Below are 130,059 nucleotides of genomic sequence, written 5' to 3' on the forward strand. Positions count from 1 at the left end.
GTGAGCCAATTCCTTAAAAGAAATCTCTCTCTCTCTCTCTCTGTATATCTTGTGTCTCCAGAGAACCTGACTAATACAGTGGTTATGCATGAGGTGAGACTGCGGACATCGAGCGAGTATGGAGAATCCACTGGAAAGTACAGCTGGTCACAGGTTTAGGCCCAGCCTTCTAGGCCTCTGCCCCGTTTATGGCAGAACTGGCTGGTATCTTCATCCTCTGTGGAACCTGGTTTAAAAAACGTTTTTTTTAAACATTTATTTATTTTTGAGAGACAGAGAGAGACAGCGCAGGAGCAGGGGAGGGGCAGAGAGAGAGAGAGAGAGAGAGAGAGAGAGAGAGAATTCCAAGCAGGCTCCTTGCCGACCTGGGGCTCAGTCTCATGAACCGTGAGATCATGACCCGAGCCAAAATCAAGGGTCAGATGCTCAACTGACTTAGCCACCCAGGTGCCCCAATCTCTTGGTATTTTATATTTTGGGTGCTGTTGTAAATATTACCTACTGCAGGAAACACTTGGTCAGTTTGCTGTATAACAGAAGCCTCCTTCTATCATTCAATGAGTAATTTTTCTTCTCTTGGAAAATCACATGGGATTGGTGAAGGGTGACTATGGACTCTTCTAGTTACATCACACAAGGGCTTCTTAAAAGCACTAAATGTTGTATGGAAACCAATCTGACAATAAATTATATTAAAACAAAAAAAGCACTCAAGATGCCCAGGATCTATCTTATGTGGACCTTTGGCAAAAGAGAACTTTAATAATTGCAAAGAATAAAGCATCTAAATGCTCACAAAGGTTTTGCTGTGAGAACATTTTCTGCCCCAAGTTAATGATATCTTATTGTTTAATAGCTTTCCTTAAAAAAAAAAAAAAAAAAAAAAAAAAAAAAAAAAAAAAAAAGAGAGAGATATGCTCATTGAATCTTCTGAGACAGAGGTAATTGGATCTCAGCCTGACAGTCATTTTACCTAGAGGGAAATAATAAAAGGAATAATAAACTGTCCCCCAGGTGACAGCAAAATCTTTGTTAATCTATCCTGAAAAGATAGGAGAAGGTTCCTCTCTTCTTAAACATTTGAAAAAAACAGTAAATTTCATTGGAGAGGGTTGAAATGCTATCTGATGTCATCTGAATGTTGTTTAATATTGTTTTAGGTTGAAAATGATTGAGAGGTGATAGAATAACTCAACAGTAGTTTTTTTTAATGTTTACTTATTTATTTTGTGTGTGTGTGTGTGTGTGTGTGTGAGAGAGAGAGAGAGAGAGAGAGACAAGGAGAGAGGGAGAAAGAGAATCTCAAGCAGGCTCCATGCTGTCGGAAAAGAGCCCGATGGGACCTGAGCCGAAGTCAAGAGTCTGATGCTCAACTGACTGAGCCACTCAGGTGCCCCAACTCAACAGTAGTTCTAATGTCCTTTTATTTTTATGTTTTAAAAAATAAAAGGACATGATATATATTTTTTATTATTTTATTTGAGAGAGAGAGAGAGAGAATGAATCTTAAGCAGGCTCCACACTCAGTGCAGAGCCCTGGATGCAGGGCTCGATCTCATGATGGTAAGATCATGATCTGAGTCAAAATCAAGAATCCGGCGCTTAACCGACTGAGTCACCTGGGTGCCCCCTAGTGTCTTTTTAATATCCTGAACTTTTAAAAAAGTTTTTATTATTATTATTATTATTATTTTTTTTTTTTTAGTAATCTTTACACCCAATGTGCAGCTCGAACTTACTACCCTGAGATCAAGAGTCATATGCGCTTCTGACTGAGCCAGCCAGGTGCCCTGCACTTTTTGGCTCACTGCTTATTAATCCTGTGGAATTTTGATTTTCAAGAGGTTACACATTCATATGGCACAACAATCAGACATTGAATAGTGAGGTGTGAGTTTCCCTCCTACTCCATTCCTGGTCGCTTAGGTTTGCTCCCCAGAGGCAGCCACCGTTACCAGTTCCTTTTGATTCCTTCCAGAGATGTAGCCCAGAGAGGGGGTCACCTTGATTGTAGCAGTTACCTTAACTAGTAAATTGTTTCACTATATTGTCTGAAATGGTTAAAGTTGTTATTAAAAGAAGTCAGCTTACTGAACTCTCTTTGTGGCTCTGCTTTTTAACGGATTCTCTGGGGGTTTCTATTAGACAGACATCTCAACAGCATATAATATTGGCAAGGTGGAAACAGTTTTGGAGCGAGAACTGGGTTGAATTCTGGCTCTCCCAGCTACCAGATGTCTGATTTTTAAATCCAGCCTTCATAAAATGTAGCGCTCTCCGAAGGCAGTGTGTAGGTACAAAGTGGTCCTTCCTTCCCAGGTGTGCTAAGTAGAGTAGGCAGAGGCCACACAGGACCAGGTCCCACCCCTCCACGCTCTTCTGGGTTTGTTCAACGTGGACCTGTGGATAAATCCGGAGCGCTTTGATCTCAGTGATTTCTAAACACCCCGAGATCAAGAGCGGAGCCTGAAAAGGCAGCCCTAAACTAGAATAACCTTTTCTTTCTCCGTGAAAGAGTGGCTGTCACGTTTGCTGAGAGCAGGTGAAAGTAGATTTTATTGTTTAAAATTAAAGATTTACAGGGGCGCCTGGGTGGCTCAGTCGGTTGGGCGTCCGACTTCAGCCAGGTCACGATCTCGCGGTCCGTGAGTTCGAGCCCCGCATCGGGCTCTGGGCTGATGGCTCAGAGCCTGGAGCCTGTTTCCGATTCTGTGTCTCCCTCTCTCTCTGCCCCTCCCCCGTTCATGCTCTGTCTCTCTCTGTCCCAAAAATAAATAAACGTTGAAAAAAAAAATTAAAAAAAAAAAAAAGATTTACAGAAACTCGTTGAAGAGCTACTGATTATCAGTGAGGCCCTATGAACTCCCCACAGTGGTAATGTTGGACACAGTGGGAATGTGCATGTGTTTGCTTAGAGGTGGGACCTATTGCCAGAGAGGGGGTTGGTATTTAGTGGGGAATGGCATAAGAAAAATCCATGCTTAGTGAGGGGAAAAAAAACCCCACATATTCTTACTGGTCCGTGGTGTTCTATCAACTTGAAGGGATGCTCCAGAACATCTCAGGGACTCCTGATCCCTTTAACCACTCCATGGTAAAAAATGATCTGGGATGTAGATTATCTCGCTCACCTACACGACATGATTATTCTTGCAGAACCTCAGAGAGGAACAGGAATGCACTTCATATCTTCTACTAAAGAAGACAGGCCTGAAGAGGTGCCTTGATAATATGTGCATTCTGCCAGACTACAGTAAGATGTGACAGGCGTTTTGCCACAATAAGGGGTGAACTCAAACTTTGAAAAGGTACTGGCTCCACTTATGAATGATCAAGACTTAAAATAGCCTGGGGTTCAGCTGTTCTAAGAGGTTCATGGAAAACTATTCCAGGCTTAACCAAACCCAGTGACTTAGCAGGTACGAAACAAGGATGCCTCAAGCATAGAGGCAGCGGGCCCCCTGCAGGGAGCTGGGGAGGGAGTTTTAGGGCCCCGATGGACTCTGTGATGTGTTATCCTGACCTGGCATTTGATATCTTGCTGAACCCACAGGTGCTAAGTTTCAAGGTAAATTAAGTTCTTGGCCCCACTTCCAACATACGCTCGTACATGCATGGGCGTGCGTGCGTGTGTGTGCGTGTGTGTAGGCTTTCTCCCACCAACAAGTGGTTCTCAGACACCTGCTGGGTATCCTACAATTCAAGTCAGTTCTGAAGACAGTGACAGTATCAGATTCACAGGTTAGTGGTTGCATCTTATAAGACTGCCCCCCTCCTCCACTTCAGAAGCCAGTTGCAAGCCTGTGTTGTTACCTGTGCTTCTGATGGACTGGTTATAAATCAGAGGTTCCCAAGACCCCCTTTCTGGCTTTGATTAACTTGCTAGAATGGCTCACAGAACTCAGAAACATTTCACTTGCTAGATTACTTGATTATTGTAAAAGGATATAACTTAGGGATAGCCAGAAGGAAGAGTTGCATAGGGCAAGGGATGTGGGAAGAGGTGTGGAACTTCCAAGCCCTTTCCAGGCACACCACTCTTCCCAAATTGTGTGTTCACCAACCTGGAAGCTCTATGAACCTTGTCCTTCCGGGATTTTATGGAGGCTTCATGATACAGGCAGGGTTGATTAAATCATTGACCATTGGCGAAATGATTCAACCTCCAGCCCATCCCCCCTCCCTGGAAGTCACAAGGTAGGACCGAAAGTTCCAACCCTCTGATCACATGGTTGGCTCCCCTGGCAACTAGCCCCCATCTTTAGGTGCAGTGCAAAAGTCACCTCATTAGCATTACACAAGAGACACCTTTAAGCTCTCAACACTTCCCGAAATGGCAAGGGTTTTAGGAGCTGTGAGCCAGGAACCATGGGTGAAGACCAAATATATCTATTTTTTCTCTCTTTTTTTTTTAAACTTTATTTATTTATTTATTTATTTATTTATTTATTTATAGAGCATGCTCACGAGTGGGGGAGGGGGGAGAGAGAGAGAGAGAGAGAGAGAGAGAGAGAGAGAGAGAGAATTCCAAGCAGGCTCCGCACCATCAGCGCCGAGCCCAATGTGGGGCTCGAACTCATGAACTGTGAGATCATGACCTGAGCTGAAATCAAGAGTCAGACACTTAACCGACTGAGCCATCCAGATGCCCCCCCCCATATATATTTCTTATCAGTCATAATATCTAGAGTGGTCTGGGCAGTTTTACCCCTTGGCATTTATTGGTCCCTTGGTGATTAATCTAAGTTCAACCCGGTGGTCCCATTCTCCTTGCCAGGGATGGGCAAAGAAGAGTATCTGCTGGGGACCTCTGAGAAAGCTCTCATTCCTTTTGAAAAAACAGGTTCAAGAATAAGACAGCCCCTGAGAAGCCTACCTGAGAATAAAGCCCACACAATGTCAGGGTGGAGCAGAGGGACAACAGAACCGGGGTCCCTGTTGACACTGTTGAGCTGGAGCTGATGCTGCTCACGGGGTCCATCCCTCCCTGGTGTCTCTGATATGAGAGAATCCAGTGGGCTGACCGAATCAAAGGGAAAACTGGGGGCACCAGCCTAAAGGACCTAGACCTCCTCTGTGGGCTTTAATTTTGCCTTGAGTCTACAAAAACTAGAATTATCTACAGAACCCATAATGCAATGGGGGAAACAATCCTACTTGGGGAGTCAAAGGACCTCAGAGCCCCAATGGCTCAGAAAGTCATGTCTGAATGGGAACTGTAGCCTACTGCCCATGTGAGCGGCTTCTCTGAGACCTTGTAGAGGAGTCCGTCCTGGAACTGGGGCTCAGGCACTTCTCGCCTTTGGAAGCAGAGAGTTCGAGTCCAGGGAATGATCTAGAAGAGCCAAGTCACTTCACCTGGGTTATCCCATGGCTAGATGCTATGGGAGAGGCACAGCTCGGTATATGGGGCTGGGTGGGGGGGAGGGGCTGATAGAACTACCCCCAATTCAAGGAGACAGAGAGTGACTGCATGAAGTCCCTCAGTTGCTGGTGGTTCTGTAATGTGGGCAAGTTGTTTAACCTCAGAGATGATAAGGGTCTGCTGTGAAATTTAGATGAGATAATATTTACAAATCGCTTACTTGCTCAGAGATGATAAACACTCTGTGTTCAACAACAACAACAACAACAACAACAACACAGGCACGCCAGGCCACTCCTCTCTCCCCACCTAAGGAGAGCCATTGAACTCTACTAAATCTGCTGGGGCCACTCAAGCCTGAGTAGGACAGTCAGTGGAGCCAAGGTGTGGCTTTCTTGGTAGGTGACTATAACTCCACCCGAAAGTTTTATTTACTCATTTTCAGAGTTTCAGTAGGAGCCTTGCAGCTCCATGAGCTTGACTGGCCCGTGAAGTTTGGTCTGGGATTGAGAGTGGGCAAGAATGACCACTTGGATCCTGCTCGAAGTTCTTTCATTTTGGTTTACTCCTAAAGCAGCTGAAAGCAGTGCACAGGAAGGAAATGAGACAAAGGTACATCCAGGTGGGTGGCTGCCACTCCCCACGGCCTCTTGTGTCAATTCCCAGAGAAACACCTCACTCCAGAGTTTGGAGGTGTCGGCAGTCAATGGGGAGCAAGACGTTGGCCAGACCAGACAGCACAGGACCGTGGGTTCGTTACCTTTCTACCTCTGCCACGTCATACCCAGGAACAACAAAGATATCTCATAAAGCAATCATTCTGATACTCGAGCCATGTCGCTGGGGTCTAAGTCCAAGCCTTGAAATTCTTCCTGTATCACCCTTGGTGCAAGCACTCCTTATCTGTACCTATGTTGCATACAGGTGCTTATTAGCCTGGAAGGAGCCTGGTGAATTCTTAAAAGCTGTATGAATTGTGAAAAATCCCCCCTTCCTCTGGGCCAGTGCAGAACTTTGTCAGGACACAAGCTGTACAACCACATGTTGGACAGAGTTCCCGTTTCTGTCCAGGGCCTGCCGTCGTGGACTCTGTCTCCGGGTAGACAAGGGAAGCGGGCTTCACTCAGGGTGAAGCCTGACTTTCGGGCAAACTCTAGGAATCCCACTGCTTAGTCAGTGTTGCTGGTTCCCTAAGAATACACCCAAATCTGATGTCAGGAGCTGCATGGAACCTGATGACAGCTTTGGAACCCGGGGCTGCCTGCTGAGCACAAAAATGTTAGTCTGTGGAAGTTGACTCCTGACCAAATGCAGGAGAGATTGGGAAGCTTGACTATGCACAAGGACACACAAGGATTGGGACAGTCAAGTGTAAAGGACCACACCTTCTTTGTCTGGCATATCATCAGGGGACTACCTCCCTTTGATTCTTAGTCCATGAAATTCAAATGAGGCCCAACTCACTCCCCAGCACCAACAGTGAACCTGTGATCCTTTGGCCACAGTGTTTGGGTTAGGGTTAGGCATAGTACCCAAACCAGACTACTCAGAGCCTCCTCTGAGATATTTCCTGAAACCAGCATAAAAAACAAAACAAAACAAAACAAAAAACCCTTCCCTCCTGCCCATACTTCCTACCCTCCACCCACGTGACCACTGTGGAATCATTAGCTGAGAGGAGGATTAAGTTGAGAGCTGCTAATGGCTAGCTATCATGGCCGTAGCAGGAGAAGGGGAGTCAGCCTGAACATGAAGCCAATACTGAGAAAGCAGACAATAAAGGAAAGAGTGAGAGGAAGTGTGTCTGAAGTCATTTATTCCTAGACTTCTCCCTTTTCAACTTTGTCTTCTTTCTTTCTTTCTCTCTTTCTTTCTTTCTTTCTTTCTTTCTTTCTTTCTTTCTTTCTTTCTTTCTTTCTTTTTCTCCTTCCCTCCCTCCCTTCCTTCCTTTCTCCATCCCTCCCTCCCACTCTCCCACTCTCCCTCCCTCCCTCCATTCCTTCTTTTCTTTCTTTCTTTTTAGAGAGAGAAAGCACTCACAGAGGGGCAGAGGGAGAGAGAGAGAATCCTAAGCAGGGTCCATGCTCAGCTCAGAGCCCAATGCAGGCTCGATCCCATGACCCTGGAATCATGACCTGAGCTGAAATTGAGAGTTGGATGCTCAACCGACTGAGCCATCCAGGCCCCCCTTCAACTTTCTTTTCTTTCCTTTTTCTTCTTTCCTCCTTTCCTTTTCTTCTTTTTTCCTTGTTTTGGTTGAAAAATTTTTGAGTGTGTTTTTGTTACTTGCAACCCAAATAAAGAATCTGACCAATAAATAGTGTGTGCACTGAATTAATGTATTGCTAGGGCGGGGAGCTATGTTCATTTAAAACCAGGCCTGGCAGGGAGGAAGCAAAGAGAAACTCCCAAGAAAAACTTAGAAAATGATGCTTTTGGATCTCTAGGGAGCAGAGATAGGGAGCTGAGTGGTGACTCATAGTGGAGAAGGTGGGGACATATTGGATTGGGAGGGATGGACCACCCATCCTTCTAGGCTTTATCCTATGAGATGCCCTTGAACCAGCCAATCTCCCTGGTAGAACTTGGAGATACATGGGAAGCCAGGAGGACTGGTTGATTTTCCCTTGGGGAGTGAGATGACCCCAAGACTAGAGAGGCAAGAGCCTGGTCAGGTGTCTGGCCTATCTCCAAGCCTCTCAGGGCATGCTGCACCTCAGTCCCTGTTAGTGCTGGCCAACCTAGGGACATCACCATTTCTCTACTTCATTACAACCTTGGGCTCAAGCCTGTTGATGTTCTATGGCCAAATATGTCCCTCATGTTTGCTTTGGAAAGGTTATACCCAAATTCCCCTCTAGAATCTCCTCTGTTGCATGTAAATAGTGCTGCTGTAAACCCCCTGGGTGCATGGCTCTGGTCATTTTCCTGGGGTAAACTTCTAGAAGTGGGACTTGTTGGGTCAAAGGCTATGAACATTACCAAGGTTTTTGATTCTTATACCAGCAGAAAATATTATCCATTACTCGAAAACAGACATACAGATTTCCACCCTTGTCAACTAGGAGAAGGCTGATGGCCAAATAAGTAATGTAAGAGGTGACCTGTTTTTCAGAAATACAGACTCATGTCACAATGTCTATAATAAATTAAATTAAGACCATAATATGTGCTGCGGATACAGCAGATCACATGGCATTAAACAAATTAGACTGCCTGGTTCCCTGGAGACAAGGGCTAGAAAGCACCGGAGAGAAGTAACGGGGTTCTCAGGGTACCTCCTTGGAAGTAGGAAGTGTTGCAGACAGCAGCTGTGGTTGCATTTCCTGAGGGTAACTTCAGTGTAAGTGGGGGTAGCACCAGAGGAAGGCAAAGGACATTTCTCTCAGGGAACTCTTTGATGAGGGAGATCACCAGCTACAAACAAAATGATCTCAGGAGAGAGATTTTGTCCTGGAACAGGCGAGAATGTTCTACCATTCTGTCCACAGTTGGAAAGATTAATGTATTTGACAAATGTCTTCAGAATGTGGGAAGAGCTGTAACAGGAGAACGTATGTAGGGGATCCGGGGGTGGCACAAAGGAGGAAGCCGTTAACTTCGCCTGTTGGAGAAAGAGGGGCCATGACCTGGTTTGTGAAGAATGAGTAAAAGTTTGCCAGGTGGGTGAGTGGGAGAGACGCAGGTAGAGTGAGGGGCGTATGTGTCACCCGGGTGGCCCTTCCAATTTGGGCTACAAAAAACATGCCCCGGCAAGTCCACAGATTTTAGTGCTCCAGGCACCATATGCAATGATGTCAGATCCCGAAGTACAGTCTGGGGTCCTCTGAGGCCCACTCTCTCCCCAAGACCCTTGGGTTACCAATGTTGAGTAACCACAGGGCCAGTGTGGTGCTGGCCCAGCAGCCTTGCTGCAGCACAGGGCTGGTAGTCAGCCAGGGACTGACTTCCACCAGTCAGTCCTTAGGTGGAAGCTGGGTGAACTGGAGGCATTTGAAAGGACAAAGGTACTGGGGTGATGTCATGCCCTGAGGGTATGTCTCTCAAGCTTGGGCTCCTTGCTTAGGAAAGCACACTCTTAGCTGAACTGGTCAGCATTCCCTGTTTATTTTTATTTTTATTTAAAAAAAAAAATTTTTTTTTAACGTTTACTTATTTTTGAGACAGAGAGAGACAGAGCATGAACAGAGGAGGGTCAGAGAGAGAGGGAGACACAGAATCCGAAACAGGCTCCAGGCTCTGAGCGGTCAGCACAGAGCCCGAAGCGGGGCTCGAACTCACGGACCGTGAGATCATGACCTGAGCCGAAGTCGGACGCTTAACCGACCAAGCCACCCAGGCGCCCCAGCATTCCCTGTTTAAAACCCTCTGTTTTTCCACCAGGAGCTCCGTTTCCTGCCCCGGTGGGGGAGAGTGCACAGCTTCTGATCATAGACATGTGTGTTAATTTCCAGGGCTGCTATGAGACAAAGTACCACAAACGAGGTGACTCCAAACAGAAATGTATTGTCACACAGTCCTGGGGAAATCTGCAGGGCCACGCTCCTTCTAAAATCTGTAGTTGGTGGGGGGTTGGTGCCTGCGTGGCTTAGTAGGCTGTGTCCGCCTCTTGACTTCGGCTCAGGTCATGAATCCAGGGTCCTGGGATCAAGCCCTGAGTTGGGCTCTGCGTTGAGCGTGTAGCCTCTCTCTCTCTCTCTCTCTCTCCCTCCCTCAGCTCCTCTCCCCTGCTCACATGTGCTCTCACTCTCTAAAATAAAATAAAATAAAAAATAAAGCTTGTAGGAGAACGCTTCCTTCTTTGTGGTTCCTAGGACTGTAGACACAACCCTCTAATCCTCAGTGTTCACGTGACTGTCTCTCTGTGTCTTCATATGGCTGTCTTTTTTTTTTTTTTTTTAATTTTTTTTTTCAACGTTTTTATTTATTTTTGGGACAGAGAGAGACAGAGCATGAACGGGGGAGGGGCAGAGAGAGAGGGAGACACAGAATCGGAAACAGGCTCCAGGCTCTGAGCCATCAGCCCAGAGCCCGACGCGGGGCTCGAACTCCCGGACCGCGAGATCGCGACCTGGCTGAAGTCGGACGCTTAACCGACTGCGCCACCCAGGCGCCCCGAGGCTGTCTTTTTATAAGGACACCAGTCATATTGGATCAGGGGCCCACTCTACTGCGATGCGACCTCATCTTAAATAATCACACCTGCAGTGACTCTATTTCCAACTAAAATCCCATTCTGAAGGTACTGGGAGTTAGGACTTCAACATATTTGGGGGAGGGTGCGGAGGGCACAATTAAACCCCTGACAGCGTCTCTCAGACACAAGGCAGAGCTTTCCGATGGTAAGGACTGGAGCTCCCCGTGCTCTGACGTGTCGCTCAGAGGTGGCAGCTCGGGAACATGGTGTTCCAAGGCTGTTACAAGATCCAAGGCTGTCCAGCATTGTGGCCACAGGAAGGTGTGGGCCGCAGGGAGCTGGGGCTGCCAGAGCCAGACCTCCGTGCTGTGGGTCTGGAGGGAGAGGGTAGAGTTGAATTCCCGTCAAGGGACCCCTCACGGGGCCCTTTCTCAGGTGTTCTTCGAGGAAAGAGGCTCCCAGTGTAAAGCTCATTCTGGAGCATATTCCTTCCAGAACTGTAAGGAGTGAGGAAGGGATCTCACTAGATACTTGGGTTTTTTTGTTTTTGTTTTTCTGAGTTTCCTTGGATGTTTTTGCCCTTAAAAGAAATAGAGAGTATTAGTATGGGGTACAGTGCTATGTGCTAGGGAGCACATATCAACCCAGCTGATAAGTTTATTGTGTTCTAAAATTTATAGATGAGTAAAAGGAGAATTAACATCTTTAATAAAATAAAAGTTTTTCCTACCAAACAGGGTGTGCCTTTTGGTTTAGTCAAGACTTTTGTGCCACTCGGCAGTACTTGATTTTTTCCCTATAGTTCTTGCATATTACTTGTTTGCTAAGACCTTTGATCTCTTTGCTTATTACTGTAACAAGAATCTTCTCTTGTTCTAATCAGTTGTGCTTTGTGTTAATAGGAAAGCTATTGAGTTTTGTATAATAATCTTGTGCCCAGCCACTTTTCTGAATTGCCTTTTTGTCTGTGGCAGTTTTCAGTTGATTCTCGTAGGTTTTCCAGGTTTATGATTACCTAGTGTATTCCTTTATGATTTTTTATATGTTTTATGTTTTTCTGTTATTAATGTCCATTGGCTAATCCCTCCTACCCATTAAGTAATGAAGGTGACTGTGATCATCCTTAACTAGTTTCTGACTTTCCTGGGAATACTTGTAGTGTTTTCCTGCTAAGAATAATGTGGCTTTGTTGTTCTGGTTAGAGTCACACATGAATGCATCTGGGCTTGAGTTCATTCATCTTTTTTTTTAACGTTTATTTTTGAGAGAGAGAGAGAGTGATGCATAAGCAGGGGGAGGGGACCAGAGAGACAGAGAATCCGAGGCAGACTCCAGGCTCTGAGCTGTCAACACGAAGCCGATGCAGGGCTTGAACCCATGAGCTGTGAGATCATAACTTGAGCCAAAGTCAGATGCTTAACCGACTGAGCCACCCAGGTGCCCCTCATTCATCTTTTCAGTGGAGAGTATTTGAAACTTTCTTGTCTCTCCCTCTCCCCACTGCCATCCACTGGATTTTCTTTTTCTTCTAACAGTTTTCCTTTTTATAGAGCATTTGCCATTTAATTGATATTTTTACTTAGAGTTGAGCAAAATTTCTTCGCATCAAAGAAATAGTCTCATTTACATATTCTTGTTTACTATTTTTTGCATTTATGTTTTCCCCTTTACCTACCCTTCCCCCATGCTATGATTTGGTTAGCTGATGGTTTTTTCCCCCCTAAAGAATTAGTTTTGAGGGGCACCTGGCTGGCTCAGTCAGAAGAGCATGTGATTCTTGAGCTGGGGGTTATGAGTTTGAGCCCCATGTTGGGTGTAGAGATTACTCAAAGGAAAAGAATTAGTCTTGAGTATATATTTTCCCAGATTTATTGAGATATAATTGACATAAAACTTTGTGCAAGTTTCAGGTGTACAACGTGATGATTTGATACAAATGATTTACAAAATGATTTACAAAATGATTACCACAATAAGGTTAGTAATACATCCATTACTTCACATAACTTTGAGGTATATAATACAGTCACCATGCTGTACCTTAGATCCCCAGAACTTATGTATCTTATGACTGGAAGTTTGTGCACTTTGGCCGACACTTCCCCATTTTCCTTACCCTCCAGCCCTTGGCAATGGTACTCTCTTTCTATGAATTTGGCATTTTTAGATTCCACACATAAGCAATACTCTACAGTAGTTGTCTTTCTCTGTCTGACTTATTTCACTCAGTGTAATGCCCTCAAGGTCCATTCATATTGTTGCAAATGGCAGAATTTCCTTCTTTCTTTTTAATGGTTATATAAGCTAAGTAATATTCCAGTGTGTGTGTGTGTGTGTGTGTGTGTGTGTGTGTGTGTGTACATGACATTGTCTTTACCCATTCATCTGTCTATGGATACTTAGATTGTTTCCATGTCTTGGCTATCGTGAATAATGCTGCAATAAACATGGGGATGCAGGTATTTCTTAAACATAGTGATTTCATTTCCATTGGGTATATATCCAGAAATGGGATTGCTGGATTATATGGTAGTTCTATTTCTAATTTTTTTCTTTTGAGGAAATATCATGACTCTTTTCCATAGTGGCTGCACCAATATATATTCCCACAAACGGTACACAAGAGTCCTCTTTTCTCCACATCTTCACCAACACTTGTTACTTGTCTTTTTGATAATAGCCATTCTAACAGGTGTGAAGTGATAGCTCATTGTGGTTTTGTTTTGCATTTCCCTGTTGATTAGTGATGTTGAGCATCTTGTCATATTCCTGTCGCCCATATGCATGTCTTCTTTGGAAAAAATGTCTGTTTATATCCTTTGCCCATTTTTAATTGGATTTATTTATTTTTTTGCCATTGAGTTGCATGGATTCCTTATACCTTTTGGATATTAACCCCTTTACCAGATATATGGTGTGCAAATATTTTTTCCCATTCCCGTAGATTCTACTTTTAATTTTTTGAGATTTTTCTCCCATTGACTGCCTTTTCCTTTTGTTGATAATTTGTTTTGATGAGCAGAAGCTTTTAAGTTTAATGTAGTCCTACCTATTCATTCTTACTTTTGTTGCTTGTGCTTTTGGTGTCATATCCAAAATAATCATTGCCAAGACCAATGTCAAGGACCTTTTCTCTATGTTTTCTTCTAGGAGTTTTATGGTTTTAGGTCTTACATTGAAGTCTTTAATGCATTTGGAGTTAAGTTTCGTGAATGAAGACTTTCATTCTTTTGCATGTGAATATCCAACTTTCCCAACTGCATTTGTTGAAGAGACTATTTTCCCCACTGAGTATTCTTGGCTTTCTTGTCAAACGTTAGTTGACCGAATATGCATGAGTTTATTTCTGGGTTCTTGATTCCGTTCCATTGGTCTATGTGTCTGATTTTATGCTGTATACCATACTGTTTTGGTATACAGTACCATACAGTACTGTTTTGATCGCTATAGCTTTGTGATATAGTTTGAAAAGTTCCCAAATACATTTATAAGTTCTATTGTTTTTCTGTTTTCTCATCTAAGTTTCTAGTTTTATCTTTAGGAAGTCTTTAGTTTTTCTGTGGCTCCTTTTTTAACTTTGTGAGTGGGATGTTTAATTCATTTATTTTCATTTTCACATTTATGTGTTTTACTATTTAAATCAATAAAATATTTTTGTCTCCAGTCTTCTGCAATTTCAGTTTTAATTTCTCTTCTTATGAATTAATTACTTAAGACTTTTAAAAATTCCATTTAGTAGAGTTTAAAAAACTTTGTGTTACCTATTTCAAGTTTAATTACATTATCATAATAGAATGTCTATTAAGCTATAGAATTTATTCAGTTTTCTTTTGGTCTAATAGTCGATTCTGGTGAATTTTCCATAAGCCCTTCAAAAGATGTATTTTTTGTTTTCAAAGTATAGAGTTCAATATATATCAATTAGATCAATCATATCAATTTTGTTACTCAAATGTACGTCTTTATTTTTTTGTATTGTTCTGTCACAGGCTAAGAGGGGTAAAATAAACTCTTACACTAATAATATGTGTGTTGATTCCTTCTTGTTTTTTCAGTAAACTTTGTTGCTATGTTATTTGGTTGCACAGGTATTTGTTAAATCCTCCTGGTAAAGTAAATCTTTATTGTTATAAAGTGCCTATAATTTTTACCTTAACCCAGTATTAGCAAGGTAGGATCTTGCTTTCCTGCTTTTCATTCCTTCCATTATTCCTTCCCTTCGCCTTCCCCCACATCTTTCTTTATTTTGTCTATGTGTCTATATTTTTTAATGCTTTTAAAAAAATGTTTATTTATTTATTTTGAGAGGCGGGAGGGAGGGGCAGAGAGCGAGAGAGAGACAGAACCCCAAACAGGCTCCTCACTGTCAGCACAGAGCCCAATGCAGGGCTCGAACCCACAAACTGTGAGATCACGACCTGAGCCAAAATCAAGAATCGGTCTCTCAACTGACTGAGCCACCCAGGTGCCCCTATGTGGCATACTTTTGCCCATCCTTTATCTTTAAAACGTACTGAGTCATCTTGCTTTGGGCGAGACTCTTCTATTTCGGTGGCAATCTGTACTTTTGTCCTTTGGCCAATTCAGGGCAGCGATGTCCTGAAGTAGTGCCCACTGGCCTAGGGATTTGCCTGTTTGATGGAAGCCTTTTTTTTGTTTGATTATTTGTGTTTTTGAAAATGTCTTTATTTCACTTTCATCCCCTGCCTTTTTTGGCTATTTCCTGACATTTTTTTTTTCCCAGGAGAAACTGTGTTTTAAGAGCTAACGGTGTGATTTTAATGTTTAAAAAAATTGCAGTATAGTGGATATAAAATATTACGTTAGTTTCAGGTGTACAATATATAATTAGATCCAACAATTATATACATTACTTTACAACTTTTCATTATGAAAATTTCAAACATAGTGGGGAGATGAAAAACAAGGACAATGGACATCGGTAAAGCCTCCTCTGGATTCCAGAATTGTTAACATCTTGCCATATTTACTTTATTCCTCTCTCTCTCTCTTTCTCTCTAGGCATATCTGTTTCTATATCTATATTGATCTATCATTCATTTTTAAAAGTTTATTTATTTACTGAGAGACAGAGGCAGAGAGAGGAGAATGAGAGAGAAGAGAGAGAATCCCAAGCAGGCTCTCCACTGTCAGCAGGGAGCCCGATATGGGGCTTGAACTCTTGAACCGTGAGATCATGACCTGAGCCGAAATCAAGCATTAGATGCTTAACCGACTGAGCCACCCAGGCGCCCCTATATTGGTTTATCATTTAAAAGTAATTTGTATAAAATTTACATACATATGTTTTGTAAGTCCCTTCCAACAATTCTTAGGGGACAGGGACCAGAAGTTCTGGAGAGACCCAAACTAATAGGTTAGAATTAAATTGTGCTGGCATTAGTTCATTTTGCTTATGCCAAACAAAGTTGATTATTTCTATATCTGTTTTAAGGCTGGATTTTTTTTTTTTTTTTTCTCAGCTCTTCATTGGCTGGCCATCTCATAGCTCTGGGTGTCCTTGGTAAATCTAGCAAACGCTCTTTCTTATATTTTATGAGAAAAGACCAGAGAACCTCTGCCTTCTTTAAAGAGGAAGCTGGCCTTTTCAATGTGGCACAAGATTAGGGGTAGAAAAAGACATATCAGGGAAATACGTTCAAATTCTGTGTCTGTTCCCTTTTGCCCCAGCCCAAATGTCTGAATGGGTCTCTTTTTTTTTTTTTTTTTTCAACGTTTATTTATTTTTGGGACAGAGAGAGACAGAGCATGAACGGGGGAGGGGCAGAGAGAGAGGGAGACACAGAATCGGAAACAGGCTCCAGGCTCTGAGCCATCAGCCCAGAGCCCGACGCGGGGCTCGAACTCACGGACCGCGAGATCGTGACCTGGCTGAAGTCGGACGCTCAACCGACTGCGCCACCCAGGCGCCCCTGAATGAGTCTCTTTTTTATTAATTGCAAAATAAAAGGCCTCAAGGGATGTTACCCTAGGAGCAAGAGTAGCTTGGCTTGGATTTATATCTATGTCAGATAATGCGATTCTAGAGATAAGTAGGTAAGAGTTATGTCCCTATTCCAGCCACACTTCAGCTTTAGAATCTGTCAAATGTTCTGTGTGCATTTACAGATCTAAATAAATAAATAAATAAATAAATAAATAAATAAATAAATAAATAAAACTACCATATAATCCAGCAATCCCATTTCTGGATATATACCCAGTGGAAATGAAATCACTATGTTTAAGAAATACCCGCATCCCCACGTTTATTGTAGCATTATTCATGATAGCCAAGACATGGAAACAACCTGAGTATCCATAGACAGATGAATGGGTGAAGACAATGTCAGATCCAGATAAGGGGATACAGAAAAGTTAAGAGTATATAGAATTCTAGGAATGTGAGCTGTTGAATGTGCTGCCACCTTAAGGATATCCTAGGCATACTGGCTAAAAGGGAAGGGAAGAACTTCCCTGCTTAGTATAATAACAAGCTCAAGAGGTCTTATCCCCGAGCAGATAAGATGTGGAATGAAACTGCCTGATAGATTCTAAGCATCTGCGTTTGACTAGAAACGGATAAGACAGATGTATTTCATTAATACAGAGGTGTTTGGATCTGATATCAAGGACTTGGCAAATGGATCTTGGTTAACACCCACTTCTCCTAAATTCCTGAATGATCGCCCACCTGGATCTGGACATCTCAAGGCTTCTTTCCTCAAAGGCCTGCTTTTCTCTTGGGGTCTGCTCCCTCCCACCTCTGCCTCTGTGCAAATATCTTACTCGTGATTCCACATGAGGCAGAGTGTTGGTTTTTGCCATCTTATGGGGGTTCCCTCTACTTGGTCTGGAGCAAGGTGTGAATGAGTACAGTCTGGGGAATTTCTGTGGACCACGCTGATGATGATGAATGGAGGGGGAGGGATTTTCCCAGTCAGGAGTCCACTTTCGTGGCGTTTCATTGTTCTTCCCTTATGATGTGTAGTGTTTCAGCCTGGCAGCAGGCTGTGAACAAAGAAATTGTATGCGGTAGTCTCTTCCGATATGCTGTGACTTGGCAAAGGGCTGAAGGCAAAACCATGCACCTGCATGACCTTTTTAGCTAGACAAAGAATCCTCTCTCCCCCCAGCCCCCCAGGAAATGCTCCCAGACCACAGCACAAACAAGCCCTAATTAAGTCTTTCCTCGGATCCTGATGTCTTTTCCTCTAACCTTTCCTTGGGTTTAGATGTGTAATTAAGAAGAAAGGGTGGGGGAGAACAGAATCAGGTATAAGACACAGCTGGGAATTGGGAGCTACTTAATAGCAAGTGAAGTCTGGAATCTGTTCTGGTGGCTCCTTTGATGGTTTGAACACAGCAAGGGATATAGTAAAATGATGGGGAAATTAAGATGCTTTTGATGAAAAAATTGGTTGCAGTTATGTGACTGAGCAATTTGCTCAGACATTTTGAGTTTCTTGTGTTTTTGCCTTTTTGTTTCTGAATAAAAGAATTTCAATGTTTTTCAGCCAATATTTAAAGATAATATAGGTGCTTGGTGCTTCCCTGGGAAGGCTGTGAACACACCCTTACAATTATATGCAAAATTTGAGGCTTTGTGTAGTTATCTGAAAAGAGAGTCCCATAGATTTTAATCATGTCTCCAGTGGGTTCAAGACCTGTTCTCTTCCCCCAAAGTTTAAGAACTACTGGTATTAGGGGCACCTGGATGGCGCAGTCATTTAAGCGTCCAACTTCCGCTCAGGTCATGATCTCGAGGTTTGTGAGTTCGAGCCCCGCGTCGGGCTCTGCGCTGGCAGTGTGGAGTCTTCTTGGGATTCTCTTTCCCTCTCTCTCTGCCCCTCCCTGCTCGTGTGATCTCTCTCTCTCTCAAAATAAATAAATAAAAGCTTGAAAAGAAACCCCGCTGGTATTAGAGAAGGATCTGGAGACAAAATCTGGAAGGATAGCTATATTTGGAAGCCATGGAGACATGATGGAGCCTATAAAAGTTGGGGAAGGAAGCAAGCCCCGGACAGACCCATGGGAGGCAGTGAGTGGTTAAGCCTGTGTACTTTGGAATCAGATACACCTGAGCTCAGAGCTTAGCATCCTCTTCACTTATTAACCGTGCTGGCTGTATGATGGGGCAAGTTGTATCTCTAAGCTTCAGTCTTCAGTTTTCTCATCTAGAGAATGGGATGATAGAACCTACCTCGCAGAGTGATTGCAAGGATTGAGGTCATCCATGTAGCATGCCTCCTTGCTTCCCTGTGGACATGTGTGTACACGTGTGTGTGTGTCTGTGTCTCTACTCGTACTTTGCTTTTTCCTGTGCATCGTATGCCTCCTTCTGGGCCAAGCACCTGTATAGGCCTCAAGAGGCCCTGCATTCGATCCCACTGTTTTTTCTGCTTTCTTTGGAAAAGTGATCATTGCGACGTGGTGTCCTTGGCTGAATATCCTTCCAGCTCCTCTAGAGACCGCTTTGCTGGCTGGGTTGAGAGCTGCATATTTGCACTTTTCCAAGCAGTTTAGGGAGAATTAGAGCCTAGGAGCTTAGAGCCTGGAGCGTGGAGCCAAGTGAGCCAGCCTCCTCTGGGAAGGAGAGACCAAAATAGTGCTGCTAGGGGAGAGCCTGTCTTCTGCAGCGCCTCAGATAGTGGCTGCCTCAGGCAGCCTCAGAGGCAGGTTCTGTGGCCTAATTCCTTTTGTAATTTGCACAATAGACCAGAAGATGGGGCTCTTGACCTTGGAGTCAAGGGCCAGAGGCTCTGACTTTTTCCACATTTGAACTGCAAGAAAATAGACCCACCAGAGCTCCCAGGAATGGTCTACCTCCTTAGGCCTCTCCCTACTCTACGCACTCATGCCCACTCCCATGGCTGGGAGCCGTATTTCTGGGGAGTGGGCAATTTGAGGGCACATCTTCCCTTTGAACACCGTTCTTGGCCCCTCCTCAATTACCATGTTGCCAGAGTCCTTCCATCTGACCTCCTGCCCCAGGTTTTCCCCTGCAACCCACCTTGCCCCTGTGGCGGATCCCAGCCGTGTTGTGTAGTGGCCAAGAACTCCAGAGTCAGACAGGCTCATCCCTGACTCACGTCCTCAGAGGAGCTCATCCTACCCCCCCTTGCCAATTACCATCTATCACATAGCCTTGCTATTGAGTTCCTAGCAGCCCTCATAGTCTGTGATTACTGTTTGTTTACTTGCTTACTGTCTCCCCACTAGATCCTAAGGCTCAAGAGGGCATGACCCTGTTTTCTTATTCTTTCTCTGCCGTGTAACACAGGCCTGAATACACAGGTTCTCGGTAAATGTATTTTGAATTAATAAATGACCAAAGCCCAGCTTCACACCTGCCCGGGCTTAAGAAAGCTGCTGAACTTCTCTAAGCCCCAGTTTTCTTACCAATGAAACGGAGAAATAATGGAGATATTGTAACTATTACATAACATGATGCATGTATACCACAAAGCCTGGGGCCTGGTACACGGAAGCACGTTCCAAAACCTTTAGCAGTGTCTTAGTTGCTATCATATGAGAAAAATAAAGTCTGAATTAATTAGCTAGTTCTCCATAATTTGGCCATAGGTTTTATTTATTATTATTATTATTAATTTATTTTTTAACCACAATTGGTACTTCACTACTACTCTTTATAACTTTTTGCTTTGGCTCAAATCATGGCTACTCTGAATGGGCCACGTACATTCCTGTTATTAAGCCTTTGCCCAGTAGCTGAGATGCTTGCTCTCCTTACCTTGGCTCAATTATTTGCAGATTTAGCTGTAACCCATGTCCTCTGTGTCATGTTCCTGAAGTGTCCCAAGTCATAAAGATCATTTTCTTTTCTTTTTTTTTATTAAAAAAAATTTTTTTTAACGTTTATTTATTTTTGAGACAGAGAGAGACAGAGCATGAACGGGGGAGGGTCAGAGAAAGAGGGAGACACAGAATCTGAAACAGGCTCCAAGCTCTGAGCAGTCAGCACAGAGCCTGACGTTGGTCTTGAACTCACGGACCACGAGATCATGACCTGAGCTGAAGTCAGACGCTTAACCGACTGAGCCACCCAGGCGCCCCGATCATTTTCTCTTCTGACTGTTATAACCTTTGTTGTCGACATTACTCCTATCACTCTTATTTTTGTGAAAAAATTTTTAACATTTATTTTTGAGAGACAGAGCATGAGCAGGGGAGGGGCAGAGAAAGAGGGAGACACAGAATCCGAAACAGGCTCCAGGCTCCCAGCTGCCAGCACGGAGCCCGATGCGGAGCTCGAACTCACAAACTTTGAGATCATGACCTGAGCTGAAGTCAGTTGCTGAACTGACTGAACCACCCAGGCGCCTCACTCCTATCACTCTTATTTTATGTCTTATTATCTTGTCATTATGTTCACATGTCTTCTGTTTCCCTGATTAGATTGTAAGTCTTTTTGAGATAGTATTATATTTTAAATTTGTCTGCATCTTTGGTGCCATTTGGGCTTGTAAATAGCAGGCATTCAAAATATTTTCAATTGAATTAAAAGCACGTATATTTGTTAACTACTTTCTGTATGTCTAGCCTTCTTTGAGACTCCGTGGAGTATAGAAGGACATAAAAAATAATTACTATCTTCAAAATACTTACAATATTATTGTAAGTTAAAGTCAACATATACTAAAGTACTTAACTAGGGGCACCTGGGTGGCTCAGTCGGTTAAGCGTCCAACTTCAGCTCAGGTCATGATCTCACGGTTGGTGGGTTTGAGCCCCGCATCAGGCTCTGTACTGACAGCTCAGAGCCTGGAGCCAGCTTCAGATTCTGTGTCTCCCCTCTCTCTGTGCCCCTCCCTCACTCACACTCTGTCTCTGTCTCTCTCTCTCAAAAATAAATTAAAAAATAAAGTACTTAACCACAGCATGGTAACTGATAGAATAAATGTATGGAATGCTATGAGGATTCACAGAAGGGAGAGATGACATCTCTAAGAAGTGTTGGAGAGAGTGGGATAAAGAAAGGTTTCTTGGAAGAGGTGGCCTTTGAGATTGACTTTGAAGGATGGTTAAGATTTTGATGAGCTAGGGGCACCTGGGTGGCTCAGTCGGTAAAGCGGCCGACTTCAGCTTAGGTCATGATCTTGCGGTCTGTGAGTTCGAGCCCCGCGTTGGGCTCTGTGCTGACAGCTCAGAGCCTGGAGCCTGTTTCAGATTCTGTGTCTCCCTCTCTCTCTGACCCTCCCCTGTTCGTGCTTTGTCTCTCTCTGTCTCAAAAATAAATAAATGTTTAAAAAAAAAAGATTTTGATGGGCAAAAATGGGCGGGGAGGGGGGTGAATTCCAAATTCAAGACAGGATTAGTGAAGAGATAGAAACTGTGGCAATGAATGCTAAGGCTCAGAAACAGGACCAGGGGCTTATACAGGAGATCAGAGATATGGTTCTGCCCCAGGGACACTGAAGCACAACCTTGTTTCAAATTTTAGGGCCAATGCAAGGTGTGGTATGCAGGGGTTGAAACTTTAACATGGACCCGACTATGTTCTCCAGATGGAGTTTCTTTCGGGGCTAAGGATTATTTGCAACCTTTTTTCCTCCTCTCTGATAATATGGATTCACCTACAGTCTGATGTTATAGTGCGTGTAAAGCAGAGACTCCTTTCCTCCTCTTGGGGACAGAGGGTTGGTCGGATTATAGCCAGCCTCTTTTCTTTCGAGCCCAAATCAAATTGAATGCATTACTTACGGTTTTCTAACCTTGCCTTAGATCAGTAGTTCTGTTGTTAAATCATAATTTGTCTTACATCATTTCTCGGAAAAGTTGGAAGCGTTTTTGTGGAATTATTTCAACCATCAGCCTGAGCTCAACTCTGTGCTTTTTTCCTTGCCAACCTAAGACCCACGGAGAAGACCTAGGTCGTACGGAGTCTGTGGAGGGGGGTCGGATCACTGCCTGCCCGCTTCTCTTTAATGCTCTTTCGTCTATCTGGCCACTAGTTCAGAGATTGACAAGTAATTTGAGAAGGGCCTTTCCCCTCATCGTCAGTTACTTCCTTCTTCAATTCCAAGGGATGCTTCCCCAGAATTTAAGAACCCTTACCTAAGGAATAACATCAGAATTAGAAACTTTCTCCGTTTTCAAGGGTCAGGTGCAGCCGCAAACGGAAGCATGAGATTTTCGATTTCTAGCAAGCGGTTGGAAGGACCTTTAAGCCTAGAGGCCCCTGAAGGGAGGGAGGCGGTTTCCAAGGCAACCGGGCCGGGAGCGGTAGCCTCCCCGGGCTCCCTCCCTCCTCCTCCTCCTCGCGGTAGCCCAGGGTACCGCCGGACAGCGTCCTCCCGTGCTCCGCGCGCTGATTGGCCGCACAGGCCGCACGCTGATTGGCTGCGGCGAGGCCTCGCGGGCCGGTGGCAATGGAGGCGGCGGCGGTTGATGGTTGACCGTTGGCTCCGGGGTAGGGGTCGCGGCTCGGGCGATCGGCTCAGAGCCGAGCGGAGCGCGCGGGCTGCTGACGCTCGGCCTGGAGCCCGCGGGCGAGACCTAGCTGGGTTCCGCCATGCCGGCCGGGAGTAACGAGCCGGACGGCGTCCTCAGCTATCAGGTAGGGCCCCGCCTCCCGCCCCTCCCCGGGGCTCAGCCTCCTCATCCTCTGCCCACCCTCCTGCCTCTGCCCCCGAGCCGGGCTCCGCAGGCCACTCCCTGAGGGCGAGGGGAGGCCGGCCCGGGACACCAGGGGGCGCTCCGGGCGTTTGGGGATCGGGCCGGGGCTGCCAGAGGGTGACCTTGGGCCGAACCTGGGAGCCGGCGGATCACTGCCGCATCCCTTGCGAGGCCGGCAGAGGAACCCTGACGGCGGCGGGCGGTGACCTCTGTTCTCCTCGGGTACTCCCTCTTGGGAGAGAGGCTGGCTTCTGGCCTGGCGGCGTCCTGTTGGAACGTGGGAGAAAGGGTGGCCAGGGACCTCGCTCCGGTGGGGCAGGTCTCCTCTTTGTGTTGTTTCTGGAGACTTCTGGTTCCTCAGCGGCTCAGAGAAAGAGCTGGAAAGGCTGGAGGCTGGGGCCAGACCCCATTAGTGTGGCCAGCTTTATGAGTCTCGCCATCCCATTGGGCAGACAGCTGACAACTTCTGGCAAGGGAAGGGGGAATGGGCTGGGGAAGTGTTGAGAGGTCAGGAACAGGTGTTTATTTAAGGGAATGAGGAAACCAGGCTTAAGTAAGCCACAGCTCAACTGTTGGGGTGGCAACTGTAAGGAAAATCATCGGGCTAGGTGTCAGAGACTGCAGGCTCAAATCCTACATCTGCCTTGCACTGGCTTTGTGACCTTGAGTAAGTCACTTGCCTCCTTGAACCTCAGTATCTCCATCTAGTAAAATGCGAATGAGAATACCTGCTTTGCTTTCACAGTGTTGTTTTGAGGACTGAATGAGGTGCTATTTGTCAAATGTCTATTGTGTGACAACCAGTAAGAGAGTGGTAGTTCACTGAATTCTCACTCCCCCCTTTCCTGTACCGTCAGGTGGTTGTTACTGCTCTGGAAAGAGAGATTGAAGGGGGGGGGGCAAGTCTGAAGTGGGGGGGGGGTTGTGGCGATGATGATGGGCCTTCTTAGGAAGGATGGTAAGTCTTGGAAACAAGTGCCATGTTGATGTCAGGGATGGTTTCTGTAAGGAGGCAGGGGAAACATTCTGAGTTTGTAGCAAAAAAGGCATCAGGCATGGACTCTCTCCTCTTCTTCCTGGTACTAGTTTGCCTCTAGACGATCCATGATTCCCTCTTTGCTTGCTCCATCAAAAAAGGAACCACATCTAAAATTTTGGAAAATCTTTCCATATCTGATTCCCCCTAAGGCCTAAAAGCGTACTCAATCTATGTGGTGGGGTACAGTGATGAGCAAAACTATGCAATGTTCTTGTCCCCTTGGAGCTTCCTGTCTTGGAAGGTGGGGAGAAATAACCATGTTTAAATCAAATAACCACACAAGTGTATTATTATGAACTGTGATAAGTGTTTTCAAAGACAGAGAGGCAGTCTCTCAGTGTTTCCAGCCTTGGTCTCAGATGAGAGAAGATTTTGCTAAGGAAGAAAATTAGAGATCTAAAGAATAAGTATCAACTGAGGGAAGAGGGAGATCAAAGGACCTTGGAAACAAAGAGAATAGCAGAAAGGGAACACATCTAGTTAGAGGGCCTGAAAGAAGGTCAGCGTGGCTGGAGCCACAGAGCAATGAGGGGAATGGTGTGAGATATACTCTGGGGTCAAAACACAGAGCCATTATAGCCCGTCCTGAGAAAGTTGGTATTTATTTAAGCAGCGAGGGGAAGCCACTGAAGGGGTTTAAGCAGGGAGGGGAAGGAGAAAGCGAGAGCGAGAGCGAGAGCGAGAGAGAGAGAGAGAGAGAGAGAGAACGCTCGAGCAAGTGCATAGAGTGAGTGGGGAGGGGTGAGAGAGCAAGCGCCAATGAAATCATGATCAGATTTTCCTGTTGAAAGATTTCTCTGGCTGCAGTGGGGAGAATAGAATAGGCTGGAAAGAGTGTGAGGAGACAGTGTGCTTAACATGCAGAATGTGTACCAGTCGTATTGTCGAGATCATAATAACCCACAAGCTTCTGTTAGTGCTTTGTGAAATTGATAATTCCTGAGTGCTTCTGGGGTCGCATAGAAAATAATTATCTCCTTTACATCTAGTTCACGTAACTTTCATGATCAGTGGGGTGAGGAGACAAAAAGGAATAGAGTAGGAACAGTAGGACCTCATGAAGGCTGGGTCAGGTGATGGGCAAATGGATACTTGAGATATAGGGAGGAAAAGAAAGGAGGACAGGAGGGGGAAAGGAAGTAGGGGTGATTTGGGGGACAAAAAGTCAACCGATTGAAAATTGCCAATGAAGCCTCCTATGTGCCAACTAGGCTGTGGGGGGTGGGGTGGGCGGAATGGACCTTGCAAAGAGAGGGGATTGTGCAACTTTCTGTAAAGAGATTCTAGGCATCACATCTAAATATCACAAGTCTAGGCTGTTTTTTCTGGTTTGGACTATTGCACTAGCCTCCTACACTTCCCTGTGCTTTTTCTCTTGCCCTTCTATAGTCCACTTTCCACATGGCAGCCAGAGAGAGCTTTCAAAAACACAAACCATGCCTGATCCCATCTTGAAACCCTTCAGTGGCTCCCCAGTGCATTTTAGAGTAAAATCCAGTCTCCTTATCATGGCCTACCAAACTTTAATGTGCTCAGGGACTTGTCTACCCTTTCTGACTGCCTCTCCCCCATTCTCTCACCATGCACCCCTGCACTGGCTTTCTTTCCGTTTCTTCAGTATGGCAAGCTCCTTCATACTTTAGGACTTCTGCTCTTGTTGTTTTCTCTGCCTAGGACATGATTCTATCCAGGGTTTTATGGGACTTAATTCTTTTTTTTTTTTTTTTTAATTTTTTTTTTTCAACGTTTATTTATTTTTGGGACAGAGAGAGACAGAGCATGAACGGGGGAGGGGCAGAGAGAGAGGGAGACACAGAATCAGAAACAGGCTCCAGGCTCTGAGCTATCAGCCCAGAGCCTGACGCGGGGCTCGAACTCACGGACCGCAAGAACTCACGACCTGGCTGAAGTCGGACGCTTAACCGACTGCGCCACCCAGGCGCCCCTATGGGACTTAATTCTAATATTACCTCCTCAGAGCGGCTTTCCCTGACCCCCACAGTCACTGTCTTTCATATGATCCTGTTTTATGTTCTTAATAGCACTTATGACTTATCTGACATGTTCTTGTTTGATTTCTATATTTTCTGTTTTGGAGAGAAGCTTGACGGGGGCAAGGACTAGGCGGAAAATCTTGCCGTATAGCACAGTTCCTGGTATAAGATAGGCGCTCAGTTGCATGAGTGAATGAATGCCTTTCCTGTATCCAAAGTCAATGTGCTTCTCCTTCAGGAGCTCGCGGTCTTGGGGTTAGCACGGAACATCAGGTGCCCATGCTTGCTTACACAAAAGCTGTCCCTTGTGTGCGGCTGTGCCTTTACTCAGGTGTTCTAGCTGGGAAATCCTTCCCCTCCTCTTCGCCTAGAATATCCCATTTAGCTTTCAGGGTCTGGCTCTTTATCACTCTCAGAGTTCATCACTCAGTCTTCTCTGCTCACAGCACCCACCAAGGGCTATTACTGTCTCCAAAGTATGTGCCTTTAATCACTCTGCATTACTGTAGCTTGGTCTTTGACACCTACACCAATGCCTGGCTTGCAGCGAGCACTTAATAACTGTTTGGGAAGATATATGTGGCAAGGTATACAAAGGTTACATTGGAGTGGGAAGAGACTGCACTGAGGGAGGCCAGCTAGGAGGCTGTAATTTAGGATGAGTTAATGAAGGCCTGCCTTTCTGAATTTTGATGGGATCTCTGGAGGTGGTTATCGAAATTTTAGGAGTCAGTGAACTCTTAAAGGGGTTAGGTAGTAAGGGAGGAAGAAGGCTGGCAGGAGTGCCTGAGTGGCTCAGTCAGTTGAGCGTCTGACTTCAGCTCAGGTCATGGTCTCACAGTTTGTGAGTTCAAGCCCTGCGTCAGGCTCTGTGCTGACAGCTCGGAGCCCGGAGCCTGCTTCAGATTCTGTGTCTCCTCCTCTCTCTGTGCCTCCCATGCTCATGCTCTATATCTGTCTGTCTCTCAATAATAAATAAACGTTAAAAAAAAAAAAAAAAGCAGAAAGCTCTAGGGAGAGCCCCTAGTTTGGACTGCAACTGAGGACATCTTGTATCTTCTGAGTCCTCCTGATCAGCACTTTCAGAACTGCACAGAAAGAACTGGAGGAGAAGGCCAGAGTGGTTGGAACCATCAGCACTCCAGCCAAGTGGTTCTGGGAACCGCAGGGAGGTTCAGGGACGGTGTAAGTGACGGAGGGGGGAGCAAGTGAGTTTGGGTATTCACCAAGGTTTTTATGTGAATCAGGCCTGCTCAGAATGGAAAGCTTTGCAGAAATCTTCAGCATAGCGAGCCCTGGGAAATGGGTGATGATTGGGAAGGGTGGCCGATGAGAAGACAGTCACATTCCGTACCTTATGGTAGACCTGAAAAAACTCCTCTAAGCCAAGAGTTCGTGACAGAGACTGAATGCTAGCGCCCAATGACTGGCACGTGTCGGAGCCCAGTCAACACCTGCTGAATGTTGTTGAATAAAAACATCAGCCATAGTGGTTTCGCCTCTCACTACATTGCAGTGTACAAATCCGTATGGCCCCGCCCCCTCCCGACCGATGGGAGGTGTTCCTTTCCTAGGAGGGAGTGGGGAAAACCGAACATTCTCTGTACCTGGCTTTCCCAGCTCTGCTGGGGAGCTTCGGTAGGGGAGGGTTGGGCGGTCCTGACAAACAGAGAACTGAGGTAGTCTGGGGGACAATGCAGGCTGCAAATTTACTTCCTTCAAAATTTGTGGATAATTGCCTTAGTTCATAGTTTGCCTTGGCAGGGTAGCCGGGGCTCTCAGTCAAGACTGCCATAGTAGTTAGTAATCATTAGGACACAGAAAGCAACTGTGTTTATTCTAGATCTGCTGCCAGGTTACAGCAACAAATCTTAGATAATGGGGAGGTTGGTTGTTCCCTGTAAGGTAGTAAGTAATAAGTTTACTCTGGTCTTGGTAGTTAGGGAACCCTAATGTGTGTATTAGTTTCTATTGCTGCCATAGCAAATTACCACAAATTTAGTGGCTTAAAACAACACAAATTGATTATCTTTCAGTTCTCTACTTCACAAGTCCAATGCAGCTCTCACTGGGCTAAAATCGAAGTGTTGGCAAGGCTGTGTTTCTTTCTGGAGGCTCTGAGGAAGAATCTGTTTCCTTGATTTCTTCAGCTTTTAAAGGCTACCTTGTTTCCTTGGCTTCTAGTTCCTTTCCTCCACTCCAAGCCGCCAGCATAGGGTGTCTCAAACCCTACTTTTGGTATCACATCTCTTTCTCTGACTCAAGTCTTCTGCCGCCGCTCTCCCCCCCCCCCCCCCCCCCCAGCTCTTTAGGGATTCTTGTGATTGCATAGAGCCCACCAGATAATCCAGGATAATCTCCTTATTTTAAGTTCATCTGATTAGCAACATTACTTCCGTCAGTAACCTTAACTGGGGGGCCATTATTCTGCCTACCACAATGTACTAACTAGCAATCTTAATACAGAACAGGAGTTACTCTAGGTGGGGCTCAATAAAAGAATCACTTAGAAACCATAGCTACTTTGAAATTTGAGGCCCTAGCAGGTTGCTGAAGAGTCAGAATAGGAAGTTCATGGGTATTTAGGAGCTCATGGCCACTGAGAGGAGGTCCGGAACAGCTGCACGAGTCCTTGTGGAACCTTTTTTTTTTTTTTTCCCCCTCGCTATAACAGTCTGAATTCAGCGAGGAAGTCAAATTCATGGGCATCTGTGGGCCAGATTCACTGACAGGGTGTCTAAGGGACCAGAATTCAGAGACTTTGCTGGCTAAAGAGAAAGGAAATGAGATGGAGAACTCTTGGAAGTCTGGTCAGTAAAAGGGCAAAGTACAAGTTTGAAGTACAAGGTTCTGGCACACTATGGGTTTAAGATGGCAATAATGTAGATCTTGAACTGTGGACATGAATGCATGATTGGGTGACTTGAGCTCTCTGAAATGACAGGGTTCTTTGCTTTTGGCAATAATAGCGTGTAATGTTAATTGTAAGAATACAGAGAGGCTTGAGTTTGAGTTCCTCCCATCCCACTTACCTCTTGTGTGATCTTACTTAGCCTTGATTTTAAGACTGTTGTGAGGATTAAGTGGGGTAATATACATATGTAAGGCACAATGCTAGGCGTATAGGAAGTGCTCAATAAATATTTGTTCCTGATACTCACTGTGTCAACTCAATTTGTTGATCAGAAACCCTGGAAGTCACTTCTGTATTTGCTGTTTTAAAAATGGTTAAATGTGTCAGAACTCAATAATTGCTTGACTCTTTTTTGTTGGGGGTAAGGATGGGAGGGTGGAGGGGTGGAAGGATGTCATACACCATGTCTGAAAACATCAGATCTTTAGGAAAAAGATGACAGGGGTCTCTGGAAGTGAAAAGTCTGAGACTGACTGCAGGCATGGAGGGGCAGTTGAGTTGGGCAGGTCCACCACCCCACAGGTCCGGAGTGGCGCTGCAGGGGGCACGAGTCAGGGAGAGGGCTCCAAATGGACTCCACTGCCTGCCATCTTCCCCCTCCCCTGCAGCCTCCGAGGCTGCTTCCAGGAGCTGGAGCCATTATGTAAGACTCAGCCCTGACCCTGCCTTTTAATTTGTCCATTAACTGTAAGTAAGAATCTGGTCTGCTACTCAGGTATAGTTCATTCATTTTTCAAGGCTCATAACAAGATGTGCCTTGAAATTTCAATGTTTTAATGTGTATTTAACCCCCTTAGTTCTTTTTATCTTATCTAGTCCTTGAGGTAGGCACCCAAATCAATTCACATTTACATAGTGGGTCATTGTCAGTGAGCTAGGAGGAAGGACAGAAAAGAGGAGACTTAGAAACATTGCCTTTTCTCTAGTTCACTCTCCTTTCCCTCCTCCCTTCTTTCCTTTTTCTCCCACACTTATATAACGTGGTTCTCATGATTTTAATCTTTTCTGAGTCACAAGCTTCCCTGAGAATCTGGTGAATGCTATGGACCCTCTTAAGAAAAATGTACACTCACACATAATCCTCTGAAGTTCATTCATGGGAACCCTGGAAATCTATGGACAAGAAATCCTCTCTGCCATAAATAATGGTGGTATCAGAGGACATAATAGCCAACTGGTGAGGAATCTGTAACAAGCACAGACCAGTGAGACTTGATATTCTTTACTTTTTTTAATGATTTTAAACAAACTTTGTATACACAGTACTTGAAATTTATGGAACATTTCAAGCAGACAACGAAGTAGAAAGACTTGTAAAAGTGACTTGCTATGTACCCATGACCTGGCTTCAGCAATGAACACACACCTATGTTGTTTCATTACGTCCCCACACACTCTCCAAATCCCAGACATCATATTATTTCATCAGTAAAAACTTCAGTATGGGGCGCGTGGGTGGCTCAGTCGGGTAAGTGTCTGACTCTTGGTTTCGACTCAGGTCATGATCTCATGGTTCATGGGATAGAGCCCTGCAACAGGCTCTGTGCTGACAGCATGGAGCCTGCTTGGGATTCTCTCTCTCCCTCTCTCTCTGCCCCTCCCATGTTTGCTCTCTCTCTCTCAAAATAAATAAGCTTAAAAAAAACCTTTAGTATGTATCACTAAAGATTAAGGACTTTCTTTTTATGATATCACTACCATGTCACAATATTGTTATTATTTTTTTTAATTAACAGTTAACTCCTTAATACAATCAAATGTCCATGTAGTTGTTTAAATTTATGAGTGCCAGGGGTGCCTGGGTGGCTCGGTCAGTTAAGCATCTGACTTCGGCTCAGGCATGATCTTGCGGTTCGTGGGTTTGAGCCCTGTGTTGGGCTCTGTGCTGACAGCTCAGAGCCTGGAGCCTGCTTCAGATTCTGTGTCTTCCTCTCTCTCTGTCCCTCCCCCACCCCACACACACTCTATCTCTGTCTCTCTCTGTCTCTCAAAAATAAATAAACGTTAAAAAATAAAAGATAAAAAAAAATAATTTAAGAGTGCCTTTTAGTTTTTCAAATAAGTTGGTTTACTTGAACCAGGATCCAAATGAGGTCCACACATTCACATTCAAGCCTGACATTTCAAATGCTTTGGCTAATGGTGTTTGACAGTGGCTCTGTTTTCTTTGGCAAGACAAAGAAAGTGGATGAACAATTATTCAGCGAATGTAGGCTGTGGTTAACCAATCTAAATTACGGAAACAAGTCGATTTTTCAACCTGAAAATTTCAGGTGATTGACCTTGCTCTCCATATTTTGCTTTTATAGTTCTTAGAGTCATAAAATCAATTATGCCACCCTCCCCTCCTTCCTCTAGATTCCTGCTGTGTTCTATGTAATGCCACGTATCTGTGGACAGTGCTAAGCATTGTAACCAATTCGTCCCTGTCCTTTGGATATTACAAACCTGCGGGGAAGCCAATATGAAAAATTATTCATATATATGAAGTTTTATGGGAAAATATATGATCATATGATAGATAAAGAGTTCAGAAAACTAGTATTTATTCATCACAACTTTTATTTTATTTATTTATTTATTTTTTTAACGTTTATTTATTTTTGAGACAGAGAGAGACAGAGCATGAACGGGGGAGGGTCTGAGAGAGGGAGACACAGAATCTGAAACAGGCTCCAGGCTCCGAACTGTCAGCACAGAGCCCGACGCGGGGCTTGAACTCACGCACTGCGAGATCACAACCTGAGCTGAAGTCAGCCGCTCAACCGACTGAGCCACCCAGGCGCCCCTCATCACAATTTTTAGATACTTACCACATACCAGACATTATACTAGCTGCTAGGTACATAGTGGTGGACATAGGGACAGCACCCCCACTTCTGGAACTTACAAGCGTGCAAACTACTTACAGTGGTAAGCTACTGTTATTGGGCTCTAAGAATATAAAGATGGCAAATTGTGGCTGGTACCATCAAGAAATCCATGATCTAAAAGGTAAGCTAGATAAACAAAGGACAAATCTAAAATAAAGGCAAGTTTATCCACCTAAAAGTTATTCCTTAGAAAGATCTTTACATGAGAGTTTTTAGAGCTTAGATAGAAGTGAAACTGACAAGTTTTGGAAAATTGACCCAAAGTGCCTATGGTGGTGGGGAAGACATTGATGTTAAAGATGTATTAGAAGGTTTTTTAATAATTTTAACTAATTATAAAATGTGAAAAATTAATATTTCTAAGTTAATATATTATTTTACATATCTGTAATCTTACAGTTTTATTGAAATATTTAGTATTCAGTAAATATTTACGTATCACTCAAAGATAAGAGTTATTTTTTCAATTAAATTTTTAAAATTATTTTAATTTCCGTACAGTTAGTTTCAGGTGTACAATATAGCAATTCAACACTTCCACAAAAAAAAAGATATAAATTCTTTAAAAAATAAGCATAGTATCACCTAAAGAAAAAAAAGCAATTTCTTTACTATCATAAAAGATCTCGTCAATATTCAAATTGGCAATTGTCTCAAAAAAATCATTTAAAAAATAGCTAAAAAATTATTTGTTTGAATCAGGATTCAAATAAAGTCTGCACATTGAGATTGGTTTTTAAACCAATCTCTTTTAAACTACTGGTTTACTTTCTTTCTCTGTCTCTGTCTTTCTCTTCTTGTAATTGTTTGTTTTAAAACAGGGGTAGGAGGAGGGAGAGGATTTGTTCTATAGCTTTATAATTTTGCTGATTGTATTCTCATGCTGGTGTTTTTCTGTGGAACTCTGTTTCACTGTATTTTCAGTGAATTGGTATTTCGATTTAGAGGCTTGATCAGATTCAGGGACAATTTATTTGTTAAGATTACCTAATGGGTGGTGATATAGTCTCCCATTAGAAGGCATATAATATCTGGTTGTCTCTCCTTGTGATGTTAGTGGCTGTTGAAAATCAATGCAATCCATTAGGGATTGAGAAATGGTGATGTCCTAATTCTAACATTCCTTTTTCGTTTATTCTTTTCTATAATAGGAAACTTCTCTCATCTCTTCTATGGTACTACTCTATGGCACAATTTATATAGGAAAGCTAGGATACATTTTTAACAGTTTTGAAAATAATGGGTTGGTTTGTTAGCATTCTTCTCCAATGGTGACCAATTAATTTTTTTTATGTATTTTTTAACGTTTATCCATTTTTGAGACAGAGAGAGACAGAGCATGAGCGGGGAACAGTCAGAGAGAGAGAGGGAGACACAGAATCTGAAGCAGGCTCCAGGCTCTGAGCTGTCAGCACACAGCCTGACGCAGGGCTCGAACCCACGGACTGTGAGATCATGACCTGAGCCAAAGTCTGACGCTCAACCAACTGAGCCACCCAGGCGCCCCACCAATTAATTTTTAAAGTGACATTGTGAACTCATAGATTTTAACATATCTGATCTATTCAATCCGTTGCAGTTACTACTCTTACTGATGCTCAAATTATCCTAAAAGGCAAGGGATCTCTTTAAGTTGACTCCCTAGTGGTCTGTGAGTGCCTTTTCGTAGACAATGGTATTTTAAGAGACCACAGTCTGGGTGCTAAGGATACTCATTGCTACTGGCTGATCATTTTTTCTAGGGCTTTTGAGTGGACAGAGCTAGGAAATGTAAATTTATAAATTTAAAAACATTTAAAGATAAAAATGTATTCTATATTCTTGTTGACCCATCCAATTCAAAATCAGGACTGAATGGTTTTTACTTAACTTCTGTCCTAAGACTGTATTTCCTTTTACCCCTGCTGAGAATGCCAGTTCTCAATGACATTGAGAGTGACAGAACAAGTTGACATGATCACGAATATGTTTATCTCACAATGCACAACAGCCTCAGAGTGATAGCACCAACACTCCCACCAACAGATAACTAAACGGTAGTTTAAGATATTCTTAAACTCTTTTTGTCTTAGGGTATATACCACTGAGGATGTTCAGGCAGCTTATTGTATTTTACAGTTACTTGGAATAATATCTCTTGGAATAGTTATGCCATCAATTTGGCATTTGCTTTCATTTGATTTTTCATTTCTGGGAATTGCTTTTAAAATTTTTAGTTGTTTTAAAATTATGTGAGATATTGGGGCACCTGGGTGGCTCAGTCGGTTGAGTGTCGGACTTTGGCTCAGGTCATGATCTTGTGGTTGGCGAGTTCAAGCCCTGCATCTGGCTTGCTGCTGTCAGCCTGTCAGTGCAGAGCCTGCTTGGGATCTTCTGTCCCCCTCTCTCTGCCCCTCCCCCATGTGCACGCTCCCCAAAAGCAAATATTAAAAAAATAAAATAAAATTATGTAAGATATTTACAAAATAAGGCATTTTCAAAGAAGTCTAATTTTCTGTCCTTTTCTCCTCTAACCTATTCCCTCACTCCTCTATGGGTAACTCTTTTTAGTGTATGTGCTGCCGAAGCGAGCACTATGGGTAACTCTTTAAAAATTTTTTTCATGGTGGGGCAGCTGGGTGGCTCAGTTGGTTTTGCATCCAACTTCAGCTCAGGTTATGGACTTATGGGTTCGTGAGTTCAAGCCCCACATCAAATGAACTTGTGCCCCACTTCAGGATTCTCTCTCTTTTTCCTTTCTCTGCCCCTCATTGGATTCTCTCTCTCTCCCTCTCTGTCTGCCCCTTGCTCACTCATGCTCTCTCTCTCTCAAAAAATAAAAAAAGAATAAATAAATAAATAAACAACAGGAATTTATTTCCTAAATTTTTTTTCATGACTTATTCTTCCTTTATAGGTTTTTAAGTATAAGCAGATGCTTATGTTCTAACACCCTTTCTTTTTTTATATATAATTTTTTTTTTAAGTAAGCTCTATGCCCAATGTGGGGTTTGAACTCACAACCCTGAGATCAAGAATCTCATGCTCCACTGACTGAGCCATCCCAACAACCTTTCTCTGATAAAAGTTAGCAAACATCAAACAGTTTTCTCTACGTTGCTTTTTAAACTTAATATTCTATCTTGGAGATTATTCCATGATAGTAATAATATGAAATTTTAAATGTCTATAAATTAAATTCGTAAGTAAAACACTATAAGTATTGGAAGCAATCCAAATGTCCATCGGTAGATGAATGGATAAAGAAGACATGGTGTATACACACACATACACACACACACACACACACACACACACACACACACACACACTGGAATATTACTTAGTCATAAAAAAGAATGAAGTCTTGCTGTTTGCAACAATGTGGATAGATCTAGGAAGTATAGTGCTGAGTGAAATACATCAGTCAGAGAAAAGAATACCATATAATCTCACTCATCTGTGGAATTTAAGAAACAAATGAATAAACAAAAAACCCAGACTCTTTTTTTTTTTTTTAAGTTTATTTATTTTTGAGAGAGAGAGGGTGCAAGTGAGTGAGAGGCTGAGAGAAAGGGAAAGAGAATCCTATGAGGCGCAGGCGGGGCGGGGTGGGGGGCAGCGAAAAAAATACATATATATGTAGACATTTGACTTTCATCTACTTCCCTAGAAGTTAGTCTATTCAAGTTGCCCTCAAGAACTTTTTTGAATCTTCTTATCGGGGAGATGGATTGCTTTATATTCAGAGTTGCCTCATTTGAGGACATAGATGATAACTTGAAAAAGTGTTAGAACAGTAAGCTGGAAATTTGAGCAGGATCTGGAAGATGATAAGGATTTGATGGAGAGTTGGGGGGGTGGGGGAACGTTAGATGCAGGACATGTTAGCAAAGGCGTGAAAGTGGGAACATGCAGAGTGCCCATGGGATCAGTGAACTTGGCTGGAGCTGCAGGTTTGATCAGAGAAATAGACTGACAGGAAAATCAGTTAAGATTAAAAAAAAAAATAGTTCAGGGTCTTGATAAGGTAGGTGCCATTATAGTCATGATTTTAACAAAGAATTATTGAGCACCTACTCTGTGAAAAGTCTGTGTAGGGTGTTGGAGGAACAGTGGTGAGGAAGGCAGACAGGGCTCCTCCCTCAAGGAGCAGAGACATGTCATTACAGAGAAGCGCAGTGTGCAATGAGGGCTTATAAATGGGGGGACCTCACTTAGTTCAGATGAGGGAAGCCTTCCAAGGAAGTGCATTGAGGCTGAGATCTGTGGGATGATGAGTAAGTACTGGCCGCTGGTGGTAGGAGGTGGGGCTAGCAGGGAGAGGATGATAGTTCTAGACCGAGGGAGCAACAGTCAAGGAAGAAAGTGAGTCTGGTTCCAGAACTGAAAACATGTCCAGTATGACTGAAAGGGCACAGGAGTGTGGCATAGAGTAGATGAGAGATGAGAGTAGATTTTTTTTTTTTTCTTTTTCTTTTTTTTTTTTTCAACGTTTTATTTATTTTTGGGACAGAGAGAGAGAGAGAGAGAGACAGAGCATGAACGGGGGAGGGGCAGAGAGAGAGGGAGACACAGAATCAGAAACAGGCTCCAGGCTCTGAGCGTCAGCCCAGAGCCTGACATGGGGCTCGAACTCACGGACCGCGAGATCGTGACCTGGCTGAAGTCGGACGCTTAACCGACTGCGCCACCCAGGCGCCCCTGAGATGAGAGTAGATTTGAGAGCAATTGCACAGGAGGACCTGATAAGAAAAGGAAGCTATTTCCCTGAAGGCATATAATAGGCACTTAATACACGTGGAATGGATAAATAAATGCATTTGAAATTTCAAATGTGGACTAAGAAACAGTCCTGCCATGGGTAAGTGTAAGTAAATGAGCACAGGGTGCTTGTTTTGGAAAGAAGATCAGTTTGGTTTTAGACAATGTGGATCTTGTGGTCAACATCCCAATGGTGTGTCAAATACTGAGTCAACAGTCTCAGGCTGTAGTTGAAATTGGAAGACTCAAGTGAGGGAAACCAAAGGTAGAGCGCTCTTGCTTGGGATTTATGGTTAGAGGAAGAAGACGAGCCTTAGAATGAGACAGGGGAGACTTGATCAAAGGAGCAGGATGGAGAATTTCAAGGACAACAGGCTCAAATACTGAAGAGAGATCAAGGAGATCAGTCGACACTAAAAAAACAAAACAAAACAAAACAAAAAAAACGTGGTTGACACCGCTTGCAAAATGCAGACATGCTATGCACTTGCATTTGTGGGGAGGTAGAAAAGGCGTGATATCTGCAGTCCCAAGACCAGAGTTCATCCCACCTCTGCCTTTTACCACATTTGTGCCCTTGGGCAATAATTACTTAATCCTCTCTAAGTCTCGGGCTGTTCATTTATAAAATGAGAAAGAGAATGGCTGTCATTAAAAAAAAATTTTTTTTAACATTTATTTATTTTTGAGAGACAGAGACAGAGCAAGAGCGGAGGAGGGGCAGAGAGAGAGGGAGACACGGAATCTGAAGCAGGCTCCAGGCTCTGAGCTGTCATCACAGAGCCCGACGTGGGGCTCGAACTCACAAACTGTGAGATCATGACCTGAGCTGAAGTCGGTTACATAATCGACTGAGCCGCCCAGGCACCCCTGAGAATGGCTGTCATTTTTGCATCTCAAAGTTATTGTGAGTTTCAAATGAAAAACGTATGCAAACCATTGTGTTTTCTCCCCCAAGGGTTGCAGAAAGGGTCTGGCATACATGTGGTACTTAAGTGGATGTCTGAATGAACGTATGCTTATTACTATGGCTACTTATTTATATTTCAACAGAGACCAGATGAAGAAGCCGTGGTGGATCAGGGTGGGACCAGTACAATTCTTAACATTCACTATGAGAAAGAAGAGTTGGAAGGTAAGAACTGCCGTTCTTTGTGGTGGGGAAAATAAATGAGAGGCAGCCCGGTGTGGGAGGAGAATTTTGCCATCAGGAGATCTGCGTTTGAGCCCGCTGACTCTTTTCTCACTACCTGTCAGACCTTGGGGGAAGATCACTCAATTTCCCTTAGCCTCAATGTCCTCATCTGCTAAATAAAACTAGGGGTATTAATACAGAGAACAAACTGGTGGTTGCCAGAGGGGAGGTGGGTGGAGTGGGGATGGATGAAATAGATAAAGGGGACTAAGAGGTACAAACTTCCAGTTATAAAATAAATAAGTCATGGAGATGAAAAGTACGGGGATGTAGTCAATAATATTGTGACAATTGACAATAAATATTGTAATAATGTTTGGTGACAGATGGTGACTGCACTTACCATGATGAGCACGGAGTAATGCACAGAATCGCTAAATCGTCATGTTGTGCACCTGTATGTTAACTGTATAATTAACTGTATGTTAATTATAATTCCATTTTAAAAGTAGGGATATTAATACCTTACTAGTAGGTTCTAATAACATGTGAGACAGCGCTTTGAGCACTGTTAAGTCCGATAGAAATATTAACAAATGATCTCTTCTTGAGACTGTGAAGGACTCGGGTCAGCTTGTCAATTCCTGGCAATTGCCCACAAATATAAATGTAAACATGTACACGGTTTGTACAAGAAAATAAAATACGGATAGTTTTAAAAATTCAGCTTGGTTATAAAACCCTGTTTTTGCCCCATCTCCAATGTTTCCCATTCTAATGATACCCATTTCTGCCTGGTGTTTTTATCTAAATAAGACAAGAGAAGACATACACCCCTATTCTCTAATTCACAGCACAGAACTGTATTTAAAAAAACCCAAGTGGGGACGCCTGGGTGGCTCAGTCAAGGAAGTGTCCCATTCGGTTTTGGCTCAGGTCATGATCTCATGGTTTGCGGGTTCGAGCCCTGCACCGGGCTTTGTACTGACAATGCAGAGTCTGCTTGGGATTCTCTCTCTGCCTCTCTCTCTGCCCCTCCCCTCCCCTCTCTCTCTCTGAAAATAAACAGGCATCAAAAAAAAGCCCAGTTGAGGGGCGCCTGGGTGGCTCAGGCAGTGAAGCGTAGGGCTCTTGATTTTGGCTCAGGTCACGATCTCACAGTTCATGAGATGGAGCCCCACATCTGACAGCACAGAGCCTGCTTGGGATTCTCTCTCTCCCTCTCTCACTGCCCCTCCCCAGCTCACATGCACGCTGGCTCGAGAACACACACATACTCTCTCTCTCTCTCTCTCACTCAAAATAAATAAATAAACCTAAAAAAAAAAAACCCAACTCAAGTGCAAGGGAAAGGAGAGGGGTTTTTATTGAGCTGCTCTGTCTACTTTACCTTATTAAGGCTCTTTTTTTTCCCTGTCCCACCCCTAGATCCCCACATGACCATTGGTAGTGCCCTTCCATTTTTCTTTTTCCCATAGGACCTGGTTTCCTGATAAGTGGTGATGTTCGGTTTTATTAGAGAAAGGCTTGTGTCCAGTGTAGCTTTAATGAGAACCCACATTTGGCTCAAAAACCTTTGTTAAGTCTCTGCAGCGTCCCCTGCAATGTGGAAGACTATGATACAGCAACTTTCTAATGACTGAGACAGCATGTAAAATGTCCTCTCTGTACTGCTTGTTCCCGTGACTTTTTTTTTTTTTTTTTTTTTTTCCATCAAAGTTGTGTAATCCTCAGAGAAAACTTGTCCTCTGGATGGGGAGAGTGAGAGCTGTAGAGGCTGACTCAGCCTCTGGGTTTGTTACCATGAGAACTTATGTGGGTGGCTCCTGGAGGTCAGTGGAGGTTGGACATATCAAGGTCAAGTTTTCTAAGTCATTTTTGCCCAGATGGAAGAAGAGCCAATGTGGGTTTCAGCGACCGGGAGAAAGTGGAGAAGGGGAGGGTGTGGAGGTGAGAGGCTGACATGTGTTGAATGGCCCTCATGTGTTAGGCATTTGATGAGGCACTTCGTACCCGTTGTCTTTTTCATCTTCACAGCAGCCCCGGTGGGTAGGTATCATCCCTATTTTACAGGTGGAGAAACTGCTCAGGGTCATTTAGCCTCATGGCGGGTGAGACTGGGCTGGAATTCTGCCCTTTCTATTCCAGCACACGGCCTGCGAGGGAGGCCAGCACTCAGCATTAATGCAAGGAAGGACAGTACTCAGCATGAGCCCCCCAGCCTCGACGTCTTGCTCCGTCACATACACATTTTTATATGGTATAAACATCATAGGGAATTTCTCTCGTTGCCTCACCCCTCCCTCAGCCCTGATAATCCTGTTGCCTCTCTACCCTCTCACTGCACCTTGAGAGCACTGTGGTTCTCCGTTCAGCTGTCTGCGCTCACCAGACCTTTGCCCTCAGCAAGGAGGTAACCGTTGATGAACACTCTTGTCTGCCTGGGAGTAGAATAATAAACATGAGCAAATCCTCTTGGATCCTGAGGACCGGGTTCCACTCACAGAGGTCAGCTGAGTAATTGGCAATGGGAATATCTTCTCCAGACGACATCATCTATTCCTTATGCACTCACCATTTTGCTCTAAAAGAAAGCTATCTATCACGTCATTTCTAAGGGATAGTGTCTTGGGAAATGGTCCTTTATACATAGAGCTTTTTGAAAACTAGAATCTTATCTTAGCACTTTTTAAAAAAGTTTATTTGTTTTTATTTTGAGAGAGAGAGTGTGCGTGCATGCGGGGGAGGTGCAGGGAGAGAGGGAGAGAGAGGGGATCCCAGGCAGGCTCCGCAGTGCAGAGACCGACACGGGGCCTGAACCCACGAACTGTGAGACCATGAGCTGAGCTGAAACCAAGAGTTGGACACTCAGCCGACTGAGCCAGCCAGGTGCCCTGTTAGCACTTTTTAAATCAAACACTGTTGGCAAATGGAGGACAAATGGTGCCCACTTCTCAGGCCTCATGTGGCTCTCGAGCAGCTCGGGAGAGGGAGCCGGGGTCTGCTATAGGCTTGCTCATGCTGTAGGCTCTGCCCTGACTGACTGTGACGGAGGCCCTAGGACTCGGGCTGCACTTGAGTGCTGTCATCTCGAAGGCATGAAATAAAGTCAGTCCCACTTTGATAGAAGACAGAAGTAAATTGTGTTCCACTTCAATGTGTATGCCGTGATACAGGGTTCTGTGGCTGCAGATTAATCTCTGGGTCTTCTTTCCCCTTAATTTTCTACCTTCTGCTCCACATCACATAAATCATTCCCTCGCCCTTTTTCAGAATTACTTCAGAGATTTAGTCTTGGGACGTCACTACAGACTTTGGAAGTGTGTGTCTTTTGGCGTAAGCTAATTCCATTAGTAGGAGAAGGCACATTAAACCATGACATTGATTCTTTTTATATACAAGAAGAGTCCAAACCAAATATTGGAACGGATTTCCAAAGATAAACTCAATGAAGAGCAGTAGTCGTCATGATGTGCTCCAGTGGACTGTCCCGCCCCCAGAGGGACACGGAACATTGCTTTAGTTACAGGAATAATGGCTTTTTCCATTTTTCCTGGCGGATCATTATTCCTGATTCACTACTAGACTTAAGGATCCTAGAACAGGTTTAGTGTCCTCTAATAAGTTTGTAACAGAGGTAGGAGCCTTTTGATCCTATTTATAAATTAAAAAAAAAAAAAAAAAAAGGCTTGCATCTGCTTCGCATGTTAGATTCCCCCCTGTGGTTATTGACTTTGAGTCATCCTCTAGCCCAGGGGGTGGAACAGTCTTCTGTATGTGCTAATGAGTTCTGCGTGGGCACTGGCTAAACAGTGTGTATGACATGCCCTCTGTGTTGGTAGGCCTGGTCTCCATCCGCAAGGTAGGTCACAGCTGTGACTTCTGTCCTGCTCCACACGATGCAGCGCCAGTCCACTGATGGTTACCCTCTGTACGTGTATACGTACTTATTTTGGGCTTGTTGGAGGGGAGGTGGGTTAAGTGGGTGACGGGCATTACTCTTGAAGCCAAGACTACACTGTACGTTAACTAACTTGAAAATAAACAAATAAAAAATAAAAAATAAACACACTAACGTCACATCTTTCCCATAAGTCTTTCAAATGAATACTTGTATTTGCATACAGATAGCCCCCTTTGCACCTGGGTGGCTTAGTCAGTTGAGCATGTGACTTCGGCTCGGGTCATGATCTCGCGGTTCATGGGTTTGAGCCCCACATCAGGCTCTGTGCTGACAGCTCAGAGCCTGGAGCCTGCTTCGGATTCTGTGTGTGTGTGTGTGTGTGTGTGTGTGTGCGCGCGCGCCTCTCTCTCTCTCTCTCTCAAAAATAAATTTAAACCACCATAAAAAAAAAAGTAGCCCCCAAAGAGTAGATTTAGAAGGTGGAGTCTGGGTGAGTTGGTAGGTAGGTAGCGGGAAGAAGACTGTGGATGGGAAAGCAGTTGAATGGCCAGCAAACTGACCATAGGATTCGTTTAGTGAAGTCACCAGACTGCCAGAGTCCAGTTAAATGGACTAGATTTTATTGACTCTGTGTTCATTTCCTAGTGTCCATTTGTTTGTCTTCACCTCTGCTGATCTCACCCAGAAAATCCAAGCCCCTGTTTCAGAGTCCTCAGCCTAGAAACTGAGGCCTGATTTTCTGACAGCTGCTTGGCCCTTCTTAGCTCTGACCCCTGCTGGGGCTTGTTTTCATTTCCGCCTGTCTCTGGCATTTTCAAAAGGTAGGCACTGTGGTTGGTTAGTGTTTGTGAGAACTGATCGGACCAAAAAAATTCTTAGAGAAAGAAGAGTCTTCCTTCCCTAAGACTTAAGCTTTACCTTCCTATAAAGGCGCCAAAGGCATCTGAAGGGTGTCTTCCCCACTATCCTCAGACTTGCCTAGTGGGAATTTTGGATACCAAGCAAAACCATGCATCACTCGCTCAACATTTACTGAGACTCTGCTGGAGTGCCTTTTTGCAGCAACAAGTAAGAAGAGTGGGAACAAGTGAACCATCTTGGCTTCTCCAAAAACGACCTTACCTGAGCCTTTCCTAGTTTGGATGTAGACCCTGGACTGGACATGAGAAGTCATTTGATCCAACCTCTTTGTTTTACTTTAATAATGACAGCAAATTCGCCGAGAAAATGAGATCTGATAAAACAGGTTCTAACACCTAAACACTGCCCCTCAATTCCTATTTAGAATGTACTTAAAATTATATAATACTAGCAATATACCGACAGAAGCCCCCAGTGGAAGTATTTAGAATGTGCTTAAGGAGAAGTGGGGGTCCTAGCCTGCCCAATAATCCTCTGGGGGAATTACTGGGAAAGGAAGCTAATAGTTGGGATGCCTCTGTTGAAGGACTGAGAGTCACCCCTCGGTGAGGCTTTTCTTCACACAAGCCAAGCTCGACCTGGACACAGTTTTACAACACGTAGGTCACTATTTTGTTTTTTATTCTTGTTAAAAATTTTTTTTTGAAGATTTTATTTTTAAGCACTCTCAACACCCAACATGAGGCTGAAGCTCATGACCCTGCGATTAAGAGTTGCACACTCTACTGACGGAGCCAGCCAGGCAACCCCCTAGGTCACTATTTTAGGGGCTGGTTGAAGTGGTTCTCTGGGATCTAATTATGCTTTTCACTGCCCATGGGTTCTTCATGAATCTGTCCCTGCCTGCCTCTCTGACCTTTTCCTCCTCCTCTTCTTTCCTCTTTCCTCTTGCTCTGGCCCTACTGGCCCTACTTTGGCTTTGGAATTCGCACATTCCCACTGTAGAGCCTATGCACTTGATCTTGCCTTGTCCTGGACTGCTCTTCTCATGGCCTCTCCTCATCACTCAGATGTCACCTGTGATCATCTTAGCTACGATCTCTCTTCTTCATCCTACCCTCTACCCCAAGCCCTTCAGCATGTTTTTACTTGGGATAATTATCAATACTTGAAATAAATGTTGTTTTCATGGTGTCTGTCTCCCCTAACTAGAATCTGTGTCTTGAGGACAGGGACCTTGTACTTTTTGCTGTTGTATCCCCAGCCCTTGGGACAGGACCTGGAACAGTTATGTGACTCCAGCCCAGGTCGGTCTCAGCGGTATACTACGGGGAACTAATTAACATACTATAGTGGAACATTATTAGTTAACAGATGGTATTTTATTGAGATGGCATTCAACTTAGTCATTTTCGCATTTTATAGTTTTCACTGACAATGTCAGAGGTTTGGAATCCCACATCTTAGCAGACGACTTCTTCTGGCTCTGTATTTTTATTTCAATAAAGTTACGAGGTGACTACACTATGTTCGGAGATCTGCCTGTCAGAAATGTCCTGAGATGTGCATGAGTCAACACAGGATTGCCCTGAGACAGGATGAGGATGGGAGGTGTGATTCCACTGGATACTAAATATTTTATCCTTCTGCCTCTCAGCATTCAAATAAATCTCTCATCAGCTTTCCCTCCAGTACTGTTCCTTTTGTTCTTGAAGTATAGTTAACATACAGTGTTACATTAGTTTCAGGTACACAATGTAATGATTCAACAGTTCTGTATAGTACTCAGTGCTCATCATGATAGGTGTGCTCCTTAATCCCCATCATCTCCTTCACCTGTACCACCACCTCCCCTTTGGCAAACACTAGTTTGTTCTCTGTATTTAAGAGAGTGTGTGTTTGGTCTCTTTCTTCTTTGTTTGTTTGTTCTGTTTCTTAAATTCCGCACAGGAGTGAAATCATATGGTGTTTACCTTGCTCTGTCTGATTTACTTCACTTAGCATTATATACCCTTTAGGTCCATCCATGTTGTTGCAAATGGCAAGATTTCATTCTTTTTTATGACTGAGGAATATTCCATCATTTGTATGTAAATTGGTATAGCCACTGTGGAAAACAGTATGGAGGTTTCTTCCCCACAAAATTAAAAATAGGATTACCGTATGATCCGGTAATTCCACTACTGGGTATTTACCCAAAGAAAATGCAAACACTAATTCAAGAAGATATATGCACCCCTATGCTTATTATAGCATTATTTACAAGAACTAAGAAATGGAAGCAATCCAAATGTCCATCCAGAGATGAATGGATAGAGAAGATGTATATATAATCCTGTTTCTTTTTATTTTTCTTTATCGCTTTGGAATTTGGAAGGCAGGAGAGGTTAAAGAAAAGGAGGGAGACATAGAGAAAGGACTGTTAGAGCTGCACTCAAAGGCATGTTATCTCCACTTGGAAGTGGAGAGCATTTACTGAGGAACCCCTAAAGAAGTTGAGCGCAGTCTTAGGAAACCCCATTGCTATGGAAAAAAGATGAAGAGTTGGTAACTCTTTCCATAAAGTTCCCCTATCCAGGAAGTCTTCCTGGATTAAGCTTTACATTCTCAGGTTGGCTTGGACCTTCTCAATCCTCTCATGCTTTGGTGAGTCTTTCTTCTACCCTAAACACATTCACTTTGGTGACACATTCCTTTTGTGGCTCCTTTCAGATTAGAGGCCCTCTTAGGTTAGATTTTGGACTCCTGAGAAGTTATCTTCCCGAGAGAGGCTCTTAAGAGACGTTCCATTTTCTGTACATTTGTGCAGCAATGGCCATCTGTAAAACACTGTGCTTTGTTATGTGAGGGATTCCAAGAGGAAGATAGTCTGACCTGGAACCTTGAGAAGCCTGCAGATGAATAGTGGGCGGTATTAATTCTAGTTCAAGGCATAAAATAAGTGCATGAGAGAATGTTAGCCAAGGGCTCTGGGGATTTAGAAGGAGGAGACAGCACATCTGATTGGGGAGATCAGGAATAATAGCAGGAAAGAAGGAAGATGTGTTTGCTGTGAATCTTGTGGAGGTGAGCCAAGTCCGTGTCTGGAAGGCATTGACACATTTGTGGAATAGCAGGTTGGTTCAGGTAAAGAACGTGAGATGGTGGCAGGTGTAAGCATCTGAGGCTGTGGAGAGGAGACAGGGTGTCTGGGGTGGATGCAGAAGGGGTACATCTCTAGACCTGCACCCCCCACCTTCCGAATGTTTAAATGAGGTGACCGTGTGTGGGATTTCCACTTGAGTCTCTCTTGAGCTGATCACTCAGTTCTTTTAGAAGCCCCTTCCCTTTCTTTTCCTAGTGAATGCACGATTTGTCCTAGTAAAGAAACGACTAGAAAGGAGACTGGGGCCTGAGGGTCCTGGCTGCACAGAAGTGAACTGTGATCAGAGCAATGCTTCAGGAAGACTCATTTGTAGGAATGAATCGATATGGGAGGAGGAAGGAGACTCCTGCTGTTGTCAAAGTGGGAGGAGAGAAACCCTTGACATCCGTAATCTGGAGGATGTAACACTGAGGGGCATGGGGAATAGCTCTGAGGTTTCAGGCCTGGAAAGTGGAGACAATGGTGATGCCATGAACAGAAACATGGAAGAAATGGGTATGAGCCTGACTTGAAGTGGAGGATCATGGGTTTGCTTTGGGATGTATTGAATTGCCATAGATAAAGATTTGGGTGTTGTTTGAAGAAGTAAACTTTCAAATCGTGAGAGTAGATGCCAATAGAAAAAGGGAAGGGCCCAAGACCAAAACCTAGGGATTTTTCCTTTGGGGGATTGTGGAAGGGATGGAGAAGCATAGTCAGAGGAGTGCAAATGAGCAAGGGAGGATAGGGGTACAGGAGCTAAGGGACCCTGGACCATCCATGAGAGGAAGTAGTCTAGGGATTTGGATACCAGGATAGCCTGGCACATGGTGGGCTCTCAAGAAAGGCTTTTGAGAGAGACATAAGATGATAGAGATTTGGTGATTAAGTGGTCCCTAATGAGGACACTTTCAGTGGAAAGTAGCCACATGTAGATGCTATGGAATAAGGAGATGGTGAGGAAAGGGAGCTAGGTGGGTAGACTGTTCCCGAAAGTGGTTTGATGGAGAAGGGAAGAGGACAGGTAGAAGCTTAGAGGGTAGCACCATATTGGGAAAGTTTCTTTTTAAGATAGGAGAGACTTGGGGTACCTGCCTGGCTCAGTTGGTAGAGCATGCAACTCTTGTTCTGAGGGTCATGAGGTCGAGTCCCACGTCGGGCCTAGAGTTTGCTTAAAAAAAAAAAAAGAGAGACTTGTAATCAAGAGAAAGCTGTGGAAGGGGTAGATAGAAAGGAGAGACTGGGGATAGCTGATGGAGTAGGACTCCAGATGCATGGGAGGCCATGCTCATTAGCCTGGCAAAGAGGAGAAGCTGGGGGAGAAAGCAAGCCAGGCTGAGATGGACAGAGGTCACATGAGACAACCTAAGTCTTCTTAGTAACATATGAAGTGAGGTCACCTGCTCAGAGGGAGGAAGTGTCAACCAGGCTTGTGGATTTGAGGACAGTGACTGAAGATTGGAATGCTTCTGTAATGGAAGAAGCAGGGGATCAGTCCGGGATCTAGAGTGCTAGTGGCAGTAACTGGGCAGCACTGGGGGGAAGACTAAGGCTCTGCGTGTCGGGGGTGGTAGCATCCCAGAAGCTACTGATTTTGTGCTTCAGGCCTGGCAGGAAAGCAGGGAAAGCCAGTGGAGGTGAGAGAGGCCTAGAAGTCACGAGCAGAATAAAATACTGCCTATAGAAGGAACAAATGAGTAGAAAAGGAGGACCTATGCAGGTATGCTGTGGGATCACTTGTTTTCTCACGTTCTTCTCTTTTTGTACAATATTTACTCTCTCTCCCTACAACCCCAGACTCGTGCTTCTTATGATTTGTAACTAGTCTCTCACTTCTATTTGAGCTTGTTTATTCTACAACGAAGGAGAAAAAAGTAATGGAAACTGGTTCTAGAATGTATTGGCATCGTGTTAAGCATTGTACATACATTATCTTATTTACTGCTCATAAAAACCCTCTGAGTTTAAATAATAAGCTTTTAGTATTATTTTTTTAAAAACAGAGAGAGATTAAATAACTTGTTCCAGGTTACATGGTTAGTGAATGATGTCATCAAGTGTAGGACCCAGGCAGGTTAACTTGGGCATTTCACCGCTTTTCTAAACTACCTCCCTTCCAAGACTTGCTGCGGTTGTCAGAGTGAGTGTATTGCTTTTTTCCAATTGCTCAAATTGTCATAACAATGACTAGCATCTGTGTTGACCTTTATGGTTTGCAAATCAGGTTCATGCACGTTACTTCCTTTGATCTTAACGCTCCTGTGAGGCTTGCAGCCACTGTAGGGTGAAGGAGTCCGTCAACTCCAAGGTCTCTATACATCTTTAGTCCTGGAAGTCTTTGAAGTTTTGCCACTAGAGTTGTGACCAGGCCAGAGAACTATGATTTTCTTTCTCTCTTAAATATGCTCAATTCCTTTTACTAATGGCATTCTCTGGGGTGCCTGGCTGGCTCAGTCAGAGGAGCGTGAGACTCTTGATCTTGGGATTGTGAGTTTGAGCCCCGTGTTGGGTATAGAGATTACCAAAAATAAATAAATAAAAACCTAAAAAAAAAAAAAAAAGAAAAAGGCATTCTTTGTACAGACCTTCTGCTTTGTTCTAGGTCATAGAACTCTGTATGTGGGGGTTCGGATGCCTCTGGGTCGGCAGAGCCATCGTCATCACCGAACCCATGGCCAGAAGCACCGGAGACGGGGGCGGGGCAAAGGAGCCAGCCAGGGGGAGGAAGGCCCAGAGGCCCTGGCCCACGGTAACACTCTCGGGACAGAGGGTGGGTGTCCATGGCTGGGACCTCGGTGAGGCTGAGGGAATGTGTGATGGACGTCAAGTAGGTGGTCTTGCTTCTCTAATCCTTTTGTAGAGTTTTCAGAGCTTGCTTCCAAGAAGAAATGCCTCTAAGAATCAAAAATACCTTCCTGAAAAATTCATAGTTCAGGTCCCCCCAAATCAATGACTATACAGATGAAATCATTTGCCGGAAAATTATCCATGCTTTTTGATCAAAGTAATCAGGTTTCCAGTTTGTTGTGGGTTTTCTTCAAGTGGTCTTAGCTCATAATTTTTCCCTCCCTTCAACTGCTTGCATAGAATAGCATTTTGGGGGTGGGGGGTGGTAGGTGGTAAAGAAATGTTTTTGATCTACATTCAGGATTGTCTTCTCTATGTTCCTGAAGTCATAAGGCCCCCAGATGTGCTAAGTATAGCAGAATGCTATTTCTGTTCTAAGTTGAGGCTGGGAGCAGACCTTTCTCTGTGGTTGATTTTCCAGACACACCATCTCAGCGTGTTCAGTTCATTCTGGGCACTGAGGAAGATGAAGAGCATGTACCTCACGAGCTGTTCACAGAGCTGGATGAGATCTGTGTGAAAGAGGGAGAAGATGCTGAATGGAAGGAGACAGCCAGGTAAGGCCCTAAAATAACCTGGGTCAAGATTTGCTTGGGTAGACCAACTTGGACCTTTCAGCAAGTGACAGGTCTGCTTTTCGTTTATTTCTTCATGGGAGAAGTAATGACTGACATGGGGATTAATGTTCCAGAGTCTTCTACGCGAAGTCTTGATGTCGGCCTCTTTGTGATGTCTCTGGTGACGTCTGTACCAATTGACCTTGAGCCTGGGATTGGTGGCAGAAACAACAGAACCTTTAGGGAGTCCTCAAACTTATTTAAGGCCCAGAGTTGTTCCTGGGCTATCTTGATATTATAGGTCTGGCTTAGAAGATGCTTCATGGGACTGCCTTGGTTTGGACCCAGCCCAGAAAATATAGCATAGGTGAAGACTTTTCTGCAGGTGAACCATAGAATTTTAATTCATTTGGGTTTTAATTTACTGGGAGTTTCAGAATTTTTGAGACAGCCCAACCTCACGGAGACCCCTGGGGTTATAGCTAACCTGACAGTAGGCTTCTGGGGGTAGCTGCAGAGTGACCAGGCTTGCTTGAGGCTCAAACCCCAAAAGAGCCCTCCGATTAACCAGGGCCATGTCTGGGGCTCCTCTGTAATTGACCAGTGAGCCTCACGGACAATACAAAGCCAGCATGCCTGAGCCTCAGGGAAGAAGGCAAATTGGGTAACTAGCAAAGTGTGGCTCTAGCTCTTATTGGAACAGCTCTTCCTGGAACCCTGCTATATCCTTGGACGTTTGCCATGGCTGGAGAGGATTAGACAAGCCAATCAACCTGATACCAAGTGAAAAGGCAATCCGTCTTGTTATTCTGTCTTTGCCAACTTCTAAAGGTCACACAGAGCTTTTTAAAAAGAAAAATATGATCATTTTATTAATATACCGAAATGATACTGATGAGATCTATCTTTTTTTTTTTTTAATGTTTATTTTTGAGAGACAGAGAGAGACAGACCACAAGCAGGGGAGGGGCAGAGAGAGAGGGAGACACAGAATCCCAAGCAGGCTCCAGGCCCTGAGCTGTCAGCACAGAGCTCAATGCGGGATCTCAAACCCACGAACCACAAGATCATGACCTGAGCTGAAGTCGGACGCTTAACCAACCGAACCACCCAGGCGCCCTGAGATCTATCTGTCACACAAGTAATATGTGCTCATTATACAAAATTGGAAAATAAAGATAAGCAAAAAGGAGAAGATGAAAATTATGTATAATTTTACTACCCCAGGTATAATGAGGGATACAGCATTTGGTGTCTTATACATGTGTGTTTGTATTTTTAAATCTTTCTTTAAATAGAAATGGGATCAAACTGTACTCAATTTTGCACTGTTTTATAACCTGCTTTTTTTTCACTTACCAATGTACCCTGAACATATAGATTAAATTACAACGTTCAGTATGATTATTCAGATGTCTTTCTTTGTGGCTTACATTAAAAATTCTCTCGTAAGGGGCGCCCGGGTGGCTCAGTTAGTTAAGCGTCTGACTCTTGATTTCGGCTCAGGTCATGATCTTACGGTTCGTGAGTTTGAGCCCCGCATCGGGCTCCACGCTGACAGCTCAGAGCTTGGAGCCTGATTAGGATTCTGTCTCACTCTCTCTCTTCCCCTCCCCTGCTTGCTCTCTGTCTGTCCCTCTCTCAAAACAAACAAATATACACTAAAAAAAATTAAAAGAAAATTCTCTTGTGAAAATCCTTCATTTTCTACCTCTGGCATCTAGTTGTTTGTCACGCTTTCAGGTGGCTGAAGTTTGAAGAAGATGTCGAGGATGGGGGAGAGCGCTGGAGCAAGCCTTATGTGGCAACCCTTTCACTGCATAGTCTCTTTGAGCTAAGGAGCTGCCTTATAAATGGGACAGTCCTTCTGGATATGCGTGCAAATAGCATAGAAGAAATTTCAGGTAAGCGTAGGTGAGAGAAAACAGAGGAATGTTTGTTTAAATTAAGAAGTGTGGTGTGGAGGGGCGTCCGGGTGGCTCAGTTGGCTAAGTGTCCGACTTCAGCTCAGGTCATGATCTCGGGGTCCGTGAGTTCGAGCCCCGTGTCGGGCTCTGTGCTGACAGCTCAGAGCCTGGAACCTGCTTGGGATTCTGTGTCTCCCTCTCTCTCTGCCCCTCCCCTGCTCACCCCCTCTCTCTCTTTCTCTCTTTTTTTTTTTTTTTTCAACGTTTATTTATTTTTGGGACAGAGAGAGACAGAGCATGAACGGGGGAGGGGCAGAGAGAGAGGGAGACACAGAATCGGAAACAGGCTCCAGGCTCTGAGCCATCAGCCCAGAGCCTGACGCGGGGCTCGAACTCATGGACTGCGAGATCGTGACCTGGCTGAAGTCGGACGTTTAACCGACTGCGCCACCCAGGCGCCCCATCTTTCTCTCTTAAAAAAATGAATAATCATTAAAAAAAAGGAGTGTGGAGGAAAGAATAAAGTAGCTTTGTGTCATTACGCCAGTCACTGAAACTTCTCGACCTCAATGTCTTCAGCTGTGGGATGGGTTTTTAATTTAATTTTGTTATTTTTTTAAGCTTATTTATTTTGAGAGAGAGAGTGGGGGGGGGGGGAGGGAAAGAGAGAGAGAGAGAGAGAGAGAGAGAGAGAGAGAACAGCAGGCTCTGTGTTGTCAGCGTGGAGCTCAATGCGGAGCTTGATCCCATGACCCTGGGATCCTGACTTACGCCGAAATCAAGAGTTGGACGCTCAACCGACTGAGCCACCCAGGCGCCCTGTGGGATGGGTTTTAAACTAAGAAACCACTCTACCTATTTCACAGCCTATTTCAAATGACAGGGTGTTCGGTCCTCCATTTGCCTATTCATTTAGCACACATTTATTTTGTATCTATATACACTTGGTAATATGCTAGGCACAGGGAAATAAGATATAGTTCCTACTCTCAAGGAACTCACCTTCTAACGGGGGAAATAACCGTGGAACAATTTAAGTAAGTGCAACAACAGAGATATGTCTTGGTAATAATTAGAGGAAGGGGCAACTGGGAGTTGTGCAGAGAAAAAGGTGTTAAGGAAAGATTTGTAAACATGGCAGCTGGGGAAGACATGTAAGAAACTGAGCCACAGTACCCCCATTTTTTCAGCAAGATGTAATGGGAGATGTCTGATGGGGTTTCCTGATGTTGAGTGTTGTTACCATGTTTTAGGAATGGCGTTTGGGAAACACCTGGGTGCATGTGAAGGTTTTTCCCTCAGCTTGGCTCTGTTTGGCTAGACAGTGAAATCAAGATTTCTTCAAGCTTTTCTGCAAGTGTCCAAGAGATTCTGCCTCTCTGGGATCACTTGGGGAAACAGGGAGGGGTCAGCACTGATGAGACCCTGTGTCCCCTCTAAAGGCTCTAGGGGAAAGTTATTCCTTGCTTCTTCCAGCTTCTAGTGGCTCAAGGTGTTCCTTCTCAGGAATGCATGACTCCAGTCTGCCTCTGTCTTCGCATGGACTTCTCATTTGTGTCTCTCTTGTGAGAATATTTGTCAATATCATCCACGATGATCTTGAGATCCTTAACTTAGTTACATGCGCAAAGACCCTTTTTACAAATAAGATCACAGTCACAGGTTCTGGGGGATTAGTACATAGAAGTCTCGAGGGGGCCACCATTCAGCTCGTTACAAAAGCTAAGAAGGGAGAGAGTTTCAACTCCTCGGTGTCAAATGCTGCAGAGAGGCCACGTAAACATCCACTGAATTTAGCAACTGGAAGGCCATTGATTTTATCAAAAGCAATTTCATTGAGAGAGCCAAATTGCAGGGGACTGAGAAATTTTTGAGAACTTTATTTTGTGATTTTAATTTTATTTGTTTAAGATTTTAAAATGTATTTTTATTATTTTTTACGTTTATTTATTTTTGAGAGAGAGAGAGAGAAGATGTGCATGTGCATGTGCTCACAAGCATGTGGGGGAGGGGTAGAGAGAGCGGGGGTGGGCAGAGGATCCCAAGTAAGCTCTGTTCTGCCAGAGCAGAGCCTGACAGGGGACTCCGACTCATGAACCGTGAGATCATGACCTGAGCTGAAGTTGGACGCTAACAACCTTAGCCACCCAGGTGCCCCTCTTTTGAAAACTGTAAATGATAGGAGAGAGAGAGAGAGAGAGAGAGAGAGAGAGACAGACAGAGTGCCAGAGTTAAAGGAGGGTCTGGGTTGGACATTCTTCTTCTTTTACATTTTTTTTTCAAGATGAAGGATCTTGGGACACCTGGCTGGCTCAGTCAGTGGGGCGTGTGAACTCTTGAATTTGGGGTTGTGGGTTCAAGTCCCACGTCAGGTGTAGAGATTACTTAAAAATAAAATCTTTAGGGGCGCCTGGGTGGCGCAGTCGGTTAAGCGTCCGACTTCAGCCAGGTCACGATCTCGCGGTCCGTGAGTTCGAGCCCCGCGTCGGGCTCTGGGCTGATGGCTCAGAGCCTGGAGCCTGTTTCTGATTCTGTGTCTCCCTCTCTCTCTGACCCTCCCCCGTTCATGCTCTGTCTCTCTCTGTCCCAAAAATAAATAAACGTTGAAAAAAAAAATTAAAAAAAAAAAATAAAATCTTTAAAAAAAAAAAAAGATGAAAGATCCTGAAGCATGTTTATAATATGGGAGCAATAAACCCATCGATATAAAGGTTAAATATAGAGAAACCATGGATCTTCAGCTTGAATATTCAAGATAGATTTTCTTCTAGACTTGGATAGTCATGGATGGAGTTGGGGTTGAGAATAGGTTGAAGTTTTGGGGAGGCTTGGGGATAGGGATGTAGGACTGAAGTATAATTGCTATAGTTCTTTACAGTAGGTACCTGATGTATTCATATTGGTGATAAGGATAGACAAACTGTATCAAGTATTTACTGATACAGCACTTTGTATTTATTATCTCATTAATTTTCTGTAACAACTTTTGAAGATGGTTAATAATATTAGCGCCATATTACAGATGAGGAAACTGAGGTACAGAAAGGTTATGTAACTTGCCCAAGATCACACAGAAAGTGATAGAAGTGGGACAGAATGTGGGCCTCTAGAACTCATACTCATTATTGGGATTTTTTAACCTCCCTCAACTGTGCTGGTCTGACAGGTTAAAGGTTGATGGTAATTGCCCGGGGCACTTAGTTAACTGAATCATACACGTCGGTCGGTTCCACCTTCAAATTGTCATTCGGAGCGTTCTACAGTTGTCGTTCCCCTTGACGACTAGAGCGATGTTGAAATGCTGGAGGAAGGGAATATAGAGGAACTTTGGCAGATAACAGAACAAAGTGGGTAACGGTGTGGGCTTTTGAGTCAGATAGTCTTGGGATTGAATCCCAGCTCTGCGACTTACTAGATGTGAGATCTTGGGAAATTTTGTAACGTTTGGGCCTCAGTTTTCTGGATCTGTACAAATTGTTACAATACCACCTCCTTCTCAGAGGTTTCACTAGGATTTGATTGGATAATCTGTGTAAAGTTCATAGCATAGTTCTGGCACCTATTAAATGCTTGATTGTTTCTAATAATAATGATCTGTTATATGCATAAAGTATAACTTGTCACAGCTGCTGTCGTCAAGTAGATCTTTCAGGCCCTGAGGTATGATTGTACCTTATACCTTAATGACCCTCGTGGAACTGCTTCTCCCACTCCTCGCTCCTCACCCCTCATACCACCCAACGTGGGCCTCTTTGAGTTCACTGACTGTCAGTTTGAGTGTTCATGTTAGCACCTGCTTTCCAGACCTGATCCTGGACCAGCAAGAACTGTTCAGTGACCTGAATGACAGCATGAGGGTTAAAGTACGGGAAGCCCTTCTCAAAAAGCATCATCATCAGAATGAAAAAAAGAGAAATAACCTCATTCCCATTGTTCGCTCCTTCGCTGAGGTTGGCAAGAAGCAGTCAGATCCACATTCGATGGATAAAAATGGTAAGATTATTAGGAGTGACTGTTCTTTTATTAATAAGACACTTAGGAACTAGTTGAGGATGCTAAGTTACCAGAGGGTACAGGCTGTATTTGTCTAATATGTTTCCATGCTCACTTACACACAATATGGTTTGGTTACTGGCAAGATGGGGGGCTGGGACTGATGACCATCTATCTCTGTGGCACTAGGGATGTTGCCTCAGATTGATCTTAGATTAGGGACACAAAATACAGTAGTATAGGTTCTTGAGTCAGACTTCGAGGCTTGAGATTCAGGCTCCACTATTTGCAAAGTGTGTGACCTCGGGCAGCCTCCTAAACCTCTTAAAGTCTCACTTTCTCCTCTGTGAAATAAGGATGATAATAGCATCTGCCCCATCAGTTTAATGTGAGGTTTCGATACGTGATTCTACGTAAATCCCTTAATCAGGTACGTGACGGGTTGTAGACATTCCATGAATCTCAGCCGCTGTTTGGTTTCCTTCTCTGTGGCCAGGCAGGGTCTAATCTCTATGTCTCCCTGTCCCCACATTTACTGAATCACAACGTGCAGGGATATGCCTGGGAATCTACGTATTTGAAACATTATCCAAAGGAGTCTCTGATATGCACTCCTGGTTAAGAATTCCTGCCTTAATAGAGGAAGAAAAGAGGACCACAAATATGTTCAGGAAGAAGGTGCAGAAGTAGAAAGACTTCTGCCCTCCCTTTACTAGTCCGTAAGGAGACATGTATGTGTGGGTCTTATCTGCATAGTCTTCTTAGCTCTTCTCTATGGGCCTTGCAGGACAGAGAGCCATAGCCAACGGGTGACGGATGGAGTGTGTCAAAGGGGGGAAAGGGCAGAGGCTCAGAGGATTCTGTCTTCTCTGAATAGGTCAAACTGTGTCTCCTCAGTCTGTTCCAACTACGAGTCTTGAAGTAAAAAATGGCGTGAATTGTGAACACAGTCCCGTGGATTTAAGCAAGGTGAGCAGAGACACGGGAGCTTGGCTTGTAGGCCTAAGAGTATTCCTAGTGGAACCGAGAGTCCAATCGCTGGAAGCCGGGTAAGCTTTGGTAGTTCAACACCTTTTGTCTAAGACCAGAACCCTTTCTGCAGAAAAGGAGGCCCCTCTGCCTGGGTCTTCTCCCTTTCACTCCAGCCTGCATGGGGCGGACTCAAGTTTGTTCCACCAGGTTCGATGCTAGAACTGAGAGGAGCCCCCGATAAACCTCCCTGACACAGACCTCCCGATTTTTCCAAAGTTGTTTTCGGTGATTACTCTTCAGCAGCCCCTTCTCACCTCCCAGGGTTTTGCGGAAACAATATTTTTGCTCTTGTCTCCTAAAACTACTTTGCGGTCGAGGCTCTTCTTGGGGACCGTGACTTGGGCATCCTAAGATTTCTGCAGTAGCAGTGCCTCGCTGCAGCTTCTGGCTCAAGCCTCGATCTCCCTGCCTCCAGCCTCTCATTGCCCTGGTCTGTCCTCGACACTAGCTAGAACACAGATGGGGTCGCGTCACTTCTCTGCTGGGAAGGCTCCCCGTTTTATTTAGAAAAGCTGAAACCTCTGACAAAGCAGTCAAGTGTTTTAAAAGGGAAAAAATTTGACCGAGAGCTTCAAAAACAGTCGGTGAGAAAGCGTGGTGTAATGAAATTCAAATCAGAGGACCTGGATTTAAATTCTCTCTCTTAAAGGCTCCATTGGGCAAATCAACTTCACCTCTCTGGGTTTCAGTCATTTCGTTTATTTTGTAAATAAAAAATGAGGCTAATAAGACCTATTTTATCCACTTTACAGAGGTATTGCAAAGGTCAAATGAAAGAGTGTGAGCAAACATTTGTTAAATCATGAGACGACAGGTGAATGTAAGGTAAGGGAGGTGGTTGATGTGTGAAGTGACAACTCCTAGGTTGTCAGAGGGTTCTTTTGGACTTTCAGGTGGATCTTCATTTCATGAAAAAAATTCCCACTGGGGCGGAGGCCTCAAATGTCCTGGTTGGTGAGGTGGATTCTCTGGACCGCCCCATCGTTGCCTTTGTGAGGCTCTCTCCAGCCGTTCTTCTCTCGGGTCTGACAGAAGTGCCCATCCCAACAAGGTAAAGACAAGGGCAGCGAAACTCAGCGCATTCTGTCTAAAGCACAGATTTGTGTGAGCTCTGGTAGAAGAAACCAGCTAGTGCCAAAATTTGGGATTAACTGGGGAACGCTGTTTAAAATTCAGCAGCGATCTCACTGGGGGTATGTTGGATTAACCTCCACGCAGAAGAATTCTAAGACTTTTAAGGCTATGACTTTTAAGTAACTATAGCCTTGGGAGTGGAGAACTGAAGAGCATCCCAAGGGCGTATCACAGGCTAATCACTTGTTATGGTGGGAAGTCTGAGTCTTACCCTCTCAGTTCCACAGAGCCGTGTCTCAGGGAAATATGTCTGAGCAAAAGTACTGATGTCTCCACGGTTCTGGCAGGATTTGTATGGTTTGCAAATATGTCCACATTTGTTCAAAAGGCTATTCGTGCACTCTGAAGGTGGTGATTCAGGTGATGCAGAGCCCCATTAATTACAGAGTATTCGGATGTCCAGAACACAATTTCGACTCCTCTACAGGGCTTGATCATGTCAACTTCCTTATCCCTCTCCTCTCCCCATCATTTGCTTATTAGAGCAATGAATGAGATTTAGAAAACCTTGAATTTGCACAACAATGGCATGTTTTAAAAAAAGAATTAAAAAAAAATTTTTTTTTTTCCTATAGCAAGGAATTGTGTCTATGGAAACCCTAACAATTATAACCGCATTATTGAAATGGAGTCATACAAATACGTCCAATGCTCAGAGTGGAGCTGTTAGGTCAAGGCCACTTATATTGCTCCATCATTAATCTGTCTCTTTTTATTGAAGTTACCACAGTGATTTCTGGTTGATAGGAGAGAGAAATGTTTCACTGTTTGGAGAGGAATAAGATGCCACTTCTTTATGTCTTCTTATATAGTTTATAATTTCATCCTCTGTGTGTGTTGCCAGATTTTTGTTTATCCTATTGGGTCCAGTAGGGAAAGGTCAGCAGTACCATGAGATTGGCAGATCCATGGCCACCATCATGACAGATGAGGTATGCACCATTCTGCTTTTCGTTCATGCCGTAAATGTGTATTGAGTATTTACTCTGTGCTAGACCCTGAGTTATCTGTTGGGGATAAAATAATCACCCTTGCAGTGTCTTCTGGGAAGCAGGTCAGGTCACTTCTCTGAATGCTTTTTGTGGGAAGCCCAAACCTTCTGGGGTTATTTCTTCCTATATCATCTCTCCCAAGGATGCAGAGAAATCTTTTTCTGGGAAAATTATCATTGGCTCTTAGGATGCCTAGAGAGAAAGGTGTTAAGGCTGACAACCTTCTAGAGAGGATGGCTAATTGCATACATAAAAGCTCTTTACGTAAAGAACCCTCACTCTTATTCCACGTGAGGGTCAGGGGTATGAGCTTGGGTACTGAGATGTGAATGTCCCAAGCAACCAGACATTGTGGCTGCCATGGTGCTGAATCCCCACTACATGCCCTAGTGAGGACTATACTGCTCTTGTAAGCTGCAGGGTAGGGTTTTTAAGGCCTATGTGTTAGCAGGCAGAGGGAGATGGGGGTTGTGTTTTGTCATCTGTCTTTGATTGGGAAGCTTATTTCATGGGGGACCTTCATTAGGAATTTCATCCACTTTTTCCAACCATTATGATAGGAAAATTTTCCCATGTATCTTGCCTTTTGTCCCACTCTTTGGGGGGATAACAATTATACAACTTTAGAGTCTCATCTTTTCTTGTACTAGCATACAGATATCTAGTTCTTTTTTGACCCATCTCATCTTTAGTTTCATTTTTTTATGCTTTTATCCTTGCACTTTTTTAATGCTGAAGTTTTCCACATTGTCATGTCATTCCCCATGACAGAGATAAAACTCATGAGGTTGTATCTGTCCTTCACCACATTCATTGGTGATTGTTGTTGTTGTTTTTAAGTTTATTTATTTATTTTGAGAGCAAGAGCATGAGTTGGGGAGGGGGAGAGGAGAGGGAAAGAGGGAATCCCATGCAGGCTCTGTGCTGTTAGTGTGGAGGCTGATGCAAGGGCTCGAACTCATGAACCGTGAGATCATGACCTGAGCCAAAATCAAGAGTTGGACGCTCAATTGCACAACCGACTGAGCCACCCAGGTGCCCTTCATTGGGTATTGTTTTAAGTAAAGTTATTTTCAACTTTCCTAAGGGTTTTTTCTTCTCTGTAGATTTTTCATGATGTGGCGTATAAGGCAAAAGAGCGAGACGATCTCCTGGCGGGGATTGATGAGTTCCTAGACCAGGTTACAGTGCTCCCTCCAGGGGAGTGGGACCCCTCCATTAGAATCGAGCCACCCAAAAATGTCCCTTCCCAGGTAATGTATGCACATTAGCCAATGGTGGCTTAAGTGTCACTTACTGAGTACCCACCATGGACAAAGCAAAGACCATGTGTGTATATACTAAATAACTCAAGCTATAGCCCTGTTTTCGGCACCTAGAATGAACAGAGCAGTTATAAAAAATGAGTATACAGTAACATAGATTGGCTCAGGTGTGATGCGATCAGTCAGGATTACTCTAGGATAATTTTAAAGCCATCTTTGGAGGTTTGATGTGGGATGGGATAGGAGAGGAAAGCACATTTCTTGGGAGTATATTGTGAATGAAGCCATGTGATGAAAAGAGCAAGTTGTATAGAGAGAACAGGTGGAATCCTGCATACTTTGGGACAGATCAAAGGTGGCCAAGGAGCCCTTGTACACGAGACACCAGGCCTGGTGCTTTACAGATGCTAACTCAGCCCTCCTGGCAACATCCCCATGCAGGTATTTTTATCCTTAATATTACAAATAAATAAAACTATCTTCAATGAAACTATCTTCAGAGTTTTAAGGTGAAGTGAGATTATACAGAGGCAGATTTGAAACTGGAACTTAGGTCCCACCTGATGTCCAGGCCTCCATATTTCTGTCTCTGAGCAACGCAGGTTTAGGAGTTAGGCACTAGTAGAGAGGGCAAGAAATTATATGTTGTTATTGTTTTTCAGGAAAGTCAATAAACTGCCCCAAATCAGTAAATGCATTTGAAAACTACAAACACATGGGTATTTGGGGGCTGTTTTTGGATGATCTCATTATCACTCCCCGCTGTTAACAGGAAGGACAGGATAGATGGCTGACTTTACTAATTTTGTGTTCCTCTGTTGAAAGGAGAAGCGGAAAATGCCTGGAGTTCCAAATGGAAATGTTTGCCACATAGAACCGGAACCACATGGGGGCCACAGCGGGCCAGAACTTCAGCGCACCGGGCGGTAAGTTCTGAGACGTTTCACAGCTCATGCTGCTTACTGGGCTGAAGTTGTGTAAAGGAATGAGTCATAGTCACTTTCAGCCTTCTTCTCTCTGGTATTTTGGCTGGGAATGACTTTTCAAATGGAACCACTGACTGTAATAAGTATTGTGAATTTATCGGATCTTGTATTCATTCATTCAGGTTTCTCAAACCACTGACCACAGTCTGTCTCACCTCCAGTCCTTTCCACACGTTGTTCCTTCTGATTTGAACACTCGTTCCCTCCCTCATCTCCTGGCTAACTGCTACTTACCTTCTTGTCTTAGCTTAGGGGTCACTTCCTTTGGGAAGCCTTCTAAGACTCTCTCTAGATGAGGTTAGGTATTCCTACTGTGTGGTGTCACAACTTTGAGCTTTGTCCCTCACCTGTCTGCCACCTTCCTCCTACCCCTTGGTTTACAGCCCTTCCCATACTTTATTATTATTGCTTCATTTGTTGTCTTCCTGCTAGAATGTTTGCTCCGTAAGGGCAGGGTGCCCATTATAATCCTAGCACCCAGCACAATGCCCTGCACAGAGTGGGCACTGAGTATCTGATGGATGAATGAATGAATACTTTTAGAGTGATCCCTGTTCTATAGCATGAGTGGACTAAATATAGGTAAATATTTAGTGGTTATTTATTTTTAATGTTTATTTTTGAGAGAGAGAGGCAGAGAGAGAGAGAGAGAGAGAGAGAGAAAGAGAGCATGAGTGGGGAAAGGTAGAGAGAGAGGGAAACACAGAATCCGAAGCAGGTTCCAGGCTCCGAGCTGTCAGCACCGAGCCCAATGTGGGGCTTGAACTCACGAGCCATGAGATCATAACCTGAGCCAAAGTCGGACGCTTAACCGACTGAGCCACCCAGGTGCCCCTTGAGTGATTATTTTAAGTAAAGAAACTCCCTTAGGGTAGGAAAATAAGTAGTATTTTAGGGGTGTGGGTGTGTCTCAGAATAGTCAATCTACTCTTCTAGGCCCAGACTCTAAAGACAGATGTCCAAGGAGGAGATTCTCTATGGAAGTTTAGGGAAGCAGGTTCCCAGACTAACTTTGATTTGCCAGGTAAGAAGGTGGTGAAAGAGGATGGTATTTTGGGTTAGAGTGACATCTAGGGTTTCCCCAGATGGTGGGAGATGGTTGTGACCATAGTTCTGGTTCCATAAGTTGTACTTGTTTCTGAGGATCTGCTGGGTGGAGAGTCTCAGGACAGGACTCAGATCATGGAGTGAAGCTTTGTAATGCCCTCTACTTCCTAGCTTTCACCTTAGTTTTTTTCTTCTTTGCTTGAAGTTGCTTTCCTTATTTTTCTATCCTCAGTACCCAGTGGAAACTCAGGGTTTTCTAGAATTGTAGACAGTCATCTATTTTTCTACTCTTAGAAATTCAGGGCGAAGCTAGGAAAGGGGGCTTAGAAGCAGGAGAGATGGCACTTAGCTAGCAGTGTCCAGAATGGGGGTGTGTTTCCTGGCTGGAGGAATGTATTTGAGGGTGAGGAAAGATAATTGGGTTCTGGGGAGTGATCATGGAGGAAAAGAACAGCTCTTTGATGGAAGGGATCACTGAAATGAGGGAGCAACCTCCAAGAGTAAATTTAACATTTTCTTTAAAGTTGGGAGAGGTCTGAATTGGGTGGGGAGGCCTGGTATTGAGAAGCAGTTCAAGGGAAGCATCTGTCCCTAGAATAGGTTCCAGGATTGAGATGGTCCTAGAGGAGGTGGTGTTTTTTAGGGAAAGGGTCTTGGGTGTTTGATGGTATTTCAGGGTGGTGATATATCTTTTGAATATAAATGGTGTTCACACCCCAGGACTTAGAGTTTGAAGGTAGTGGAAATGAGGGCAACAGGGTTTCCTCCAAATGATTTGAGATTTCAGGTTTCTTTTGGTGTTAGAGGAGAATAAACTAAAGTCCCAGGCCTTTTGAGGGAGTCATTTATAATCCAGTCCACGTGGGAGTTTGGGAGACCATTAGATTAGATCTCAAGAATTGTCGATTCTCAGAAATGGTGCCTGACATCCCAAAAGAAGATCTCATGTGGCCAGGATCATCACATGCTTACTCACAGTGTCAAAGTACCTTTACTCACAAACTCCTCTAGGGTTTGAGGAAGTTCTCCCTTCATGTCTTGTCAGGAAGTTAATGGAGTTGATAAAGCTGAAAGGAAGGGTTATCTAGGTTCAGGGCCTAGGGCTGCTTGGTATGGGAGATACCTCCTCTTCCTGAGTTCCCAAAATTTTCCTCAGAGCCCTTAGCAAAAGACCTCAAGACACATGGCCTTTCTCCTATTATAGCCTTGTAGGCCAGGTGACTTCACGCCTGCATCAGAGATTATGCTTCTGTGCCAACCCTTTTCTCTTTCCAAATCTCAAAGTTTGTAGGGAGTCAAAGCAAACCCTCCCCCATAGATGAACATCCTAGAACTTTCTGGACCCGCCTGGACTGCACAGACAAAAAATAGTTCTTCATACCATTAGTTGTGTTTCTCCGAGGTGGAAAACCTGCCTTGTGTGTGCCATGTTGCAAGGCCTGGGGCAAAACCTGGAGACTTAGGGGATGTTCTATTTGTCAGACGGGGAGGTATATGAAGATGGGGGTGTGTAGACTCTTAAGGCAGGAAAGGAGGGAAGTTGAAAACAGTCCTGTATTAATCTGAGGCCGGGCCGGTGTTGGACCTCTGTGATGCTGATGCATTCCCGTACATAACAAAGACAAAAGTCTGACTAGAGCGTTCCTAGGTCACAAGTGTCACCGCAGGGAAGAGAAGGGTTTTCCAAGAAAGGACTTTTCCAAGGCATATTTATTACCTCTGTTGGGGATGCCGCTTTTGGGAAGGGTTAATGAAAAAAGAACCAGGAGCTGCTATCTCGATGATTCCCCGCCCCTCCAACACACACACTTCAAACAGGTTTCTTCCAAAGCACACCAGACAAATGGATGGCTGGGCTGTCCTTAAAGCCCTCCAGAGAAAGTCTCCCTAAGTCAGTGCTCCAGAGCCTAGTGACCCTCTACACGGGTAAGTCCTTTCTTGCATCAAGCTGAAATTCGTATCCCTGTGTGCCTCCTACCCCCAAAAAAACTTGAACATCAAAGGTAGTGTTGAGGGGCGCCTGGGTGGCCCAGTCGGTTAAGCGTCCAACTTCAGCCAGGTCACGATCTCGCGGTCCGTAAGTGCGAGCCCCGCGTCAGGCTCTGGGCTGATGGCTCAGAGCCTGGAGCCTGTTTCCGATTCTGTGTCTCCCTCTCTCTCTGCCCCTCCCCCGTTCATGCTCTGTCTCTCTCTGTCCCAAAAATAAATAAACGTTGGGGAAAAAAAAAAAAAAAAGGTAGTGTTGAAAGGGAAAGGAAGTCTCAAATGTGGAGAGAAGCATCCATGCCTGATCTTGTGGTAGCTGTGCAATTATGGTCTGATTCTATGCATGAGTGAGGGATAAGGCTGACTCCATAAATAGTAGTCAGAAATCATTTTATTAATTTATAGTTACATTATCCATAAGAGCCTCAGATCTTTTCTTTCCCCTTTTAATCATTATTAGGCATGCAGATGCCCCCCCTTTCTATGGCTTCTTATAAATCCATTTCGCATACATCTTTTGTCTGTGACTCACAGACGTTCCTCCCTGGAAGGGCCTCCTGCATCCAGGGGCTGAGCAATCGTGGCAGCATCTCAGGTTGCCAAGTGGGGTGAGGCTCATTATTACAGAAGGAGATTCTTCTCCCAGAATAATACCCTTCAGAGGAAGGTCATCGGTGATTAAGAGGTGATATTCACATGGTACTAGTTCTGTCTTGGTAAAGACCCAGAAACACTTGTGTCTTGCCCCAGACCAATCAAAACTGCCTATAAGGTCGTTTTTGCACAGAGGAGAAAGCAAGGCATAGTGACACTTTATTACAAACTGGAGCCTTGGTTCCAAACTCTGAGGTGGAACTCTCATACTCTAGGTTAGACCCTATAGATAGCCCCTTACCTAAGCTAGGTTTGCCAGATAGACTAAAAACAAAACGAGCTTTGCCTCTCTTCTCTAAGCCAAGAACCAGATTGTGATGTTACCGCTATAAACTGACGACGGTGAATCCCAACTATACCCACCCAAACCAGAGGAAAAGAACAAATAGGTAGAATAGAACAGTGTCAGCCCCGTGTCCACGAACACACTCATTGCACCTGGCTAGGGAGAGAAAGCATTCAAATGGAAAGAGAGAGCTGCTGGGCCTTTCCCCCTAGCGTACAGGCCCCAGGTCGCATGGTTCTCCTCCGGGCTCCCAGGCAGAGAGATGGAAAGAGCTGGCCAAGCCTCCTTTCATGAAAGAGTAGCTCATTTTTTGTTTCTGGCTTATTATAGAAAGTTTCAAACACATAAGAAGAGAGAACAGTATAATGAACCCCCATGTGCCTGTCAACGGTGATTAACATTTTGCCAGTCATGTTTTGTCTATTTCTCCCCACGTAATTGTTCTATTTTTATGTTTTCTAGATTATTTTAAACCAAATCACTGGTATCATATCACTTTACCTGTAACTACTTCAGTATGTATCTCTGTTTGATAAGGACATTTTAAAAAACAACGGTCATGCCATTATGAAATCTAACAAAATTAACAATAATTCTTTAAATTGTCTAATGCTCAGTTCACATTTAGCTTTTTGTGATTGTCTTAGCCACATCTTTTTAGAGTTTTTTTTTTTTCTTCACATAGCATCCAGTCAGGGATTGCATTTGGTTATTATGATCGCATTCTGTACTAGCTCTCCTTCCTTTTTTTCCATGCCATTGGTTTGTAGAAGAGACCAGATGATCTGTCCTGTAATGCTGAGTGGCATTTTGTGTGACTCCCCTATCAACTTTCACTCTGGTGCAAAGACCTCACTCTAGAAAAAGTGACCCAGTTTGAGAACGCTCTTTCTTGGTGTGGGATATCTTGCCCTTGATCTGTCTCATCCTTGGGAACTGGAGAGGGGTCCAGAAGTCCTGCCACCATGTCCTGTGGACTCTACTTCCTGATTCAGCCCTTGAGTCCTTCCACTTCTCCTCCTCCCAATCCCCTGCCTCCAGTCTTGCCCCGCATTCCATTCATTACATCCCCTCCAGAGTGATCCTTCCAGAATGCACGTTTAATTATGTTGTTCTCCTGTTTACAATCCTTCGGTGACTTGACATGCCATCAGGATAAAGTTCTAATTCCTTAAAACAGTTTGCAAGGCGCTCTGTGACTTGGCTTCTCCAGCTTCACCGTTCCTGTCTGTTGGTATTTGCCCCTCACACTGTCTTATCGAGCTGTATCTGCGTTAGCACTTGGACCCCGCCATGCACTCTCACCTCCAGGTGTCACCCACGCTAGCCCCTCTGCCCCATCTGGCTAGCTCCTGGTCCGTTCTCTGAGTCCCCGTTGAAATCTCCCTCCTGTTCTGTGCTGCCGTGGCACCCTCACAGCACCGCCTATCGCCTGTGCTAGAGAAGGGCTGCGTTGTCTTGCTCCCTGCTGCATCTCCGGTCCCTGGCACAATATCTGCTACTACTTGTCAACCACATGAACGAATTCTTATGCTAATTTCTCAACAGTAAGGTGGGTAGCTGTTCAGCGTAGGAAAGTGCATGTGATGGGGCTCTTTGGCTAGAATACATATATAATAAAACTAACGATTTTAATACCTTGAATGGATTTTGCACATTTCCTCCGAACAGCTCAGAATTTGCGGTTTGAAGCGATTACTTAATTTCACGTTAATTTTTTTTTGGAACTCTTTATTGAATGGGCAATATGCACTCCCAAAGCAATTCTCTTTATGCTCGGGATAATCATTCAAATTCATGCCCTTGTTTGCAAATGGAATGTGTGCTGACCCCGGAGAGATTTCTTGTACTGGGGCTCAAATCGAAGCCAAAGCTTGTCTTCAGAGCACATTTGAAGTGGCTTTCAAATGTGCGCTGTTCAAATACTTCCGTGGAAGAGGGACTGCGTTAGAGGCCTGTTTGCCATGTTTCCACAGGCTGTTTGGGGGCTTGGTGTTGGACATCAAGCGGAAGGCCCCCTGGTACTGGAGCGACTACCGGGATGCACTCAGTTTACAGTGTTTGGCCTCCTTTCTGTTCCTGTACTGTGCCTGCATGTCACCTGTCATCACCTTTGGGGGATTGCTCGGAGAAGCCACTGAGGGACGCATAGTAAGGACTTTTTACCACTTCTCTTGGCCCCAACAGGAGTTAAAACATTGTGTTGGCAGGGAAGTCTGCTGAGAGGAAAATCCCCTGGGCTAGGGCTGAGGAGATTGGATTCTTTCTACTGAATACTGTGGCCTTCTGATTTCATACCAAGCAGCAACCTAGTTTTCCCTTTAGAACCGACTCTCGTCTGCTTGCACATCAGTGTCACTAGTTGACTGCCCGGTTGAATTGCCTGGTGCTCAAAAGGGTGGAAAATGATAGATCAATGTCATTTGAAATTTAATGTGACTCTGAATGACGGCTCATAGTACAAATGGTATCACTGTGCTTTCTGTGTATATTTAAGTACTGAATTGAGTCACTGAAGAACAGGACTTAGTTAAGGAATCCTATGTGGTTGGATTTGGGCATCTGGATTATCAAGATGGTATCCGTTTACAGGAGTATTAGACCGTGTGTATACTTCACTCTTGCTAAAATGAAATACAAGCAAATGGCTTGTCAGGGCACACACGAGAGCTAAGTCAGGAATGTGTATAAGCCCACGCTACTGGTTACAGATGGGCTATGGACTCTGATGATTTTTTTTCCCCCCTCAGAGTGCAATTGAATCCTTGTTTGGAGCCTCCATGACTGGGATTGCCTATTCCTTGTTTGCGGGACAGGCTCTCACCATCCTGGGAAGTACTGGGCCAGTGCTTGTATTTGAAAAGATTTTGTTCAAATTCTGCAAGTAAGACATTTGGTTTTCTGAAAACTCTAACTGGATGTGTTATTGTGCCGTTAGGGTCGAATGCCAGGATCCCGGGCGAGCATAATCAGGCAAATATTACTCTGGATTGTAAAAACCTAACGAAAGAACATCATTTGGCCTGTTGCCCTGCCCCCAGGTAGTACTGTACCTAAAATAGTAGATCTCCTAATCTTAAAGAGCTTTATTAATGTCCCTCAGCCATTGTTGAAGTCTTGACTTTTTATCTTTTTTAAAAATTTATTTATTCAAATTCAAGTTAGTTAACACACAGTGTCGTACTGGAGTTTTCTTTCTCTAGCTAAGTCAAATTCCTTCATTTTCATTTCAAATCAAGTTTTTTAAAGTTTATTTATTTATTTTGAGAGAGAGAGAGAGAGCGTACCCAGAGGGGACAGAGAGAGAGAGAGGGAGAGAGAGATAATCCCAAGCATGCTCCCCACCATCAGCACGGAGCCCATGTGGGGCTCAAACTCATGAACCGTGGGATCATGACCCAAGCCGAAGTTGGACGCTCAACCGACTGAGCCACCCAGGCGCCCCTTTCAAGTCAATTTTTAATTTGGCCTAAGACGCCCCCTTCATATTGTGGTTGCTACTGATGGTAGGGGCTTAGCAGTGCCTCCTTTCCCTATCAAATTTTTTCTTCATTTTGGATTGGACGTAGGAGCATGTGGAACATGGGCCAGCCCCTTTTTCCTAACTGTAAGAATAAGATCTGAATCAAGTTGGGCAGTAATGGCAGAAATGCGTGTGGCCGATTCCTTCCTTCTCCACTTTCCATGTCCTTGCTGTGGCAGATACTGCCTGTGGGGCAAATATTACCCGTGGAGCAAATCTTTGGTCACAGCTCTCCCCGGGCAGCATTTAGGAGTAAAGTACAGTCAGAATTAGGGGTAAACTGGGTTGCGGTACTGGAATGGATGAGATGAGATGAATTAACCACATTTCTGACCCTTTGTCTTGTAATTCACCCATCCATGCTTTTTGATGAACTTTGGTTTTGTTTCAGAGATTATGCTCTTTCGTACCTCTCCCTGCGAGCCTGTATCGGACTGTGGACTGCCTTCCTGTGTATTGTCCTTGTGGCAACTGATGCCAGTTCCCTTGTCTGTTACATTACCCGCTTCACTGAAGAGGCATTTGCCTCCCTGATTTGCATTATTTTCATCTATGAAGCAATAGAAAAGCTCATTCACCTGGCAGAGACCTACCCCATCCACATGCACAGCCAGCTGGACCACCTTAGCCTGTATTAGTAAGTATGCTTTCTGCTTGTATTTTTTATTTTTTATTTTTTTTTAACGTTTTATTTATTTTTGAGACAGAGAGAGACAGAGCATGAACGGGGGAGGGGCAGAGAGAGAGGGAGACACAGAATCGGAAGCAGGCCCCAGGCTCTGAGCCATCAGCCCAGAGCCCGATGCGGGGCTTGACCTCATGGACCGCGAGAGATCGTGACCTGAGCTGAAGTCGGACGTTTAACCGACTGAGCCACCCAGGCGCACCCCCCCCCCTTTTTTTTTTTTTTTAATTGAGCAGTGGGCCTGCGTTTACTGGCTGATGCAGTGTACCCGGCAGTACTTGCGCCTTTTGTTAAGGAAGTGTCTTGGCCCTCTGGGAAATAAGGCTTAGATAGGGATGTGGAGAACCCAGGGGGCCTGCCAGAGAACAGCCAGAAGTGATGACAGAGAGGATGGACTAAGAACAAAACTCAGAGGGGACATGAGGAATGCTTTCCAGAGCACGGGCTTTTGGTTCCAGGCACGAGACAAAAGTAGGCTGCAAAGGTAGCAGGGAGAATTCAAGTGAGTTATTGGGAGGACCTTCTTTTTACAAGGATTTGTGAGTCCCTGAAGCATGTTATCAAGATCGTCTGAATGTATGTACAGGTTCCTCTTAGGAATCGTTAGGTAGAGATATACTAACAATTCTTTGCAGATCCACAGTCTCTTACTCTGTTTCCTAAGGATCTAGTAATCTATTTACTTACATAGATTTCAACGCAAGAGACTGTTTTCTTCCCATGCCTGATACAGTTTGGATCAGGGGGAGAAGAAACATGGTATTTCGCCATGTCGTCAACCATCCAGGAGAGTCTGGTCCTAGAAACACTTCTCCTCTGGAATAGTATTCTCCAAATTATGACTAAAGGCCCTCAACCTTTAGCTTGGTACATCAAATTCCCTGCCTTCTGGCTGTACATTTCTGATGTGGAGGGCCTGGTTGTAAAGCGAACAATTTCAACCCGAAACTGTCTGAGCAGAGAGCACACTGTATGGAGGGGTCTGCCAACTAGTCACGGATACATTTTCATAGGTTCTGCGTATTCATTTATTCCCCCTTTTAAGGTCAGAATTCATAAAAAAACTTTTGTTAGAATTTTGAAATTATTTTATTACAAAATAACAACCATTAGGGGAGTATAATCTTTGAAGCCTAGTGGATTGCTGATTGGCATTGGAGTAAGGTTCATTCTTCGACGTTTTTCTCAATCATTCATTTATTTGTTTAACAAACATTTGTTGAACACTTACTATATGCCGGGCATGGTTTTAGGCCCTGGAGACAGCAGTGAACATGGCAGACAAAGGATCTGCCCTCATGAGACCCAGTGGGGGAAGATTGACAAAAGTGACCAGCCTTGGACTGAGTAGACTTTGGATCTGGACACTGTAATTCTGTGTTAATACAGCTCAAGGTGGGATTTTTCTTAGTTGCATTCTACCGTTGGAGCTGTGAAGCTAGAACTCTCCAGCTCTTTAAATCATTTTATGTTAGTATGTGGAACTGATTTTTTAAAAAATATATTTTATTGTCAAATTGGCTTCCATACAACACCCGGTGCTCATCCCAACAAGTGCCCTCCTCAATGCCCATCACCCATCTTCCCATCTCCCCCACCCCCCATCCACCCTTGGTTCTCTGTATTTAAGAGTCTCTTGTGGTTTGCCTCCCTCCCTCTCTGTTTGTAACTATTTTTTTTTTTTCCTCTTCCCTTCCCCCATGGTCTTCTGTTAGGTTTCTCAAGATCCACATATGAGTGAAGATATATGATATCTGTCCTTCTCTGACTGACTTATTTCACTCAGCATAATACCTTCCAAGTATGTGGAACTGATTTTTTAAGAGCAGTTTTAGGTTCCCAGCAAAGTTGAGCAGAGAATACAGAGAGTTTCCATCCACCCCCTGCTCCCACACATGTGCAGTCTCCCCCACTATCAGCATCCCGTGCACCAGAGTGCTCAGTTTGTTGCAAACAATGAATTTACATGGAGACATCATTATCACCCAAAGCCTATAGTTTACATTAGGGTTCACTCTTGGTGTTGTACATTCTATGAGTTTTGATTAATCTATAAATAATATATCCACTATTATAGTATCATACAGAATAGTTCACTGCCTTAAAGATCTGTGCTCTGAGGGCACCTGGGGGGGCTCATTCGGTTAAGCCTCCTACTCTTGGTTTCAGCTCAGGTCATGGTCTCACAGTTCATGAAATGGAGCCCCTCACTGGGCTCCACACTGAGAGTGTGGAGCCTGCTTAGGATTCTTTCTCTCTCCCTCTCTCTCTGCACCTCCCCTGCTCATGCTCTCTCTCTGTCTCTCTCTCTCTGTCTCTCTCTCTCAAAAAAAAATATTTGGTGCTCTGCCTACCCATCCCTCGGTAACCACTCCAAACCCTGGCAAGCATTGATCTTTTTACTGTCGTCATCATTTTGCCTTTTCGGCAATGTCATATAGTTGTAATCCTGCAGTATGTAGGCTTTTCTGATTGGCTTTGTGTACTTAGTGTTATTGCCTTAAAGGTCTTTAATGCCTTTTAATGGCTTGATAGTTCGTTCTTTTTAGTGCTGAATAATAGTCCATTGTGTAGTTATAGATATAGTGCATCCATTCACCTGCTGAAGGACATCTTCGTTGCTTCCAAGTTTGGGACTTAATGTCCCTTCCTAAATGTAGGACTTTATGGCTTTCCCTATTACGTTTTATTTTGTTGATTTCCTCCTATTACAATCTACTGAGATCTTTTTGTATTTTAATTCTGTTGTACTATATCCTTAGAAGGTATGCTCATTAAATCCACAGAGGATGCAAAGTTAATGGGAATGGCTATGTTCATTGTGGGACTGGGAGGCCGCATGTTGGCCAGAGGGACAAGTCTGATCTGGTCTGGTTAGGTACAAGAGGAGGCCATGGTGGTGGGATATTACCAGGAATGATGCAGTGTCGGGACAAGCTTGCATCACAATTCCAGGAGCCTCTGATATTGAAAGCATATTGAGAATGTGGCAGGGTATAGAGAGCAGGAGATATCCAGGCTCGGAGAAGACTGTTGAGAGCCAAATGGGGTAGCAGGTCCTCCTTGCTTTATAGATTGAATTTCACGGGAAGGGCCTAAACGAAAGAAACTAAGCAAGGAGACCACCAAGAACCATTCTGTGCCAAGCTTGGTGGTCGGCACAATTTAATTCAAGGCCCATGTGCTGATTTGTGTCTGTGTTTATAATGGCTGACTGAAAAATAAGGATGTGGTTGGGCTTACCCATGGGCCTCAAGCAACAGGACCAATCTCAGGGACCTGAGATGGGCAAAGGAGAAACGAGGCAGGCTCTGACAGGGGCTTTAGTCCAGTCATGGCTAAAACTATTTAATCAAATACTTGGCTGCTTTCCTCAGGAATCCTTTTTTCTTGTTCCCTCAGCTGCAGGTGTACTCTCCCAGAAAATCCAAACAACCATACCCTGCAGTACTGGAAAGACCACAATATCGTGACAACAGAAGTCCACTGGGCCAACCTGACTGTTAGCGTAAGTCTGGGAGTTGTATTGTAGCACTGTGACTGCCAAGTTTAAGTGTGGTAGCCCTTCAGCATGGTCTGGCGTTTTCAAAAACAAAGGTTGTTTATTTATTTATTTATTTATTTATTTATTTATTTATTTATGTATTTAAACTATTCTTGCTGACCCTTTTCCCCAGCAAAAGTTCTCTTGTACATAAAGGGAAAAGAAGATTGCCTTTCTCTTCCCTCCCACGTACACCCTACCCAGGGTCCCTGCACTAGGGATATGTGGGGATGAAACCAGGCAGGGCAGGGGCACACCCAGGTTTCTGAGGCTGGCAGAACATTCCGATTTGGAAGTCCTCTGTAAGATAAACAATACGAATTGCCAGAGCCCTCCCAGAGCTTCATGCTTGCTTGGGACCATCCTGGTTTCATTTTCCAAAGCGTCTAAGGACTCTAAGTAGTCACCGTACTCAGAAGGCGCCTGTGCAAGCGAGAGTGCCACAAGCACACGGATCAATGGACACTGCCAGCAGCCTGCGCTCCCCAGCAACCGTGGGACGGCAGGGAGGGGTGGGCTCAGAAGGCCAGAGTTATTTATTCCCTCGTCATCACCCAGAATGCTTGTTCCCGCAGGAGTGCCAGGAGATGCATGGAGAGTTCACGGGATCTGCGTGCGGCCATCATGGACCCTATACTCCTGATGTGCTCTTTTGGTCCTGCATTCTCTTCTTCACCACCTTCATCCTCTCGAGCACCTTAAAGACATTTAAGACAAGTCGCTATTTCCCAACCAGAGTAGGTAGCACCCTCATACATTTCTTCCGCGTTAGAATTCTAATATAACAGAGTCTATTCTCAGCTTCCATGCTGCTTGCTGAGTAGAGTGGCAGGTGGCAAGTTCCAGATGTCCCGGCAAGCCCCACTGTGGCATTCTCTTCTAGTGTCTGGCAGCCTTTCGTAAACATGTGGTGTGGGCTGAGGGGTTAATACTCAGGATTTTTTCGATTAAAAGTGCCGGGCGATGGGTGCCTTGCTGGCTCATTCCGTAGAGCACACAACTCTTGATCTTGGGCTCGTAAGTTCAAGCCCCACATTGGTGGGTAGAGATTGCTTTAAAAAAAGAAAAAAGTGTCAGGGGAGTTTAAGGTGGTTCTGCAAAAGCTCTTAACCCTCAATTTCCAGAGTGCTGTGAAGTGTCCTTTCCAGGATGCTGGGAGATGGAGTATGCAATAGCTGGAGCTGGCTGCTAAATACAGTAAAGCGGGATGATCCCTACTTTGGATACGTAGGGGACCCCAAAGTCTCTTCCCAGGGATGTCTCTTGTGGCAGCTTGTGAAATCACCGGGCACATTGACTGCAGTGGCCAGAATACTCCTGACTTGGTTTGCTTGACTCTTTGAAGCCTCAGTAATCTGATACAAATGGTGCTGTTTGATGATGACCAGTTCTAGTAGAGCGGAATCAGAGGCTGGGTGTAGAGCGGCGAAAAGGGGCCACTTTTGCTTTGAAAAGGAGTTCAAAGCATGAGAAATGGTGGGTTTTCTGGAAGTGAGGGTTCAGTCAGGTACATTTGCAGGGCAGGAAGTCCGAATGGGTGGGGAGCTCAGTTGATTAGCTGTCTATGGTACACTCATGCAGGAAAAACACATTCTTAGACTTCCGCGATGCTACATGGTAGTTAAGGGAAACACATATTGAATTAGTTCTGGGTCATTGTTTCTGATGTGGACAAATAGTTAATAAGGGCAGTTCTCTACTAGCTACTTGCTGAGGCCTGGGTTAAGTGCTATCAGGGATATAGAAGTTTAAAACATGGTCTCTGCCATCATATAGGAAGGAGAAACATACGAAATGTACAGGTCCATATGATACAGTGTAAAGGGTTGGGCGCCAACCTGGGATGCAAGGGGTCATAGGAGTTCAGAGGAGGGAAGGGCCACTGGGCCCCAGGATGGTCAAATGGACCCAAGATGGCTCATGATGGTGGGGGCAGGTACAGGTTCAGAGAATTGTGTAACATTCAGAAGAGAACTGACAAAACCAGGGCCAGGAAGCTGCAAACCTCAGGTTTCAAAGGAAAGCAAAGTCAGGTTAAGATATATTTTGGCTAAGATATATTTTGCTCTGTCTCTGTTGGAAGTTCAGATTAAGGCAGACACTGGGCGTTTTAGAGGCATTGTATTTTATTAAAGCTGAACTAAACTATAACGTCCTCCTAGGCACAAAATGGTGATGAGTGCTATGGAGAAATTTTTTTTAAATTTACATCCAAGTTAGTTAGCATATAGTGTAACAATGATTTCAGGAGTAGATTCCTTAATGCCCCTTGCCCATATAGCCCATCCCCCCTCCCACAACCCCTCCAGTAACCATCTGTTCTCCATATTTAAGAGTCTTTTATGTTTTGTCCCCCTCCCTGTTTTTATATTAGTTTTGCTTCCTTCCCTTATGTTCATCTGTTTTGCTATGGAGAAAATTAAGCAGAAAAGGAGCATAGGTGGTGCTGGAGTAGAGAATGGTGACCAATTGCAAGTAGGATCATCAGAGAAGATCTCATAGGGAAGGTGATCTTTGTATGAACATAGGGAGGTGAGGGAACTACCCAAGAAGTTACTTGGAGAAAAAGCATTCTAGACAAGAGGGATAAGCAAGTACAAAGACCCTAAGGTGGGATGTTTAAGAAACAATAGAGTTGGGGGGGGGGGTTGCCTGGGTGGCTCAGTCGGTTGAGCGTCCGACTTCGGCTCAGGTCATGATCTCGCAGTTTGTGAGTTCGAGCCCCGCATCGGGCTCTGTGCTGACAGCTCAGAGCCTGGAGCCTGCTTCCCATTCTGTATCTCCCTCTCTCTCTGCCCCTCCTCCGCTCATGCTCTGTCTCTGTCTCTGTCTCTCTCTCTCTCTCTCTCTGTCAAAAATAAATAAACTTTAAAAAAAATTTTTTTTTAAAAAGAAAAGAAAATACACAACGGAGTGGTCTGTATGGCTGGAGCAGAATAAACGAGTGGGAGAGCGTTAGAAGCTGGGCTTCTAATTTCAATGTGTGAGCCTCATAGGCCGAGGCCTTTTGGGTTTTTATCTCAGTGAAATGAGGAACCATTTCAGGGTTTTCGTGGATTGACATAATCCAACTTGTATAGTCAGTCCAATGGCTTTAAAGGGGGGCTGAAGCAAGTGTCTGCTGTACTTAAGAGAGACAAGAGCTGATGGTGACCTTGGTCTGGGTAGGAACAGTGGAGATGGTAAGAAGTGCTCAGATCCGGGATTTGTTCTGGAGGTAGAGCCAACAGGGCTTGGATGCAGGTAGATGAGGTGTCGGGCATGAGGGAGAAGAGTCGATGCTGTCACCAAGGCCCTTGACTGGTACAAATGGACCTTAACTGGCCCCAGAAAATCTTATTCCAAGTTCTCAGAACTATTGCCCAGACCTGGGCACAAATGCTCCAAATAGAGCTCTTCCCAGTCAGGGTGGTTACATTAGCGTTTGCCAAATGGTTCATTCTCCCTCATCATATCCACCCTTTGGGGGTATTAACTTGGGCATATTAACATATTCCTGTTGTTTACATGTGGTTGTATTAATTCAATTATAACATTAAAGCATTCTTCTGAGGACTTTTAAACCTTTTACAATGCAAAATTCTCTTCTACTGCATTGAGCCTAATAAAACACTTTTCCAATCCTTTCTCATGCCAGGTACGCTCCATGGTGAGTGACTTTGCTGTTTTCCTCACTATCTTCACAATGGTGATTATTGATTTTTTGATTGGAATCCCATCACCAAAACTTCAAGTTCCCAGTGTGTTCAAGGTAAACAGCTTTCAGGGTACTTGGTGCCCTCATGTGGTTTCCTAGAATCTGGTCCCAAGTGAATTTCAAAGGCCTTTCCATATCCTAATCCTGCATTCTGCAGTCCCTGAAATCTAAACTTTGTCCCTCATGCCTTACCTTTCAGAAGAGCAAACTCTTAAGGCTTGGCTGAGTTCCAGCCACAAAACTCCAAGAACAGAACATCTAAGGTGGTTTAATGAATGAAAAGTTAAGATTTACAATAGTGGAATGTGCATGTTTACTTAAATACATACCTCATACAGTGGAAATGTGGGTCCTTGGAACAAGTCTGATTAATAGCACTTTCCTTGAGCTTCAGCTGTGTATGGGCACTGGGAAGGGGTAAGAAGTTAAATTAGGGTTGGCCCCTCTCCTTCAGGATCTTGCCTTGTGAAGAGGTGAGCCGGCCTGGGGGCTTCACCTACGGTCTGATGCTCCTACCAGAGTAACCAGGACAGCTCTTCAACCCTATTTCATCGTTTCTTTATATAACTCTTTAAAATCTACAATATTTTGCTGAAAATGTATACATAAAAGAACTAAAACAAATGATCTGTATGTGGGGACTCCAGATCTGTTTCAGTGTAGCGGCACTGAGTAACAGAGAAGATGGGAAGGCTGAGCTGGGTTCCATAGAGCCCCACAGACCAGAGGGGAGGGAAAGCCTGGGCATACTCAGTGACTGGAGAAGAATCATAAGATGAGAAGAACAGGAGAGGCTGGGGAAGAGAAAGAAGACAGGAAGAAAGGCAGCCCTTGACTTGTAAACCTCCCTGTACCCTGTGCCTTTGTCTTCCCTTTCTCCCTCCCTCCCTCCCTGAAATAGGCCCGGTTAAAAATATCTCTTTCCATATTGCCTGAAGATTTTTTATTTTATTTCGTTAAATGCACTGAAATGCCATCAGCTAGAAATTTGTGGATTGAAAAACACCCTTCTTAAAAATATAATTCTTCTGAGAATATGTCATTCTCACCTTTGTGTGAATGAGCACAATCAGCTTTCTTTCTAATACCTAGCTGAGGTCAGCCCTCCAGGAGGAATGGATTTTGTGTAAAAATAAGTAATTTGAGAACCTTAAGCAGTCCTTGGAAAGGTTCCCTGATGGGTAGGCTTAGATAGTCAGAAAGTGCTGAATTTCTGGGACATCTGGGAAGAAGGCCCCGGGAGGTAGGGGAGAGATGGGAGGGAAAATGGGAGAATGTCAAAGACAATGCTGCTTGCTGGCAGGCCTTGCTTTCAGGAAGCAGAGGAGAAATTTTCTTCCTTCTTTCCTTCCCTGTTATACCACATGGCCCCCAGTGATGAAAACCCAGTCTGAAGGCTAGTACTATTACTAATGTGTTAATGTCAGTCAGAGTTTAGTAAATTTTTGTGTTGGCCTAAGAACTTAACTGTCACATAGAACATTGTTACTAAGGAGACATAGATCCTATAAACTTTCAGAACTTAGCCCATTCATGATTTGGGATCTGGTGACATTGTTGAAGAGTCTTTGAATCCTAGAGTCACGACCAATGGGAAACCAAGTACTTTGGATGCAACAGTCTTTGCTTTGTTCATTGAATTTGGTTCAATTCTGAGCCAGTTTGTATGCCCAGCCTTTCATCTTCCATTACTACTTGCCAAACAAGGGGAACTTTTCTTCCCCAGAGTACCTGGGGGAGTTTGAGGATGTCAAAAGTACCCTAAGAGAGTTTAGGTATGTCATGAACACCCAAATAAGATTTATGAACAGTAGTGGTCTTATAGGAGCATTGGAGAGGGTCCTAGATTAAACAAGCCCCAAGTTCAGTAGTCTTGGGCTCCTCTTTCAAATCTCTAGTACCTGGGCTCCTGTTTTACTGCTGATGGTAGGAGGCCCCTGGGCCAACGCAATCTAAGCCCATGAGATTCCATGCAACTGGCTCTAACTTTGCCTTTATTTGTGCTGTAGACACGCATTATATGGCTTCTGGAGGGGAGCAATGAGGAGGATATTCTAAATTATTTATATTTGCTTTAATTATAATTGTGTTAAATTCTTCTTTGGCAATAGACTTGTTATTTTACTTGGGCTAATGTTAAGTTAAAGGTGGTGGCGGGTTTGGAGAGTAGGGGCAGGAAGTGAAGTATTAATGAGTGTTTCACAGGAAGTTGATAATCGAGGATTGACTCAAAGAGGATTTGGAACAAGGTCATAGATTTCCTAAGAAGTTGCTACTAAGGAGTTACTTTCTTGACTTTCTGTTATTGTTGTTGTTAGGATTCTCATTTAGGAATAAAAACAATGTGGATATTGTGATTCAGTTTAATCTCTTTTGCCCTAATGACTATAGTTAAAGTACAAAACAAAACTTTATTTTTTCCCCTTTAGCCGACAAGAGATGATCGAGGGTGGATTATTAGTCCCATTGGCCCCAATCCCTGGTGGACTGTGATAGCTGCAATTATCCCAGCTCTTCTCTGTACTATCTTAATATTCATGGACCAGCAGATCACAGCTGTCATCATTAACAGGAAGGAACACAAGCTCAAGGTAACAAAAAGTTCTGACCTCGAGGACGAATGGTAGCCGGTTACTTTTTTTTTTTTTTTTAGGGTAAGCCCCTTTAGACAAGGAACTATAGAACCTGGATAAAAGCAGTCATAGAAGGAGCTCATAAAATGTTTCCAGAGGTTTCTGATTCCTCAATTAGTGACAAAGATTGGTTTGGAGATGAAACCAGAGTAGAGCATGATGAAATGGTGTGAAAGGAGCTTGGACTCTGTTAGTTTCCTCTCAAACCTGTGCGGAAGGTGGGTGGGCACAGTTCCTTGTGGTCCCTATACAGGCTTGTCTTTCTGAGGTTCAGGTCAGGGCTTGGGCCACTGTTTCCGAGAGTCAAGTATTCTCCCATTGGTGTCCTTTACTGGAGTTTCCAGACTGAACCTTGAGTCCAAGGATTCCAAGGAGGTAGGCTTGAGCCCAGCACATTTATCGGTGAGAGGCTTCATGCCTTCATCTCTGTTCTTTCCTTACTTAGGGTAGGCAAATCCATATTTGGCAAGGATCTGGGGGTGTTTGTATGGAGCCATTTACCTCCAACTCCTATATTGTCTACCACTAGAATGGTCAAGGTGTGCCTTGGCCTCTGGTTACTCTGCCAAGAAAGGATGAATCTTTGAATGCATGAGACTCAGGGTGAAATCTGGGGGCACTTGAATGAAAAATGGATATGGCATGTATATGACAGGGTAAGATTTCTCTTTTTCTTCTCTGTTCCCTCCAAACCAGGAGGGGCTGAAAGGCTCATCTGGGATCTCTGGACCCCTTCTTCCTTACCCATACACTCCCTCCTGCTTTGGGCCTGAGGCTCTTAGCTCACTGTTCTGTGCCCCACTACAGCCAGCCCATTGGTGGTGACAGAGACTCTGTTTCCCCACAGAAAGGCTGTGGCTACCACCTGGACCTGCTGATGGTGGCCATCATGCTGGGTGTCTGCTCCATCATGGGCTTGCCCTGGTTTGTGGCGGCAACTGTCCTGTCCATCACACATGTGAACAGCCTCAAACTAGAATCTGAGTGCTCTGCTCCTGGGGAACAACCCAAGTTCTTGGGCATCCGAGAACAAAGAGTGACAGGCCTTATGATCTTTGTGCTGATGGGCTGCTCAGTCTTCATGACGGCCATATTAAAGGTAATTATTCATTCACTCGTTAGATGGATATTGACTGCCTGATTTGTGTAAGGAATTCTGGGAATACAGTGATAGTCAAACAGATACATGTACAAATATCTGTCCTGAAAGAGCTAACTCTAGCAGAGTAAAGCAGATAAGATGTAGTTAAGGAAGTTAGTTAGTTAAGAGGGGCACCTGGGTGGCTCAGTCAGTTAAGCATCCAACTTTGGCTCAGGTCATGATCTCACGGTTGGTGGGTTCGAGCCCCACATTGGACTCTGTGCTGACAGCTCAGATCCTGGAGCCTGCTTCGGATTCTGTGTCTCCCTCTCTCTCTCTGCCCTGCCCCCACTCATGCTCTGTTTCTCTCTGTCTCAAAAATAAATAAACATAAAAAAAATTAAAAAAAAAAAAAAGGAATTTAGTTAAGAACACAAAAACGAGGGGCGCCTGGCCGGCTCAGTCAGTGGTGGGTGCGACTCTTGATCTTGGGGTGGTGGGTTCGAGCCCCGTGTTGGGTGTAGAGATTACTTAAAAATAAAATCTTAAAAAAAAAAAAAAAGAGGAGGGGGAGGATAAGAAAAGAAAGAAAACAAACATAGTAATTATAGAATATGATAAATGATTAATGGAAATATTTGGTGCTCTCTGGTGCTATAGAGAATTAAGGGAGGGCTGTTTTAGTCCGTGTGGTCGGAGAAGGCCTCTCTGCAGAGATGGTATTTAAGATGAGATGGAACTGGTCATGCCATGGATGGTGGGAGATGGCATGGGGGAAGGGAGAGAAGCAGTCTAGGTAGGCCCTGAGATGGGAAGGAGTGATATGTATACTAAGAAATATCAGGGCCGGGGAGCCTGGGTGGCTCAGTCAGTTAAGCGTCCGACTTCAGCTCAGGTCATGATCTCGTGGTCCGTGAGTTCGAGCCCCACATCGGACTCTGTCTGACAGCTCAGAGCCTAGAGTCTGCTTCCGATTCTATGTCTCCCTCTCTTTCTGCCCCTCCCCTGCTCATGCTCTGTCTCTCTCTGTCTCAAAAATAAATAAAAACATTAAAAAAATTAAAAAAGAAAAAAATATCAGGGCCACGTGGCTCAAGGCAGGAACACAATGAGATGAGAGTGAAGACTAGGTGGGGGCAGATCATGCAGGGCCTTGTTGAGTCTGGTAAAGGTAACCTTTGAAGAGTTTTAGCAGGCAAGGGACATGATCTATTTAGTATTTTTATTTATTACTTTTTTTTTTCTTTTTAAAAAACATTTATTACTTATTTTGAGCATGCGTGCAAGCCGGGGAGGGGCAGAGAGAGAGGGAGAAAGAGAATCCCAAGCAGGTTCCACATTGTCAGTGCGGACCCCGATGTGGCCCTCAGTCCCATGAACTGTGAGATCATGACCTGAGCCGAAATCAAGAGTTGGACACCGAACCGATTTAGCCACCCAGGCACCCCCCTCCCCCATTTAGTATTTTTAAAAGATCACTCTGGCGATGTCTAGAGAATAAGTTTTTAGGGTTGGGAAAAATAGAAACAGAGAGACTAGTGAGGCTATATTATAGGTGGGAGATGATGGTGACGTGGCTAAAGAAGGTGGTAGCAGGGAGGGATAAAAGGCATGTCTTCTGTGTATCTTGGAGGCAGATCCAAGGATCTTGCTGGTTGACTGGATGTGGAATGGAGTGTGGAAAATGGAAAGATCAAAATGCCTTCCAGGTTTTGGACTTGACCATCTGGATGGAGAGTAGTGATATTTAAGATGGAGAAGACTGCCTGAAGGAGGAAATGATTTTGTGAGAGGTGGTGGGGCTATGGACAGATTTTGGGTGAGATATCCAGGAAGCAACTGAGTGAAAAAGCTAGAGGGAGGCTCTGGATTAAAAATATAAATGTGGAAGTCAACAGCAGTTAGTGGTAGTGAAAGCCATGGGAGTAGATCAGATCGCTCAGGGAGCAGGGTAGATGTAAAACAGAAGTAGGACCAGAGAGAAGAGCAGAGTCTAAGGAGCTCCGATATTTAGAAGTTGGGTAGAGGAGGAGACAGCAACAGAGACTCAGAAGGAGCTGCCAGAGAGGTAGAAGGGAAACCAGGAGGGCGTGGTGTCAGGGAAGCCAAACGAGGGGAATTTTTCCAGAAGGAGGGATTGGTTAGAAACTGTCTAGAAAGATGAAGACTAAACCAAGCCATTGGATTTGGCAATGAGGAGGCCTAACATGACTTGACAAGAGCAGATTCAGTGGAGTGATAGGGCAGAGGCTGAATTACAGGGGAGTGAAGAGTAAATAGGAGGTGAAAAGTAAAGACAGCGTGGGCAGACAACTCTTTCAAGAGATTTTTCTGTGAAGTGGAATGGAAAATAGGCAGTGGCTGGTGTGAGGTGTGGGGTTAAAAGAGGATCTTTTGAAAGATGGGAGACACCTCAAACATGAGAAAAAAATATTTAGTTTTGTGGGTGGAAGGCTTGTGTCTGGGAAAAATGGGGTGAAAAGGAAAGTTCTATGGCTGTAACGCCAAACCCCAAACATTCTGGAGCACTTACTTGGCTCCCTTGCCTCCTTTCCCCTTCTTTTTTGGTGAATCTTCAACCACCGCAGCCTGCACTGCAAGTGCTATTTAGGGGTGACAACTGAGAGAAATGGGAAAGGATTTGGAACCATCTTCCTGGCTCCTTACTTTCCACCCAATCTCGCCACCTCTCCTCATACCCCCTGCCCCCTTCTACTCTCTGTCCCCAGCCCAGCCCCTGCTCCCACCTCTGGTCTGCCTGCCATCTGGAGGAGCCCAAAGATTGCCGCTCCTCCAGGAAGGTAACCACGAAGCCATGGGAGTAGGCATCGCCTAGCCTTCCTAGAACTGGCTCAGAAGGATTCTTTCAGAAAACCATTCAGTAGTTCCGACAAGCAAGGTTAGCACCAAACTGAGATGTCTACTCACTGTACAGTTGAAACAGCGTAAAATCCAATGGGGACTTTCTAGTTCTGAGAAGACTTATGTTTGAGAATGTTCTTTAGCCTCAGAATAAAAGCAAGTCAGGTTTAGTCTTCAGCTATGAGACTTCCCTTGCCTTAATTCCATAGGCCTCATTTCCCTACCTCCTAGAGTTGCCTTGAAGATTACCTAGATTGCTAGGTGTGATATGATAGGTGCGTATATATATTCAAGTGCAATATAATAATGTTGCTGTCTCTCCCCAAATCATTCTCCCTCTGATACCTCCCCATTTCTACCCTCAAGTCTCTGGTTAGCAAAAAGGAAACTTTTTAGTCCATGTTAAAATACACCAAATCCCTGAGATGATTGCTTGTATGATTAGAAAAAATTTGAAAGGTATCGGTTCTGTACAAGAGGGATGTGTGTGTGTCTGCCCATCCCCATGGAGGAAAAAGAACCTGGCGGATAAAATGTGAGGCCTAGGATTTAACTAGGGCTGGATTACACGTATGTGTAATCATTTCATTTCAGAACAAAATAATTTTTATCATTGTCAGCTTCTGGTGTTGCTTCTACTTCTAAATCATGCCAAGGCAGCAGAAACTAATGCAATGTTTACGTGGTGATTTTGTGACTTTGTTTCCTTGGAGATTTAAAAGTGTATGTAGTCTTGAGTGCATTATGACACCAAATTTAATTTCTGGTCTTTCTGCCCTTTTGTCTTCAGTTTATCCCAATGCCAGTACTCTATGGAGTTTTCCTCTACATGGGAGTTTCTTCTCTACAAGGAATTCAGGTATGGCATGCTTCTGCCAGGGCAGTGTTTTTGCACTGGGAGCTCATCTCTCCTGACCAGGGAGGGAGAGCTCTCCCAGAAAAGCACAAATCCATTCTTGAGAAACTATTTCCTAGTCTTACTGGTTAAGCTATTTTAGATATTTCTTTGGACATTCGCTAAGTCATTTGGACAGTCAAGTTGGCATGATGATGGTACAGAGACTTATAGGATGACCTGGCTTGATTTCAGGGTACCCGTCATCCATTAATTATTCAACAGACAATTATTGGGCATGTATTAACTGCTAGGTGCTTTGTCAGATGCTAGTAACTTAGATCTGAAAGGCTTGTCAAGAGCCAAACTGGCTTCCACACATGGACCACACTAGTGTTAGCGCTAGGCTACAGTGTGAGAGAGGGAGCCCAACTGGGGGTCTGCTGGTGAAGAGATCGGCAGTAGTGGGGGCTGCTCCAGGTAAGCAGACATTACTTCCTGCCCTACTCTGCCTTTTCCCATCCATCAACTCATTCCTCTGAGTCCTCTGCATGGAAAATCAGGACTGGGCACTGATCATTTGGGTACCCCAGATGATATGATAACTTAGTTTCTTCTTCTATTGGTGGCTGGTTCCTCTTTGTTTTTATGGAATATCCAGTGGTCACTCTTACCCCCTGAGTTTTTTTTTTTTTTTTCCAACGTTTATTTATTTTTGGGACAGAGAGAGACAGAGCATGAACGGGGGAGGGGCAGAGAGAGAGGGAGACACAGAATCGGAAACAGGCTCCAGGCTCTGAGCCATCAGCCCAGAGCCTGACGCGGGGCTCGAACTCACGGACCGCGAGATCGTGACCTGGCTGAAGTCGGATGCGTAACTGACTGCGCCACCCAGGCGCCCCTCTTACCCCCTGAGTTTTAATGTGACCTTCGGCAGGTTATTCAATCCCTCTAGCTCTCTGTTTTCCTATTGCTAATATAATGCTGGTCATATATTCTATCTCCAGAATGTTATAAAGTTTTATTTTCTTACTATAAATAATCAATGAAAAGCTCCAGACTCCTCAAAGAACAAGTAGGAGATTTGGTTTTGATACTAAGCAGAAATATGGAACTGGCTTATTTTGTATTCAGCACTCCCTGAGAAAGATCTCTCAGGAGCCAGTGTGGGATAGAAGAAAGACATTTTCTGATTCTAGAATTAGAAAGGATGGATTTAGGGGTGCCTGGCTGGCTTAGTAGGTAAAACACGTGACTCTCGATCACAAGGTTGTGAGTTCAAGCCCCAGATTGGGTGTAGAGATTACTTTAAAAAAAAAATCTTAAAAAAAAAAAAGATGGATTTAAATTTTGATTCTGTCATTTACCAACCCTTCGCCAAATTACCTGTCCTCTCTGAGACTCAGTTTCCATTCTGTCCAGTGGAAACTGTATTACCTACCTTTCAGAGCAGGTGATATAAGAGACGAGAATGGGCCTGACAAGGCTTCTGACCCAGAGAAACCTCCTGAAAATACATGCCGGTTCCCTCCTTTCAGTTCTTTGACCGTCTGAAGCTCTTTGGGATGCCTGCAAAGCACCAGCCAGATTTTATCTACCTTCGGCACGTGCCCCTGCGCAAAGTGCATCTCTTCACCCTCATTCAGCTGACCTGCCTTGTCCTACTCTGGGTCATCAAGGCCTCTCCGGCTGCCATTGTCTTCCCAATGATGGTGAGTTTTAAAACAATTATTATTATTTATTTTTTAAAATAGTGGTGAAACCCACACCACATAAAATTTACCATCTTAACCATTTTCAAGCGTATAGTTCAGTGGCATTAGGTACTTACATTGCTGTGCAACCATTGCCACTGTACGTTTTCGGAACATTCTTATCTGGCACGACTGAAACTCTGTACCTATTGAACGATGACTCCCCATTCCCCCTCCCCTAGTCCCCAGCAACCACCATTTTGTTTTCTGTCTCTATGACTCTGACTACTCTAGGTACCTCGTATGGGTGGAACCATAAAGTATTTGTGTTTTTGTAGCTGGCTTATTTCACTTAGCATAATGCCTCCGGGGGGCTCATCCATGTAGTAACATGCGTCGGATTTCTCTTTGAAAGGCTGACTGATATTCCTCTATGTGTACCTATGTATATATACGTATATATATGTATATATGTATATATACATCTGTGTATGTGTGTATCTATATACGTATATATACATATGTGTATGTGTGTATCTATGTATATATACATATATATGTATATGCCACATTTTGTTTATCTGTTTGTTCATTGATAGACTCTTGGATTGCTCCCAATTTTTGGCAATCGGGAATAATGCTCCTGTAAACATGAATTGTACAAATATCTGTGCTCCCACTTTCAGTTCTTTGAGGTATATACCTAAAAGTGGACTGCTGGATCATATGGTAATTCCATTTTTACTTGTTTGAGGAACAGTCGCATCATTTTATAGTCCTGCCAGCAGTACACAGGGTTCCAATTTGCCAATGTTTGTTTTCTGTTTGAGGGGTTTTTGTTTGGTTTGTTTGTTCATTCGGTTGTTGTTGTTGTCGTTGTTGTTGTTTGATAACAGCCATCCTAACCGGTGTGAAGTGCTATCTCATTGTGGTTTTGATTTGTATTTCCTAGTGGGGCTGAGCATCTTTTCATGTGCTTATTGATTATTTGTATATTTTCTTTGGAGAACTATCTTTTCAAGTCCTTTGCCCATTTTTAATTTTTATTTTTTGACGTTTTTAATGTTTTTATTTATTTTTGAGAGAGAGACAGTGCATGAGCAGGGGAGGGACAGAGAGAGAGGGAGACACAGAATCTGAAGGAGGCTCCAGGCTCTGAGCTGTCAGCACAGAGCCCGATGCGGGGCGTGAACTTGTGAACCACCAAGATCATGACCGGAGCTGAAGTCAGACTCTCAACCAACTGAGCTACCCAGGCGTCCCCTTTTGCCCATTTTTAAATCAGATTTTTTTGTTGTTGTTGAGTTTTAGGAGTTCTCTGTATATTCTGGATATGAATCCCTTATTAATGGTGAGTTTTTTGTTTGTCTTTTGCAGGAGCAGTATTATTTGGGGACTTTGAGGTGTGAATACATGTGTGTAGCAGGTTGCCATGTTTACTTTCAAGTCCGTCAGCCTGCCTTCCTCCCTCCCTTCCTTCCTTCTTCCTTTTTTCCATCCTTCCTTCCTTCCTCTCTCTCTCTCTCTCTTTCTGTCTTCTCTCTCATGAATCTGACATGGAGAGGATTCTTCATGTTTATAATAATTTGCATATTATAGTTCCAGTTTAGAATTTATTACAGTCAGAAGTGTCTAAAGTGGTGGAAATGCATTGTTTTAAGCCACTGGAAGAGAGGAAGAGGTTGGTCCATCACTGATAAGTGACTGGGACATCCGTACCTTCTTTCGAACTGAAGCAGAGGCTTTGGAAAAGGGACCAGGGAACCTGAACTGTGTATGGTGTAACAGGTGATAGGCCGCTTCCTGCCACTGGGATGGTGATGAAATTCTTGCCACCTGACCAGCACACTGTCTCATCTTCTCCTCCTGTTGCCTCCTCTCTCTGGCTCACCCTGTGTCACGGGGACGCTGAGAATTGTGGGCTGTTTGAAAACTACCCAAAGGGTGGGCCTCTAGAGAGAAAAGTCAATGAGGCTAATGTTTGGCATTTGTTTAGGGACTTTTGAGCTCTGTCTTACTGGGAGAATATTCAAAGGTGAAGAAACTAGGGTCAGGGAATTCTTTTTCTCTAATCTTCTGCATATATACCTCCTGATGGGTTTCTCAATTTTGTCAGGGTACACATAGGTTTCTGCATTTAAGTGTTATATTCAGGGGTTGACCATTTGGTTAAAGAAACAGCAAATTCCTGACAACTTCTTGGGAGGGATACCATCAATTTTGGATTTGTAGGGGAAATAGTTATGGAAATGAGGGAGAAATATGATTGAAGGTAGTAAGCCTGATTTGCCTCATTCCTTCCCTAAGCCACCAGATGTAGCTAGTGAGCACCTGTCAATCCAGGCAGGTCATTCTGGGTTATTATGAATTCCCCTTTGGCAAAAATGGCCTTTTATGGGGGGAAAAAAAGTGGAACAGCAGTTGATACACCCTGTCCTGTAAAATTGAGGAAATTAGCTGTCAGATATTAGAGGCAAGTCACTTTCTATTCCCTGAGCCTCAGTATCCTCATTTATAGAATGAGTGTCAGGCCAGACCAGAGGACGGAGACAAAAAACACTAGTGCTTCATGATGCAGGCATAAAGCAAGGAGTTTGCAGGGAAATGTATAGGCAGAGGATCAGAGGGAATTGAGGTGATCCTTCAAGGTCCCTTCATCCCATAGTGAGGCATGCTTGGGCTGGGTGCATCTGGCCTCACCATAGCTGTGCTCCTGCAAAGGCTTTCCAGCCCACTGCTGCCCAGCAACCCTTCCTGCTCATCCCATGACAGGGAAGGGCAACTCTTAGGGCCATCTGAGGATGAAGGGTTTCTCTTTTCAAGGAGGGAATTAAGTTGGTTGCTTTCTAAGTTGTAGGGTTGTTATGATAGTTTAATAAAATATTGTATATAAAACACGAAGGTGAATATTTAGTATCTGGTACAAAGAAGGCACTCAGTAACAGGCAATTATTATTATTATTATTATTAATTATTATTATTAGTTTGATTTTCCTTGACATGTCCTAGTGTGCTGTGAAGATAAGACTTTGCTTTTAACTCCGGGAAGAAAATGAGCTCTTTTCATCCCCTGTCTTTATTTTTCTTCAGGTTTTGGCATTGGTCTTTGTCAGGAAAGTCATGGATCTCTGTTTCTCTAAACGAGAGCTGAGCTGGTTAGATGATCTCATGCCTGAAAGTAAAAAGAAGAAGCTGGACGATGCCAAAAAGAAGGCCAAGGAGGAAGAGGTCGTAGTTCTTGGACCAACTGTACACTTGGGGGCAGCTTCAAATTACAGAACGTAGGAAGGGCCACATGAGAAGTCAGCATGTCTAGAATCCCAGGGGTTATATTTAGGAGTTGGGAAGATTACTCCAAAGATGTTTTTAGCCGAGAATGGGGCAAGGATTCTTGTCCCTATCTGTCCTTTATTTTTAGACACGATAACCCGTTGTGTTTCCCTTTGTCTACAGTCTACTCACCAGGTTCATGCTTACAATATGAACATAGAGTCCGTTCTTATTATCAGATCTAAGGGTTCGTGTTCTCCTAAAAGGCCTAATTTGACAACTATACAAAACCTATTATCTGTCATGTACCTAATGGCAGATGGTATTGTGGTTGGCACCATGCAAAGACAACTTGCATAGGACTTTCTGTCCTTCCTCATTTCCCTCAGCGCTTGGCATCTGCTGTCCATACAATGGACCCTCAATCAATGGCCTGTACGTGCCAAGAATGGATGTGTAGCAAAACAAAACTCCCAGACCAAGAAATGAATGAGCCGGAAAGTGTTTCCAAATACAGTTAGTGCCTGAAATAGGGTCCTTTGAAATGCATTTTAAATGGCATTTTTTCTAATATCTTGAGTTTTTGAACTCTTGTATTATTTTTTCCAGCTTTATTGAGGTATAATAAACACATAGCCCTATGTACGTTTAAAGTATACAGCATAACGACTTGATATAGGTATATATTGTGAAATGATCACCACAGTAGGGTTCGCTAACACATCTGTCACCTCACATAGTCACATTTTTTGTGTGTGTGGTGAGAACTTTTAAAATTTACTCTCTCGGCAATTTTCAAATACACAATACAGCATTGTTAACTATAGTCACCATGCTGTCCGTTACATCCCCGGAACTTACTCGTCCTATGACTGAAAGTTTGTCCCCTTCAACCGCCTTCATCCTTTTCCCCCACCCCAGCAACAACCAGTCTGTTCTCTGTTTCTATGACTTCAGTTTTGTTTTTGTTTTGTTTTGTTTTAGATTTCACATGTAAGCGAGATCATATAGTATTTGTCTTTCTCTGACTTATTTTACTTAGCATGATACCCTCAAGTTTCATTCATGTTGTTGCAAATGGCAAGAGTTCCTTCTTTTTTTATGGCTGAATGATATTCAATTGTATATATATACCTTTTCTTTGTCCAACCATCCACTGATGGACACTTAAGTTGTTTCCATGCCTTGGCTATTATGAATCATGCTGCAGTGAACATGGGCTGCAGATATCTCTTCAGGATAGTAATTTCATTTCCATTGGATGTATACCCAGAAGTGGGATTGCTGGATCATCTGGTAGTTCTTTTTTTAATTTTTTGAAGAACGTTTATAGTGGCTGCACCAATTTACGTTGCCACCAACAGTGCATAAGAGATCCCTTTTTTCCATATCCTCACCGGCACTTATCTCTTGTCTTTGTGATAATAGCCATTCTGGCAGGTGTAGGGTGATACCACATTGTGGTTTTGATTTAAATTTCACTAATTATTAATGATGTTGAGTACCTTTTCATGTGCTTTCTGGCCATTTGTATATCTTCTTTGGAAAAATGTCTATTTAGGTCCTTTGCCTATTTTTAAATTGGGTTATATTATTATTATTGCTGTTGAGTTGTATGTATTCCTTATATATTTTGGATATTAATTCCTTACCAGGAGTTAACTCCTTACCATCTATGGTATTAACTCCTTACCATCTATGGTGTTAACTCCTTACCATCTATGGTTTACAAATATTTCCTCCCATTCCATAGGTTGCCTTTTCATTTTATCGACTATTTCTTTTGCTGCACAGAAGCTTTTAATTTGATGTCATTCCACTTATTTATTTTTGCTTTTGTTGCTTGTACTTTTGGTGTCCTATCCACAAAATCATTGCCAAGAACAATGTCAGAGTCTTTTCCCTATCTTCAAGGAGTTTTACTGCTTCAGGTTTTACATTTAAGTGTTTAATAACATTTTGAGTTGATTTTTGTGAATGGTGTAGCTTATGAATATCCAGTTTTCCCAGCAACATTTATTAAAGAGACTGTCCTTTCTCCACCAAAGGCTCTTGGCTCCCTTGTTGGACATTAGTTGACCGCATATGCATGGATTTATTTCTGGACACTTAATTCTGTTACATTGTTCTATGTGTTTTCTATTATTAAAATTTTTTAATGTTTTTATTTATTTTTGAGACAGAGAGAAACAGAGTATGAGCAGGGGAGAGGCAGAGAAAGAGAGGGAGACACAGATTCTGAAGCAGGCTCCAGGTTCCGAGCTGTCAGCACAGAGCCTGATGCAGGGCTCGAACTCATGGAGTGTGAGATCATGACCAGAGCCGAAGTCGGACGCTCAACCGACTGAGCCACCCAGGCGCCCTGTGTTTTCTATTATTAAATAAGCTTTAACAATTCGATGCACAAAAGCAATGGAGGAAAACTTTAAAGATTGCTGAAAATCACTACACAAAATGTGAAGTTTTCAAGCATCCCAAAACTCTATAAACAAAATTTAAAAATTACACACTCACACACACACAGGCTTACCTTGTTTTATTATGCTTCACTTTATTGCATTTCATAAATATTGTGTTTTGTACAAATTGGAGGTTTGTGGAAACCCTGCATCAAGTGAATCCATCAGCATCATTTTCCCAACAGCATTTGCTCACTCTGTGTCTCTGTCTCATACTTTGGAGCTCTTGCAGTATTTCAAACTTTTTCATTATTATTATATTTTTATGGTGATATGTGAGTAGTATTTATGATTCACTGAAGGCTTAGATGGTGGTTAGCATTTTCTAGCGATAAGGTATTTTTTCATTAAGGCATGTACGTTGTTTTTAGACCTCATGTCTTTTAGACACTTAATAAATTATAGTATAGCACAAACGTAACTTTTACATGCAGTGGGAAGCAAAAAATTGATTTGATTTGCTTTATAGTGGTAGTCTGGAACCAAACCTATAATATCCCTGAGGTATGCTTGTACATACATACATATGTACATACATACATTTATTTCCTGATTTATATAAAATTTTAAGTAGTGATATGTTTTTTTAATTTTTTTTAAACTTTATTTTTTATTTTTTAAAATTTACATCCAAATTAGTTAGCATATAGTGCAACAATGATTTCAGGAGTAGATTCCTTAGTGCCCTTACCCGTTTAGCCCATCCCCCCTCCCACAACCCCTCCCATAACCCTCAGTTTGTTCTCCATATTTATGAGTCTCTTCTGTTTTGCCCCCTCCCTGTTTTTGTTATTTTTGTTTCCCTTCCCTTATGTTCATCTGTTTTGTCTCTTAAAGTCCTCATATGAGTGAAGTCATATGATTTTTGTTTTTCTCTAATTTCACTTAGCATAATACCCTCCAGTTCCATCCATGTAATGGCTTGCAAATGGCAAGATTTCATTCTTTTTGATTGCCGAGTAATACTCCATTGTGTGTGTGTGTGTGTGTGTGTGTGTGTGTGTGTGTGTGTATATATATATATATATATATATATATATATATATACCACATTTTATTTATCCATTCATCCCTCGATGGACATTTGGGCTCTTTCCATACTTTGGCTATTGTTGATAGTGCTGCTATAAACATAGGGGTGCATGTGTCCCTTCGAAACAGCACAAGTGTATCCTTTGGATAAATGCCTAGTAGTGCAATTGCTGGGTCGTAGGGTAGTTCTATTTTTAGCTTTTTGAGGAACCTCCATACTGTTTTCCAGAGTGGCTGCACCAGCTTGCATTCCCATAATTTTTTTTTAACATTTATTTATTTATTTATTTAAAAAATTTTTTTTTAACGTTTATTTATTTTTGAGACAGAGAGAGACAGAGCATGAACGGGGGAGGGGCAGAGAGAGGGGGAGACACAGAATCGGAAGCAGGCTCCAGGCTCTGAGCCGTCAGCCCAGAGCCCGACGCGGGGCTCAAACTCACGGACCGCGGAATCGTGACCTGAGCTGAAGTTGGACGCTTAACCGACTGAGCCACCCAGGCGCCCCTAACATTTATTTTTTTGAGAGACAGAGACGGAGCATGAGTGGCAGAGGGGCAGAGAGAGAGGGAGTCACGGATTCCAAAGCAGGCTCCAGGCTCTGAGCTGTCAGCACAGAGCCCAACACAGGGCTCGAGATCATGACCTGAGCCAAAGGCAGATGCTTAGCCAACTGAGCCACCCAGGTGCCCCAGTAGTGATATGTTTTAAGAAGAAAGTAAGGGGTGAGGGAGTTACTGTATTTAGGGTGATCAGGGAGGACTCTAAGGACACATCCTAGCTGAAATCTGAATAAAGTGAGGGCAAGTCGTGAGACTATCTGGGAGTAGGAACATTCTAGGCCAGGGGCATGGCAAACGCCAAGGTTTTGAAGCAGGAATGAGCTCAGTGTGCTTAAGGAATACAAGAAAGCCAGGGAGCCTGTAAGAGAGAGAGGTAGCAGGATACTAGTTAGAAGTCTGTGACAATAGCTCAAGCAAGAGGTGAAGGTGGCCTACATTAGGGAAGAAGTGGTGAAGTGGCTGGTTTGGGACTTATTTGGAAGACAGAGTTGACAGGCTTTGCTAATGGATAGCAAGCGTGAGAGGAATCAAGGACAACTCTTAGATTTTTGGCATGAACAGTTGGTTGAGCGGTCATGCTACTTAATGAAGCAGGTTTGGGAGAAAAACCAAGGCGTCTCTTTGGGATGTTAAGTTTGAAGTGGCTGGTAAACATTGAACTCCATATTTTTCCAAAGTTTCTGAAGTAAACATGTATTTTTTTTAATTATTTTTTCACATTTAATGTTTACTCATTTTTGAGAGACAGAGAGAGACAGAGCATGAGCGGGGAAAGGGCAGAGAGAGAGAAAAGGAGAGACAGAATCTGAAGCAGGCTCCAGGCTCCGAGCTGTCAGCTCAGAGCTGACGCAAGGCTCGAACTCACAAACTGGGAAATCACGACCCGAGCCAAAGTTGGACGCTTAACCAACTGAGCCACCCAGGCGCCCCAATATGTATTTGTTAATACATGTTTTACTTTATAAAGTTATTTTGAAAATGAAATGAAAGAAAAATAATGAAGACTTCACCCCAAAATTTCACATCAGCATCCAATATTTATGTTCATTTCTTTATGTTCTCTTTATGTCCTTAACATAGTTTTCGTGTAACTGTAATAATTGTTTATTTGTGTGGGGGAGGTGTTTTTTTCTGATTTTTTCTTCTCATCTTGATTTCATGACACTTTCATGTTTCTATGTGTCTATATAATAGATAATCATATTTATTGTTTTAATGGCTGCATAATATTCTATAGTGTTTTCTCATAATTAATTTAAACTTTCTTCCCTTGTGAAAATTTACAGTTGTTTTAGGATATATTATTAAATATACTACTTCAAACATCTTTGTATGTATTTTTTTCTCTGTAATTATTTTCTTTAAATTAGTGGGATTCTTTTTTAAGACAACATTTTGTTATAGAACATTCAAATAAATGCAAAAGTAGAAAGAACAGTCAGTATTCATATTTCCCAATTGCCTTATTATTTTTTTTAATAATCTGTTTGACTCAGGATTCAAATAAGGCCTAAATATTGCAGCGGTTGATATGTTCCTCAAATTTCTTTAGGGGTCCCTTTCTATCTTTTTTTCTTTTTGTTGAAGAAACTAGGCCTCTGACCTGTAGGATTTCCCACCATTTAGATTTTACTACCTATGTCCCTTGGTGTCATTTAACATGTTCTTCTGTCCCCTATGTTTCTAGTAAATTGGTAGTTGGATCTAGAGGCTTATTCAGATTCATTTTCTTTCTTCTTTTAAAAAACACTATTCCGCAGGTACAAATATCTGGTTGTCTTTTTTTTGTGATGAGTCAGATCTATGAAAGAACATAATTACACTCTTTCATAATAAATATGAGAGAAATTAGGTAGAAATTGTGGTAAGAGAAAAATGGGTGGTGTAGACTCATGGTTTTCCTTGGTCTCAGATATAATGTCTTCTTCTCTTGCAGGAGGCTGAGAAGATGCTAGAAATGGGGGGAGACAAGTTCCCCTTAGAGAGCAGGAAGTTACTAAGTAGTCCTGGAAAGAACAACAGTTTCAGGTAAAACTCCCCAAACTCCACAAGGAGTTGGCTGTTTTTTTGGTTGTTCTAGAAACAATCTGGCTTTGTGGTGGGGGGTGGTCACAAATGCGATCACTGGTATAAAGAGCTAACGTTCAGCCTCTCCATTCCAACCTGGGAAAACACCTTTTCCTTCCATGCTTTACTGAGCACCTGCTAGACGCCAGGTACCACCCCAGATGCTGGTAAAGGAGAACAGAGGTAAGGGAGCCCACATACTGAGCGTCTTCTCTGTGCTAGGACTGTGCTGGAAGCTTTACTTATGTATTCTCATTTGATCTTTGCAGCAGCTCTCTGATAAAAGCCTCATTATCCACATTTGTCCAATGAGGAAACTGAGGCTTGGATGGTTTTAGGTAATTTCCCCAAGGTCACAATGCTGCTAAGTAGAAAGTTTAAGAGACAAACCCTAGTCTTTGTATTCATCAGATCTGTGCTCCCTCTGCCTTTCTCTGCCATTTTCCGGAGATGAATAGGATATGGCCTTTGTTTCCAGAGAGTCCTCAGCCTGGGGGGTATGGAATTCCCATGCTTGGGCAAGCCTTTGTCGAGGGGCAGAGGCAGCCCCTTCGGTTTGACTCATGGCATCTGTGGTCCTAGGAGCCAAGGGGGAACCAAACTGGGAACCCCCAAATTCCTTAATTTCTGCCAAGGCTCTTAGCTGCCTTCTCTAGCTAAGCTATTGCTCACCACGGGACACGGGACACTAAATTGGTCCATTAGTGGTTTTATTCCTGGCATTTTGTTTCCACTGTGGAAGAGGTACACATAAGCTGAAAGAAGCCCAGAGGCTGAGAGGGGGCAGAAAAGGAAGAGAGAGGGGATCTGGGTCATCTAGATCCTGGATAATTTATTGCCAAATCATTGAATCCATTGTGGTTTATACTGAGGGGAAGATGGGGAAAGTCACGTCGTTGGGATTTTTTTTTTTTCAATTTTGATTTATTTACTTTTTACAAATAAAAAAATATATTTAAGGTGCACGACATGGTGTTTTGATATCTGGACACATTGTGAAATGGTTACTGTCATCAAAATAATGACATATTCATTACCTCTTATAGTTATCATTCCTTATTTTGTGGTGAGAACACTTGACATCTACTTTCTTAGCAGATTTCAAGTATACAGTACATTACTATCAACTATGGTCACCATGCTGTATACAGGTCTTTAAAAATTATTCACCTTATAACTGCAAATTTATACCCTTTGATCACTATCTCCCCTTCCACCCCACCTGCCCAGCCTCTGGTAACCACCAGTCCACTGTCTGTTCCTAGGAGTTTGACTTTAAAAAAAAAATTTTTTTTTTTTATGTTTATTTATTTTTGAGAGAGAGAGACAGACAGGCAGAGTGCTAGAAGAGGACGGGTAGAAAGAGAGAGAGAGGGACACACAGAATCCGAAGCAGGCTCCAGGCTCTGAGCTGTCAGCACAGAGCCCGACATGGGGCTCAAACTCAGGAGCTATGAGATCATGACCTGAGCTGAAGTCGGATGCCGAACCAACTGAGGCACCCAGGCGCCCCATCTTTTGGCCCTTTAAAAAGAGACTGGCTTGTAGAAAATTTCCTAGTACTCTGGGCTTCTAGGAGACCAAGGACTCGATTCAAGGCCTTGATTGTCCTCTTACTGACATTTGACCTTGGGTGATCACTTAGTTCTGAGAGCTTTTGTTTCTGTACCTTCAAAATGAGGATGTTAATCATCTCTGATTGATAGTGAAGATATTGTAACGAGTGCTTTGTTAACTACAAATGGCAAGCATTTGGCCATGTAAGTGAGAAAACCAACGAAGACTGCTTAGCCCCGTGCCCGGCACACAGCGAGCCTAGCACACAGCGAGCGAGCGTTCAGTAGGGGGTAGCTCCTGAGGCTCCTGTTGACATCATAGCACTGTCAGGGCAGGATGGCGGTGGCACAGAAGCCCAGCCCTCAGCACCACCTCGTGGGCCACCTTGCCTCTCTACATTCCAACCACCTGGCTCCTGGTGCTGCTGAGAACTGTTAGCTGAGCCCCCTCAGACCTACTCTTTCCCGCCTGGTGGGGTGTGATCACTATAGACTGAGATACGTATTTTATTTGTGTGTCCTATGTTTATTGTCCTAAGCATTGATTTCAGATGTGACCCCTCTGAGATTAATATATCTGATGAAATGCCTAAAACTACGGTCTGGAAAGCTCTCAGTATGAACTCTGGAAATACAAAGGAGAAGAGGTAAAGAGAACTATAGTTGCTGATTTTTATTTATTTCGTGCTTTTAAAAATAGCAATCATGTTGAAAGTAAAATATATCTAAGTTGTAAAATTAAATTTGTCTAAAAAAATATCCCTTCCGGGACTGGGGCTTAACCCCAGGCGAATTGCTATATGCCTCAGAAAAGGAAAAAAATGTTTTTTTAACGATTTGCACAAATGTGCTGTTTTGAGCTGCCCATTTACACAGCCAGCCCCCAAACCAAGGAGTATGTGGATGTGTACATTGCCTTTCTCTATCTAGTCACCTGAATCCTCTTTCCAAAGTTCCCATTTCAAAATCTCTCTGGTTACCGGAACCACACAAACTGGAAAATGGCCAGAATGTCCAGAGAGTGTCGATCATGCCAATGCAAGACTCCACCTATTTCAGTCATTCCATAATGAGAACTGTTGCCAAGGAAAGATTTGAAATATTAAACTATAAACAGGTTTCCGATTTTGGAAATGAAAATTCTGTGTATCATTTGCCAATAGCATAGATCAAGTTTAATCAGGTTGCTGAAGAAAATGCAAGGACTTGAGGCATCTTTGCCTGCACCGAGCGAGGGTGGCTATGTACCCAAACTACTTGAATAATTTAGTCCACACACCATTTTAAGAAGTCAGCCTTTAATTAAAGGCAAAATCTTAGGTCTTATTAAAGGCAACTTTTCTAGTTAAAAAAAAAAAAAGCAGTAGGCCAGGAATTAGGGGGCCTGGTCTAACTATTTATTCCGTGTGTAACCTGGTAGGCTACTGTTTCTGGCACTCAGTTTACTGAGCGGTAAAATGGGGATAATAATAACTAACTGCCTCACTCATAAGAATGCTCTGAGGAGGAGCTGAAGTACTTTGAAAAGTCACAGCCACCAGTGGGTGGTAGTGGGAGGTTATTTCTTCATCGAATGGGTTAAAATAAATCTGTGCTGAATGTGAGTGAAATATAGAATCTTGTTTCCTTCAGAGGAAAATCCAGGCAGCTGTCGAAATGTATAACGCACATGGTTATTTTTAGTTGAGAACTAGTCTACTTGTAAATGAACTTAAAATATAGCCAGATCCAAATTGTGGTGACATCTTCAAAGTGTTGTGTTAAAAGCAGGAATGAATCATGTGTTCCCTTTTTGTCTAATTGTAACACTTTTATTCAGTCTCTTCAACTAAAAGTCTTTGCTGGGAAGGAAGATTTGGGCCGTGAGGTGCCTCAGGGAAGTTCTGGTTACAGAGAAGATGTGAGTCTCTCAGAGATGAAGCAAGACTGAGTCTGGCCCTGCCCGTGGTCATGTCAAAGCCATGCCGAAGCATTCAGTTACCTGTGCTGTGCATTGGAGGGCACCCAGCTATCCCCATACCAGCAGCCAGTCACCAGATGTGGACGTGAAGCCGAAGACCACCTCCTGTTGGTACTTCTTCCTTTCTCTTTCTCTTCAGAATTGCCACCAGTGAAGACCCAGCTTCCCATTTTCCAGACATTTTCTCTGAAACTCTCTGCTGGTGAACAGAGCCATATGGATCCATGCTGCCGCTGAGGGTTCCTTCGATGAGTTCCCTCTTCCTAAAGGATGGGATGGGGGAGTAGGAGGAGAGCAGAGAGGAAAGGGAAGGCTCTCCCGCCCTGTAGAATCTGCAGGCTCCCAGGCAGCCCTGGGCCTGGGTTTGATGCCTACTCTGGGGGATGCTGGTCAGACCCAGAGGCTGTCAGGAGGGTCTGCCGTTAGGACGGTCGGCAACCTGGGCATCGGCAGGGACCCACCACCACAGCCAGAAGATGCCTCTGCCTCGGAAGCATCTTTATCGCTCCCTAGCAGCAGCCTGTGTGACTCGGCGAGAGCCTTGGATGATGAAAGGGCCATGAGGGACACCGGAGTTGTTTAGCTCAGACAGGAAGAAGGTCGGGGGAAATCGATAATGATAAGCGAGGATGAGCAGCTTCTCTTGGTTTCGTTAAGGATAGACCAAGAGAACGAGCTTCGATTGCTACACAAGGAGTTGGTTTAGACACTAGGAAGGACTTCCTAGCCTGAAGAGTTGTCGTGGTGTCTGCTTTCTAGACACCTGCGAAAGGTTTGATGATAGTTGTTTGTGAGCAGAAAAAGAGATAAGGTGTTTTTACTGGCCACGTTGTGGAAACATCCATGTCTTGCCGCTGTCTCTTGAGGACGCATTCTGATTCCACTCCTGGAGAGATCCAAGTGCTTACGTAATGTCTCCCTAGCTGCCTTAGTAGCGAACCGTCATCAACTCAATGGACCAAAACCACCTTCAGCCATGTGGTTTCTTCATCATCATGAATTTCTTTCGGTTGACAGATGTATGACTCTCAGATGTAAAAGACCACACTGGGAAATGTACTGTAAGTGGTGAGATTAATTTTGGTATTTGGTTGAAAACTATATTCATAGTTTCTCTCTACTTCTCTCTGTTGCAATGAATATCAAGGGTTTGGACTCCAGTGTGTATATCTTCCCTTCCTTTGTGCACAGAATGTGACTAGTGAGCGTGTCGGTACCCAGGGAATTCGATCCTATCAGTTTTCCATCCTGGAAGACCTTTGTACAGTGGGATGTTCTTTCAGGTTCCTCTCCTTTCGTAGGTGAAGAGTTGGCTACAAAACTTCATTGAATGTTGCATTCCTTAGCCTCTTAAAACATATCAGTGTATCCTGGCCTTGCTCCTTGGAGTAAGACTCCTTACGCCTTTGAAATGGAAGGAATCCCGCATTTCTTGACCATTTCCACATCTCCTAGGACCACACCTGTTTTAATACACAGATGGTTTTCAAAATATTTAACAACTGGTACAGGATGGACACCAACCACTCAGAACGGATGCCTGCTGTAAGCAAGCAGTGTGCAAGGTGGTGCCAGTGCCTCGTGACCAAACATCATGCTACTTGCGGACATTAAAGTGATATCCCGTTGAACTGTGGGTATTGCTCCTGGTTTGTGTAATTTCCGCTCACAAGGCTGTTTTATGCAGAGCCTTGGCTTCCCTTTATATAGTGCAGACAGGAACAGGCATGCATCTTTGAACTATACGGGCATTAAAATCTTGGCGAACCAAAGCTTCACATTTGATCACTTTAGGAGAAATATAATAATTGTACCCATTTACCTACCTAGTGTAGAAAAATCAAAAGGCAACCTGTCAACGGGGAAAGCTTTCCTGCTGGCTGACTTTCCCTGCCTCTCTCCGGCAGCTTCCTTGAGCTTGCCTCCTCCTTTGGCTTCCTCGTCCCCTGAGAACACTCCCACTTTCTTCCTCCATCTTGTCCCTCCCATCTTTTCCTGCCACCTCTGTGTAGGAAGGTTGGTGGCTGCTTCTCCCGTCCCCCTAGTCTCAGCACAGCTGGAAGGAATGTGATAGGGAAGAGCCCATCGTACAACAAATGAGGTGGCAATATCACTCAGAAAAATCTCTCTCCTGTTTCATCGATGTCTCACGATGCCTTCCTTGTGTAGGCTCTCGAGAGCAGAAACCTGTCTTTATTAACTCTGTGCAGTGCAGTTACCGGACCATGTGTGTACTTTCAGGCCTTCCGGAGCCACATCCTCCCAGGTTACTGCGCCTTAGGAACGTTAGTTACTCTGGAAGCCTGTGCCAATCCTTTTAGGCCATTACATCTTTCTCAGATAACAGTCAGCCTCATTTCTGCTACATCTCAGTGGTAGAAACCATTCCCCCCTACTCTCATTGTCTCCCTTTTCCCCACCCCCACCCAACCCTCAACCTCGGTCCTACCTGCGTGCTTCCTTGCTCAGGTCTGTGGCCGGTGGCTATGGTGGCACAGTCAGTTTGGGCAGTGTTGGGGACAGGAAACTGGGAGTGGAGGTGAAGCAGCAGCAGCGTGTATGTGTGTGTGTGTGCGTGTGCATGTGTGTTCATCGACAAATACGAGTGTGCCCATGAGGTGTCACTGCTGCTATTAAATAGTTTTGTGTACCTAAGCTGGGAGGGGGACATCAAAAAAACATGATCGTTCCCCCTTCTAGGGGTTCTCTTCTCAGACTTCTCTGATAGAATAGCTTGAGGGCAAATATAGGCAGATTAGTCTATAGGAAAAGATGTTTAAACTCAACGTTAAGTAGAAACTGACGGTTTCTCCTTGGGCCAGAGAAGCAGTCCACCTCTTTTATGACAAGGGAGATTTCAGGAACGGTTTGAGCGTTTGCAGGCTGGTGCCCTGATGGGCTGGTGGCGTCAAAGTAGGAAGGGAGGGAAGCCAGGGATTGAAGAAACTGATGGTAAGTGAAATCTTGGTTCTAATGGTAAGAACTGGTGTTGCTGAGTGGTTGGGTTACTTCCTAGCTCATGACCCTTAAGGGAAGGGTTGGTCTAGAAAGAAGGTAAAGCCCAGCAATCTAGTATGAACTTGCCAAATACGTTCGGTTGCATAAAATGCAGGCTAGCTCTTTGTGGCTACATAAGATTTCCAACAGGCTTCTCAGGAGATCTGGTCTTTACACATACAGCTCCTGTCCCCATCTCCTTAGTCATATAAATTTGCCTTTGGGATAGAGGGACAGGGAACCATTTATTCCAAAAGATGGTGTGAATAGTTGCTATTTCTCTTTGTCTGGGATGTGATTGGCTTTTAAATTCGTCACAAATCTTTGGTAAAAATCTGGTAAATGCTAAGTCTCAGGCTTGGTTGACATCTCAGGCTGTGAGAGCTGTGACCTTCAAGAAGTCTCTGTGCTTTCTGGGCATCCAAACAAGACAGTTCCCGAGTCTACTTTATTTTCTACCCACTTCGCTCTCCAGACTTCCCTCTTAGCAGAGGAACCAACGGTTCTCCCTGCGTCTTCTCTATGGACTTTAATGTCTGTGTTCTGAGCCTCTAGGTTTTCCTGAAGCAGGGGAGAAGGTAGGGACCCTGGCTTTCCTTTCAACTGGCATCAGAAGTCCCATCCAGTGTGTCCTCTCTGCTGCTGCTTCAGCCTCCTCATTTCTTCTTCTACAGGAGCGTTAGCACCGCCTCCTAGGACTGTTCAGCGGTCTTTGCTGGCTTGTCACTGTGTTTCCCTCGGACTTCTCAGGTTTCCAAGCCACATCCTGGCAGGACATTCAGGAACCCTGCACTGAATGTTCTCAGCCTTCTTGATTTTCTTTTGGTTGTGGCTGTCAGGCCTCCGTGATGCAGAAATCCTTCCTGCGGGCTCTGACTGGCCAAATGAGACATCATCCAAGTTCCGCCCCTTTTACTGACTCAGCTTCCTTGGCTTCCTCACTTCCTCCAGCAGCCTTTCTTCTCCTTTCTGCCTCGGTCTTTCACCTCCTCCTTGGATGGCAGTCAGAGGTCCTAAAACCCACCACCAGTTGGGGGTGGTGAGAGAGGTGAGGATGTTGGGCAGAAAGGGGACTTTCTGTTTTCCTTGCTTGGGGTGAGGGGCTACAGATTCTCAAGCCTTCACACTCATCCATATTTTAATAGAAACAGAAAAAGATATCCCCAAATCAAATCGGAGTGGTTTTTCAACCAAATCTACTCTTTTCGATTCTTGGTGCCCTTGTTCTCTTACACGAATTATAGAGAATGGGCAGCTGACTCCGTTAATATTTCTTTGCTAGAAAGGAGGCTAATTTTCATAACCAGAAGAGATGTGAAGGAACTGTATCAGTGCGTGAAGCATGAAAAGAGGAAAGGAGTGTTATGTGGGTCTCTTCAATAGGAAAATTCAGAAAGTGGAATGATTCATCCATAGGCAAAATTCCTCTAGGACGTTCTGTGCTCAAAGGGAACGGAATGGTTTCTGATCCTTCTGAAAAGGAATGGCATTTTTCTTACACCTAACCCACTTTCAGCATTGGAGAGTACAGAAGGCTTTCTTCGAGCTGATGGCGTTAATATTTCCTGAGAGAGAGAGAGAGAGAAAAGCTACCCACGGCATGTCTCCAAGCCCGGCAGGAAGTAGCTTGGGCTTCTCTAGCAGGTTTGCAACGGACCCCAACGTGCAGGTTTTCGTACATGCGATCATGCTGGAAGCAGAAGTACCAAACTGAATGTGCAATGACTCCTTCTGCAAAAGAGGCCAGAGTCCTCTTCCCCACTCCTTTCTCCCATATTCCCTCCTCCAAGATGCTGAGCCTCCCTCATGTTGATCTCTGTCTGATTGGTTAGATACGGCTGCCCTAAGCGAATGGTGTCAGGTGGAGAGCAGAGCACGCTTCCCGCGGAAGGGGACAACTCGAGGTGCTGGTACATTTCTCTTGTTTTCTATGTTCTTCTTTCTAGTAGGTCTCGTGTAGAGATAGAGATATTTTTGTTTTAGAGATTCCAAAGTATATATTTTTAGTGTAAGAAATGGACCCTCTCCACCCTCCATGGTGTAAATAGAACCGAGAACAAATGTGTTGTGATAATCCCATAGCAATCTGTGGTAGGAATAGGACCCTCTCCCTTGCCACCAGGTCTCACGGTGTGTGTCTGTGAACCAGGGGAGGTGATTGTGACACCTCTGCCTGCCCAGACCTTCCTGTGCTCAGTGGGTGAAAAATAAAGTCTGTGTAAACTGTTCACACCTGTGGTATTTTTTGAGCCCGAACCAAGGGGCTGAGCCAAGGCCGGCCAGTTTCAGAAGGTGGGAAAGAGTGAAGGGGGGTCATGAAGGTGGTGGAGACAGGAGGGAGGGGTGTCTGCTGGGCGTGCGTTAAGCAGGGCACATGCACCTCCTTGGGGTCGACGCCGCGCAGTCCTTGGGGCAGAGCCACGGAGGGAGGCTCTTAGGGCCCTTTCCCTGGGGACTGCCTAGACTTAGGTTTGGGGTGGGGGACAGGAGAGCAGGAAAAGATAGCCCCCCCTTGGAGATACAACCGGGCTGACGAGAGCGACTGCTAATATTTAAGGACTCTACTGCCTAGAAATCCAGATTTTAGGGGTGCTTGGCTGGCTCAGTTGGGAGAGCATGTGACTCTTGATCTCGGGGCCATGAGTGTGAGCCCCACATTGGGTGTGGAGATTACTTTAAAAAAAAAAAAAAAGAAGTTACTCCTCCCTTAAAAAAAAAAAAAGAAATCAAGATTTTAACAATCGCTATCACTTGGAGTGTTCTGGGTTTGGGGGGAAGGGGGGTGCCCCATTTATCTTCTTCTCAAATCCAACCGTTGGAAGGTTGGAGAAAAGGGGAAGAGGGAGGCAATGGCGTAAGAACAGAGAGACCAGTGAGTGGGTGAAAGGCAAGGGTGTGGGGAGAGCCAGTCAGCAAGCACCATGGAGTTCCTAGAAAGGCACCATGTGAGGGCACCCTGAGCACAGAGTGCAGTGTGAATATTAAGGAGAACGAGGCCAAGTTGGACGATGGACCTAGAACTCACTAGCTCTGGGGGCTTTTGCTGTCTTTTGGCTATTTAAAAATATCCTGACGGTTTACACACTATGTCATTTTGTCTCAGAGATCCATGCTTAAATTGCATCGAGTAATGGGCAGCGGATGGGAAGGCTGCTTGTGCAGGACGTGGGGACGGCTCTGATGGGGGCTTGGGGAGGGTGGGGGGGGGAGCATTTAGCCTTGTCGTGTCCCAAGGACTAGCCTCAGGCTTGGGAAGGGTTCCATTAAGTAATACGTGAAAAGTGCTTGGAATGGCACGCGGCCCATGGTAAGCACACAGTTAAGTAACAAGAAATCTGGAGGGAGGCGGTGCCTGGTGGTAAATGCGGCAGCAATCACATCAGGACTCTGGTCGTGTTCTCTGCCGTTCTCTCGGCTCTCCCCTCATCGTCATCACGGGATGGCTCCAGAATTTCCAGGCATCACATCAGCCAAACGCAGCAAGAGAGAAGGGCATTTCTCCAGCTTCTCTCTCTTTCAAAGGGGAAAATTTTCCCCAGAGCCCCCCACCATGTCATTGGTCAGCACTGAGCCACCTGCCATCTCTCAGATGGGACGGGATTCCCTTGTGTAGCTTGGACCACTGAGGCTGTATTCTCTGGGGTTGGGCTCATCTTCCCTGACCGTGCTGGTGCTCCAGTACCTGTACAGAATTAGGGTTCTGCTTGTGGGGAATAAGGCAGGGGCTAGACGTGATTAAATATCCCGAAGCGTCTGCTGCAGAAGGCAGGAGTGCCCGAAGCAGGGGCCTCCCGCAGAGCAGCCGGAACCTCACTGAAGGTCGGTGGCTCTCCACCTGACTTGACCTGAGATTCATCTGAGGAGATTTCGAACCTATGGTGCCTGGTTCCCACTCTACACCAGTTAAATGGAACCTCCGGGTATAAGTGCAGGCACTCATACCTGTTAGATTCTCTCTGGACGATTCGGACACACAAGGCAGGGTTGAACATCATGCTTCGCCTTGGCCCGACTCGGCTCTTGGCGTCTGTTTCACTTCCGGCCAGCTGATTTCTCAGCCTTCACTGTGTAAATGCTCGTCCACACTAGCTCCTCGGCAACATTAGTGTCTCTTTGACCCACCACAGCCTTGACCACCGCCACGTTCTTTCGCCTTCACTGGGTCTGTGTCTCCAAATCAGACTCCCAGGTTTGAGGATGTGATGGGTCCCTCAGCAGGTCACCTTGGAGGTCCCGACCAGACCGTTGGGACTGGGGCCACTCCTGGGCCAACTAGCTGAAATTCAAGCAGTAAATTCAAGCAGTAAAAACTATGGCAGTCAAGGGGTGTTCCTTCAGCAGAGGCTGTCGTCCCTTGTCAGTTCCTCTTGGAAGGAGACAAGGGCCAGGGAGGCACAGCAATCGACGCGTCTGGTTATCCTCGTGATGCCCAAAGGCTGATCCCCAGGTCACAGACCTGGCCACAGACTCACCCCTTTACCTCTTGGTTGTGTTCGCTTACAGGGACACACGGGCACACGCCTGCAAGAAAAAGGTGCAGGTTAGGTGCACTGCTCCCTTCTTCTGCCGTTGCCCCACATGTCCCTGATGGAGCACGCTTGCCTGCATCTCACCTGTCCGGTGCTCGCTAGTAGTGGAGGGGAGCACGGAGCTTCTGTCGGGAGGCAAAGTGGGTGTGACTGAGGCTCTCAGCAAGCAGCAGTGAATGTAACAGGTAAACCAGGCACAGGCCTGCCTGAGTTCAAGTCCCAGCTCTGCCTTGACAGCTGTGCGACCTTGGGTAACTTGCTTTCATCTCTGCCTCCCGTTTCTACACTGCACAGTGGAAGTGCTAGGACCACCACCGTCTAGGGCCAGGGGGAAGGCTAAATGGATCACCAAGCATGGTGGGGCCGGCCTTGCGTGCCCTCCGTGCCCCCTCTAGCGGCAGCCTGCTTGCCGCCCCGGTCCTTGGCTCTGTGACTGGGTGGTAAAATGGGGCGCTAGGGCCAAAGGTAAGGAGTCACAGCACCGCAACCTTTGTCTGGGCTGTTTGTGGGTATTAACTCCGAGGAAGGAAGAGGCGTCACTTGGGCTTCTTGGCCAAAGCCATGTTCTCCAGCTCAGCTTCCACCCGAGACTTTAATGTGGGGTTTTGGGGTGCTTGCCCAGTAAGATTATCAGTCTTTGTTTGGGTGTATGCTTCCTAGGTCCAGGGGGAGAGGCAGGGTGACCCAAGCCCCTAAGGGTAATGGCCATGTCTCCATTATTACCATGGTCCCCAATGCCCTGCCCCACTCTCAGAAATTACAGAATGAATTACAATCACCTGATTTCCTTCGTGGCCACAATGGGTAAGGAGTAAATGCCCAGGCCTTGACCATCCAGGCAGAATAGTAAGTTTTCTAGTAACTTCAGACTATGTGATTCCAGGGCCGGTTTTGAGTCCTGTTGCCCTCAGTTTCCACTTCGCCAGCTGCATGAGGTTCCTGTCCATGGGGTCTGCATCTAAAACACACACCTGCATGTACACAGAAAATAATTAAGAAGACTTACCGAAAATAAAAGCAGTAGAGAAATACGAAATAAGAGAACATAACAGTTTTATCGCTTGTGAATGGCTGAAGTTGAGGAAACGTGTTCCAGTGTTCCAGAAAGTACCTAAGATATGGCCAGGTATGCAACAATTTGTTTGAATGAATGACCAAGGGCAGTGACAACCAGTCCTGAGCAATCCTGAGAAAGTTTTCTCCAGAAGAAGAACTTTAGGATGCACTGGTAAGATGCAAAGAACTTGAACTGATCAACTATTTGGGGAACCCGAGTGAATAGTCGATGGTGGTTGAATGTTCTCATCGTAAGTCACTGCATCCCTCTCCCAAGGTTTGGTGGAGGAGAACGGTGGCTTCAGTGTAGCTGGCCCCACAGGGAGCCCCGTGCCCTCTTCAGAGGCTGCTGGAAAACAGAGATGTCCAAAGCAATGCCCTTGAGAGGAACAGATGGAGAAAATGAGGAAGACATTCAGGGAGCCCTGGCAGCTGGTTTATCTCATCATCGTCCTGTGAAGGGTGTGTGGGAATAAGGGTTCTCAGAGGACCTCCAATTAGACTCCTATCAAAAATAAGACGGCTTATGTCAAGCACAGCGGTGGGGACCATGGGTTCTGTGGGGTGTGCGAGGGCATCCCTTCGGAGCCTCGGAAATCAGGCCTCCAAAGATGAGACCGTCTTGGAGGAGGGGGAAAAAAGAGGGTGTGGACCAGGTCCCAGAGGCAGGAGTACTGATGCAATGTTCTGAGGCCAGTGAATTTGAGTGGTTTGCTTGCAGTCAAAGGTGTTGTGTAAGGAAGTAATTCTACATAAGTTTGGAGACGGAGGAAAGAAGACCTTGAATGCCAGGATAAGAAGGAGTGAGGAGTTCCTGTAGGCTCCAAGCCACGGTCAAAAGGGAAATGTACGTTTGCTCTGGTGGTGGCAGCGAGGAAGCACCAGAAGAGGGAAATCCGGAATGGGTGGCCAGGCACGGTGTGGGGCCGGGGCAGTGGTGACGAAGAGGGAGGGCAGACAAGAAAGATGAGCTGAAGGAACAAAAGTGAGTGTGGGGGAAACACAGGTGGCACAAATCTCTCTCTAATGTCACACGTCTGCGAGAAAGGAGAACTGATTTGACGGAGCTTCAGAGGACAACAGCCGGGACAACCTCTCATCTCTGCACAGGCAGATTTGGGCTCAGTGTTAGGCGAAAGCTGTCCGAGAAGGGAATTCGCTGCCCCGGGAGCCTGTGGGCACCCAGCGCTGGAGGTGCCCTGGGGGGTGCACAGGGAGGCCATCTGCCGGGAGAGCGCAGGTGTGGGAGGGCCCGTGACTCTGAGGCAGGGACGGGGTGGGAGCTGCAGACAGACGACGTTACCTGCGAGGAGGATGAGCCACGGGAGGGTGGTGATGAAGGAGTGGGTGGGGAACAGATGTCTGAGTCGAGTAGACGGAGCGAGTGGTGCGGGGAAGAGAGTGAGTGGGATGAGGTTGTCTGCTTCTGAGGCCGAGTGTGAGGATGGGGCCTCCGCACTGAGTCCCCAGTGCTCTGGGGCTGGGTCTTTGGGCTGTGTGGGTCCCAGGTTACATGGCTCTAGGTTAAAAAAAAATGCAGGGCTCCAGAAGGACACAAGAGGGCATTTTCCTGGCTGTCCCTTGCCCCCCACCTCCTATCATAGGACTTCCAGGCTCTCTTGTTAAAAGACCCCAGAGCCAACTCATGTCTGCTCATGAACTTGGTGACCTCAACGACCACCTCTCCATCTGGGCCTTGGTTCTGGCTCTCGGTGCCATGCCCTGTGCCGAGTGAGACCCTGCCGCCACCCCTGCCTCTGTCACCCACTGCGGACATGCTGTACCGGGCCAACACCACACGTGCCGATGGCAGTGCTGAGCTGTCCTTCCCGGTCCAGGGAAAGGAGGCTTTCCTCCCAGCATCAAGGCCCCGTCTGCCATTGGATTCCCAAAGCTGGTTAGTTGCCCTGGTTCATCAGGTGTGTCAAAGGAAGAGCGTTCTCTACAAGGTGGCAACTGCCTGGGGGTCCATGTCCCCTTTCTTCAAAGGGGTGGAACAGGCTGACCTCTACTATTAATGCCCTACCCTGGTCCAACCAGTGGTGTCCAATGTCAAGGTCATGCGGGCAGTGGAGGCCGTGAGTGGGGCTTGCTCCCAGAAGGAGGTATGGGGAGAGCTGGCCTCATTGCTCATGGAGCATCCCCAATATAAAAAAAATTACCATACCCTGAGGGCTTAGCGTGTGTCAAATGCTGGGCCAAGTGCTTTAAATTTATAATTCACTTAACTCTCACAACAACACTTTGAGGTAAGTATTGTTATTCCTTTTTTACAGGTGTGGAAACTGAGGTTAAGAAAGTTAAGTGATTTGCCTGATGATGGCCAGTCCGTAGATGGCAGAGCTAGGATTCAGACCTAGATCTTTCTGAGTCCAAAACGCATCCATGCTCAAAAAACACATCATTGTTCACTGTTCTGACCACGCTGGTTCAGCCTTGTCCAGTCTGGGGCCAAATGACCACTTTTTTGAGGGCCGAGTAATTTGGTTTGGCCGTATCTATGCCGACTTGCTTACTGAGCCAACAAATAATGAGGGTGCCGTCCCCAGTGCTTAGGACACAATGGTGAACAAACTGGTGGAGATTCCCAGTCTAGAAGGGGGTGACATAAGTGAACACATTACATTGAGGAGGAGGCTGATCTCACCAACAGGATGAGCAGTTTGGAAAACTTCTGGAAGGGACCTCGGTCTCCTGGTCGTTACATGGCCCTGGGGAAGGGGAAGTCAGGAGATGCGGTTCTGGTCCTGATTCTGCTCTTCACTAACTTCAGTTTCCTTCTCCGTCTCCAGTTTCTTCATCAGTATAATCGCGGGGTCACATTTAGATAGTTTCTTAACTCTCTTCTGAGATCGATGTCCCCCGAGTCCAGAATGGGGGCAGGGATTGATCAGCAGGGTGAACCCTGGACTTTGGGTGTGGTGAACCGGGAGCCACAAGGGTGGGGCAAACCCGGAACCACAGGGCGGGGCAAACCCGGAAGACCGGACAGCAACAAGGCTGGGGAATCGACCAGAGACATCTAGGAGGGTCCAAGCAGGCTGGAGTCTGGAATCCAAGAGGCAAAAGCTTGAGGTAGTGGCACCAGGAGAAAGGAGTCCCTTGCAGGACCTAGACCCCCAGGGACCCTCTCAGGGGCAGCCTCGTGCCCATGTTTATATGTGGACCCTGCCATTATTGACATTGATGAAAGTCCAAACCCGTGGGGGGGAGGGGGGGTTGTGGTCTCTGATCTCCTGCCTGGAGGAGGCAACACAGATCCATTCAGATCATCACTAGGTCATACACTCAGCTTTGTACACCCTTTAATGAGTTATTGGAAAAATCTAACCAGAGGGAAGCTGCAATATGTTCCTGGAGTGATAGCCGCACTCTCAGACAACCCTGTGACCTTGCAGATCAGTCCCTGGGACTGGAGTCCTCATGCCGCTGGCAACAGTGTGACCGGGAAGGGTGGAGATGCACCCCCACCCCCGTGGGGGAAGGAGTGACCTGTCTAACCCTCTAGATCAGGCCTCCGCCATCTACATGACAAATATATCTCACTGCTGGTTATCTTACCAGCTTCTCTGCAGACTTGATGGAAGCTGATCGTTCTGCATTCGGTCCCGTCCTTCCCGTCCATGGCTCCTCCAACCCCACTCTCCCCACTGATTTCTTCGCATCCCCCTCTCCCCTCGCACAGGACAGACATACCAAGGGATGTCATGTCTCAGAGAACACCGTGGGGCCTGTCCTCTCTGTCCCCCAGCTCCAGGTCTCACCTGGTTCCTGCTCACATTGACCCTCACAGTACAGGTGCAGCAAGGCCCTCTCCTGCCCCCAGCATCTCTCCCATCTACCTACTCCTCTCACCCTCACCAGAGAATCAGAACCAGATGAGGTAGATGGATGCTGTTGGGCTATACACGGTTTCAAATAAAACATACCTTTTGTGGAGCGCTGGATAGGAGGTATAATTATTCCTATTTTATAGATAAAGAAACCAAGGCTCAGAGATGCTTAGGAATTTTCCCAAGGTCACACAGCTATTAGGTGGCAGATACGGCTCCGAAGCACTTTCCACTTCCTATTTCATTAATTCATCTCCCAGAACCTCTGAGGGAGGCTTTCTTAAGTATTTTAAACTGACGCTTTTTATCCAAATACGAAATTGTTTCGTAATACTAAACATGCTTTTTCCTACTCTATATTCTGCCCCCTGACTGCCCCCCAGGGAGGCGGTGCATCTTCACAGGAAGACATTCTTACCCCAGCTCCTGAGGGCCATGAGCTACCTTAGAGTGACAGGATTCCATCTGGGGAGATGCCAACATTCCCCTAGACTCAGCCAGAAGCGTGAATCCGGAAAGAAAGGTTTCTGCCAGTGCCTTAGAATGGGAACCGCAGTTTTCTCTGAGCTGGAATCAAAGCGCAAAAGAACAGGCCTTCGGGATCCCACGGCAGGAACAGCAGCCGGTCCCTCCTTTCTCCTTCGCTTGGACCAGCTGGGTCAGAAAGAGCCCAGGTTCCCCAGAAAGCACCTCTTCTCCCATTCGGTTTGTCTCGAACAGGAGGGGATTGACAGGACCCGGTCTCTTTCTTCGCAGCAGCCTTTTTGCATATGGCATCTTATTCGATCCTGGAAACTGCCCGAGAGCAATTAGTCTTATTTCCTTTTTAGAGATAAGAACATTCAGGGCTCCAGGGCCACTTAGTGCTGTCCTTGCGTCCCTTGCTGCCTCCTGTCTAGGTCGGTACATGTCACAGCCTTTCTTTTCAAAGTGGACATTTACCTACAGTTTGTTTCCTGGGGCAGATTTTAAAATTTTATCATAGAAGTCAGTTATAGACCTGTATTGTCCAATATGCTGTCCACTAGCCTTGTGTGACTATTTCAACATAATTAAAATTAGAGATTTAAAAATTCACTTCCTCGGTCACACCAGCCGCATTTCAAGTGCTCTGCAGCCACGGGCAGCTAACGGCTCATGTATTGGACAAGACAGAGGAGAATATTCCCATCGTTGCAGAAAGTTCTATTTGACAGTGCTAGTTAGTACCAAATACTTAGAAGATACAGAAAATGATAAAGCCACGTAGGAGTATAAATGTATTCATTTTCCATTGCGGTGTAACGAGTTACTACAACCTTAGTGACTTATATAACAGGCTTCCTATCTCACACTTTCCGTGGGTTGGGAGTCTGGCCACAGCTTGGCTGGTCCTTGGCTCAGGGCCCCTCACGGGCTGTAATCAAAGTGTCAGCCAAGGTTTCTGTCTCGTCTGAGGCTGTCCTTCTTCCAAGATCATTCAAGTCATTGAGAAAATTGAGTCTCTTGCAGCTGTGGACTGTGGCCCTCAGCTCCTAGAGGCTACTCAGCTCCACGGGCCCTTTGCACCGTGATGGAGTGCTCCTTCAAGGCCAGCAGGGGAGCATCTGGTACCTCTAGACCTGCTGTTAAAGGGCTCACCTGATTAGTTCAGACCCACCCAGGACACCCTCCCTTCTGATCAACTTAGAGCCAAGCGATGAACCAATTTTAATTAGGTCTGAGAAAGGTCCTGACCTTTGCCATACAATGTAACATCAGGATGGAGTGACGTCACATCACCTTGGCTGTAGTCTCTTGGCCAGGAGAACTTGTTTCTAGTCTCACGGGTTCCACCCACCCTCAAGGAGAGGGGATTGTACAAAAGGTGTGGAGACCAGGGGGCAGGGATCACAGGGGCCAACTGATAATTCTGCTCACTACCACCAAGTATAATAGTACGAAGAGACAAGTAGTGTGAAATAGTATGAAAAGATGCAAGTCAATAGATCTGTAATTCTGCCATTGACGAGAACCCTTGCTAGCATTCCGTTAGATTGCCGGCCCGTCCCTTCTGAGCCTATTTCTTTTCTACTACTAAAATCATGCTGTATGTACAGTTTGAATCTGTTGTTGTTGTTGTTGTTTTACCATTATCAGGCCATGAGAAAGTCATTGCAAACATCATTAATGACGGGATAACATCCTACCAAGGGATATATTATGATTTCGGTAACCAATTCCCTCTTGTCGGACGTATATGTTGTTAATCGTTTGCCTGATCTTATCAACACTGTGACAAACATCTCTATGCATAGTTTTTTTTTTTTTTCTACATGTCACAGTATATGTAGAATAGTATTGACCATGGAAATTATTAGCGTAAAGAGTACAGCGATTTGTTAGACTCTTGATACACCTGACGGCTTTCTCCAGAATGCCAACTGCTCTTCCCCCAGCAGGGGGTGCGCATGCCCACTGCATAGGTCGTAGTTTGGGACTTCTTGGGTTTGGTCGCGTGGAGATGGTTGAGCCTCCCTGAGCAGGACCACAGGGTCTCCAGGTTAACGTCCCCACTTCCTCTAAACCAGGGAGGGGTAGCCCAGATTCTTCATCAGCCTCCACGATTTGGTTTTTTTTTTTAAATTTCTTTTAATGTTTATTTATTTTTGAGACAGAGAGAGCATGAATGGGGGAGGGGCGGAGAGAGAGGGAGACACAGAGTCAGAAGCAGGCTCCAGGCTCTGAGCCATCAGCCCAGAGCCCGACGCGGGGCTCGAACTCACGAACCGTGAGATCGTGACCTGAGCCGAAGTCGGACGCTCAACCGACTGAGCCACCCAGGCACCCCTAGCCTCCACGATTTGAACAGAACCTTTCGCGAACGACACAACTCTTCCTTCGTCTGGAGAAACTGAGAGCTGTCTCCATTTTACCTGCTGTTTGAGCACAGCACAGGTGCACTTTTCAAGAGAGGAAGTTCAAGAAATGTTTTGAAATGTAGAAGATCTGTGCTCAGACTCTGGGGGATTTTTCAGGGACCCCCCCCGCCACATACTGGTTTATTAGAGAACAACTTCCCCCTTCTCTGCTGAGATTCACATGATGGAGAGGAGAGGATATTTTCTGTTGCAGGACCGAGCATGTTCAGCGAATAGGGAAAACTCTTCTATTTTTGAATTCAAATTCACAATGCTTCCGACAGCAGACACGTGGGGTTTCCACACCAACAATTCTAACTGCCTGCAGTTAGTGCAGATATCACAGGTTCAGGGCTCTGTCCCACAGGACTGTCCCCAACACACTTCAGAAGCCAATTGCAAGCAGTGGGTCCCCAGATTGCTCACAACTTCTGTCCAACTTGGCTACAAGCCAGAGTTTCCCATGACCTCCTCTTTTAGGTTTGATGATTCACTAGAGTGTCCCCTAGAACCCAGGGAAGCAGTTTACTTATACTGCCAATTTATTTCAAAGGATATTTTATTTTATTTATTTGTGTGTGTGTGTGTGTGTGTGTGTGTGTGTGTGTGTTTTATTTAAGGACATTTTTAATTCAATTTAATTTAATTTAATTTAATTTTATCTTTGTTTTTGTTTTATTTTGTTTTTAAATGAATGAATGAATTTTTAAGTTTACATCCAAGTTAGTTGGATGCATATAGTGCAACAATGTTTTCCAGTGATTCATCCCCTATGCATAACACCCAGTGCTCATCCCAGCAAGTGTCCTCCTTAATGTCCCTGACCCACTTAGCCATCCCCCCTCCCACAACCCCTCCAGCAACCCTCAGTTTGTGCTCTATATTTAAGAGTCTCTTCTGTTTTGCCCCCTCCCTGTTTTTATATTATTTTTGCTTCCCTTCCCTTATGTTCATCTGTTTTGTCTCTTAAATTCCTCATATGAGTGAAGTCATATGATATTTGTCTTTCTCTAATTTCGCTTAGCATAATACCTTCTAGTTCCATCCACAGAGTTGCAAATGGCAAGATTTCATTCTTTTTGATTGCTGAGTCATACTCCATTGTATATATATACCACATCTTCTTTATCCATTCATCCATCGATGGACATTTGGGCTCTTTCCATACTTTGGCTATTGTTGATAGTGCTGCTATAAACATGGGGGTGCATGTGCCCCTTTGAAACAGCACACTTGTATGCCTTGGATAAACACCTCGTAGTGCAATTGCTGGGTCGTAGGGTAGTTTTAGTTTTAATTTTTTGAGGAACCTCCATACTGTTTTCCAGAGTGGCTGCACCCACCAACAGCGCCAACATCTGTTTCCAGAGTGGTTGTGTTCCCACCAACAACACCAACTTCTGTTGTTGCCTGAGTTGTTAATGTTAGCCATTCTGACAGGTGTGAGGTGGTATCTCATCGTGGTTTTGATTTGTATCTCCCCGATGATGAGTGATGTGGAGCACTTTTTCATGTGCTGGTTGGCCATCTGGATATCTTCTTTGGAGAAACATCTATTCATGTCTCTTGCCCGTGTCTTCACTGGATTATTTGTTTTTTTTTGGGTGTTGAGTTTGGTAAATTCTTTATAGATTTTGGATACTAACCCTTTAGCTGATAGGTCTTTTGCAAATATCTTCTTTCATTCCACCGGTTGCCTTTTAGTTTTGCTGATTGTTTCTTTCACTTTGCAGAAGCTTTTTATCTTGATGAGGTCCCAGTAGTCAAAGGATATTTTAAAGGATACAAATGAACAGCCATGTCAAGAGATATATAGGGCGGGGTATGGAAGGGTCTTGAGAACAAGAGCTTCTGTACTCATGGACTTGAGGTGTGCCACCCTCCCACAACCTAGAAGCTGCACTTTTGGGATTTTTATATAGAGACTTCATCATTCAACCATGATCAATTATTAACCCAATTTCTAGCCCCACTCCCCTTTCTAGAGGATGGGAAGGGGGGTGAGGCTGAAACTTCCAAGTTTCTAAGCATGGCTCGGTCTTCCTGGTAACCAGCCCCCATCCAGGAGCCATCCAGGACCCACGCAGAGTCACCTCATTAGAAACAACCACCCAGGAAATTCCAACGGATTCGGGAGATCTGTGTCAAATGCCTTCTACCACTAAGAAAATGATAAGGGTTTTAAGAGCTCTGTGCCAAGAACCGGGAGCAGAAACCAATATATATTTTTTCTATCGTTTCATACTCAGGATCGCCCTTTGTGCTCCGGTCACGTGGGAGAGGGGCCGAGGCAAGGTCTCGAGCATTAGCAAGCCTTCTCCCTGCTCACTGGGCCCAAACTCCTCTCCCCATCTGGCTGTTACTCCAGCCCTTCATCCACGTTCTGCCCCTGACTAGCTGTGTGACCCTGGCTAAGACACTTCCCTACTTTCCGTATCAGTTTCCTTCTCTGGAAAGAGAAGATGCTGAGTTTCGGTGAGTTTAAGGTCACTTCCATCCCTATCACTTTATAATACATTTGAAATTACTCTGCCACAACACAATGTACATATTATGTACTTATAGTTTATTTTGTGGCACATAAATATCACGCATTGCCATTCAGAGAGGGAATGGATCCGTGCATTTAGTCCACAAGCATTTATTGGGCGTGAGCAGGATTGATGCTAAGCTGAGAGATATGGAAATGATGTAGGGGCACCTGGGTGGCTCAGTCGGTTGAGTGTCTGACTTCGGCCCAGGTCATGATCCCGTACTTTTTGGGTTCGAGTCCCGCGTCGGGCTCTGTGCTGACAGCTCAGAGCCTGGAGGCTGCTTCAGATTCTGTGTCTCCCTCTCTCTCTGCCCCTCCCCCATTCTGCCTATCTCCCAAAAATAAATAAACATTAAAAAAAAATTATTGAAAAGAATTGGTGTAGAGTAAGAGAATCTGAGATGCTGGCTTTGTGGGACTTGGGTCCCAGGGAGGGTGGGCTGGGGGGTACAGAAAGTAATAACATGATCTAGTAACCTGGCTCCCTTATTCTTGAGTCCCGGCAGCCATGGGCCCCCAGCATTAGGCTGGAGCCCTACACCTTCCTCATTCCTAGTCTGGGATGTGTTCCCGAGGTCTTTCTTTCATGGTAGAGCCCATCCAGAGCACCACTCAGATGGCCGCCAGACTCTGAAAACCACCGCAGCCCAGATTCCCCAGCTGAGTCTGCCTCGCCCCTCGGAATGGAATGCTTGGGGTGGACGGGTTTGCCAATCCCCCTTTACAGGGTCTGCTGGTCTCTCCCGGGGAGGAGAGTGGAGACAGGGTTGCCACTCTGTATTCATGTGCCCTGAGAGGTGCCCAGCCGAAAGGGAGAATGGGAGCTGGGACCAAGCTCACGCTGCACTCACCAAGCTGACACACGCTGTGCCCTAACACAGCCGTGTTTGGGTGCAAGAAAGAACACTTTTTCCAAAACTGCACAGACACCCTCTGGGCTGACGGTGGCTCTGGGTTTCCCAAGCTCCTGCAGTTCCTGTCACTTGTCACCGCCTTGGCCCATCATCCCTTGGCACGTCTTAGAGTTCCTCCCCTCTTCTCACCCACTGACATGCGACTCTGGAACCTTGTGACCTGCCCTTGAATCCCCGTTTCCATCCTCAATACTGCCCTAGCCTCAGACTCCAGACTGATTCTGTCCCTGGCTCATTGATTACCTGAGCTGAGAATCAGTGTATCTGGGGAAAGCCTGGTTTCTGTGCAAGCCAAGTGCCGGAAGCATCAGTAGGAAAGTTCAATAATATAGGGAAGCATGTTCCCCAAAGAAAGGAGTTTCCTAAGGACATAAGCAAAGGGGCTGGTTAGGGAGAGGCTGAGGAGGACATGAGCATCGATATTCCCTGGATGTCCTCTCTCTCAGAAGGCAGCCTTGCTCCAAGCAAATCCCCAGGGCCTCAGACAAGCCGGAGGTGGTCCCTCAGGATCTGCAGCAGCAGGTTCCAAGGGCACAGCTGACCATATAGGGGAGCTTTCTCGCCCACACCTTTATTATCTTTACTCTATGGTCCTCTCTTTGCCTCCTTTTGGAATTGGTGGTTGTCTCACAAGAATCCTGCGCCTGCCCAAGCCCCCACACTGGTCTGTAAGGAGACTAGACTATAAAAGTCTTCAAGACAGGGCCCAGACCTATGGTGTTCATCTCTGCATTTCCAGGAGAGCACGCAAAAGATGCTCATTAACCCTTCGTTAAATAAACACATGGCCCGGGGTGCCTGGGCGGCTCAGTCAGTTAAGGTCTGACTCTTGATTTCAGTTCAGGTCACGATCTCATGGTTCATAAGATCAAGCCCCATATCGGGCTCTGCACTGACAGCACGGAGCCTGCTTGGGATTCTCTCTCCCTGCCCCTCCCCTGCTCACGCTCTCTCTCTCTCTCAAAAATAAACATTAAAAAAAAAAAAAAATGAACACATGGCCCAACTCCAGGCAGCATTAACCTGCAATTATATGCTAATGGGGTACAAGGACATTTAAAGAGACGACAGATCCACACCAAATAGATTAATTACAGAACAGGCTCAGCTGGGTCCACGGCAGGGGTCTGCTTCCTGGTGTCTGTGTGGAAAAGGGTCAACCCGGCAGGCCCGGCGGCTCAAACCGCACGCCTTCTGGAGAAAGACTCGTCTTTCGGACTGTCCTTGATCAGCTCCTGGAGACGACGTTTGAGCCCTTAGAATACCCTGCTTGATAGGAGTTTTTTTCCCCATGCTTGAGGCCTTGGGTCATAATTCGTCAGCCTGACCAGTTTATGCCAACAAAGTCACTATGGTAATGCCCATTTTGTAAGCATGAGGCCCAGGACCGTGGGTATCAGTCTGACCTCTAGCAGGGCAGGGAGCTAGAAACCGAGTAGCTCAAATCAGTCTCGCACGCGCTGTATCGCCTGTAAAACCCTGGCGACTCCCAGTAAAACCCTGGACCACAAGGCTTGGCTGTGCTTCTCTAGCTGACAGTGCTTTGCACGGGTGCTCGCACGTAGTTTCCGGCAGCATGAAGGGCACCCTCGTGCGACTCTACTGGGAGGGGACCCCTGGGAAGTTGAGCCTCATTTCTACCCGACTGCACCCCATACCCTTGTTCTCTTCGCTGACTTTAATCTGTAGCCTTCCGCTTTGATGAACCACAGCTGTGGGTCTGGGAGTTTTTCTGAGTCCCGCTGAGTCTTCCCAGAGAACCTTTGAGCGTGACGGTGGTCTTGGGGACCCCCAGCACAAGGTCTGGGACGAAAGAAGCGGAAGAATCTGCCTTCGGTGGCGCCGATGCCTCCTCACAGAAACACTTCATTCATTCATGCAACAAACGTATCTTGAACACCTACGGTGCGTGGATGTCCCGTTCCAGGCCTGGAGAACACCAGTCAGTGAAACAGAGACCTCTGCCCTCACGGAGCTAGGGTTCTTGTGGGAGCAGGGGGAGAGGCTACAAGCAACAAAGAATAAATAAGATAATAAATGCTCAGGTGGCTCAGGCGGTTAGGCACCCGCCTCTTGATTTCGGCTCAGGTGGTGATCCCGTGGTTTGTGTGTCCGAGCCCAGCTTGGAGCCTGCTTGGGATTCTCTCTCTCTCTCTCTCTCTCTCTCTCTCTCTCTCTCTCTCCCTTTTTCTCTGCCCCTCCCCTGCTCACTCGTGTGCACTCTCTCTCTCTCAAAAAAAAAAAAAAAAAAAAAAGTCAAGCAGATACAGGGGCTCAGGGGTGCTGGGGTGAAGGCAGAGCCCATTGGGAAGGCAGGCGTGGCTTGACGGAGATGTGGGAGCTGGCTGTGTGGGTGGCTGCTAAGCCAGGTCTCTGCAGGACAAGCCCCGCCCCTCCAGCGCTTCTCATTACTTAACGAGCACCATAAGCCCTGCGGGAGCTGGCGAACAAACCAGACGCCCGGACCCCTTTTGAGTGCGTGGAGGGGGAAGGAGGATTCGTATTTTTCACAAGCACTGCCGGTGAGCCTGACACTGGAGGTCTGTGAACTGCAGGTGAAGACACAGCCCGGCAGGCCGCCCGAAGGTGGCTAAGACAAGCCCCTGCCCTTGAAGAACTTCCTCTTCAGTCAAACAGAGTGGTATCGGGGCGCCTGGGTGGCTCAGTCGGCTAAGCGTCCGACTTCAGCTGAGGTCAAGATCTCGTGGTCCGTGAGTTCGAGCCCCGCGTCGGGCTCCTGGCTGACGGCTCAGAGCCTGGAGCCTGTTTCGGATTCTGTGTCTCCCTCTCTCTCTGACCCTCCCCCGTTCATGCTCTGTCTCTCTCTGTCTCAAAAATAAATAAACGTTAAAAAAATAAATAAATAAAAAACAGAGTGGTAACAGAGTGGTATCTGGGGGCGCCTGGGTGGTTCGGTCGGTGAAGCATCCAACTCTTGGTCTTGGCTCAGGTCACGATCTCATGGTTTGTGAGTTTGAGCCCCTCACGGGGCTCCCTGCTCTCCCTCTCTTCCCCTTCCATCCCCCCTCTCAAAATAAATCCATAAATTTAACGGAAACTATTAAAAGAAGAAAAAAAGAGGGGTATCTGGAAAAGCATAATGCTTTTTGGAGCATCTCTCTGCCATTTAATACCTCCACGGGGCTTTCTGAGTTGACAGTTGCTGAGAGTAGAGAACTCTGCGGGGACACATCTGGGAAGCCAGGGTAGGAGGGATTAGGGCACAGTGATGAGCACTGCCATGAAAACGTAGGTTCCCAAGGCCAACAAAGGAGGCCCCGAAACACCGGAAACGTCTCCTCCGGGGAGGCAAGAGGGCTCTGAATCCTCCTAGGCTTTCTCAGAGGTGGCCCTGCCTGAAGGGACAGCGCCTCTGGCCACCGAGACTGGATAAATAGAAGGGGCCTTGGAGAAAGTGGCAAACGCCGGTGGTACAGCCCTGGGTTCTCTCACAGCTCCTCCACCCGCTCTGTGTCCCTCCCTCAGCATCAGTGCTCACCCCTGAAGGCTCCTGGCAGCTCCTGACTTCGGAGGACAAAACACAGGCGGGTTCTGGAGCTGCTTCACCCCAAGGCACCAAGATCTGCAAGTGCCTTGGAGTTCGCATCCCCCCCCCCCCCCCCCCCCACCCCGGGCAGTCGTGCCAGTGACCCCTGGTGCAGGACTACGACAAGAAAGAATGGTCTCTGTGCCCCCGGCTGGGACAAACTCTGCTACAACGTCTTCTCCAGGGCTCCCCACGGGATCAGGCCGAGGCTAGGACTTCCCCTGGAATCGAACACTGGCTTCTCCGTCCCTGTTCTGCTTTCCTGCATCGGAGTGGGAATATTTCTTAGTAAACCACTTGCGTGTGAAGCTTTGTCTCGTCTTTGTCTCATTCAAGCACAAAAGCAGCCTGTGCCCTGGCTCACAGCTCTTAGGAGATGGGACGAAATGAGGGGTGAGGTGGAAAAACGGAACCTCTTCCCGTGGCAGCCCAGAGAAGCATTCCTCCCCGCTTCCCCAGCCTGGACCGCCAAACCTGCCTTGCCTGGTTTCTCTAGAAAGGACATTGCTAGTGCTTCAGGAGGCACCAGGCTTCAAACTGCCCTCAACTACGGGAAACTGAAATGCAAACTCAGTATCAATTCCAGGCAAAACCAAGGATGTACATCTGGAGCCCAGAGTTGGGGCAAATAACTTCAAAACTCACACAGAGAGGATTTACCTTTGTTAGCAAGCCTAGAAAGCGGTCAGACCGTTCAGGGCTGAGGAGACCAACATGAGAACGTGTCTAAACAAGCAGACTCTCTGTCCTATCTTTGCTCAGCCCGCCCTCTGCTGGAGTGACTCATGAACAGCGGCTAGTCGGGAGGGACAGAGCCAAAAGCAGGTTCCAGAATTCTACTCAAATCCCACCCATCCTTCAGGGTCCAACTTAAACGTCACCTCCCCAGGGAAGCCTCCCCTGATTCTTGCTGCTGGAAACGAGTTCTTTGTTCTGTGAGTCATTAGCCACTTGGGGCATTAGCACATTAGCAGAGCCAAGCGCTCAGAGCCAGGGTGTAACGGGAAAGGTTTTTAGATGGCAAAGAGAGGTGAGAAAAGAAAAGGGGTAAGGAATAAAGGAGGAACGGGTTGAGCATGGGTTACTTCTGACGACAGTGCCTGGATAAGGCTGGGGAGAGGTTGGGGCATTGGAGGGAAGCCGAAAGGTATCAGGACTCATTTACCCTGAGGTAGAGGTTCCAGAAAGGTGTGGGACAATTATCAGACGGGCCATTGCATCTTATAGGATCCAAAATGAAATTATTGTCTTAAAATGCAAAAAGAAAACAGTACAACAGAATTAATAAATAACTGTCAGTTAAGCATAACATTGTGACAACTTCATTAATCGCTAAATTTAGCATTTTAAATATTCATTCTATTTGAAAAAGAATTAGTGGGTTAGACTTTCTCACTTCCTGAGTAGAATTCCCAAGTAGAAACAATGACTCCTAAGAAATTGTAGCCAATTGCAAATTAAATATTACTCATAGCCAAATAATTTCCAAAGCAAACTCATAAAAACTCCTTGCAAATTTCCAGGGCAAAATTACATTTGTTGTAGGATATGAGCACATTTTAATATATTCAACATAATAAACGTAGGAGTCCCTGGAGCTTACAAAAATTTTAAATGGCCCTGTCAAAGATCAATTTCCTCTGTCCCCTCAATTCCCCCCTCGATGACATCACAGGCTTTACCTGCCACAGACAAGCTGCTTCCTTCTCTGAAATGCAAACTTATCTTCTCGTCCACCTGCACGGGCCCATCCCTTACAATTAACTGAGTCATTAAATGCTTGGAATAGCTAACTGGAAAGTCGTTCTGTTCTCAAGTGTAATTCATTTCTTGTGTATATTTCCTGAGCCTCCCATGCATTTACAAACAAAAACTGAATACATATTCTCCACCTTCCCCTTCGACAGAGCTCCTAATTTCTCACACTGCCACGTTCCTTGCCCTTTCTACTTAACAGCTGAATCCCCTTTTTATTTTTTTAATGTTTATTTATGTTTGAGGGAGAGAGAGAGAGAAAGAGAGCGTGTGAGCGGGGGAGAGGCAGAAAGAGAGGGGGACAGAGGATCTGAGGTGGGCTCTGTGCTGACAGCAGAGAGCCCAATGTGGGGCTCGAACTCACAAACTGCGAGAGCATGACCTGAGCCAAAGTCAGACGCTCAACGGACTGAGCCACCCAGGTGCCCCCCTGAATCCCCTTTTTAAAACCCATAACAGTGAGGAAACTACTAGTAGCTTCCCCCACCCCCACCCCCAAATGGTCAGAAGGGGAAGAAACTTACAGCCCTTCAAAAGGCAGAAGCAGTTTGTGTCTAGTTAGCAAACACTGAGCTACAGAATGTAGTGAAAGGATGCCTGGGTGACTCAGTCGGTTGGGCAACTGCCTCTTGATTTCGGCTCAGATCACGATCCCAGGGTTGTGGGATCAAGCCCTGTATCGGAATCCATGCTGAGTGTGGATCCTACTTGGGATTCTCTCTTTCTCTCTCTCTCTCCCCCTCTGTGCCTACCCTGGTCTCTCTCTTTCAAATAAAAGGGGGGTAGGGAAACAAGTCATGTTACAGACACAACTTAGACTACCGGATGCAGAGAATGCCAACGTCAGAGTGTATGAAATGAGTGAGCCCTAGAGAAGCCTGATGGCCAGAGTCCTATTTTTCCATTTGCAAGAGAAATGGTGATGAACATCTCTCTCCTCTCCCTCCGTTGTCTTCCTCCTCCTTTCTTCCCTGTCTTGTTCCTGCTAGAGATAAAAATGATTGCCAAGAAGTCTGGAGGAATAGCCACCTAGAAGCAAAGGGAGGCCAGTTATTCAACAAAAGCTGAGCACACACTGGGTAGGGGGTGAGGCCTGGTCGTAGCAGAGCTGCGGAGAACTCGACACTAATCAAGAGATCAGAGAAGCTGGGCTTGAGTCCTTAGTTAAGGGAGGAAAGGAAGAGAATCCAAGGTTTGGTCGTGTTTTCTCTACTTGCATCTAAAAACCTAGAGAATTCAACACAACGATTTTTCTTCAGGAGCGGCCGTGTATCATCAGGCAGGAGGGCCTAGCGGTGAGCAAGTCCCTGTTCCATGGCACTGACTTTGTCAGGGAGAAAGACCACACACAAATGCATGGCAATTATGTGACATAATATCAGGTTGTGATCAGTACTTTAAGGACACAGAAAGCAGGGGGAGGGGGCAGAGACCGTCAGGATGATGGGGGGAGATGTGACTTTCGACAGGGTACCCAGGGAGAGCCTTTGGGGGTGCGGTGGCGTTTGGGCAGAGACCCACAGAAAGCAAGGGACTGAACTGTTCTAGTATCTGCATAATGAGCCTGCCGAGTAGTGATAGCACTTTGCCGCGCGGTGGGCCGGGAGGGGGACGAGGTTGGGGAGCTGGTCACGTCAGCAGAGGCCCGGGCTCAGTAGTGCAGTGAGACCAACATGTGAAAAAATGAAGTGGAATCCAACAGGCAAGGAAACATCAGAGTGCATTGTGCGTGGTACAGTAAGGATAGTTCTGGGAAATATTTGTTTCAAATATATACGTGTACATATATTAAGTCATAACATAAACAGTACGTCCTTTTTAAAAAAAATTTAAGGTTTGTTTATTTATTTTGAGAGAGAGAGAGAGAGTAGGGGAGGGGCAGAGAGAGAGAGAGAGAGAGAGAATCCCAAGCAGGCTCTGCACTGTGATGCGGGGCTCGAACTCATGAACTGTGAGATTATGACCTGAGCTGAAATCAAGAGTCAGACCCTTAACCGACTGCGCCACCCAGGTGCCCCGTAAACAGTATCTCCTACACTAGGTGTCCCAGTGAAGAAAGTATGAAGGCCACTGATGCGAAGGTGCTTAATCTGGACTGGGATCATCTTTACACACACACACACACACACACACACACACACACACACACGGTAATGTGTATAACACCCATATACAGTTGGCCCTTGAACAACATGGTTAGGAGTGCCAACCCCTATCTATGTATAACTTTTGACTCCCCCCCAAACCGAACTACTGATAACCTGTTGACCAGAAACCTTACCGATAACATAGTTAACATATTTATACGTCGTATGTATGACATGCTGCATTCTTACCATAAAGTAAGCTAGAAAAAACAAAATATTAAGAAAATCACAAGGAATAGGAAATACATTTATAGCATGTACTGTATTTATCAAAATAAGTTTGCTTATAGGGGCTCCTGGGTGGCTCAGTCTGTTAAGCGTCCAACTTCAGCTCAGGTCATGATCTCACGGTCTGTGAGTTCGAGCCCCGCGTCGGGCTCTGGGCTGACAGCTCAGAGCCTGGAGTCTGCTTCCGATTCTGGGTCTCCCTCTATCTCTCTGCCCCTCCTCTGCTCATGCCCTGTCTTTCTCTGTCTCAAAAATAAATGAAAAAGATTAAAAAAAAAAAGTTTGCTTATAAGTACACCGGCACAGTTCAAACCCGTTTTGTTCAAAAACGGTGAGTTGTACACATACAGTGATAAACTTCTTGTTTTGGAATAATTTTAGGTTTATAGAAAAGGTATAAAGATAAAATAGAGACAGTTCCCATATGCCTCTCACCGAATTTCCCGTAACGTTAACATCTTCTATTACCGTAGTATATTCGTTAAAACTGGATACTAACATTGGTACGTTACTACCAACTAAGTCTCCGTTTGGATTTCAGTCATTTTTGCAGTTTTTTGTATTCAGGATCCGATCCAGGATGCTGCATTGCATCGGGTCATCGTGTCTCCTTAGCATCTCTGGTCTGTGATGGTTCCGGGCTTTCCTTGGTTTTCATGCCCTTGACAATTTTAAGCAGTATTGGTAAAAGGTGTTTTGTAGACTGTCCCTCAACCTACAAACCCTCCAGCGGTTTTTTCTCATGATCAGAGTGTTTTTCTCACGATCAGAGCGTTGTTACAAGTTTTTTGTTGTTATGTTTTCGTTTTTGTTTTTAACTAGGCTTCACATCCACCGCAGAGCCCAGCAGGGGGCTTGAACTGAGATCAAGATCTGAGCTGAGATCAAGAGCCAGCCGCTTAACTGACTGAGCCACCCAGGTGCCCTGTTGTTTTGAGTTTTTAGGAAGAATCCCACAGAGGTCAAGTGCCCTCCTTATCATATCCTCTTGGGGGGTATTTATTTTGTTGCTCAGACGGTTCCAGCTTTGGCCATTGGGAGATTTTTCAGGTTGGTCCTGGGTGTCTTTGACATCCTGTTTTAAAATATACTTGTTTGTTTTAGGGACAGCGGAAGCCGGGGAAGGGCAGAGAGAGAAGGGGACAGAGGACCCAAAGCAGGCTCTGTGCTGACAGCAGAGAGCCCGATATGGAGCTCGAACTCATGAACTCTGAGATCATGACCTGAGCCGGAGTCTGATGCTCAATGGACTGAGCCACCCAGGTGCCCCCCACCCCACCACGCCTTTTCTTTTTTTTTCTTTTCTTCTTCTTTTTTCTTTTTAGCACTTCCTTACTTTCTCGCACTACAAGTGGCTGATCTTTATATTTTTAAAGTCCTGCTCTGCAGTGTACCACTTTGTTGTTTTTCCCCAGCAAAAAAATTTGCCTATTCGTACCATTACGTTAGACATGAGCTGTAAAGGGGGACGTGAGGAGGTGGAGACTCTCGCCGTCCCCCAATATCCATTCTCCCTTCCTCCAGAATTACAGAGGTCACCCAAGTAAACCTACCTCTGCTAGACTTTTGCAGCCAGATGTACCTGTTGACCGTCCTGGCCAATGATTTGCACGAGAAGTGATGTAAGCCACTCTCAAACTCTCGCCCTTAAAAGGATGGAACAGGAATGAGCTCCCTGGGTCCCCCTCCTCCTTCCTGCTGGCCGACAGATGGCGAGGCCCACGGCAGCCAGCTCCTAGTAGCTGCAGCAGCAAGAACCCGGACCCGGGTCACGGAATGGCTTTCCAGCAGCGGAGCTGAGGGAGTCCCCCAACCTGTTCTCTGTTTCTAGGAGTCTTTCTTACACCGCACCAGCACAGCAAAGCAGACCGCCCGAAGTCGGACGCTTAACCCACTGAGCCATCCAGGCGCCCCAATACCTTGGGCAGGGGTCCTTCTGGTGGTAACTTCCGAGCCAGGCGCCAGGTGAAAGGGGGTGGATGCTACCCTGCCAAGGAGTTAAGGACCCCACAGCGGAACAGTACAAAAGAGTCAATGTTGTCTGTCGTCTCTGGGCCTCAAGAAGCATACCCATCCCAGGGGCGCCTGGTGGCTCAGACCCCTCTCTTCACCGGGACTAACAGCCCTCACTCCTTCCGTTGTGTTTCAGTATGTGATGTGAACTCCCTCCTGTCTCTTCTCTTGACCTTCTCTTTCAAGAAATAAAATCCCAGGTGCCCCACAACCAGAAAAACAAGCCAACTTGTGCTTCATCCCTGTTCCCTGTCCACTGTTTATCTCTCTGCTGACACTTCTATCGTTGGTGTCATAGTGTTTGGGGATGCTACTTTCTTACCCCTCTTGTGGCGGATTAAAAATGACCACAGGCCCTTGGCTGCTTTTCCCACCAAGAAATGGAGTCTGTTTCTCCACCCCTTGAATCTGGGCTGGCCTTTTGATTTGCTTTGGCCGATAGAACATGGCAGAGGCGATGACTTCTAAGCCAGGCTCAAGAGACTTAGCAGCTGTCACTGTGGTCTTCTTGGGACTCTGCCCTGAGGCCACCGTGCTGAGAGGAAGTCCAGGGTAGGAGAGCTGGGGAGGGAGAGAGAGGCCCAGCTCTGACATTCCAACCGTCTCTGCAGAGGCCCCAGCCAGCATACAGCTGCATGAGTGGGGCCCTGAAACACCAACATAGAAACTGCCCTTGAAACTCACAGAATGATAAATAATAAACTGTTGGTGTTTTAAGCTACTAAGTTTTGGGTAGTTTATTGTCTAGTACGTAACTGATACATTGACAGAAGAAGTCCTTTTATTGAGTGCTTTTGCTCTCCACTCACCCAGAGGTTTTCTTCCCTTGCAATAGTAGAATATTTATCTACCGCCCTTCTGTCCCTAGGTGTCCCCAGCTTAGGGCCCCCAGCCGTAACGGGAAAGAGCCCAGCCTTCTTGTTGTGCAACTAGCTATGCCTCTGCTAAGAATGCGTGCCCAGCATGGGGATGAGCAGCCCAAGCCAGGAAACTAGACCCCTTTTCCAAATGACAGTTGTCAAAGAAAAACAGGATGTCTGACACTGACATCAAAGAATAGCGTGTTCTTCAGTGGCTGGTATCCCACTGTCTGATATTGGGAGGAATTTAGCAAGCCAAAGGGAGACACGATGGCAGATGGAAGAGGCCAAATGGTGGCCTCTCTGTGGAGTCAAGAGAGTAACGGAATAACTTCCGTTTCCAAGATGCTTTTTTTTTTTTTTTAATTTTTATTTTAGAGAGAGAGAGAGAGGGGTATGCAACCAGGGGAGAGAGGCAGAGGGAGAGAGAGAGAGAGAGAGGGAGAGAGACAGAGGGAGAGAGACAGAGAAAGAAAGAAGGGGAGAGAGAGAGAGAGGGGGAGGGAGAGAGAATCACAAGCAGGGTCCTCACTCCGCATGGAGCCCAGTGCGGGGCTCATCCTGTAACCCTGGGATCATGACCTGAACCAAAATCAAGAGCTGGGTGTTCAACCAACTGAGCCACCCAGGAGCCCCTCCAAGAAGTTTTTTTGTTTTTGTTTTTGTTTTTAATATTTTTGGGGGGGTCTTTGGATTTCCAGGTAAAGAGACATTAACAGAGATATGGAAATCAATTCACTCCAACAAACAATTCTGAGCCCCTATTAAGTGCCACAGCACACGCATTAGGGATGAAGCAATAAACACCACCAGCCCTCAAGGAGGTCAGTTCAGATCCAGAAGGCTGGCCTGCAGTGTCAATGAATAGCAAGATTATCTGCAGCAGCTGCGATATGACCTGTGGCTTCCATCAGGTACCGCTAATTCTACTGGAATTTGTTGCCTATATTTATATTTAAAGATGCTGCTGGGGCGCCTGGGCGATTCAGTCGGTTAGGTCTCCAACTTTGACTCAGGCCACGATCTCGCAGTCCGTGAGTTCGAGCCCGGCGTCAGGCTCTGTGCCGACAGCTCGGAGCCTGGAGCCTGCTTCGGATTCTGTGTCTCCCTCTCTCTGCCTCCCCATCCCCTGCTTGTGCTCTGTCTGTGTCTCTCTCTCTCTCTCAAAAGTAAATAAACCTTAAAAACTGAAAAAAAAAAAAAAAAAAAAGACTGCTAATTTTCAGGTAGTAATCAGTGAAAGTAAAGATTTTTTTCCCATTCAAATACCCAGGCCCTGGATTGAGACTCCCCGGTGTCCAGCCCAGCAACTAAAGAGAAAGCAAGACAGTTGTTTCCATATTGTCGAGGTCCAGGCGCTTAACCCTTCACCACACAAGCAGAAAGGGTCAGCCTCGCTGGGGGGAGCCCAAGCCCCAGCAGTCCCCAGCCCTCCTGGGGTGGCTTGAGGAGGGACTGTCAGGCACTCAAGCCATGCTCTCGGAGCCGCTTGCCTCCTCATCCCCTCAAGGAGCCCACACCAATCTTTGTGACGAGCCCCTGGCTGGCCCCCAATTTCTGCCCCTCCGTGTCACTTGGGTTTGCGGTGGCCTTGGCTTGCCATGGTACCTTATTTTTTGAGGCCTGAAAAACCGTTTATCTGAAACAATTTCAAACTCACATTAAAGTTGTAAGGATACAGGAAACTCAGAATACGCTGTATTCATGTTCACCAACTTTTACCAGTGTGTGTATTTGTTTTCTCATTCTCTTTATCCATAGACATTTTTATATTATAGGCATCTATGTATGCATATGTACATGTATTGTATACACACGTAGTATTTTCTAAACAATTTTTGAAAGGGGGTTGCATACATCATGCTCCTTTCCTCCTAAGTACTTCACAGTATATTTACTAAATATGGATGTGCTGTTCTGTTTGCACATTACAGTGATCAAATTGAAGAAATTTAATGTCGACATATTACTTTGATTCATCCGTAATACACACTCCAATTTCTACAACGAATTCAATAATGTTGTTCTTAGCATTTTTTTTTCCCTGTGCAGGATCCAATCCAGGAATCCATAATACACTCCGTTGTCCTGCCTTCTTGGTCACCTTGATTCTGGAACAGTCCCTCAGTCTGTCTTCGTCTTTCTAGTTATTCATACTTTTGAAGACAAAAGATACAGACCAGATATTCCATAGAATGTCCTTCACTTTGGGTTTCTGCAATATTTCCTCATGACTAGATGTAGGTTATGCATATTTGGCTAAAATCGTACATAACTTAGATAGTCTTGTTAGGAAAATCGCGTCTGAAAGTTTGTGAAATTCATCTGCCCCTTATTGATGATATGAATTGTGACCCCTTACTTCATGTGTTGTCCAGTGTCTCCAGTGTGTTTTGATGATTTTTTTTCTCTTGTGATTAATAAGTAACACGGAGGTAGCTATTTTGAGACTATTTAAATATTCAGTTGTTGGGGCGCCTGGGTGGCGCAGTCGGTTAAGCGTCCGACTTCAGCCAGGTCACGATCTCGCGGTCCGTGAGTTCGAGCCCCGCGTCAGGCTCTGGGCTGATGGCTCAGAGCCTGGAGCCTGTTTCCGATTCTGTGTCTCCCTCTCTCTCTGCCCCTCCCCCGTTCATGCTCTGTCTCTCTCTGTCCCAAAAATAAATAAACGTTGAAAAAAAAAATTAAAAATAAATAAATAAATAAATAAATAAATAAATATTCAGTTGTTCCTCCAACCCGTCTGCACTTGACTTCATAGGCGTTGGCGAAGCTTGCCTGAATCCATTGTTACTATCGTGGTTACAAGATGGTTACTTTTAAAACTTCATTCCTTCCGTATTGATTAGTATTTTTTTTAACATTTTATGTCAATTCCAGTTAGTTAACATGG

The 130,059-nt window shown here is 45.1% G+C and overlaps 1 protein-coding gene across 10 annotated transcripts; it reads left to right on the forward strand.

The window, feature by feature from the left end:
• Positions 1 to 22,872: 22,872 nt before the first annotated feature.
• SLC4A8 (solute carrier family 4 member 8) lies at positions 22,873 to 103,100 on the forward strand. Of its 10 annotated transcripts, none has more exons than XM_045462986.1 (25): positions 22,873 to 23,082; positions 37,758 to 37,839; positions 48,331 to 48,477; positions 48,997 to 49,132; positions 50,876 to 51,036; positions 54,844 to 55,032; positions 55,910 to 56,001; positions 56,958 to 57,115; positions 58,043 to 58,130; positions 59,297 to 59,443; positions 60,281 to 60,381; positions 66,391 to 66,565; positions 67,165 to 67,298; positions 68,329 to 68,574; positions 72,025 to 72,130; positions 72,742 to 72,903; positions 75,804 to 75,917; positions 78,293 to 78,454; positions 79,344 to 79,595; positions 83,230 to 83,298; positions 84,813 to 84,986; positions 88,059 to 88,196; positions 94,229 to 94,320; positions 96,455 to 96,562; positions 97,735 to 103,100. In XM_045462986.1, the coding sequence occupies exons 1-25, from the start codon at positions 23,038 to 23,040 to the stop codon at positions 97,745 to 97,747; spliced, it is 3,291 nt and encodes a 1,096-aa protein (XP_045318942.1). In that variant the 5' UTR covers positions 22,873 to 23,037; the 3' UTR covers positions 97,748 to 103,100. The 10 variants fall into 10 exon arrangements, with proteins under 10 accessions (XP_045318942.1, XP_045318945.1, XP_045318939.1 ...); XM_045462989.1 differs by having other exon boundaries at positions 22,886 to 23,082; positions 96,467 to 96,562; XM_045462983.1 differs by having other exon boundaries at positions 22,905 to 23,082; positions 48,331 to 48,498.
• The last annotated feature ends 26,959 nt before the right edge of the window (positions 103,101 to 130,059 follow it).

Source organism: Leopardus geoffroyi, chromosome B4, assembly GCF_018350155.1.
Source record: "Leopardus geoffroyi isolate Oge1 chromosome B4, O.geoffroyi_Oge1_pat1.0, whole genome shotgun sequence".
Classification (NCBI taxonomy): domain Eukaryota; kingdom Metazoa; phylum Chordata; class Mammalia; order Carnivora; family Felidae; genus Leopardus; species Leopardus geoffroyi.

What these genes read in the sequence shown, in the direction of transcription:
- SLC4A8 (XM_045462982.1), top strand. Translation starts at nt 37,581, where the DNA reads ATGGCTGTCATTTTTGCATCTCAAAGTTATTGTGAGTTTCAAATGAAA. An exon ending in GAACTTCAGCGCACCGGGCG is followed by an intron (nt 60,382 to 66,390) that starts GTAAGTTCTGAG and finishes ATGTTTCCACAG; the next exon opens with GCTGTTTGGGGGCTTGGTGT. An exon ending in ATTTTGTTCAAATTCTGCAA is followed by an intron (nt 67,299 to 68,328) that starts GTAAGACATTTG and finishes GTTTTGTTTCAG; the next exon opens with AGATTATGCTCTTTCGTACC.